At 44.2% G+C, this 143199-nt stretch overlaps 10 protein-coding genes and 2 long non-coding RNA genes across 13 annotated transcripts; 5 read left to right on the top strand and 7 right to left on the bottom strand.

Moving 5' to 3' along the window:
* Positions 1-1598: 1598 nt before the first annotated feature.
* LOC107279350 (putative serpin-Z8) lies at positions 1599-3655 on the bottom strand. The gene is made up of 2 exons (XM_066305807.1): positions 3299-3655; positions 1599-2566 (listed from the first exon to the last, which is right to left on the bottom strand). The coding sequence occupies exons 1-2, from the start codon at positions 3653-3655 to the stop codon at positions 1706-1708; spliced, it is 1218 nt and encodes a 405-aa protein (XP_066161904.1). The 3' UTR covers positions 1599-1705.
* A 3099-nt stretch (positions 3656-6754) lies between these two features.
* LOC4350107 (uncharacterized) lies at positions 6755-7974 on the top strand. The gene has a single exon (XM_015761113.2). The coding sequence runs from the start codon at positions 6809-6811 to the stop codon at positions 7691-7693; it is 885 nt and encodes a 294-aa protein (XP_015616599.2). The 5' UTR covers positions 6755-6808; the 3' UTR covers positions 7694-7974.
* A 29464-nt stretch (positions 7975-37438) lies between these two features.
* LOC107279453 (uncharacterized) lies at positions 37439-44620 on the bottom strand. The gene is made up of 3 exons (XM_015761200.3): positions 44382-44620; positions 38290-40144; positions 37439-38158 (listed from the first exon to the last, which is right to left on the bottom strand). Exons 1-3 carry the CDS (start codon positions 44618-44620, stop codon positions 37526-37528), a joined length of 2727 nt encoding a protein of 908 aa, XP_015616686.2. The 3' UTR covers positions 37439-37525.
* Positions 44621-52567: 7947 nt separating this feature from the next.
* On the bottom strand, positions 52568-54342 carry LOC107279475 (uncharacterized). The gene is made up of 6 exons (XR_001541337.3): positions 54178-54342; positions 53957-54049; positions 53684-53860; positions 53451-53504; positions 53121-53270; positions 52568-53013 (listed from the first exon to the last, which is right to left on the bottom strand). It is a non-coding gene; the product is annotated as an uncharacterized lncRNA (long non-coding RNA).
* Positions 54343-68336: 13994 nt separating this feature from the next.
* On the bottom strand, positions 68337-77682 carry LOC4350105 (disease resistance protein RGA5-like). The gene is made up of 4 exons (XM_066305624.1): positions 76892-77682; positions 74629-76416; positions 74028-74063; positions 68337-70361 (listed from the first exon to the last, which is right to left on the bottom strand). The coding sequence occupies exons 1-4, from the start codon at positions 77623-77625 to the stop codon at positions 68570-68572; spliced, it is 4350 nt and encodes a 1449-aa protein (XP_066161721.1). The 5' UTR covers positions 77626-77682; the 3' UTR covers positions 68337-68569.
* Positions 77683-93732: 16050 nt separating this feature from the next.
* LOC4350103 (disease resistance protein RGA4-like) lies at positions 93733-98102 on the top strand. Its single transcript, XM_015762129.2, has 3 exons — positions 93733-94597; positions 94951-97083; positions 97638-98102. The coding sequence occupies exons 1-2, from the start codon at positions 93756-93758 to the stop codon at positions 97037-97039; spliced, it is 2931 nt and encodes a 976-aa protein (XP_015617615.2). The 5' UTR covers positions 93733-93755; the 3' UTR covers positions 97040-97083; positions 97638-98102.
* A 1693-nt stretch (positions 98103-99795) lies between these two features.
* On the bottom strand, positions 99796-100440 carry LOC107275409 (uncharacterized). Its single transcript, XM_015760681.3, has one exon. The coding sequence runs from the start codon at positions 100368-100370 to the stop codon at positions 99954-99956; it is 417 nt and encodes a 138-aa protein (XP_015616167.1). The 5' UTR covers positions 100371-100440; the 3' UTR covers positions 99796-99953.
* Positions 100441-105448: 5008 nt separating this feature from the next.
* On the bottom strand, positions 105449-107150 carry LOC107276700 (protein neprosin). The gene is made up of 6 exons (XM_015761228.3): positions 107016-107150; positions 106795-106887; positions 106521-106697; positions 106288-106341; positions 105960-106109; positions 105449-105853 (listed from the first exon to the last, which is right to left on the bottom strand). The coding sequence occupies exons 1-6, from the start codon at positions 107103-107105 to the stop codon at positions 105512-105514; spliced, it is 906 nt and encodes a 301-aa protein (XP_015616714.1). The 5' UTR covers positions 107106-107150; the 3' UTR covers positions 105449-105511.
* A 5183-nt stretch (positions 107151-112333) lies between these two features.
* Positions 112334-116749, top strand: LOC107279472 (uncharacterized). 2 transcript variants are annotated; one of them, XR_001541333.3, is made up of 3 exons: positions 112334-112823; positions 115841-116032; positions 116135-116749. It is a non-coding gene; the product is annotated as an uncharacterized lncRNA (long non-coding RNA). The 2 variants fall into 2 exon arrangements; XR_010737400.1 differs by having other exon boundaries at positions 112335-112823; positions 115266-116032; positions 116135-116645.
* Positions 116750-122539: 5790 nt separating this feature from the next.
* On the bottom strand, positions 122540-123151 carry LOC136353981 (uncharacterized). Its single transcript, XM_066305445.1, has one exon. It carries the CDS (start codon positions 123149-123151, stop codon positions 122540-122542), a length of 612 nt encoding a protein of 203 aa, XP_066161542.1.
* A 793-nt stretch (positions 123152-123944) lies between these two features.
* On the top strand, positions 123945-125912 carry LOC9270376 (probable non-inhibitory serpin-Z9). Its single transcript, NM_001424316.1, has 2 exons — positions 123945-124506; positions 124981-125912. Exons 1-2 carry the CDS (start codon positions 123958-123960, stop codon positions 125749-125751), a joined length of 1320 nt encoding a protein of 439 aa, NP_001411245.1. The 5' UTR covers positions 123945-123957; the 3' UTR covers positions 125752-125912.
* Positions 125913-133131: 7219 nt separating this feature from the next.
* Positions 133132-136616, top strand: LOC9268652 (serine/threonine-protein kinase-like protein CCR4). Its single transcript, XM_015762251.3, has one exon. It carries the CDS (start codon positions 133139-133141, stop codon positions 135788-135790), a length of 2652 nt encoding a protein of 883 aa, XP_015617737.2. The 5' UTR covers positions 133132-133138; the 3' UTR covers positions 135791-136616.
* Positions 136617-143199: the final 6583 nt, after the last annotated feature.

Genomic DNA, 143199 nt, shown 5'->3' with positions numbered 1-143199 from the left:
TTCATACGTGCGTTAATCACTGCATACTGTACAGGAAAGAGTACGCTTCTTTAGATGAATGTCCAACATGCGGTGCTGGCCGGTACAAATCGAATAGCAATACTGGCCTAGAACCGTCTGACACAACTAAGGGAAGACAGAGAAAAATCCCGCCGAGAAAAAACTTCCTGTCGAAGACCGCATTAAACGGATATACTCAAACCCGCGAGATGCGGAACTAATGCGCTGGCATGAAGAAGGGCGTAAGAAGGATGTGATGATTCGACACCCAGCAGATGCTCGTAAGTGGATAAACTTTGATGCTCAGTATAGAGAGTTTGCTAAAGACCCACGGAACATTAGATTTGCCCTGAGTACTGATGGAGTTAATCCTTTTGGAGACATGAGCAGCTCACATAGTACTTGGAGAATTTTTAGAATTTGACATCCAATACGCACTGTCTTCAGCATAAGCCATCCAATTCGCATTACTTTCAGAATACACCACTAGGACGCGAATTTTCTTCGTTTTGGGCCACTCCGTCCACGGACGTCAGTCCTCGTCGTCGCCCGTCCGTCTGCCGCCGCCTGTGTCCCCGACTCCCCTCCATCTGCCGCCGCCGTTGCTTGCGTCCCTGTCCATCGCCGGCGCCGCCGCTCGTGTCCCCGTCCATCGCCCGCGCCGCCGCCACCGCCTCCCCGTCAATCCGCCGGCGCCGCCGCGCGCGTCCCCATCCGTCGATAGCGCCGTCGAACGGAGGGGAGGGGAGGGGAGCAGTGGCGCTGGCGCCGACGGATGGACCCGAGAGAGAGAGAGTCACCTGTCACCGGAGACCGCGGGCACGGCGCACCCTCACCCTCCCTCGCACTGTCACGCCTCCGCTCCCTCGACGGCCGGCGACCCGGGGAGGAGGCGTCCCTTTCTCGATGGATGGGGACGCGCGCGGCGGCGCCGGCGGATTGACGGGGACGCGGCGGCAGCGGCGGCGATGGACGGGGACACGAGCGGTGGCGGCGGATGGACGGGGAGTCGGGACGCGGGCGGCGGCAGACGGACGGGCGACGATGACGACTGACGTCCGTGGACGGAGTGCCCAAAACTAAGAAAATTCGCGTCCTAGTGGTGTATTCTGAAAGTAGTGCGAATTGGATGGCTTATGCTGAAGACGGTGCGTATTGGATGTCAAATTCTGAAAATTCTCTAGTACTTGTCCAGTGCTTCTCACCATGTATAAAAATCTACATGCAAGAATTTCTATTAATGGGCAAATTATTAATAAATTTTAATATTTTCTACCTATCTTCGCAGGCGGGGCGGCCAATCTTCACAGTCGTTGGCTTACAGGCGGACGGCCGCCCCGCCTGCGAAGACCGTGTTGGCCTGCTTGCGATAATGATTTTCCTAGTAGTGACAGCCTCCGCGTCATCATCCTCAATCTCAATCTCCTTACCGGTAATTAAGTTTCTTGCCGAAACGACCAACCATGCATGGAGTTGTTGCCGCAGTGGGCCGGTATCGTCGATTGTGGTGTTGTGGCCAGCGAGCCGGTTGCCCTCGCCATCACCGCCGAGTGGACGACGTTCGAGAAAGGGAGTGGTGACGGACGAGAGACTGTAGATGAGAAAGGCGCCGCTTGCTGCCGGCGGCGGCGGCTGCGGAGGCAACCATCGGGGTCAGGATTGCGCAGAAGCCGGTTTACATCCGGTCTGCACCAAATTGTTTTCCCTACTCTTCCTCGGAAGGATCGAGCACATGCCCTGCGAAGACGATGGCTTGCGACCTCTCCTCCACGATGAAGAAGGCGAACGGATGGTCGGCGACGAAGTCCACCAGCTTCGGCGGCGGCGTGTAGTCGTCGTCGTACAGCGAGCACCCGAGGTCGTCGTCGGACTCCTCCGTGTACGCCGCCGCCTCGCTCCCCTCCTCGTTCACCTCCACCACCGCCTTGTGGATCACGCTGCTCACGAACATCGCCGCGTCCTCGCCGCCGCCGTCGCCCTCCACCGCGATGCCGCTCATCTCCGCGGCGAACATGTCGAACGGCAGGCGGAGCCCGAGGCCGCGGAGGACGTCGGCGATGCCGTAGTGGCAGAAGGCGAGCTTGAACTTGGGCACCCGGAACCTGCCCACGGGGACGCACCCCGGCGGGAGGTGGTCGTCGACGAACTCCGGCGAGGCGGTGATCCTGTCGAGGAGGCCCGGGAGGCCGTCGCGGTCGTCGGGGAGGAAGACGAGCATGGCGAACGACGGGAGGCTGTAGCGGAGCTTGAGGTTGTAGGTGTCGCCCGTCGCCTTGTACGGCAGGCGGAGCACCCTGAAGCCGTCGTGGCAGGCGACGTGGTGGTAGCTCCCCGACGGCCGCTGCATGAAGGGGACCTCGACGGAGCTCCCGTCGAGGCGGCGGAACTCGCGCTCCGCCGTGTCGGACTTGTCGAAGGGGTTGAGCCACTCGCCCTTGAAGTAGATGGCGTTGCCGACGACGTGCCTCGTGTCCTCGCTCTGGCTCTCCGGCTTGATCACCTCCGTGATCAGGTTCTTCGTCGCCCTCGCCACCCACGCGTTGATCTCCTTCCTTGCTTCCACCGGCTGCATCATCAATGGCCACCACACATCAAATATCAAATCAAACAAAAGTTGATGAATTAGCTATACTCCCTGGGAAACTGTTTTAAACACTCGGATGGACGTCCACCCGTTTTTTGCATGTCATCTAAATGGTTATGAAAAATTTTAAAAAAAAATTGACATGATAGGTTAATTTGTAATATATCACTTCACAAACATGCAAGTTCAAATTCGACTTCTACAAGTTGTAACAAAAATAACAAATTTGACTGTGAATATACGTATACTAGTTAGAGTTTGATTTGTTATTTTTGTTACAATTTGTAGAAGTCGAATTTGAACTTGCATGTTTGTGAAGTGATATATTACATATTAACTTATCTTGTGAATTGTTTTGGAATTTTTTTATAATCATTTAGGTGGCATGCAAAAAACGGGTGGACGTCCACCCGAGAGATTAGAATCCATCCTCATACTCCCTTCGTTTTCTAAATATTTGAAGCTGTTGATTTTTTAAGCATATGTTTCACCGTTCGTTTTATTCAAAAACTTTTGTGAAATATATAAAACTATATGTATACATTAAAAGTATATCTAACAATGAATCAAATGATGGGAAAATAATTAAGAATTACTTAAATTTTTTTAATATTTACAAGCGGAGAGAGTAGATCTGATGAATTTGAGGTGGATTTGTGAGAGGATTTACGTGATTCTTGAAGTCGACGGTGGAGACGGCGCCCTTGTACGTGCCGACGATGGCGTCGCGTCGAGCCACGAGCCGCAGGCGAAGGAGACGCACGGGCCGCCGGCGGGGGACTGGTCGGCGAGGACGCGGCCCATGACGACGCCGCGGACGAACGCCTCAAGCTCCGGGCGCGACGGCGCGCCGGCCACGGCGAGGATCTCGGCGAGCGTGCTCCCGCCGGCGCCGGCCGACATCATCGCGACGGCGACGTGGATGGACAGCGGGGAGAAGATGAGGTTGCCGCCCGCCGCGCCCGACGCGCCCGCCGCGAGGCTCTTCAGCAGGCGCGCCGCCAGCGCCGCCTGGCCGGACCGGCAGGCTTCGCCGCCGCCGACCGTGTCGTCCTCCTTCGCCGCCGCCATGGCAAATCGACGACTTCTTGGCTGACTGGCTGCACGAGATGTTAGCCTAATCTGGTATGATAGGTGGAGTTGCAGCTAGCCATGCGTCAATTTGTAGGGGTTTCGAAGTTTAGATTTGATTCGGAGTAGAACTCTACATGTATATATGTTTGTGAATTGTGACGTGCACGGTTACCTAAAAAGGATGCCGGCGATATTTTCAGTTTCTGGGCTCATTGAATATTCTATTTTGGAAAAAGTCCAATTACTCTCCTAAGCTCCGCCTAACACCTTAAACTTTAAAACCGGACATCTAACCCCCTAAACTTTGCAATACAATCTATATTACAAAGTTTAGAATGCTAGACGGACTTTCATCTAAAGTTTAGGGGGGGTATTTGAATTTTTTTCCTTCTATTTTTCTAACATATAAGTGTACTTTATATGTAAAAAAAACTTTATATATGTACGATAGTTAGAGAAAGTGTTTTCATCCGTGGAAGGAATATTATCTTTTTTTATGCCACCTAAATAGTCATTAAAAAAAAGACATTGACAAGATAAATTAATATGAAACATTACTCCACAAACATATATCACGGTGGTTGTGGAGTTGGTCAAGAGCTATCTGTCCTCGCCATTGCCAATTCCAATTCCTTCGTTCGCGCTCATGCTCGATCTGGTGGTCATGACGAGGGGGCAATCAGACCTACACATTACAACAGAACCAGGCATTCGTAACCCCAAAAGATATATTATACTGTCTAAGATAAGATATGGAGGAAGTGGAAGATGAACCATCACAAAAGTAGGATCATCGTTTTGGCCCCACGTCTGTGACGGTTGCAATATCAGTGATATATTGTAAATATGACACATTGCAGATAAGGTCTATCTGTCTATCTTCACGGATGACGTATCTTTGTTCCCCGTCTACCTAACCGCTCACCTTCTCTCTTGCTCACACCCTACTGCTTAATGACCCTCTCGCACTTGCCCTCTTTGCCATGGCCTCACCTCTTGCTCCAACTCCACCGCTACCGCACATATTGTGTTCCCATAGTGGAGCTTTCCACCTCCTCCTTGAGGTTGTTGATGCCCCGAGATCACCCAACCAAGCTCGCCGTCCTTGTCACCAAGCTGTCTAGATCCAAAGCCGTTTCCACCTCCTCTTTCTACTCTTGTTGTCAATATCTGTAGATCTAGTTGTAACAAAGCGCGAGACGTCGGGCCTAGGGTTTACTTTTTTGGTTTAGCTGATTTGATCAGAGGTCACCGATATACCGAAATTTCGAACAAAATTTAGTTAAATTAGAACAAATATTACCTAAATCATGAAAAAATTAAAAAAATAAAAAATTTCGGCCAGAATAATATTGTATCAGAGGGGTCCGAAATGAGCGAAATTTCAGAAATTTCAGTCCGAAATTTCTAACCCTGATGAGGCCTGGCCTCCTAATAGTCATGGTCCACTAGATCCAGATGGGTGGTGTGGGTGGCAAAGGTTGGAGGAAGTAGGAAGGTAGTGTTAGCGGAACAGATGGTGCTTGATGCTGCAACTTCAACAAAGGAGAGGCACAGGCTAATAAGTGTTTGGTGTAGTGGCCTCGACGACGACGAGCGGCTGTTGTGATGGCGGCAGCTAGTTGCCTCGACTTTTTCTAATAGCTAGCTGCTCGGGCATGGCAAGCATGTCGACGATGACATCGAGATGGATGGTGACGAGCTGATGGCACGACGAGCATGGTTCAGGTACACATGGCCGGTACGAGGATGGCGGCATCTCTGGTCATCTCCTCTCGATAGCACTTGGTCTGTCCTCCATGACAATGTTGGAGGGGATGAGTGGTCTGGCCAGGTGGCGACACCAACCATGGATGGGATGAGCATACGCGTGTCCTTTTTAATCTTTTTAGGAAAACTACTATAGATGTTGGGAAACTATTTTAACAGCTCGAGTCTTGTTTATATTTTTTTAATTTTTTTCATAACTATCTAGTTGACATGCAATAAATGGGTGGACGTCCACTCAAGTTATTAGAATCCATTTTCGTAGATTAGTAATACTAGGTGGTCAACTGTCAGAACAATTTTTTTTTATAAAAAATGAACTTTTTTTTACCACTTCACATAACTATTCTAGTGACATTTGTCACCGACGTCACACCATGCTCAGAACAGCAAGGAGTTAGTTAGATCTAGCGGCCTCCACCCTTTCTCATCATCACTGTTGTCATCAATTCTTGTGCTTGGTGACAAATGTGATAGCGCCGAGCTCAGGCCTTAGATTTGGTCTTCCTACATCTCCTCTTCTTGTCATTGCCATTGCTGGAGACTGCAGGGTGGTGGTGTGTTGTCGCTGGAGAGCGTGCGAGGGTGAGCCCTAAAATAGGGAGGAAGAGAGGGCGAGTGTAGAAGAGATTGAGCAACAGGCCAACAGCAGAGGGAGAAGGAGAGAGGTGTTAGAGGGAGAGGCGGAGTAGTGGATGCATGGCCTGATGAGTTTCCCTTTTACTTGGCATGAAGTTCTTTTATGATCGAACAAGATGTATATATCACAAATGTAGCCATATATATATCACAAATGTTGTCTGTTCAACGAAGAGCTACTAAAAACCCAAACATGTCTCTTCCTAACTTCTACTTCCTCGGTTTATGTGATTACGTTTCTCGAACTGTTTAGTGCACTTTTTGTAAAAGTTTTCTGTAAGAAAGTTGATGTAAAAATACATATTAATCCTTTTTAATTTTTTAGCTGATACTTAATTACTCATATGCTAATAAGCTACTTTATTTTACGTGCGGAGAAAAACAAAAAGTTCCCAACTACTAACAAACACAGCCTTTAAATTGGTTTTACGCTGATTACTAGTATATATGTTCAATCGGAAAGGACTATATACGAGGGGATATCGATTACCTGTTCTTAGCTAAGTGTACCCATTAATTAATTTACAGCCGGATATACTTTCGCTGCTAATTATAATGACTTAAAATAGAAAAAAAGAAGTGTACCAAACTGAACCAAACACTTGTGAAGCTCTCCTATTAGTTAGATCCATGCAGGCGAAAACGCAGTGCGATTAGCCTATATAAAAACGGCGTAACCACGGCCTCTTTAGCCATCGATCACCATTAATTCATCTCCATCGACAAAGCTAGCTAAGCCCAGTCATGGCCGCCTCTCCCGCAATGCCGTCACTCCTCCTCCTCCTCCTAGCCGTTCTCGTCACGGCGGCCGATGCCTACGACTCCGCCGCCAGCGCCACCCCCAACGCCGGCGCCATCCCCGACCCCAACATCTTGGACATGGAGGCCATGTGCCCCAAGACGACGGACGTGCAGGCGTGCCAGCGACTGGTGAAGAACATGCCGTCCAACATCGTCGCGGGGAAGAAGGACGCCAGGAGCATCGCCCGGGGTTGCATCGCCACCGCCTGGTTCGTGGCGAGGGACGGCGCCAAGGACTGCACCGCCGCCGTGGACGAGTGCAAGGACAAGGTGGACCAGTGCCTCGACAGCTGCCGCCACGCCTTCGCCGCCGTGAACGACGCCCTGGAGCCCCAGGGCACCGGCGACGACGCCGTCAAGGTCCCCGAGGACGAGAAGCTCCTCGCCATCCACGCCAGCCTCACGCAGCTGCTCCGCGGCCCCACCGGCACGCGCCGCCCGCCCCTCTGCAACACCTGCTGCCAGGACGGCTCGTGCACGGAGGAGAAGAAGCGCAACGTCGTCGCGCTGTTCGTGCAATTGTGGAGCTTGCTGGATTTCGCCGACGCGGTGCTCGAGGACCTGTATCCTCTGACGAAGCTGCCAGGGGACAAGGCCGCGGGATCAGATACCTCTGCGGCGGCGGCCGGATCAACCGCCGACAAGGAGACCTCTGCGGCGGCTGGATCAACCGCCGACACGGCGACCTCTGCGGCGGCCGGATCAACCTCCGCAAAGGAGACATCTCCAGTAGCCGGATCAACCGCCGATAAGACCTATGCAGCGGCCGGATCAGCTCCTCCTGTCGTCGACACTGCGCCTGCGCCTCCCGTGACAACTTATGATTAATTACAAACATTCGGTATTTCATATTTTGGAGGATGCTATAGGAACTTTAAATAACTCTTCCAAAATTTTTAGGACACCAACGAAAATCCTTACAAAATTTTGACTAATCAACGTTTCTAAGGAGTTTAACAAATTTCTATACGTGTAACTTTTTCTTACATATCTGAGTAGGTGCATTGCTGAGGGCAGGGTGCGCCTTCCGTGGTTGTCATTCGAAATTGTCTTTGTAACCTCGTCAATTTAATGAAGTTTAGAATCAAAATGATGAGCCTTTTATCTCACTTATTGTCCTCTTTTTTTTTTTGGCGCCCGTACACATTATATGGTACCAACGTAATTTTTAAAAGTCAGTAGCAGTTTATTATTACAAGGACATTCAAATATATAACCATGGGCAATAGTAGTAATGGTCTAACTACAATATATATTAGGATCGAAATTAACATATCGTCGTAGACTACATTCATATGAAGTAAATCAAGTATATATAATTGTGATTATGTGGGTTTTAAGATCACTTTCAGTGCAATAACTTTTAATGTAATTGGCTAAGTTTGATAGCATATTTCTATTGTCCGGAGAAAACTATGGGTTCAAATACCTACACCATCCGTCTAAAAAAACAAATGCTGACTATGAATTTGGACGAACACATATTTTATAGTTAGAATTTGATTTCTTTTTTTGAAATAGAGAGAGCACAAATTTAATTCGCCCCTACATACAAAGGCTGCCTCCTATAAGATCCACTTACCCGGAAAAATATGTGGTGAAAACCACATGTGGAAACTTAGAAACTATCTTTGGATCGAAAAATGGACGTCTGACATTCGTCCACGCCATCACGAGTAAAAATTTTACTCACGGATTTACTCATAAGTAAAGATTTTACCTTGAGTATTTTTACTGGTAATGACGTGAACAAATCTTAGACGTCCATTTTTTATCCAACGGTAGTTTTCAAGATTTCACTGCATAGCTGGTTTCCACCGTATATTTTCCCTACTTACCCGGTCAGAGTGGGTAGTGTCCAGCGATGTGTAACTACTAACTAGTTAACAACTTGATTGCATTGGGAAGGGAGATTGATGATATATTTCAACCTGAAATTGGATTAATGTTAAGTACCTTTCTAGGTATAGTGAGTGAGTGATTTTTTTTTCCATCCTTATTTTTAGAAATTAAGTCTTTTGATTGACACCAAATTATTTTCTTTTTCTTTCCTGCGGTTTGGTGCTTCCTCTTGTTCCTCTTCCTCCACACAGACAACTTATAAATTGAAGATATATGTTTATAAAAAAATATAATCATGTGAGATCTTATTAGCAAGAGTTAATTGTAACGAATATAATGATGTAATCGGATTTCAATTCAGATAAGTAATTTAGAAGAAGAAAACAATTTGAAGTTTTATTGGAGTTGTACTTTGAGAAAAAAAAAAGATAATACAAACATGTAGCAAGCCTTAGCATAGCATGTAACTTGCACGATTTATCAATTAGTGTCAGGATTTTAATGGACATGAACACTAACGTAACGCGCCGGATCGATAATTTCCTCCAAACTTTTCTGGAGAAAGCTAGCCATCAAACGTCGCTCACTTTGCCGCATCTCTGTAGCGTTGCATGCGTACAGGGAGCTAGGGGTGGCGGAGCATCGTATGCATGTCTGACTCTGCATTCTCTCTCCCTTTTCTTTTTGTTTAATCAAACTTTAAACAACTTATTTCTAAGATATTCCAACCGTCAAAAAAAATCAACCTTATGATATATCCCAGTACAATAAAAGTAAATATAGAGGGAGGGTGGAGGGGTGGCGATCGCTACCCGGTCGCTACCGCGATCGATCGCCTATTAGATTTTCCGAGAGAGAGAGAGAGGGGGGGAGGAGAAGAAAAGGTGGTGGGGTTGGCCTAAAAAGAAAAGTGGTGGGTCCAACCAAAGATGAGTGCATTGTGGAGAGGGGAGCGTCGACTGCTTTTCTTCCTATGTGGATGTTTGGCGGGACGTATTGCTACTACCCTAAGATAGTGCGATTTGATCTGACTTGTTGACTCTTATCATTCTCCTATTAGTTCAATAAGACATACTAATTTCATCCCAAAATAACTATGTAGCAAAATCCCTTGTATTTTGAGTACAACTAACATATTTTGTCAGTTTTGTTTCTTATATTTTTCTATAAATTTGGTCAAATATAAAGAAATTTGAATTATGAAAAAAATTCAAAACAAATTATAATAAAACGGATGTTGTACCAACTAACTTGGCTGCAGTTAATGACATTAAAATAGTTACTCCCCCATCATTTTGGAACATAGAGGGAGTAAATAGATTCCGTTTATCTAAAGTAGTTTTATTTGTAATGTTATACTGCATGCGTGAAACTGATGCAGTTATTTGATAACGTTCCACACATTTTGGGACAGAGGGAAGTACATATGTGAGCTGCTCTCTCCGTTTATATTTTAAGTTGTTTGAATTCTTTCTTAATAAAATTATTTAAATTTGTCCAAATTTATAAAAAAAAGCAACTTCTACAGTATCAAATTAATTCCACTAAATTTGACATTGAATACGAAAATGTTACTATATTTTGCTAAAAACTTGATCAAACTTTAAAATTTTGATTAAGGACTTATATAATATAAACGGATCGAGGGAGTAATTAAGAAACGGATCGATCATATATCACGATCTAAAATGATCATCTTCGAGAAAATCTTTGGAAGGATAGAATGTATGAACTAAGGTGATCAGCATGCATTATTCCTCGGTCGGCCCACGTACGTGGCATTGCTCTCCTGCCACTTAACACATTTTTGCATGCAGACTGAAATCGCGCGTACTCATTTCATGTTCCCTTTTTTTTTTTAAAAAAAAATAAAGCTTACTCATTCATTCCCTCCATTCACAAAAAACGATGTTTTAGGCATTTTAATAAAGTCAGTAAAATATCAACTAAAAGAGTCAGTAAGATGTAACCTCGATCACTTTGATAAACAAAAAATAGTTGCACAAGTATAATACTATGACAACTTTGTATATAATGACTGTTACTTTAATAACGTGAACAATTATATTATGGTGAAAGTTAGCTTCTACCACCTATATATATGTACGGATTATAAAATGATATTTTAGATTGTGGAAAATATCAAATTCAACATATTATTAACAGTATTTGTAGTACTATTCACATAGTACAAATTATCCCTCTCTATAGGGATTAGAATCCATCTTCGTATAACATCCTCCATTCCTCCACTCATCATACAGTCATACATGGAGGGGAAAAGATCGATCAAATCACGTGATTTCTGATATACCATTTGCAGTACATTTTTGAGAGAAAAAAAACGCGTAGGAGGAATGGGAGGATGTCCATCTTCGTAATCAGGAAGAGATACATGCAAATCGCCAAATTGAGCTAATCTGATATGTTGCCCTTAATTATGTACCCATATAGTACTACAAACTGATGATCCCTATAAATAGTGACACTATCTACACTAATTTTCCTCACACCACAGAGAGTTGAACCAAACCATCTACCATCAAGCTTATCTAACGCCATCATCGTCACGACCATGACGACCAAGGCCACCACCCTTCTCCTCCTCCTCGCCGCCGCCGCCGCGGCGCTCCTCTGCCACATCCACGTCGCCGTCGCCGCCGGCGAGGACCCGGAGCCGTGCGAGTGTGCGACCCGTCGGACATCACCATCGCGACGGTGAAGACCGGGCGGGTCGTGGGCGGCCTGCCGGAGTTCCAGGTGACGATCGGCAACGAGTGCTCGTGCCCGGAGGGGGACGTCGTGCTGTCCTGCCTCGACGGCGTGCCCGCCGGCGTCGACCGGAGCAAGATCCACGCCGCCGGCGGCAGCGACGGGCTCTGCCTCGTCAACGACGGCCTGCAGATCGTGAAGGGGTCGCCGGTGGTGTTCACGTACGCCGCCAGCGCGCCGGTCAGCCTCGCCTTCGACAACGCCTCGCCGCGGTGCCAACGACGTTGAGTTTGGCTGCAGGCGTACCATTAATTGCTTGCATCATCTTCCATGGAAGCGATCTGTTATGTGTCATGTGTGCTGTAGCTTGTCAGCTGTTGTGTTCCCTGTATTGAGTATAACTGGGTGTTTGGGCCTGGCTTGTTGTGGGCCGTGGACCGTGTGTGTGTTTACGACGTGCCGTGCTGGACTGGCGGTCGCGTCGAGTGCGTGTGTCTTGTACCCGTTAAAAGGGGAACTCCCTGCCGATGAGCAGGTATCGATGAGAAGAAATCAAATACAATCAAACTACCTCTCTCTCTCTCTCAGTTCATCCCCTTCCTCTCTAATTCAACCCAAATCCCCTAGCGAATTCCGGATTAGCTTGGCGTGACGCCGGCGGAGTCTTGGAGTTCGTCACATCTGGTATCAGAGCAGTGATCCCGCTGGCGAGGAAGAAGGGGCCAAATCTCACGGAGAGGATGGTTGCTGCGGAGGCAGAGCTCGTCGATCTGAATCAGCGAGTTGGGGAGCTCACGAGCAACCTCAACGAACTCCTGGGGTCGCTGACCAAGCTGGAGACGTGGATTCCATCGGTGGACACGGGGATCCAAGCGCTGAACAAGGCCGTGGAAGGAATCGCCGCAAGAGTGACGGTTTTGGAGAACTTACCTGCAGCGGCATCGGGGATGACGACCCCAACGCCCATCGGGCACGGCGAAATCGAGAATCACCAGGGAGACGAATCCAAAGCCCTCGCGGCTCAGGATCGATCCCTGGTCAAGGGTAAGTCCCGATTCCCCAACTCTCCCATCACTTTTGATATAGGAGAGTCTTCAGTTCAGAATCAATCCAGCAATAGGTTCCAAGGTCCTAGGCTTCCCAAGTCTGATTTCCCAAAGTTTGATGGTAACAATCCTAAGCTCTGGAAGAAGAACTCTAAAAAGTATTTTGAAATGTATCAAGTGTCTTATGAAAATTGGGCAAAATTTGCTACCCTCCACTTTGTTGGAAATGCTGCCTTGTGGCTCCAAACTTATGAGGCCCTCCATAGTGTTGAAACCTGGCCTGAACTCTGTATAGCAGTGCATAGCAAATTTGGCAAGGACAAATATCAGGAACATTTAGAAGAGTTAGAAGGGCTTAGGCAAATTGCTAGTGTTGAGGAGTATTACACCAAGTTTGAGGAATTAATGCATAGGGTCTTAGTTTATAATCAGGCCTATGATGAAACCTATTTTGTCACAAAGTTTGTTGGGGGTCTAAAAACTGAAATCAAAGCAGCTATATATCAAGCTGCATAGGCCCAGGACTGTTGATACGGCTTTGTCTCTTGCCAAAACGCAGGAGGAACTTGTCTTGGAGTTGAAGAAGGGTACTCAAAAGCTGGGTTACAAAGAGAGTTACAAGTTAGCGGCTGTGAAGAATAATTACCAGGGCAAGGGAATATTGGGGCATGCTCCTGATGATGCTGGAAAAACTGAAGAGAAACCAAAATGGGAGGACAGATTTGAGTCCTTGAAGGCTTCCAGGAGAGCTAAAGGAGAATGTTTCAAATGTGGAGAAAAGTGGGGACCTAACCATAAATGCCCAAAATCTGTTCAGTTGCATGTCTTGGAGGAATTACTTGAAGTTCTTCAAATTCAAGAGAATCAGGAAGCTGGGCAAGATTGTGAATCAGAAGGCAGTGATGAAGAATTGGTAGTCTCTGAATGTGCAGTTTCAGGAACTATGGGAAAAAGAACAGTCAGGCTGCAAGGGTTAATTCAAAATCAAGAAGTGCTGATATTAATTGATTCAGGGAGTTCTAGCAGTTTTGTGGCTCAGCATCTGGTGGATAGTTTGAGTCTGGCAGTCCTTGAAACAGCTCCTGCTCAAGTGGTTATTGCTGATGGAGGTGTTTTACAATGTAACAAGGTAGCAACAAAGGTTGATTGGTGGTGCCAAGGGCATAGTTTTACTTCAGATCTAAAGGTACTTCAGCTTGGGGGATATGATGTGATCTTAGGCATGGACTGGCTAGAGCATTTCAGCCCAATGTGGATTAACTGGCAAAGGAAAAAGTTAAGGTTTACATACCAAGGAAAGAGAATTACTCTTACTGGGGTTAAGGAAAATCTGTCTGATTGCAAATCAGTTACTGCTAAGCAGTTAAAAGGAATGTTCAAATCTAGAGCTATTGCTCAAGTTGTTCAACTATGCTCAATTGAAGAAATTGAAACAAATGAACAGTTGCCTCCTGAAATTAGTGCAGTATTGCAAGAGTCCCAAGATCAATTTCAGGAACCTTCTAGGTTACCACCACATAGAGATTTTGATCATAACATTCCTCTCATGCCAAATGCCAAGCCAGTGAATGCTAAACCTTATAGGTATGCTCCGAAACAAAAGGATGAGATAGAGAGACAAGTGAAAGTTATGCTGGAACAAGGAATAATTAAGGACAGTTCCAGTCCCTTTGCCTCTCCAGTTCTTCTAGTCAAAAAGAAAGATGGTTCCTGGCGGTTTTGTGTTGACTATAGAGGGCTGAATGACATTACCATTAAGAACAAATTTCCAATGCCAGTGGTGGATGAATTACTTGATGAATTGGCTGGAGCAAAGTGGTTTACCAAACTTGATTTACGGTCAGGCTATCACAAGATCAGACTTTTGCCTCAAGATGAACATAAAACAGCATTTCGAACTCATCAAGGATTGTATGAGTTTAGGGTTATGCCTTTCGGTCTTACCAATGCACCAGCTTCATTTCAGGGACTGATGAACAAAATCTTTGCACTAATGATCAGGAAAAATGTGCTTGTGTTTGTGGACGACATTCCTGTTTACAGCAAAAGCTTGGCAGAACATGTGCAGCATTTGAGACAGGTGTTTCAGATACTACAGCACCATCAGCTGTTTGTGAAGGCTAGCAAGTGTTCCTTTGCCAAACAACAATTGGAGTATCTAGGGCATATAATTGGTGAACATGGGGTGGCAACAGATCCAGCAAAAGTTCAAGCGGTTCAAGAATGGCCGGTGCCAAAGAATCTGAAACAGTTAAGGGGATTTCTTGGACTTACTGGCTACTACAAAAAATTTATAAGGCATTATGGAGTTATCACTCGACCACTAACAGAGTTGCTCAAAAAGGATAAGTCATACAATTGGACAGATGCTCAACAAAAGGCTTTCTGTCAAGTCAAGATGGCTATGGTCCAGGCTCCTGTGTCTGTGCTGGCCATGCTAGATTTTTCTCAAGAATTTGTGTTGGAAACTGATGCCTATGACAGGGGTATTGGAGCTGTGTTGACCCAAAATGGACACCCAATTGCCTATTTGAGCAAGGCCCTTGGAGTGAAGGCTCAGGCATTATCAACATATGAAAAAGAATGCTTGGCCATCTTAATGGCAGTTCAAAAATGGAGGGCATACCTTCAACATTCAGAATTTGTTATTCTAACAGACCACAGGAGTTTGACTCACTTGGGTGAACAAAAACTAACCACAAGTATGCAGCACAAAGCTTTTGTGAGGTTAATGGGCCTTCAGTATAGAATTCAATACAAACAAGGATCTGAAAACAAGGTGGCATATGCCCTTTCAAGGAGAGATGCTCAGACAGAATTGTTAGCAATCTCTGTTGGGAGGCCCAAATGGTTGGAAACAGTGGTAGAGCGGTATGAACAGGATGATGAGGCAAAGCAACTATTGGCACAATTGATTCTGAATCCGACTGGTGTTGAGCATTTCTCTCTACTTAATGGGGTCATTCGGTTCCAAGGCAGAATTTGGTTGGGTAAATTTGAAGATGCACATTAAGCAGCTTTGCTGGCTTTACATGCTAGTGGGGTCGGTGGTCACTCAGGAATAACAGCCACTTATAACAGGATCAAAAATTTGTTTTATTGGCCTGGCATGAAGAAAGATGTGCAGAAGTATGTTGCTTCTTGTGAGGTTTGTCAGCAAGCAAAACCTGAACATTGCAAAAGCCCTAGAAAATTGCAACCCCTACCAGTCCCTCTTCAGGCTTGGACCACCATCAGTATTGTAACGCCCCGATTTTCGTTCGGGAATAAAAATCAATTAATAATACATTTTCTAGAAATTAAATAAAAGTTAAATCAATTTAATCAAGTAAAATAATGGGAGAATTAAAATTTTCCCTTAAAAATCATTGGCCGGGAATATTTTGTAATATTCTTTGTGCCCTAATGTACTCTCCGGAATTTTCCGTGAATTTTCGGAGCTCGAGAAATAGTTTTAAAGTCACGAAGATCATTTAACCAATTAAAATAAAAAGAAAACAAATAAAATCCTCCCTCCTCTCTTTGGGCCCCTTTCGGCCCAATTCCCCCCCCTCTCTCCCTCTCGGGCCGGCCTTCTCCCTCGGCCCGCTCGGCTCTCTCTCTCCCTCAAGTCTGTTTTGCCTCCCCAGCCGGCCTCTCCCTCCCTCTCTCTCCGACAGATGGGACCCGTGGGCCCCACCTGTCATCCCCAACCTCCAGCCCGGGCCGGCAGCTGCCATGGCCGCCCGAGCCGCCCACGTCGCCGCCCCTCCCCGCGCGTCTTCCGATTCCCGCGCGCGTGTGGGCGCGGTCCACCCCACGTCATCCCCTTCCTCCACCATTTCCCCTACTTCTCCCCTCCAAAACCGGCGCCAAACTGCCCCCACTCACCCACGTCGCCGGCGCCCCTTTCCCCCTTCAAATCCGTCGCCAACCGGCCTCCCCGTCGACTCTCGAGGCTATAAAAACGATCCCCGGGCTCCCCTCCTCCGTTTCCCCCTCTTTCCCAAGCTTCCCCATGCCCGAAACCACTCCGCCACCACCAACCTCCCTCCGCCGCCGCCGGTTGCCATCTCCGGCCGGCCACCTCCGCCGCCGTAGCCATCCCCGCGCCACGCCGCTTGCGCCACCGGCCTCGCCACGCATTGTCGCACACCGTCCGCAACTCCGTTTCCCCAAACCACAATCAAAACACCGATTCCATCGCTCACCCGAGCACCGCCGCCGTTTCGCCGCCTTCGGCAGCCTCTTGCCGCCGTTCCCGTCCACCTCAAGCTGCGCCGCCACCACCACTAGCTTCGCTGCTCCGCCGGCAAGCCCGGCCACCACGCCGCTCCTCCATTCCACCCCCGAGCCGCCCGCTCCACGGTGAACCCGAGCCACAGCCACTTTTGTGCCTCCAGTCGCACCTCTGCCGTCGCCCTGGCCACCGCCAAGCCGTGCCGTTTCCTTCACCGGCTCGGCCGCTTCAAGCCACAGATCGGTCGCCGCTCCAAACCACCGGAAACCCACCAGTGCTCCATTCCTTTCGATCCCCGGTGAGCCCGCCGCCGCCTAATCCGTGCCGCCGGCCACCTCCTCGTCTTCGTCTCGCCGCCCCATTCGCTCGGTGAGAACCGCCTCCCTCTCCACTCTCTCGCCGCCTCTCGCGCCGTCGCCGCTCGCCGCCGGCGTCGTCGCCGGTGGTCTAGGCTCGGCGGTCGCCGCCGCCTGTGGGCGTGCCTGCCTGGTCGTGCCGCTCGGCCGCCCCCGGCCGTCCGATCGGCCCCGGCCGATCCGGAGCGTCGGGTGCGCGCCCACGTGGCCGGCTGCCGCCGTGGACTCGGTCCACGGTGGGCTTTGCCGCTGACGTGTGGGGCCCACCCCTTTGTGACGCGGTCTGCGCCTCACCCCTTGCTGACGTCAGCATAGCATTTTTCCTTTGAAAAATTAAATAATAATTGCGCAATAAATCGGTAATAATCGTAGAAATCCATTAAAATGGCTCAAAACTTCTAAAATTCATATCTAATTCATTCGAACTCCGAATTGAGCCATTCAACTTGCAAAATTCATCTAAAATTGAGCTCTACATGTTTGTTTAGTTTTTATGTACTGTTTCCTTGGTTTTTATTAGAGTTTTTCCTCGTTTTGCGTGCCAGCGTGTAGTTTCCGTCGTTTCGGAAGTCCGCGGTCGCGAGGAAAAGAGTTCGGAAGATCAAAGTGAAGAAGCAAGGCAAGTCACACATTCCCCTTGAGCATTTTGATCCTAATTTACAAATGTTTTACTGTTTGCAAATAAATATGCATGTTTTGCTAATTACACGGGATCAGGGTTTACCTATCTGCTCGCTTGTGCCATGTTTACTTGATATCTATCCTTTGTCAACCTTGAGTAATAAATCGACTAGCTCATGTTACTTATGTGACTTAGCTAGAACTATATGCTTAGCCATGCTTAATTACCACTAGCTCAGTTGATGGGATAATTACAATATTAGACCTTTTTAGTATCAGAGTGAGCTGCGTGCTCGAGACATCTGGCCATGCTTCATGGTCGTAATTATCCAACTAAAATGCGACTGAATGGTGGGCTGTGGGTGCATGGTTTTGCTGGTCGCACCCATGGCAGTTAAGGACCGGTTCGCGGGATGCCCTGGAAGAACTTATCGTACTTACCACAAGCCAGCGTGGGCAACGGCTGGGCTTGTAGTGTAGCTTTCCTCTAGCCGACGCATCCAGGCAAGGGTGGGCGTGATGGAGCGGGGCGGGCCCTGCGATGGCCTCTGTCGCTTCCGGATTCACCTAGGCACGAGAGGGGACTGCCCGCTGCCTTGCGAGGAGTGGGGGTGAAACCTGAGGTGTGGTGTGCTTGGTTAGAGGGGGTTATGCGAAGGGTCCTGTCACGGCCTCTTTCCGGTATGTCGTGGTGGCATGTCGGCGCACGGAAACGTGTCGTGGGGCTGTGTCTTGTGGGTACAGTTGTACACCTCTGATCAGAGTAAAACTATTCGAATAGCCGTGCCCGCGGTTATGGGCGGTCGACCAAATTCACCGTGATTAGTCCCACCTTAATAAATCGACTCAATGCACTGTAGTTCAGGTGGGTTGGTTGGGCCTGTTCAACGTGGTGTAGCGTTGATCAGTAGAGATTTAATGTTACTCTAAATACTCAACAGTTTTACTGTTTTGCTCAATAAAATGTTTTACAACCGCCTTTATGCAAATAGCCACAAACCATCCTTGTATCCCCTTGCACGTCTGCATCGTTGGAGTGGCTTGCTGAGTACGGTGGTTGTACTCAGTCTTGCTATTATTCCCCCTTTTCAGAAGTGTAGTGCTTCTGAGCTGAAGATGGAGTTAGAGGACCAAAGCTCAGACCCCAGTTGAGTTTTGCCTGTGGAGTGGAGCTGAAGCCCCGCTAGGATCGCCTTTTTCCGCTGCTGCTGCTTTTGTTTCGGTGTGAGGATTAAGTGCCTCTTCTGTAAGTATTTTACGCTTTATTTACGTTTGGAACTGTATATTACTTGTCGTTTTGTGTACCCTGGCTGGTCCTAGACAGGGATTTAATACGCAAAATAGTCTGGAAATTTGGGTTAAATTTCTGGGCGTGACAAGTATGGACTTCATCGAAGGTTTGCCCAAATCTGAAGGGTATGACACAATATTGGTTGTGGTTGATAAATTCTCCAAATTTGCGAAGTTTATTCCCCTTTCACATCCCTTCACAGCTTTGCAAGTGGCCACTGCTTTTATTAAGAATGTCTATGATATCTTTGGCATGCCCCAAGTGATTATTTCGGATCGCGATAAAATTTTCACTAGTGCTCTTTGGCAAGAACTGTTCAAGTTGGCCGATGTGAAGCTCAATATGAGCTCTTCATACCATCCCCAAACTGATGGACAGACAGAGCGCTTGAATCAGTGTCTGGAGGCTTATTTGCGTTGTGCTGTTCATTCTTGCCCAAAGCATTGGTCTAAGTGGTTGTCGCAGGTTCAGCATTGGTATAACACAGCTTATCATAGTGCCTTGGATAAGTCTCCTTACGAAGTGTTGTTTGCTAGGAAACCAACTCCATTTGGCCTTATTGATGTTGGCGACAGCATGGTACCTGATGTACATGTTTGGCTTCAAGAGAGGGCTCATATGAATGAAGTGCTTCATCAGCAACTTACCAGGGCTCAACAGAGGATGAAATACTAGGCTGATAAGCATCGTTCAAAAAGAGTTTTCAATGTTGGGGATATGGTTTATTTGAAATTACAACCATATGTTCAGATGTCAGTTGCTAAACGTAGTTGTCAGAAACTGTGTTTCAGGTACTTTGGTCCATACAAGATTTTGGAGCGCATTGGAGAGGTGGCATACAAATTGGACCTGGCCCCACAAAGTCAAGTTCATCCGGTAGTCCATGTGTCTCTTCTCAAGAAGGCAATTCGTCCTGATGTCCAAGTTCAAGCCGATCTTCCAGCAAGTTGCATGGCAGAAGATGCAGCAATTTTCCCTGAAGAAATTTTGCACCGTCAACTCATCAAGCGAGGTAATGCAGCTGTGCCCTATGGATTAGTCCGTTGGACAGGTTTGCCTGCCGCTCTTGCTACATGGGAGAATCTATGACAGCTGCAATTTCGTTTCCCATCTTCTCCGGCTTGGGGACAAGCCTCTTCTTAAGCGGGGGAAATTGTTATGTGTTGTGTGTGCTGTAGCTTGTCAGCTGTTGTGTTCCCTGTATTGAGTATAACTGGGTGTTTGGGCCTGGCTTGTTGTGGGCCGTGGACCGTGTGTGTGTTTACGACGTGCCGTGCTGGACTGGCGGTCGCGTCGAGTGCGTGTGTCTTGTACCCGTTAAAAGGGGAACTCCCTGCCGATGAGCAGGTATCGATGAGAAGAAATCAAATACAATCAAACTACCTCTCTCTCTCTCTCAGTTCATCCCCTTCCTCTCTAATTCAACCCAAATCCCCTAGCGAATTCCGGATTAGCTTGGCGTGACGCCGGCGGAGTCTTGGAGTTCGTCACACGATCTCTTCCTTTTTATGTATCTGGTCATCTGGATATGCTGATCTTCTGAATGGAAAAAAAAATTCATTATTGATTCCCTCAAGTCACAAATACTTGCATCGGACACATGAAAGTGGCTACATTTCAGTGTGTCTTTTCAAAAAAAAAAAAAAACTTGCATAGTCCTCTCGTGATTTTTAATAGTTGAGGTTATTAATAAAAAAACACGAATATTAGAGAAAGACCTAATATCAAATAATTGGAAGGGGTGAAGCTTCGAACATAGGTCGTCTAGCCCACCACCCTGTGGAGCTAGCCGGGAGACCCCTAGGCGTTTCTCCGAGGTTATTAACTTATGGACACATATTTGATTATTTGTCTTATGCAAATACATAAGATATAAATTATATTTAAAACGCACAAACAAAATCAATGATAATTACTTATTTCATCCAGTTCCATAATTCTTGACATTTTTTACAAGGTTAATATCAAACTTTTTTAACTTTGACTAACAATAACTATGTACTACTAGAGATTTGTCTTACAAAATACTATAATAAAAGTATGAAAAAAATATTTATTATACATATTATAATAAAAGATATAGTTAAAATTTTTTTGAAGACTGTTATTTTCTAAATCATAAAAGTTAACAAACCGGAGATAATAAGTTTTTGAATAAGACAAATAGTCAAATCTGTTGAAAATTCAACTGCAGTGCTTACTGAAAGACGGAGGCAGTATGGCGGACTTAAAAGATGAGTGCTAGGTTGGCCCACCAATTTCTTGGGCCAAGCTGTGACCCACTCTAAATTAATGGACGAAGCTAAAATTGTGATTATGTAGCGTTAGTCAATTTAATTTAGTCGTCCAAATTTAGTGCTTGTTGCTGATCGCCAAAAGAAAAGATTGCACGCAGCTACGACGGTGTTGAGCAGCGTGCTTGTGGACCAATATTTAACATACTATCTTTTTTTAAACTCAATATATTAAACATTAATAGCAAAGTACATGGATAAGTTCATGATGCAAAAACAGAAATTGTGATATTTAACATGCTAAATGCAAAAACCAGCATGTTAAATGCTATGATTATGATCTAAGGATTATCATTAATCTATCATGATGCAAAAATGGAAATTTCATGCTATCCAATCATACTAGCTATGACGAGTCTAACGAAGCAAAAAAAAGTTTCAGATGCTGCTCTGGTGTTAATTGAGGAGTTCAATCCTGGCAACGGTTTATAGATTCTTCTATATATAGATCTCTGAATCTGAATCCTTGAGGCACGAGCTGTTGTTTGGTGTTGTGCAGTGATAGAATGAAAGATTTTCTAGCATTATTTATATTTATATAGATGTTAATGAATCTAGACACACATATATATCGAGATTCATTAACATCTATATGAATGTGGACAATAATAGAAAGATTTATATTATAAAACGGAGGAAGTAGTTCGTATCACATATTGTGTTTCTTTATTATTGTAGGACTCTTGCACATTTATTTGCTTGTTTTATTCAGTCATCACCCGTTTTCACAAATATCCAAGATACTGCATATATTCGCCATTTCTGTGTGAAAACATGAAGGATTTGACTATGATGCCAACAAGTAAATTATCACTACTCATTTTGCTAGTTGAGATATATCATTTTTTAAGATAATAGTTGAGATATATCATAGGTTCAATCGTTCAAGTTCCTTTCCTTTTGTTTTCACGAAATAGATCCAATTTCTGAGTTTTCCTTCAAATCTAGGAAATGTTGTAACCTACTCCCAGTTATTTTTTTCGGCGTTCCTAGCACTTGTTCTTACAGATAATGGTGTGAACACCATGGAAAAATGCTGTGAAACAAACGGATTAACAGAGGGCCTGAGTACGCCACCAACAAATCACCCAAAAACAAAATTTTCAGACCGAGAGCCTTCGGTAAACTGATTTTGACGGCAATCCACTCACAATTGATCATAATTGAGAGTTTCAAAATCCAATAGAGGTTTGGCCCAAGAAATTGATGGGCCGGCCCAATGCACGTCAACTTCAAGTCCAACATAGTATTATGCAAGTGAAAAAGTATGCAAAGTATATTTTAAAATTTTTATGCGCATTGAAGTTTATATGTTTTCATTTCAATGTATCCGATGCAAGTATTTGTGGCAAGAGGGAATTAACAATCAATTATTTTTTCCATTCACCAGATCATCACTGACCCAGCCTAGATTACATATTTAAATTTAAGAAGATGGGTTTGGTTTCGATGGACGGTGATACGATATGGGATGCTATGCCGGCGGCCGGCGGCTAGCCGAGCTCAACGCTGGCACCGCGGCGAGGCGTTGTCGAAGGCGAGGCTGATCGGCGCGCTGGCGGCGTACGTGAACACCACCGGCGACCCCTTCACGATCTGCAGGCCGTCGTTGACGAGGCAGAGGCCGTCGCTGCCGGCGGTGTGGATCTTGCTCCGGTCGACGCCGGCGGGCACGCCGTCGAGGCAGGACACCACGACGTCGCCCTCCGGGCACGAGCACTCGTTGCCGATCGTCACCTGGAACTCCGGCAGGCCGCCCACGACCCGCCCGGTCTTCACCGTCGCGATGGTGATGTCCGACGGGTCGCACGGCTCCGGGTCCTCGCCGGCGACGGCGACGTGGACGTGGCAGAGGAGCGCCGCGGCGGCGGCGGCGGCGAGGAGGAGGAGAAGGGTGGTGGCCTTGGTCGTCATGGTGGTGAGCTAGTGATTTGATGCGTTTGCTTCACTCTCTTTTGTGTGAAGAATTAGTGTAGAGAATGTCACTATATATAGAAAATTTTGGAGGAGCATATATGTATATCTGGGCAATATATATCAGATTATCCCAAAATTAGCGATTTGATTGTATCTTCGTGATTACGGCGATGGATTTAATTCAATCCCCTGATGAGTGAAGATATATTGTTCTACGTGGCTGTGTATATCCATTTTGAGAGACTGGATTTCTATCCACTGTCTTTAAATTCTACACATTTGTTTTCTTTCTAAAAGTACAGTGCAAGTGGCTGGTATGTTATATCATCATTCTACCGGAAATCGTGTTTTAGAAACTGTGTACATTGAGAAAAAAAAGACAAATTTATGTGTCGATAGTATTATATGCTGAATTTGATGATATTTACTTCACGATGTGTGAGTTAATTTTACACTTGAAGTTTTGTGGTACATGAGTACCGGAGTCAATGTTAGTACTCCCTCAATCACAGTACAATATCGTTATAGAATTCCTACAGTAAATGGAAGAAGCTAACTTTGATCATGGTAAGTGTTTAGGCAAAATCTAAATTATGCATGCATACTATTTAGTTAATTTTATCGGGTACAGATAACATGGTCCGCTTGATCAGTAGTCAGAAGTGGCACTAATAAACTACTCCCTCCATATTTTAATGTATAACGCCGTTGACTTTTTAATCAACGTTTGACCACTCGTCTTATTCAAAATTTTTATGCAAATATAAAAATACTTATATCATGCTTAAAGAATATTTGATGATAAATCAAGTCACAATAAAATAAATTATAATTACATAATTTTTTGAATAAGACGAAAGATCAAATGTTTGTCAAAAAGTCAACGGCGTCATATATTAAAATACGGAGAGAGCACAAGTGCAGCGTGCCGGCTGGCGTCGACCGGAGCAAGATCCACGCCGCCGGCAACGACGGGCTCTGCCTCGTCAACGACGGCCTGCATATCGTGAAGGGGTCGCCGGTGGTGTTCACGTACGCCGCCAGCGCGCCCATCAGCCTCATCTTCGACAATGCCTCGCCGCGCGCGGTGCATGCCAGCGTTGAGATTGGCCGGCCGGCATCCCATTTCGTATCTAGTACTATCATCATCCATCGAAACGAAAAATATTGTACTGTGCTTATATGTATCTAGGCTGGGTCAGTGTGCTGATCTGGTGACTGGAAAAATAATTGATTATTAATCCCATCTGGTCACAAATTTTGCATCGGATACATTGAAATGAAAACATATATAAATTTCAATGTGTCTAAAATATAATAAAAAAATACTTGCATACTTTTTCTAATAAGTACTCCACTTGCATAAGGCCGTGTTTCTTTCAGCTTGGGATTATTATAATCTAGATTATTGGGAGTAAACTGAAAGAAACAGACAACTTATTAAAATAGTTTATTATAATCTAGAGCCCAGCTTATATAATCTAATAAGCTCATTTAGGTGAGCTTTTTCTAGATTATTGCGTAAAAAATTACCCACCATGCCACTCCACTCCCTCTTTAGACCTGCAAACCCAATAATCTAGGCTCTAATAATCTAGGAAAGAAACAACTAACCGCTTATTTTAATACAGATTATAACAATCTAGCTTATAGTAATCTGACTCAATAATCTAGATTATAATAATCCCAAGCTAAAAGAAACAGGGCCTAATACTGTGTTGGACTTGAAGATGATGTGGATTGGGCTGGCACCAATTTATTGGGCCAAACCTCTAAGATCTTGTTCGGTTTATAGGAGGTTGAAGGGAATTGGAGGGGTTTTAGGGGAAATAATTCCACACCACAACAGGTGTGGAATAAATCCTCTCCAATCCTTCTCTCTTGGGAATTAACCGAACATAGCCTATATTATGCAACTCTCAATTGTGATCAATTGTGAGTGGATTGCCGTCAAAATCAGTTTACCCAAGGCGCTCGGTCTGTAAATTTTGTTTTTCGGTGATTTGTTGGTTGCGTAGTCAGTCCAGAAATGCTAATGGGCGGGTGATCGCTCCCCCGCTTGTCCAGCGATCACCCGTCCGCCCCCTCCCTATACTACTAGATACACTTCTCCCTCCTTCCTTACTACAGTACACCACACAAAAATTTAAAAAAAAACAAAAAGTTAGAAAAAATTATGTATAGAAATACTATATATAAAAAATTTAAATTCAAATTCAAATTTGAATCGGGTATGTAAACTTTTTGACTTATAAACTATGGGTCTATAAATTTTAGGTGTATAAACTTTAGATGTATAGAAATACTATATATAGAAAATATTTAAATTAAAATTCAAATTTGAATCGGATATAATTCAAATTCAAATTTGAATCGGGTATGTAAACTTTTTGACTTATAAACTTTGGGTCTATAAACTTTGGGTCTATAAACTTTAGGTGTATAAACTTTAGATGCATAGAAATACTATATATAGAAAATATTTAAATTCAAATTCAAATTTGAATCGGATATAATTCAAATTCAAATTTGAAACAGGTAAATTTGAATCGGATATAATTCAAATATAAATTTGTAACATGTATCTAAACTTTAGATGTGTAAACTTGAGGTGTATAAACTTTAGGTCTATAAACTAACTTTAGGTGTATAAACTTTAGATGTATAGAAATACTATATATAAAAAATATTTGAATTCAAATTCAAATTTGAATCGGATATATAAACTTTTGACTTATAAACTTTGGGTCTCTAAACTTTAGATGTGTGAACTTGAGGTGTATAAACTTTATGTGTATAAATTTACTAAAATAGGAAAGTAATACGGTGCCAAAAAAGGAAATTAGGTGGAGGGAGGGAGGGGGGAGAGGGTAGCGAATCTGATCGCTACCCCCCATTGGCGGGCGATCGATCGCCCATTAGGGCTGCCCTAGTCAGTCCCTCTGTAATCCTTTTGTTTCACAGCATTTTCCATGATGTTCACACCATCTATCTATCTATCTATTATATACTAAAAGTCCATTAAACTTTCTACAAACGTTCTCCTCATCGTTCGATCGGGGTGTCTTTCATCCTATCCGTACGCGAAAAAAAACTCCCGTGCCACGCGTGGGGCGATTTGTTGCATCGTCATGTGGGATTTGTTGGCCCAGGGCTAGCAGCTCTTAAGTCGCCATGTGGCATTCTAGAAACGCTCTTAACTTGCCACATGTTACTCTAGCAAATTAGAGAAAAAAGCAAAACATCTAACCGTTGATTTTCACTAATATTCGATAATATTCGATGATCCATATTTTCTACCATCAGATTGATCTAAAGAGGAAAAAGAAAAGGCCCACACCCCACCTCCAGCCATCAAAAGAAAAGGCTCATTATGTATACGTATGTAGTTACGTACCATATACCACACCCTGGCCTCACGTGATGCACGAGGGAGACCTCCCCTCCTATTTTCAAGCAATTAGTATATAGAAAACATATTTTGTGATAAAAATTTTAAAACAACTGTATTGTCTAAATCATAGAGCTGATTTTTTTTATTCGTGCATGTCATGGGATTATTTACAATAAAAAGTTTATAATTCAATTTCCAAATTAACTATATTTAACAAGTACAATAAATGTATTACTTTGGATCCTATATGGCAAGAGACTAGCTATTGGTCACTTGATACATTTTTAGCAAAACTCACCTAGATTTTTAAACCATATGATTAGCATCATTTAGCTTATATTAGAAAATACAACACCTGATATATTTTCTCAGAGATCTAAAATTATATCTATCACTAAAAAAAAAAAATCTCCGGCCCTATTCCCGCTGAACATATACCTATGGTCCTCTCCCTTCTTACTCCCCTCCTCTCCTCTTCTATTTTTTTTTAACTAACAACCTAATATAAAACAACGTAGCTAAACGATTTATAGTATCTAAAATTATATTTGATTTTTAATTTGTTTGAACTATTTTTTATTTACAATTAATTAAATAATTAAAGATCCATTATAGCTGTATTTTACTATACAAAAATTAAAATACTCTGCATGGAAACTAAATGACAATGGAACATTACAATTTAAAACATCAAAATATGTATTATGTCATATTAAATCATTCTACATAATAAAACCAATTAAACAGCCTTTAGATCACACTTAAGTCACCATTAAGTCACCATATGTCACGTCTTAAAATTACAAAATATTTCAATTAAATCGATGACCAATTATTTTTAACTATTAGATCTAATTTAAAAAAAATCTTACGCTGCCACGTATTATGTCTTAAAAATCATAAATAATCTTAGAAATTATGAGGAAAATAATGAAACCTATCATTATTGGTTTTAAGTTACATTATTTAGAAAAGGTTAGAAAATAAATCGCATCCACCTCCTCACCCCCATCACATGCGCACACCATTGCATGTCCCCTCCCTATATTTAGCTATTAAAATATAAGAGAAATAATCAATAATTTTAGATATTAAAACAACCATAACTTTTAAGTTACACATCTTATTTCATATATACAAAATATCGCATTCAGCCACATTCGACCCATGCGCTTTGCATACCATCCAAATATAATCGAAATAGCTCAAACAAATTGACTGCATATATTACGTCATTTTACATCATTCCGTAAATATGCATAGCTAAATTAAACCAATAGTATCCAAATAAAAATTACAAGTGAACTGTCGTACATTTTATTATTGAGGTGGAATACCCCTGCCCTTTTACATGTCATTTGAATTGCCATAAAAGAATTTTGAAATGATCTAACAACACAGGTTGCATCATCATATGTTGTTTTTGCAAACACGTGTAGCTAAATTAGATATACACTATCTAAGAAAATAGAACTAACTATAAAATATGAATAGTCCAAAGAAAATCCAATTCCTTAAAGAAAACCGTAAACAACGAGTTTACCTAGGTAAGCGAGTTTAGCTAGGTCTTAGGTTTTCACCAATGGACCCAAAACATTCAACTAAAAAAAGAAAAAAATGACTTTCTTTGAATCTATACTTAATTTATTTAACATGTTTTATAAACAAACTAAGTCTTAAATGATGATGAAGATTATTTATAATTGCTTATACAGTTAAATTAAATATATATATATAATATAGATTAGAGAAATTATCAAAGCGATACGGACGATGAATATTTGTCAAGGAAACATACTCTCAAAACATTGCAGAGGCTATTCGATTAATATGATCCATTCTCAAACGCTGCTCACGATGCATGACCGCATGAATACGCGGGCTATCTCCCTAGTTGTTATAACAACAAGTGCAAAATTGAACAAATGTGCTAGGAACACCGAAACAATAACTGGGAATAGGTTACAGCATTTCCTTGATTTGAAGGAAAACTCAGAAATTGGATCTATTTCCTAAAAACAAAAGGAAAGGAACTTCAACCTATGATATCTCTCAACTAGCAAAATGAGTAGTGATATTTTACTTGTTTCCGTCATAGTCAAATCCTTCATCGTTTCACACAGAAATGGTGAATATATAGGCTGTGTTTAGTTACCTTCAAACTTCAATTTTTTTTTGAAAAGGACTAAAACACGGCTTGTATCTTGGATATTTGTGAAAACGGGGGTATCTGAATAAAACAAGCAAATAAATGTCCTAGAATAATAAAGAAACGCAGCATATGATAGGAACTACTCTCTCCGTAAAAAAAAAATGCAAACCCTGGGTTTCCGTGTCCAACTTTGACGGTCCGTCTTACAGGGAATTTTTTTAAATTCGTATTTTCATTGTTGTTAGATGATAAAACATGATTAATATTTTATGCGTGACTTGTCTTTTTAAATTTTTTCATAATTTTTTCAAATAAGACGGACGGTCAAACGTTGGACACGGAAATTAGAGTTTGTCTTTTTTTTTTTTGGGACGGAGGGAGTACTCTATACCACTGCACAACACCAAACAACCAGCTCGTGCCTCAAGGATTGAAATTCAGATATCTATAGAAGTACCTATAAAACCGTTGCCAGGATTGAACTCCTCAATTAACACCAGAGCAGCATCTGAAACTTTTGTTTGCTTCGATAGACTCGCTATGGTATGATTGGATGGCATGAAATTTCCGTTTTCGGATCATGATTGGGGATCCTATCTCAGGTGTTGGTCTCTCTATTGCAGCATATTTCACGATGGACCAGCAGTCTATCACTGCTAGAAAAAATATTTTTCAAGGCGGACAAAATCAGTCTTCCTAGGCGGATGGCCGGTCCATCTGTACAAAGAGGTTTGCGAAAATGAAGTTTTTTCGCAGGCGTGCCGCCTGGTCACATAGCCACTTGCGAAAATGGGACAAATCTGCCTGGAAAAATATACGCGCCAAAATATAACTTTTTTCTGCCAATTTTTTAATATTAACTTTTAATTAATAATGTTGCAATTAGTTAAGTAATACATAAATACATTTAACCATTAACAAACATTTAATTCGGATATAATGCATATATTGCTTAAGTTAAAAGTGCCGTCAATACATACAGTAATATTTACAACTAATATTGTCATTTCGAAATGCACGAATATAATTTTTATTATTTCATCGTGTTGGTATAATCCCGAGGAGACTTGTATTAATTATTCACTCATTGCTATGCTGACTTCACTTGCGGTGTATGAAGTGACAGAGATCCCGCTGTATATTTTTAATGCTTGTGTCATCAAAGCTAGTTCGACGTTTGTGTCATATAATATTCTAGGTGAAACCCCACGCATTGCTACAGGAATTTATTATGATAATAATAAAAAAAATAACATGTAAAATAGCTAGATAACATCAGATTAAGTAAGTTAATGTGGTTTATGATAATTTAAATTTAAATAGTATGTAGAATGGTGATTCAAACGTAAAAAGTAAGGTGGTATGACTTTATAAAAGAAGAAAAATAGGGAGATAGTTTGGACCGTAGATTAATCGATCATCTAAAGGCTAAAAACAATTGAGATGATATGGCTTAATTAGAGAAAAAAAGAGAAAGATAATTTTGACCATATAGATTAATCATTTAAGCACTAATTAACTGAGGATGAACTATTTAAGTATTTAGGATATCATAAAACATAATAAAGATATACATTGAAATATTATGTGAATTATGTGGGATGATAATTTAACATGCTTGTATTTTAAAAGCTCTTAAATTATAAAAAACGATAAAATTATTGATAATATAGCATGTTTGCATGATGTTTAAATGTGATGATTGTTAGTGGATGATGATGTAGCATCTTGTTAATTAGTGGATGATGATGTGACATCTTTAGATGTTAAGCTTAAAGAGTTAGTATGTTATAACTTTATAGTAAGATAGGATTAGTATATTAATTAGATGTGCAGTTCACCATTGGAATTATATCTAAGAGATTTACATCTTACATCCTTTGCGTTGCTGTTGTACCTGTCATTAACCCTAAGGAACTCATATGTGTAATATCCACAAAGGACACTGCTTTTAGGTTTTCTTGTGACATTTCATGACATACACATAGAAGGAATTAGTTATACATTGCAGGTAAAATTTTTAAATAAATAAGTGTGTAGAGTATTACTAGCCAGTATATATGCACTAGCAACTTCTCTATCATTTGCAGTTGTTCCCTGCCCTTTACTTTGTAGTAGTTGTACGCACTGTACACATAATAGGATTTATGATTCGTATTAATGAACAAAATTTAATAATTATGAATACTTCATGAATAGTACTTGCATGGATCAGAATCACTTACTATTGTAAGATTATTATGAATTATCTATACGACCTGTGATTATAATCGACGAGGTCCAGAACTGTAATGTTCTCGTACTTCGGGTAGAGCAAGAAACATACTTACTTACAGTTATATAGAGAGAAATCTATCATACTTACTTAAAGTTGTATACGGACATTATGACTCTTTTATTTTGAAATTTGAGGAATGCTCGTCCCACATACTCATCCCACACATTTATCCCAGCCTTCCATAAATTCTACATATGTTCCGTCAGTGGCTCAAGAAATACGTCAATATCAATCCAAGCCGTCAGGACCTTATATTAGGACACAGAGTAGAACGGACTTTTTCTTTTGACAAAGCCAGATAGAAAGATTGTACATGGTCAGAAGCATTGGCCAAGTGCTATGTGAGTTGCTTATGTCTCCAGATGAGTTCACTCCATCTGTACTCAAAGCAAACATAATATTTTGTGGGTCTTTAGCAAATTCTAGTTACTTTGCATCAAAGTTTTTCCACTGATGAGCATCCGTTGGGTGCCGGAGTATCTCATCTTTCTTGCTCCCTTCTTGATGCCAGCGCATTAATTCCGCATCTCTGGGGTTTTAGTACAAACGCAATATGCGGTCTTTAACAGAAATATACCACATTACCAGCTGGGGGATTTTTTTTCTTATTTTCCTCGAATGAGTTAGCCTCTTCTTTCTCAAAACTTACACATGGAGAAGTGTTTTTAGTTGATTTGTACCTGTTAGCACTGCATGTTGGGAATTTATCCAACTAAGCGTACTCCTTCCTGTATAGGATGCAGTGGTTCATGCACGCATGGATCTTTTTAACACCAAGAAAAAGGTGATAAATTAGTTTTTTCGCTTGATATGTGTTGCAAGGTAATGAGTTAGGCTTCGGTAGCATGTTTTTCAAAATTTGTAGTAAGCCATTAAAAATACTAGCAAACCAACCATACCTGGCCTTCAAGCGCATTAGTTCAAGCACTAATCGTAGTGTTGAGAACCCCCTGTCACAATCCTTTGACTCATCATACAAAAGATCCTTCTCTGCCTTCTCTAAAGATTCAAAATTATCTGTTGTCTAATGGACAACTGCGTCACGTCGAAAGGCGTGGTTCTCTCAACAGTAGTTGGAAGTAAAAACAATTGTATTGCTTAGTGAAAAATTTTTGGATCCCCCTATTACATGGCTTTAGGGGGCTATTTATAGTCCCATTACAGGTTCCCCTTTAGGGTTTAAGTTTTACAGGGGAATTTACATGGTTACCCTTATGATAGGGAAATTATTGGGGGCACATAGTGTCCTTTACATGTATGGGCCCCTATTGGGTTTAAATGGCTCGGCCCATTTATTTGCCGAAATCCCTCGGAGGCGCAACAGCCCGCAGGGCCTCCTCCCGGTGAGGTTCGGTACTTTGCGAAACCCGTGCCTTCGTGCCAAGGCTTTCGCCTCACCGTCTTCGCCTGTGCGGCCCTCTAACGAGGTCTTTGCCTGGCGAAGTCCGCGTATTCCGAGCCATGGCTTTCGCCATGTGGCTTTCGCCCATATGGTAGCCTTCTCAACCTTCGCCGCTTGCCTCCGGTCTGAGTCTGTTGCCTAAGCTCTTGGTTTCGGTAGGTTCGGCCGAGGGCCCTCGTGGTGTACCTCCAACATTATCTAAACCCCTAACCGACCCCATTAGCACATCAGGTTCTGTATGGCGTAACATTTCCTCTAAATCAATGATATTATCACCACAACTATCACCATCAGCAGCCTCAATGTGATCATCTTTGTCATGATAAGTCCATATTGTGTAACCCTTCATAAATCCACACGTCACCAACTGATCCCTTATTCTCGAACCGTCTATCCATACTTTTTCATTCTTACAATCAGTAAATGGACAATGTATCTCCGTTACATTGTTGTTGTAAGCGTGTGTTGTGGCAATATCAATAAATTTAGATACTTCATCCGTATATGACGACAAATACCTCGGCATATGATAGATTCATTGTCTGTCCATAACTCTGCAAACAATTCATTTACAATTATATTATAAATTAAATTGACATAATAGTACATATTTACAACCAAACTAAACTGTGCTTGTTATGAGAAAGAGAAATATAAATAAGTAGGGGATGGGGATCTACAACACATAAATTTTTCCTATTATGTGGGGAGTGTGGACAATACATATTTTCTCTCTCTTTGAAGGAAGATGTTTTTCTCTCTCTACACTAGATCTAGGTGACTGGGAAAGAGCAATATACATATAGTTTGGTAATTTAGGCACAATGGAAGAGAGAATAACATGACACCATGGTGTATACATAGATCAACCACAATCATAGCATAACAAATCATAAAAATGAAAAAAAATTGCATGCAAAACATGGTGCTTTCACTATTTTTGCATGCATAGATCCATCACTAATAAGGCCAAAAAATAAAAAAATTGTAAGAATTAATGGAATGCACGGATCTAACCACGGCAGAAAAATCCACCGAATTTCGAGTTCAAACCTCCCCACCCCCCAAAAAAATTTCTTGTTTTCAGAGAGAGAAACTCCATATGAACTGTTGGGAAACTCGGGGGGAGGAAGCACAATATATATAGGACCTTCTTTCCGTGCGGGCCACTTAAGTGCTCCACCTGGGAAGATGGATCTTCTAAGGTGGTCTGCCATCTAGCCCCTCCTTCCTATCTTACAGACGGATCGATGGGGCACATTTTTAGTTCACCTAGAAATACGGTAGTACCTCGTTTAGGAAAATGGTTTTTCTGGTACTATGTTGTATCCACCCTCTTGAGGAACGTAACCTTGGGTCTATTTGGGAAGCGAGGAGAAGCAGTAGAACACGAGGAAGGGAAGGGGATGAGAGAGAAGGAGGAAGGATAAAGGATGAGAGAAGGAGGCGCCGCAGTTGCCGGCGAACCTACGCTCCACACTATGGCCCTGTTTGGAAGATTAGCCCAGGACTAATTTTGAGAACTAATATTTAGTCATGAATTGGTAGGCTAAACATTAGCCTAAGGTGGTATGTTTGGATCCATAGGCTAATTCAAGGCTAAAAGGTGGAGAGAGAGTAGAAAGTGAGGAGAGAGAAGGAGAGAGAGAGCTGCTTTTTTATGGTCCCCACACAAAATTAGCCCCATTAGCATCCCTTGGAGGGGCTAATTCACTTGAGCCAAAAATTAGCCCACCTGTTTGGATCCTCGAGGGCTAATTCAGAGCTAAAAGGTAGGGGCTAATGTTTAGCCCATGGAACCAAACAGGACCTAAGTCGCCTCGCGTGTCACCCCGAGAGAAAATGGTGGATTATCCCCTTCACATATTTGTATCTGTTATTAGACAATACCAATCGACCAACATATTTTGCACCCACAATGACAAGAAAAACAAAACTGTTCTTCTTTTTAGAAGGTAAAGTCGGCGTTAGTTTTATATTCGTCACATTCAAAAAAAATTATATAATTATTTACTTCATGTTAGAACATTTTCTTTTATGTCAAGAAAAAGACAACAAACAAATGTTGGTCACGTTTAGTGATTTAAAAAGTTGGGTAACATATCGATATGCCCTCTGATTAAATAGATGGCGATGCATCGTTACCATTGAGCTAAGATAAATTTTATTATCCTTGAGAAAGTATCTGGAGGTATCAAGATTTTACTCTAGAAATTTTGGTACCCATCAAATTTTAGAGCATATTTTCCATACTTGAAGAAGTACTATGAGGTACGAGGTATCATGAGGTACCAATCTAATCTAACTATTGGTTTAAAGAGGCAGGATCGGCTAATGAAAATGAGGTGCCTCTGCTAATCACCGCCCACTCGGCCAATAGCGAGTTCGTCCGTGCCGCCCTCTTCTCCTCTCTTCCATCTGCCGCATCGCCGTTGCATCGCCGCAGCATCGAGTCTGCCGCTGCCGCCGTCGCATCCAGCCCGCCGCCCCGCGGCCGCCGTCTCATCGAGCACCCAGGCACTTTGCCAGACGGAGCTCCAAATCCATCACCTGTCAATTTGTCATCTCGTCCTCCACCCTCGTCTCAGCTTCCCTGGCGGACGACAGAGCAAGCGCCCCAAATCGGTGGCTTTCATATCAAAATTTTATTCGGCAAAATTGCTATTCAAAAAAAGTTGAAATTTATCCAAGAATAGCCTGATGACGAACATTTATCAAGTAAAATTGCTCTTACTAAAACTCCAAAAGGTCTGAACATAAGGGGAAGATGAATAAAAGTCATACATCTGTCTACGTACTGAATACTGAAAGCAATATACTAATATCCATCCATCAGCTGATGCCGGTGCTGTTCGATCTGCTTGCTTTCTTCTTCGTGCATGAAGCATCACTCGGCACCACAAAGGTTGTTGAGCGTCCTCGCTATCTGCCGCTTGAGCTGTGGCGGGGGCCACCGCCTACATCAACGGGATTATCGCGATGAGATTTGGCGACTGCTGTGCTTGGGGCAGCCAGATCCACCCCGCTCTCGCAGCGCGTAGGCCTTGCGGTCGGCGGCAAGTCGGCGACAGTCCTAGCGAAGTCGAGCTGTGAGAATGGAAGAGGAATGTGGCCATGGCTGGGCCGCCGGGGGATATCGGTGGAGGCGTCGTCCCTGGCTTCGCTCCTCTGCTCGGGATGCATATGCGAAATCATAGTTTTACCCCTAAAACTTACGAACGGAGTGGAGGCACCTGGTGGAAAGAGGTGCGGTACTGGGAGGTACCAAATCTTCCCAGCCGTTTGATCATGCGAAATCAATGGCTCTGATTCGGTACCTCCATCCCTCAAGGATGGTAAAATCTCTCTAAATTTTACGCTAGAAAATATGGTACCTTCCTATACCTTTTCAAGAATGATAAAATTACCCTTGAGCTAATATAAAACCTAACAGTTGTAAACTAGCACAAAAGCATTAGGAAGAAGTCAAAGCGGGCGGAATTACGTGAGAGAAAACCTCAGACCTTGTATGTGTGTACTATTAATTTTGTTTTCTGAAATGTGCACTCAGAGTTCCTATTTTTATTGTTGCGATATCATGCAGTGTAACTGATTGTATGTCCAATACAAATCCCAGCCTCTGCATCATGTGATGCACACAGGCGTACAATTTTTTTTTTGAACGACTCGCACGAGACGGTGCGAAGTTCTATTGATAAAGCAGGAAAAAATTACAAGATTACAACTCTGGAGAGTCGTAACTAGGAAAAGGAAAAAAATATACCACCACCCGCACACCAACAGCGCCAACACACAACCCGGGAGAAGGCTAGCACCGGACCGGCCGCCGCTAAGCGTGACCGACCGCCGCTAGACTAACAAAGGAACACAGACAAGATGTCCTTGGCTGATGCACCGATGCTCCACCACCTCTCCAGCTCTGCCGACATGCGGGACCCCTGCACCGGCGTCCTCCGCCAGCCAGTCTTCATGCGCCGAAGACCGCGCCACACCCACCGGCAGCTCCTCCTCGCACCGAGGTCGCCTCCTCCACCACCGGCCGCGCCTCTCGCGCCAAGCCGGCCTCCTCCACCGGACGCGCCTCTCGCGCCAATCCGGCCTCCCTCCATCGGCCGCGCCTCTCGCGCCAAGCCGGCCTCCATCTCCGCCTCTCACGCCGAGCCGGCCTCCGCTATCATCGGCTGCGCCACTCTGCGCCCAGCCGATCTCCGACCCCTCCTCCAAACGATGCCGCGCCGGCCCGATGTAGCCGTCTGCCACGCCCTTAGCTAGCCGTCCGAGGCCGCCATGCCTCCGGCGACCGTGGTCACCGCCACCGCAGCCACTGCTGCCAAACGCATACCCGCGCCTCCTCCTACCGTGCCACAGTAGCCACTGACGCCACTGCTGCCTCAGGCCACAGCCGCGGCTGCCACTGGCACCGCCGCCGTTGCCCTTCACCAGCCGCGCCGCCGGTCGCAGCCGTCCGCGAGCCTCACGCCGCCGTCGCCGCCATCGCTCGGCCCGCTGCCACCAGGGCCGCCATGCAGCCGCCGTCGCCGCCCGCGCGCATCTCGCCGCTGCGACGGCTGCCGCCGGCTGCCGTGCGAGTCGTCGCCGTGACGTCGCCGCGCCGTCGCCGCCGCCTCCGCTGCCGACGCCGCGCCATCGCCGCCGCCCTTGATGCGTCGCCGCGCCGCGGCCTCCTCCGCCACCAGCGTCCACACCAGCCGGATCCGGCCAGGGGATGGCCAGATCCGGCGAAGGTGATGCCGGATCCAACGTCTCCTCGCTGGGATCGGCCTCCGCCGCCGCTCCCCAACCGCCGCCGTTCGTCGCCTCTCCCGCGCTGAGAGGGGTCGCCGCCATGAAGAAGGCCCCGCCGCCGCCATCATGGCTCGTCCGCCGGCTTTCCGGCGGCGAGCTCCGGCGGCGGCGAGGTGGGGGAGGGGGAAGAGGAAAGGCGGCGGCGGCGCTAGGGTTTCGCCCCCCGTGTCGCCAGCGCGTGGGCGACGCGGGGGGGGTACCCTACTATACAATTGAAATTTCACAGGCGTACAATTTGTTCCATAAATAATGTACATTTTGGTTTTATTTAGCCGTCTTGGTTTAGAACAACAAAAGTGATAAGTTAAACCGAAGGACAACATCGAAGTTCTAGGTAACCAACTCTTTCAGTTGTTTCTCAATATCAGAGAGGAGAGGCCTGGCGGTCTTCTCCATTCCACAGTCGGTTCCAGTGAAAAGCATGCAGCTTTCAAGGTTAGCCATGGTATTCGTGGCCTTGGTTAGTAACTTCACGAATTCCTTCTTCTGATCACTGCAGCGGTTGCGGCGCATAATTGGTTCAGCAATCTGGCCGCAGAGCTTGATGATCCTCAGAGAGACAGGCGTCGCCTGACGTTGGCAGTTGTCGTCTACGATAGCCTTGAGCATATTCAGAAAAGCGCCTCCACCACCTGAGATTTTCTCTTCGATGATAAGAGCAAAGTTCTCTGGTTCGATCAGTTTGTCACGCATCACCAAGGTCAGGGATAGCAACGCTTCTTGCAGTTCCTTCATGTCAGCTTCTTCGTGATCGTTTTCTTGATCGGATGCCTTGTCATGGGCCCTCCGGCCTTTCTGCTTTGATGCCTTTCCATGCGCCTTCCAGCAATTCTGCTTTGGACGTTGCATCTCTTCATCATCTACCTGTGAAAAAATTCCCCAGTTCTCTTCATTGGCTCCCCGTGCAGAAGTTGTTCTTGCAGATGCTTTTGTTTCATGTGTTTTCTGTATTTCATCGAGGACCTGCAACGGTGATGCAACTTATTTTTTTTAGAAACAATGGTGATGCATTAGGTAAAACCACTAGACACTTTTTGACAGGAGAGTTTCTTGAATTGTGAGAAATCGATAAACAGAGTTAGGCTTTGTCGCACCTTTTGGAGGAAAGTTTGATCGACGTGTTCCTTACAGTGGGTGCAAAGATTCTCCAAGATCTCGGCTGATATTGTCCTGTGTCTGGTGTTGTACTTGGCATCAAGCATTCCAATGAGACGATCAACGATGTCATTATGCTCCCTCACGATGAACTTAGAGATAGCTTCACTCTTTGATGATAAGATTGACAGTGTTTCCCCAGCTGTAGCTTTGATGGTCTTGTTCATCTTCTTCTTCTTCTTGATAGGTATAGGGGCTCTCAGCTTCTTCTTCTTCCTCTTCTTGATGGGATTGGTTGCAGCAGGAGGAACTGGTGGTAGTTGTATTTCATCTTCCCCTCCATTAGCGAGGAGGAAGGTCTGCAATTGCTTCCTGACGAGGTTTTCTCTGGTTTCCAAGGTGATGTCGAGAGAAGAATCCAAAACAAGTTCAGTGAAGATCTCCATGGTTCGCACCTGCTGCTCCTCTGTTCCCAGATCAAGAATACTTTGCAGGTTGGTGACCGCCTGTTTATTTGAGGAGATCTCGTGGCGCAGCCTTGTTCCAGGAGCGGCATGGGTTATGAGGTGGTGCACCACCTTGAGCGAGCTGTTTGCTATGTTGGCCCACGGCTCGCTCCTGCCGATGTCTTGGATGAGCGTGGCAGAGTAGAGCGGCACGGTGATCTTGTCGAGGAGGCCCGGAGCGGCGCGGATGTCCGTGCAATTGTGTGGGTCGCAGGTGAGCCCCTCGAGAATCCTGAGTCCCTGCAGGATCAGCTCGTTGCAGCCTACTTGTTCTTCTTCTTCTTCCCTGCCATCGTTCTCGTTTTGTCGCATGCCAACACCTGGCTTCTTCCTCTCACGCCGCCGCTGCTTCCTCTCACGCCGCTTCTTCTCCATTTCTGCTTTTCTACGAGCCCATTCCCGATCTCTTCTTTCAGATGGTAAGAGCTGATCATCGTCGCGCTGATTATTGTTCCAGAGTGGCTGGACGGTTGTTTCGAGCAATGATGACACGGACCGGATTGCTCCAGGGAAGTGCGCAAGCTGGATGCCGCCGGCGAGATGCGCCACAATCCTCGCGGCGAGGACTCTCATCTCTTTGTTGTTGTTGCCATCTGATTCTGACTCTGATGATCCTGTTCCTGTTTGTGTGCTCCCCAGCTTATCTACGAGTATCTGTATCTTGGTCTTGGAGCGAAGAATAATGCTACTCGCATCTTCCCCGGCCGTGATGAGCCTGTCTAGGATCCTTGCTCCCCAGAGGCATTCTTCCTGCGACTCAGATTCCAGCAGCCCTGCTGCGTAGCTGAGAAAGGTCCTTTTCTCAGCAAGAGGAGCAGGGTCCCGCACGCATTTCTTCCGGGTGTACTGAAGGTATTTTCTAACTGACCTCATGCGCCACTCTTCTGGGAACTTGCATTGCTTGGAGAAATTAACGGCGAGGCTGATCTCGCAAATGAGAAGACATATCAAGAAGCAGTAGAGCACACACTGGCACAGAACCAGGACGTAGAAGAAGTCCAGTCCTGGCGTCAGGTTCGCTAAGCTGCTCGCTTCACCAGTAATAATGGAGGAGGATGAGGATTTGTCCCAATGGCCCTGGTAATCACGGTGCCTCAGGCGCCATGACGAGAGGCCGATGCACACGATAGGACCAAAAAAGTTGAATAGGAGTAGAATATTGAACATCGGAAGGACTGGGCTTGCTAGTATTGCAGTAAATGCGTGAGCAATCGCCCCCTCCCCAACACGAATGTATGAGGGCAACAATGGCAACGTCAACAAGTCGGAGGCAGTAACGAGTACCATATTTCTTATGTTCCAAACGCTGACTGTCAGGATGTCCTGCGACTGCAACTCGTTGAAGATGCTGTGGGATGGACAAACAGAGTAATGTTAATGATATGCACGTCCCAGAGAAAGTCATAGTATAGACGATTGCATCACACACTGTATTCGTAAATCTTAGTATGCACATGCGCGTGCATCCCGTTGTAAAGCTATGAATATTTCTTTTTACATGACTTTTATATATGATATTATACTGTTACATTTTTTAACTTATGATCTTATACTTTGAGTTAACTATGGGGAATTATTCTAAACTCTCAAATAATTATGAAAACTTTTGAAACAATTCAGCAAGATAGAATAACCAAGATCAGCGCTGAGAGAAATTATGTTGCTTGAGATGCATTCTACAGGTGTCAATCGGCACGCGCGAGATGTACAAGTCTGCATAGAGAGCCTCCTCCTTATCTCTTCCCACACGAGCACACGCGGTTAGAGTGGAGCGGGTGACGACACGCCCGCGCCCCCCCCCCCCTCTTCCAGCAAACTGGCCCCATGGAGAAGAGGGGATGTAGTTGAGCGACGGCGATGTCCGTCCAGTGAGTTCCCTCCTCCTCTACCCCCCCTCCTCCACCGTTCCGCTGCTCGGCCTCGCCAACACCAAAAGGCGTCAACGTGCTAACGTGGCCACGCCAACCGGTCTCCTTCCCTTCCCCTTTGCCCCGCTTTGCCTCCGCCACCTACACTGGATTACCTCCCACTGCTGGCACCGGGGTTTTGGCGGCACCACCACTCCACCTCACCGGCACCAAAAACATCAACTTGTCAGCGTGACCCAGCTGGCCTCCTCCCCCTCCCCCTCCCCTTCGCTTCACTTTGCCTCCACTGCCAACACTAGCCTACCCCCCGTTGCTGACCCCATGGCTTCGGCGATGCCACCGCCGCCTCGCCGTGTGCCCTAGTCCGTCACCCACCACCGGTTTGCTGCCTCCCATGTCATCCCTCTAAGCCCGATCACCCACTCCCCCTTCCCATAGCGCTACCCTTTCCCCACCCTACCCTCAAAACCTTAATCCTAGCTTGTCGCCATGTGGTCGAAAACCGCACACAACTTCTCTCCCTGGCGCTTCTAATAAGTATTCTACTCCCTTTGTTCTCTTATATATGACGTTGGTTACAAAATACAAGAAAACCCCACGAAAATCGCTCCTAGGCCTATTCGACGACTGGCGCCAATTTTCAGTAGCTGCCACCCCACAACACTCTGTACTAGCCGAGCCACTGCCATTAAGCACTTCCCTGCCAGATCAGCCCAATCGACAGTGGCCACAGTGCCCTCTTCGTGTCGAATGTATTGCGACAATCCCAGATGAGCTCCCGGTCCTCCACGCCTTTGCCATTCTTTTATCTTGAACATAATCCTGCCCATGCCCCTTCCACCATGCGTCACCACTTCCTGTGTTGGATCCGGCTGGCTGACGGCCAAAACCTCGGGATTTGGACGGTTGATGCCTTGATGGTATGCATTTCCTCTCTCAAGTTAGTTCTGATGGATAAGTTGGAGAGGAGGAAGGATGGCAACGGGGCTGCACCCGCCGGGTTGTAGCATCCCGTCCCTGTCCCCGGAGTGGAGAAAATCTCCCGTCTCCATCCCCATCCCCGCACTCGGGTGGAGATTTTCCCCCGTCCCCGTCCCCATGCGGGTGATAGCCACCCACCGGGTTCCTCACCCCCGACGACGGCAGCAAGAAGACACAGCAGCAGAGGAGGCGACAATGGCATCTAAACAGCGGCAACGGCGTGCAGCAGGCGCTCGCGCGAGCTCGTGGCTTGGCGACGGCAACAACGGCGTGCACGCGGCGCCCCACTCGAACCCGCGGCTTTGGAGGCGGCGATGGCAGCTCATCGTGGACGCGCTGCGACGCGGCACGGAGGCAACAGCAGTGCAGCATCACTGCAGCTTGGCTTGGAGGCGGCGGCGATGTGGCGTGGTCGACTGCCGCGGCTTGGTGGCGCCCCTGGCCTTGGTCAACGAGAGGACGAGTGGTCCGTGCTGTTGTTTGTGCCTAGGGTTTAGTTGGTATATATGCACCTACGAATGGGCCTCAAGTGGGCTTTTAATTTCTTTATGGTTGTGGGCTTTTAACATAGACATGTGCACATGGACCTAACTACACAGGCCCCATGGGGATTCGGGGACGGGGAGCTAAGGAATGTCCCCGCCCCCGCTCCACCCGACGGGGGGCAATTTTTGTCTGATAACAACCCCATGGGGGATGATATGGTCTCATTTGAAGCCCCTAATAGAGGTTTTCCCCGTCGGGGATCGGAGAGAGTGACGAATGAGCAAGAGGGATTGGGGCAGGACAGGATACCCCCACCGTCTTGCCTTCATTCTCACGCAAGATAAGCAGAAGGCCAGACAACCGCAACAGACCTACAGCCTCATCTTTTCGCTTTTGCTTATGCTTATCAGCCAAAATTTGAATTTCAACCTTAAATTTAAAGTTGATTTTAAAGTTTTTTCATCAAAATTTATTTTTCAGCATTTGCTTTTAGATCGTTAAGAACGCATATATAAAAGTTTTATTTACAAACTATTTTTCGTTTACAAATATACCGTTTGGCTAGCACAGTCGTGCCAGCTTCCTTGCTGATGCTGACGCCCACAGGTGCGCGCATGGGCAGCTGATGCGTCTGCGCTTGCACGTGTCGAGGCCCATTGGGAAAGGTGTTTATGTTTTTTTTTGTTTGTTTGAATTATTTTGATTGTATTTTAGAAGTCCACCTACATCATGAATCTTTCAACCCAAATTTTAAAACATTCTATTGAATCTTTAAAAAAAATAAGAGAATAACTTTCAACTCAAAATTTCAAAATTTTAAACTTCCATTCCGAACTTAGAAACTTTTAAGTCGAATTTAAAAAATCTCATCTCAAAATTTAAAACACTGAACTCAACTTTTTAAAAACTTTCAACTCAAAATTAAAAAACTTCCAACTCAAACTTCAAAACTTTTTTACTTAGATTTAAAGAACTTTCAACGCAAAATTCAAAACTTTCAACTCAAAATTAAAAATCTTTCTACTAAAATTCAAAAACTTTCAAGTCAAAATGTAAAAGCTTTCAACTACAAATTTAACACCGTCAAGTATTTTTAAAAACTTTTGAACTACATTATTTATGTATTGCATTTTTTTAAAAAATAATACTAAATACGTACTATCAATAGCGCGTACTAATAGTCGTAGTGGGTATATATACTTTAGAGTAGCGGTGGGCACGGCTGCACTACTTACCAGGACAACAGAGTGAGAGATGGTGAGTTGGTGACTGTCGTGTTTCTAGTGTGAGCAAAACTCAAGGCCATTTTTTTCCTGGTTGCGGTTGTATTTCTCTTCTCAATGAAATTAGGTAAAACTTCTGCTTATGTTCAAACTTAAGAACTTTTACGATATATTTACTACCAATATAATAATGGCAATTTAGGATTTTAAAAAATTATGTATTTGGCAGCGTCACCCGCCTGGACTTGTTGTGGCTACCGGTGCCTCCCCATGAAGAACACTGACTAGGAATGAGTAAATAGTAATACTCTCTCCTTTTATAATTATATTATAAGTCGTTTGAATTTTTTTTCTAATTAAACTTCTATTTGTTTGACCAAATTTATAGAGAAATATAGTATGTTTTCAACAAAAAAACAAAAATATTATCAAAATATATTCAATGTTAGATTTAATGAAACTAATTTGATATTTTAAATGTTATTAATTTTTCTATAAACTTGGTCAAACTTAAAAAAGTTTAAATAGAAGAAAAGTTAAACTAGGGAGTAGTTTGGATTGCTCGGGGGAAAACGTCTTGCGTTGTTTCAATATATGCTATGATTTTACCGATTGCCACCACCAAATAGTGTAGAAAGAAAATTAACCCTTTTAATATGTAATCTACTTAAGTAAAGGGGCAAGAACACATCAATCTAAATACTTCAGTTACTTATACTAACAGTACTCCTTATAAGTTTAAAAAAAAAAAGTGTGTAAGGCTGTCAGTTGTGCCCTCGTATTCCATATAATCTTTTTTTAGACACCATATAATCTTTTAAGAGAGAAGGAAAAGCAGTGGGGTAGGTATATTTTTAGAGTAATTTTACTACTTCATCCTTTTAAGTTCAAACAAGGTACCTAAAACTTTACGCTCATACCTCGAGTTACATACCTATTAAATATGGAAATTATCCGTACTTTTACTAGTGCTAGCAAATTCTAGTGGCAAGGGCGCGCTGAAAAGATGGAAAATTAATTGACAAACCTGGTTGCCTGTACAACAGTAATTGCTGTCAAGCACGCGAAATCCTTTCTTTGCAGCGAGCTGACGTAGCCACCAAGGAGGACTACCGTCGACCACGTGAACGCAAGGTACGCCATGAACGTGAAGACCATTCTGATGTACACCTGCACGGCGAGGTTACGATTGATACTCACTTCCAGCTCGGCGCGGTTCTCCTGTCGTCGGTCGGACTCCGACTCGGACTCGCCGCCGGCAATCATCGTACCCTCCACCAGCTATGCTTCGCTTCAATATGGGGCGAAGCTGCAGCAGGCCACACATACCATATATATAGTACTTCGTCCGTTTCACAATGTAAGTCATTTTTAGTATTTCTCATATTCATATTGATGTTAACGAATCTAGATAAATGCATATGTTTAGATTCATTAACATCAATATGAATGTAGAAAATGGTAGAATGACTTATATTGTGAAACGGAGGGAATACTTCTCTCTTTTTTTTAATATATGATGTCGTTGATTTTTTTAGATATCTTTAACCATTCATCTTATTAAAAATATTACTACATATGTTTTATAATATAAGAAGTTTTAGAGTTGGACACAGTAATTAAGAAAGTAGATAGGCTAGGTTGCAGTGACCTAAATAGCACCCTAAGGTTCTGAGTTCAAATCTCTATAGGAGCGAATTTCAGATTGAGTTATTTGAGGACTAAATTCCCTGTTTGATAAGCTAAGTTCCCAATTTAAAAATGTTGTATATATCCGGTTGGATGTAGAGGCCGGGTAAAAAATACCCTTATCTAAAAAAAAAAGAAATATGTGGGAAAAATGAATGGTGGATGGTTGTGACTTGTGATTGGTTGGGAAAAGGAATGTTGGTAGAGAAGTTGTTATATTTTAGGATAAATTCTGAATGCTAAAAATTATTATATATTGGGACAGATGGAGTATATAATTATTATTTATTTTATAATGATTTGATTTATTATCAAATGATCTTTAGGCATGACGTAAATATTTTTATATTTACACAAAGTTTTTAAATAAAACAAATAATTAAGCATTTGTTAAAAAGTCAATAACATCGAATGTCTGGAAGAGGCGACGCTAGCAATTCTTCTTGTTAGGTTTAGCGCTAGCTGTTACTGGCCACTTGGCTATATAGTCCATGGAATCATCGTCAATAAATTAGCCCCACCAGTTTATCGAAGTGCAGATAATAATAAACTGGGACTGTCACGAAAGGTCACGGACGATCCTATTCTTCGTGTGGAATCAGGGGAACGATGGCGGCTGGGCGATCCAGCCAAATAAGCCAGCGGGGTCATCACGTAGTACGTACTACCTTCCATTTCAAAATTAATTAGCTTCTTTTTATACACGAATTGTCGAATTTGCATATAAACCAGTTCAGTTTTGTAATATATAAATGAATTTATTTTAGCACGAAAAAGTACTAAACAATATTCCTATTTTGGAGTCTTATGTCCAGAGAGTTTTAACAATGAAAGTTAATTTGTCACAGGTAAACGGGGTCTGCAGGGCGGATCCAGATCACTACCACCGGGGTCAGATGACCCCGATGACGTTTATCAATCCATCAGCCAAAAGCTCGTTGATGATTGACCCCGCCAGCAGCTCCAATGATTTAATGCACCCCACTCCCTTGAAACTACGTTCAATTCGGTTCAAAATATAGCAGCTAAGTACAACATGAAATATTTATAGTATGATAAATTTGGAAAAAAAAATGTCCGTACGGATGGAGATAGTACTATATAACAATGTGTGTGTTCAAATTTTGAGAAACGTATATTCATACCTCATGGGATACTGGGATATACACTTGTTGTTGCATGTCACTTGCATGTCACTTAAAAAGTTATAAAAAAAGTAAGATAGATCAATATGTGTTACTCCACAAACTTGTACTCTCTCGGTTCCATAAAAAACGAATCTAGAACTAGATATGACATACTCTAATACTACGAATTTATATGTTCAGATTTATAGTATTACGATGTGTCACATCGGATTCTAGGTTGATTTTTATGGGATAGAGAAAGTAGGTTCAATTCAACCTGTACAAATAGAAACAAAAACAATAAATTTAACTATGAATAAAACGCATAAGTCATACTCAAATTTGTTAGGGACAACTTTGTTTTTGCCCTCACTTTCATCTCAATATTGATTTTGCCCATATTTTTTTAAGGTTTTCTTTTTGCCCCCACTTTTTTTGAACCGAACAATCCGTTTACCCCTTTTTAGATGGAGCAGTTAACGGTGTTAACTTTTTATCAAAAGGATATTTATACACCCTTCCATCTTTATTCATTAATTGTGATTTTACACCTAGCCCAAACTCGAAGGCGGCTAGCTTGCTGGCACTGCCCTACTTCTTCCCTGGGGCAAAATTGGGGGCAAAGTGATGTCTAAATTGGGGGCAAAATCACAATTAATAAATAAAGATGGAAGAGGGTATACATGTCCTTTTGACAAAAAGTTAACACTGTTAACTGCTTCATCCAAAACAAGGGCAATGTGGGGGCAAAAATGAAAACCCTAAAAAGTAGGGGTAAAATCAATATTGGAGATGAAAGTGAGGGCAGAAATGAAATTGGCCCAATTTATTACAATTACTTCTAATTGCATAAGTTAAATTTAAACTTGCATATTTATCAAATGATATATCACATATTGATCTATCTTATCAAGTTTTTTTTTTGATAACTTTTTTAAGTAACATGCATAAAACGACGGATATCTCTTGAAGAGACAAAAATCCATGTCCCCAACTCTGTTGTAGAATAAAGTAAGTTGTACATCTATTTTATCATCTCAACCGATTATGACTATCTCTATGTCAACTTTTCTATCTCAACCAATCCAAACAATCTCCTATTTATTTCTATTTATTTTTTAATCCAGCACTACTACACATATTAAATTTTCTTACTAAATTTATAGTAGCAATTATCTCAACTGTTTAATTTAAGTTGAAGAAAGTTATAAAAAATTATAGATACACGTTTCCTTTTTAATCAACTCTTAAAATCTCCGAGAGCTCTCCACCGCCATCGCCTGCTCCCATAGACGACGGTGCCTACCCTCCACGCGAGGTCGGGCATTGGTCGAGCAGTGTCGTCATTGCATCATCCTACCGGCCCGAGGTCACCTCCGCATCCACCGCTCATATCAAGGCTGCCGGGTCGCTCAGTTTTGCGGCTTAAGCTCGGCATATGCGCTACTAGAGTGCGCATCTCGGTCCACCAATCATGGTTCACCCAAGTCACATTGGACCTGCTCCAGCATAGGTCTAACCGAAGCCACAACTTTAGGTCTTGAGCCTACACAACCCATAAGATTAGTCGGACCGTCCACACCTTTTAAGTCATGCTCCCCATCATTAATTACCGATGTGGAACTAAACTCAATAATGTCCCCCATCACACATCGGGCCCAACAATCTCTCCCATTACATCAACCCATGTGACCCCGAAGACTTGTTACCTGGCCTCAGGCCCAACATCTACCGGTCATATCGATCCATGTGACCCCGAAGACTTTTTACTCGGCCTCCCCACCATGTAACCCATGAAAATTGTTCCGGGTTTCAAACCTTAGACTCTGATACCACTTGTTAGAGTGTGCAGCTCGGCCCACCAACCGTGGGCCATCCAGGTCACATTGGGTCTGCTGTACCACTTGCCCAACAAGAGCCACAACTTTAGGTTATGGGCCTACACAACCCAAAAGACTAGTCTGATGGGTGAAGACCGCTTCCACCTTTTAAGTCATCCTCCCCCATCATTAATTACCGATTGTCAGCTTTGCCCAAGGATACGAACGGAGCAGCAAACTCACGCAAGCAGCGAACTCAAGCGATGACACACGCAAGAGTAGCAAATTGTAGTGGACACACACGATAGATCGACAATGGCGACGCACACGCACTAAGCTTTTCTCTCTATGGCTCAATGGAGATGAACACAGGGAAGCTTTGCGGCAACAAATCTCTTTATCTGTGACTCACACACACAAACACAGAATTTACATGGAGCTTATAAGGCCCAGGCGACGACGTGAGTTACACGCCGAGCAACGTCCTGATGGCCGAGTCTCACGCACATATACGCTCACACGATCTATACATGCATAGCCACCGACTACTGCATGCCATGCTCCACGATCCGCATGAGACAGCTAACAACCCTGAGGAATCGCACCAACTAATCCATGCAAGACACACACACAAACTAATTATGCACTAACAAATTAGTTAGTCTACCATGCAAACACAAACACGTACTTCACGTTGCTGCCTATACACAACACATGCAATTAAGGATATATCAAGCCTACTAGTCAAGATTAATACTAACACATACGAGTTGTGAGACTAAACAGGTCCACTAAAAATTAGTGCATCCAAAGTTAAGGTGTTTCGATTTAAGCTAATATGTTCTGATATATTTTGTGTCTGTAGATTCCTTTTCAAATTTCACTCTGTCTGCTTGAATCTGCTAGACCTATTCTAACGCGACGCGCGACGATGACTGCCACGACGACGACGGTGCCGATGCCTTGGTCTAACCGCCGGCTGCGACGACGCAGCCTGGATCCGCCGCCGGCTCGCAACGGGCACGCCGATCCACTACCGGCTGGTCTCAGGTAGGGAAAGGGAGGCGACGGCTGCGGCGGCGGCGAAGAGGTGAGGCGGCGGCTCGGCTCCTCCCTCTTTCGGCGACGGGCATATATATATATAGTTGCAGCGACGTAAGTAGCACCCCGAAGTCTTGAGTTCAAATCTTTATAGGAGCAAATTTTATATTGGATTATATAAGGGTGTATGTTCTTAATTTAAAAGTAGGCCTGGTAAAAATATACCCTTCTCTAAATAAAAAAAAAAGGCCCAAACCCTTAGCAACCAGGCCTTAATTAGCGGAGTCGCAGACTCGCTTGTTAAAAAATATACCCTTCTCGGAGTCGCAGACTCGCTTGTAATTTGGCAACGTTTGCGATCTTAATTAGCGGAGGGAAAGCTTAGGAGACGACTACGGATCGGACATCTGATGCGATTGTTTTCGTCGGACGTCTGTTCTACTGTTGGATCCACATCCATCCCTTTATGTCCATCTGATTAAAAAAAACTATTACATACGTATGCAGAGAAGAGCAACAACAAGAAAAGTTTAACCGTGCATGCTCAGTACCAAATGAGAGAGGTACATGGATAGTGACAAGCTTCAAACTATTTTTTCTCGAAAACTATTTATCCAATTTACAATTTGATTACACTGTTGTATTCGTTATAATTAAATCTATATAACAAGATATCACATCATTATATTCTGAGAAAAAAATACAAATGTTTCAACCGTTGAACTTGGATGTTTCACGTGTGAGAAATAAATGTTTCAATTGGAATTTGACTATGTTGCACATTTTAAGTTCTATATTGTAGTAGATCTTTATAAATATTACACGTGATATTATTTAGATGTTTCACTAGTTCAATGTAAATGTTGCACCGGTGTTTTTTTTAGTGTTTCAATAAATAGGTGTAGTGTTGCAACACTTATAACTCGATGTTTCATATATAGAATAAAAATGTTTCAATTAGGATTTAACAGTGTTTTATTCTTTTTATTTATTTTTTACCAAAATATAATCAACTAAGATCTTATTGTAAAGATTTAATTGCAACGGATATAATTCTGTAATCGGATTGTAGATTTAATAAATATTTTTAGGAGAAAACTAGTTTAAAGCTACTAATGCATGCATAGCTTTTTTTTACATACATACACACATATATTAGAGTGAAGTACTAAGGAGAAAAGTAAGAGAGAGAGAAATGTGCAACCCTGCAGTAGGCTGAGAGAAAAAAAAATAAGACAACAGCTAGACATATAGTATGTAGGTCGTGAGCAGATCATGTCTGATTTTGTTTGGTGCGTCGGACGTCCGACGGCAAGCATTTTCTGAAAGCTTAGGCCATGTACAGGGGTCCAAGCTCAGGCCTTGGGTTTCACTGATCGATCGGCAAATTAGCTAACGAATCATAGAGAACAAGTTTTTTAGTCTTTCCAAACCCTTTCAACAAGAATAACTAAAACCCCCTGAGCGAGGGTTTAGACAAGTTGATCCGCTATCGCCGTATTTGTTCCTATTGTGTGCTGAAGGTTTCTCTGCCTTACACAATTTGCCACAAAGCACCAAGTTCGTGGATATTCAATGCAGGCTCGAGCTTGGCTCGTAGTCATGAATTGGAAGTTCGAATCGAGCTGAATTCGAGCAGCTATCAAACCTCGAGCTTTTTTGTCAGGCCTACATGGCATTATGAGGAAAAAAAAGGCTTATTCTTGGTGAGATCGGCCTCATAGAGTGTTATGTGATGAGAGCCAGCGCACAAGTTATAGAGAGGCAGCCTCAACAAGAATTTCTGCATTGGCTTCTGAAATCTGAAGAAGTATTGGAGAGAATTTGGAAGATGAAGTGTCTAAACAGAATTGAACATTTTGTACGTAGGTTGGCTCACAACTTATTGAATAGTTTCACATTAGTTGTGGAAGGGCAAATAATTTAAGATATAAGTAGGGGAGCCCCTTACTTCAATGGCTAGCTTTTGGGGTGGGAAAGGCCCTTTACGATCCTACAATTGGTATCAAAGTCTGGCTAGGTTAACATCTCTGGTCCGATGAACACAATGTGTGAAGGCCTGATGGACTGTGGGTGCCTGCGGGGCCCGTATACCTGATGGACCATGGGCCAGTGGGGCCCGGATACGGTGAAGGGGCTGAGGGATACCAATGTGTGAAGGGGGAGATTGTTGAATAGTCCTACATTGGTTGAGGAAGGGCAAATGACTTAGTTGTGGAAGGGCAAAGGACCTAAGATATAAGTGGGGGAGCCCCTCACCTAGGAATCCTAATTGGCGCCGCGCCGGCGCCGGCCCACATAGCCCAATAGGTGGATTTTTCCACGTATGTGCAAACTTTCAACCCAGATTTGAATACTTTCAACTCCGACTTGAAAACTTTCAACTCCGATTTGAAAACATTCAACTTCGACTTGAAAACTTTCAACTCATATTTGAAAACTTTCAACTCAGATTTCAAAATTTTCAACTCGAGATTCAAAAACTTTCAACTCAGATTCGAAAACTTTCAACTCGAGATTTGAAGACTTTCAAATCGGATTCGAAAACTTTCAACTCGAGATTTGAAAACTTTCAAGAACAGATTTGAAATTTTTTAAGTTAAGATTTGAAAAAACATGAAAACTTTCGACTCAGATTTAAAAACTTTCAACTCGAGATTTGAAAACTTTCGACTTCGACTTGAAAACTTTCAACTCATATTTGAAAACTTTCAACTCAGATTTAAAAATTTTCAACTCGAGATTCAAAAACTTTCAACTCGGATTCGAAAACTTTCAACTCGAGATTTGAAAACTTTCAAGTACAGATTTGAAATTTTTTTAAGTTAAGATTTGAAAAAATATGAAAACTTTCGACTCAGATTTAAAAACTTTCAACTCGGATTCGAAAACTTTCGACTCGAGATTTGAAAACTTTCAACTCAATTTCGAAAACTTTCAACTCGAGATTTGAATACTTTCAAATCAAATTTAAAAATTTTCAAGTTAAGATTTAAAAACTTTCAACTCAAAATATTTTTTAAAAAATAAGTGTGCTAAAGATTAAAAAAAGTAATCAGAAAAAAAGAAAAAATCGCAAAAAAAAACGAAAGAAAAAAAAATCATGAATAAAAGAAAAAATCGCGATGGGCTTTGTGGGCCAGGGGGCAGCTCGCGAGCGCGCCAGTTAGCAACACCCCCCTCACCTCAATAGCTAGCTTTTAGGGTGGGAAAGGCCCTTTACGATCCTACACAACTCGCTAGCTTTGTGTTGCAATCTGAAGAGAAGGGGAATTAAACGTTGATACTCAGTGTTTTATACGCAGAATAATGGACGAGGATGGTGGCCATCTGTTCTTTTAGTGCAAGTACATAAAAGCACGTTTGGCTGGACATGTTCTAGGAGGAGGTCAGACAGGAATTGGCCTCAAAGAGAACAGATATAGAAGTGATGGAGAGCGTACTTAAGCTAGATTTATCGCTACAATTGAAGGTGGTGTTTTTATTCTACTACTGGTGGTGTGAAAGAAAGTTTTCCTTATTTGCTTCCAATTAAAAAGTAGGTCTATGATCAATACCGATCAACTAGAGTGACACATCAGTAGAGTCAAGCTTAACTTCATTCAAGCTCAATTACAATAGATTGAAGCTCAATTACAAACTAGCAAACATTGCCAGGTCCCCCATAAGAGAACACGCCATCTCTAACATCAGTGACAGGGTAACAATCTGATACGTGTGCTAGATCATGGTCAATTGGATGGGCGTTGCCAGCTGCATCAAAGAATTTGAGATTACTAAATGAGGCAGCATTTTTGGGTGGAGCAATCCCACTGCCCATCGGAGGGCTCGGTTTATGTTCTTTCCAGAAGGCAAAGCCCCCAAACACAATGTTCACCGGCTTATTTGACAAGGATGTAAAGAGAGATCTCGGATAGTATCCTATAATCTTGGCCTTCCCATCAAAACCAAAGTAGATTTCCCAGTCACCAGAGTTTTGATCCTAGAATCATGTGTAATTGTATTGTTATGTCAGATATATACACGCAGAATTGTAATCATTGATGAGTGAATGATTTCTCCATTGTTGGACAAAATAATGAATGGTACCTTGGATACTCTGACAGTAATGTATTGTTTCCTTCTAGAGGTGCTGGAAACAGGGTTAATCACCTGTCCAGGAACGAATGGGTGCGAGCCACCTGTCCTTTGGAATCCAGGACAGCGCATATCTAAACAACCTTTCTTGGATTCTTCAACCTAGCATTGGAGTAGTCATGACATGATAAATGTAAAATCTATATGATAGTTCAGTCTCCATCTGACCATTGCAAATTCTTTTTAGGATATGGCACTCCCTGTCTCTCTCATGGGAATTAACTTAAAGAAAAAAAAATAATATGTCGAATAAAGAACTGTATTGTTAATGAAGAAACTTACAAACCAACTTGTAGTGAAGTGCGTCTGTGAATCGTTGTATGATTCAGGATCGACCTATATGAGGTACAACAAAATTAAACATAAAAACTAGATGAAATGAAGTAATTGATTAATTTCATTATTAGCTCTACTTCACAAGGATTTTGACTGTATGTTTAAACTTGTTTATGTCAGTATTAGAGAAGTAAAGAAGAAAAGGTAATTCAAAAACATGGAGATAAAGTTCAACTTACATTCCATCCAGCATGAATTACATTTGCAGCTGTTGTTTCATCTGAATTATAAATCTATATGAAACCTCCGGTTTGTTGCCCGTGCTCTAGATTAAATCCATAAACATCCATAGTAGCCTCTAATACATAATACTCAGTAGCACCGTCGTCTGGAGGAATCCATCCATGTACTGCAAGCTGCCAACGTATTTGGTCATGAAAATCGTAATCATGTCAGCAGATGCATCTTTCAGAATTAGAAGACAAAAAAAAAACATTGGGTTGGGCACTCACATATTTTGCGCTAGATTGATTTGATTCATGACTCGATTTAGATAAGTTTGCATGAAGTATGGGGGCCATCAATGCTCTCCAATTCTTTTGAACCTTGTTAATTGTGTTCAGGAAAAGCAGAATGAACAATATCAACTATGGCTGCCACTACTAGTACATTTTACATTAAACTCAATCAAATTTGAATCATAATTAAAGACAGTATAAAGTTGTAGATGTACTTCCTCAACAGTAGGGAAGCATCCTCCTATTGTTGAACCAGTAAGAAACAACACAAAGAACAGTGCATATCCAGAAAAAACTTTCTCCATGGTGGAATTGGGGAGTGGAAAAGATATTGTGTTCTGTGTGCCTTTTGATACACGTGTTCCTACATATCCTCTTTATATAGACGAATCAGAAGGGGCCTGCAAACTCATTAAATCAGAAATCAAAACTAAATATTTAATTCGAAGAGAAATCAAAACCATATCTTTCATTCAATGAATATTAATGAATATATATTTATATTGCAATGAATGAGAAGTGCATCAATAGAAGATATCTTCAACCAACTTAATAAATAAAATAGATACAAAGTGTATCAAACCTAATTATTATTTTGTCTGTACAGGGTTAAAGGAGAGATACTGTTCAAGTCCATTTATGTACCTAGATCAGTTCTTTTGTAATTGACCTGAAATATCATTGTGGTCAGATTAGCATTGCTCAGGTTAAAAGGATGGTGAAAATTAATACTTTTCCTTATGAAAAGTGAGTCGCCTTTGGTACTGGACTCTCCAAGGCGCCATGTATAACCTGCTAATGAGGGGGAAAGTGGCCGTAGAATCGTTCTTGGCAGCCAGCCAAACAGGAGATGCTCACTGAGAGCTCCGCCGTTGAGGAGTCCAAAGCTCCATATTCATCTCCTGTGGCTGCTCATCGTCTTGTACGGGTCGTCAGCAGTTAGTGGGAGGAGATGGGCAATGGTGGCAGATAAAAATTGGGTCTGAAAACGAGTTAGGCCCAGTGTATTGAGCCTTAAAATAGGCCTCAAGTAAATTATAAGAACACAATTCATCACAAATAATGCTTTGCCACATCAGAGCATACCTCATTATTGGATCGATCTGGCACAGCAATAAGGTACTGGTTCAGTAGAAACCGGCACCTATTATAAATTATAAGTACCGGTTAAGAGCACAAATCAAAGCTATAGAAGTATATGTAGTTGCACTCTGCACTTCGAGCATCGCACGTGACGAGGCCGCCGTCGCCACTCCTGACCGCTTTGCAAAGGTGGTTGAAGCATGGCAGCTTAGAGAAGGAGGACGACTTGTTGGGGTAGTAGGATCAGGGGCGGAGCTAGAGTATTGAGGGGGTGCCCAGGAATCTGGTCAAGAAAAATAGTTATACCTATCTATTTTCACTATATGTATCCCCTCGATACAAATTTAGACACTCGTAGCTTAAACTTGATATAAAGCAGAGTAAATTAAACAAGTGGCACGGCGATTCCAAGGGCTAGGCTCCATCAAGCTCTAGCATACCCTCCGATTTTTGCAAAATATTTTTTTTAAGAATTATACAGTACAACGCAGACACTCACAACGCACGCGCACTCACCCCTATGAACACACGCACGCAAACCCTACCCCTATGAGCATCTTCGAAGACTGGGCCAGCAAATTCTGGATAGATTGACGAAGTCACTACAGGCGCCTCGCTGTCGACGGGTACGTCGCCTACCACTGAAAGCACAACGCCGTTAAATCCTGGAAAATTCATTCCCATGGGGAGTCGAACCCAGGACCTCGGGTGCTACTAAGTCTCTTGTAACCACTATTTTCAACTAGATAGCTAAACCATGGCGTGATAGCAGCGTTTTTCCTGGGAAGAAGATGAACAGGCGGCGGCGCAGCGCCTAGGAGTCGAGAGAAAAGACCACCGAAGGAATGAAGCGGTACGCACGTGTTAACAGTGAAATTTGGTAAGCCCAGAGTAGTCATCGGCTTAGAGTCAACATCGGCTTTGAAGTCCTGAGATTAGCCGATGAGAGTTGTCAAGTCGTCAGTTGTCGGATTCGTGCTATATTCGGTTAAGGAAATTGATCTACTAAAGGAAGCTTATCCGAAGGGACCGAGTTCAAATAGAATGCGGCATGACAAGTTATCTATTAATTAGGAATAGCTTGTTAGTTTCCTTTTATCTTTAGGAAAGTGTGTTTAGTGTCCTATAAGGACTTTATCTTTTCCTTTTATCTTTAGGAAGGTTTCTTTCTTGTCCGACAAGGACTTGTATCAACCCATGGGTATAAATATGTACACCCGGGGTCTATGTAATCTATCGCTACGATCAATACAATTCGGTGCATCGCCCCTTTTACCTTTTATAATTTATTTTATCGTTCGGTGGGACACCTGACGCGGGGCTGCATCAGTGTTCGATCTCCGGCTAAGGGATAAGTCCAATGTTCCGCCGGCCCAGGCAATTGTATCGTTTACGTCGGCGTCGTTCAAGGCTGCATCAGTACATTCGACCTCTTGGATTGCTTTGGTTTGGATGATATATTTGCCTACCTATTTATCATATGTCTCTGTTAATCTAGTCTTAGCATATCAATTTAGCTCTATCGGCTGCTTCTTGTTTTAGGGTTTCTACTAGTATCGGCTAAATCGCGTTGCTAGATTAGATTAGCTTAGATATCTACCACCCTGAAAACTCAGTCAACGGCTTAATTGTCTAGATATTATTTTTTTTCATACTTAGTGCTGTATCAGTTAAGTTTGATCTACTAAGTCGTGCTTATAACCATAATCTCTAGCCTACATCTTGATTGCCAATAAGGGTTTCATTAGGGTTTCAGCCGGTGAGTTATCTGGACGTTGCATCAGCTCATAAGGATTGCATATACATATAAGTTGGATTTATCCGATGACAACAAAGGTTTCACTGTTTAATCTAATCTTGTGGATTTCATGACATCGGACCTCCAGCCGATGTGTGCTTTAACCTTCGGATCGATGCTTATTTATCACATCATTGCTAGTCGATTGGTTTATACTAGATTATATTGTTATTTTATTACATCATCATCAACCGATTGCCTTTATATTATTATCTACATTGGACATATAGCCGATTGCTTAAACCCTATCGATATCGGCTGGTATCGGCATCGGCTATTATCGCTATCATCTGGAACTACTCCATCGGCTTGTCAGCCGATTGGCTGTTTTGATCTACTATTTGCATATCTTGTCAACTGCAGGATCAAACTAACTGGCACGCCCGCATCTTACCAAGATTTCGACCTGCACAGGAGCTAAGCAGATCTCCTAGGCCAGTGTGTTCGATTTTTTCGTCAACACAAATTGGCACGCCTGGTGGGACATGAGTTTTGCACCTAACAAGTCTGAAGAAGAAGTCAATTCCAAGAAGGGGCAATCTACTAAGCCGATATTTTAAGATTAAGTTGATGAAGCAGCTCATTGCACCTTGATTGAACAGTCTGAAGTTTTGGTGGTTACATTGTAAATTTTGATCAAGAGAACAGTTGATGAGTTAATTGTTCAGAGACACCAGCTCGGGGGCAGATTGAAGAGCAATAACAATATCGGCTCGGGGGGGGGGGCAAGCACATCAGTATCGGCTCATGAAAGCCGATTGCAAGAAGCAACAGAGGATCAATTTTGGAGTAATCAACGCGAGACAGAAGATAATTTTGAAGCATGAGTCCTCATACTCCAAAATTGGGGGGCATGTGTGAACAGTGAAATTTGGTAAGCCCAGAGTAGTCATCGGCTTAGAGTCAGCATCGGCTTTGAAGTCCTGAGATTAGCCGATGAGAGTTGTCAAGTCGTCAGTTGTCGGATTCGTGCTATATTCGGTTAAGGAAATTGATCTACTAAAGGAAGCTTATCCAGAAGGGACCGAGTTCAAATAGAATGCGGCATGACAAGTTATCTATTAATTAGGAATAGCTTGTTAGTTTCCTTTTATCTTTAGGAAAGTGTGTTTAGTGTCCTATAAGGACTTTATCTTTTCCTTTTATCTTTAGGAAGGTTTCTTTCTTGTCCGACAAGGACTTGTATCAACCCATGGGTATAAATATGTACACCCGGGGTCTATGTAATCTATCGCTACGATCAATACAATTCGGCGCATCGCCACCTTTTACCTTTTCTACTTTATTTTATCGTCCGGTGGGACTTGGCACCTGATGCGGAGCTGCATCGGTGTTCGATCTCCGGCTAAGGGATAAGTCCAATGTTCCGCTGGCCCAAGCAATTCTATCGTTTACGTCGGCGTCGTTCAAGGCTGCATCAGTACATTCGACCTCTTGGATTGCTTTGGTTTGGATGATATATTTGCCTACCTATTTATCATATGTCTCTGTTAATCTAGTCTTAGCACATCAATTTAGCTTTATCGGCTCCTTCTCGTTTTAGGGTTTCTGCCTGTATCGGCTAAATCGCGTTACTAGATTAGATTAGCTTAGACATCTACCACCCTGAAAACTCAGTCAACGACTTGATTGTCTAGATATTATGTTTCTTTTCATACTTAGTGCTGCATCAGTTAAGTTTGATCTACTAAGTCGTGCTTATAACCCTAATCTCTAGCATGCTTCTTGATTGCCAATAAGGGTTTTATCGGGGTTTCAGCCGGTGAGTTATCTGGACGTTGCATCGGCTCATAAGGATTGCATATACATATAAGTTGGATTTAGCCGATGACAACAAAGGTTTCACTATTTAATCTAATCTTGTGGATTTCATGACATCGGACCTCTAGTCGATGTGTGCTTTAACCTTCGAATCGGTGCTTATTTATCACATCATTGCTAGCCGATTGGTTTATACTGGATTATATTGTTATTTTATTACATCATCATCAGCCGATTTCCTTTATATTATTATCTACATTGGACATATAGCCGATTGCTTAAACCCTATCGATATCAGCTGGTATCGGCATCTGCTATTATCGCTCTCGGCTGGAACTACTCCATCGACTTGTCAGTCGATCGGCTGTTTTGATCTACTATTTGCATATTTGTCAGTTGCAGGAGCAAACTGACTGGCACGCCCGCATCTCACCAAGATTTGGACCTGCACAGGAGCTAAGCAGATCTCCCAGGCCAGTGTGTTCGATTTTACGTCAACAGCACGAAAAAGAATTATTAGGCCGAAATGCCCAATTTTGTGGGCTCGTGGCCTATGTCCTCCTCCCAGACTTCACTGACTCGGTCACCCCAAGTCCACAGCCACCAGAGGCGAAGCCCCCAAATCCCCCTCCCCCCACCCTAGCACGGCGACGGCGTGACTGGCGGGCGGCGGAGGCGGCATTGCGGGCTTGCGGCAGTGTTGCAGTCGAAACTCCTAATGGGCGATCAATCGCTGGGCTACAGGAGTAGCGATCGATTTCTCTTTCCTTTCTAATCCAAACGCGTGCGTCCGCCACTTACCTTTTTTGGCTTTCTCAGCCTAGTCCTTTTTTCTTTCCTATTGGGCTTGGCCCACGAGAGCCCATCCGCAGCCACATTACTTTCCTATTTTAGTAAATTTATGCATCTAAAGTCTGTACACCTCAAGTTTACACATTTAAAGTTTATACACCTAAAGTTTAGAGACCCAAAGTTTATAAGTCAAAATTTTATATATCCGATTCAAATTTGAATTTGAATTCAAATATTTTTATATATAGTATTTCTATAAATCTAAAGTTTATACACCTAAAGTTTATAGACCCAAAGTTTATAAGTCAAAAGTTTATATATTCGATTCAAATTTGAATTTGAATTCAAATATTTTTTATATATAGTATTTCTATACATCTAAAGTTTATACACCTAAAGTTTATAAACCCAAACTTTAAAAGTCAAAAGTTTATATACCCTATTCAAATTTAAACTTTTGACTTATAAACTTGGGTGAATAGCTAATTTAGTCCCTCAAGTTTCACCGAAGGCTCAATTTAGTCCTTCACGTTTCATTTTGTCCACATAGCTCCTTTAAATATTTGCTTTGGCTTGAAATCATCCTTGGGCCCACTTAATATGCCTTATGGCTATTTCTAGTCAATATTTCTATTAGAAAATATCCCTTTTGCCCTTAATTTGTATACAACTATGAAACCAAGATGAATAAACAACATTACAAATATACTTTCCATTATTTCAACATGTGCACATGAAACTTAAGCAATTGCTATCGTATACACTTGCTAGTACATAATTTATTTTTTGTTTTATATAATTTACTATGCATTATCTATATAAAAAATTCAAGCATGCAATTTTTCTCTTATATATGTGAATGATAAGGGGGTATAAGTGTCATTTATCAAGAGAATTGTTGGTTATTGATAAGTTTGAACTAAAATAAAAACTTGAAGGACTAATATGCATAGATTGAAATATTAGAGAGTAGAGTAAACTGAGCCTCAAATAAAACTTGGAGGACCACCTTAGCTATTCACCCTATAAACTTTGGGTCTATAACCTAATATTTGAATTCAAATTCAAATTTGAATCGGGTATGTAAACTTTTGGCTATATAAACTATTAGCTATTCACCCAAGTTTATAAGTCAAAAGTTTAAATTTGAATAGGGTATATAAACTTTTGACTTTTAAACTTTGGGTTTATAAACTTTAGGTGTATAAACTTTAGATGTATAGAAATACTATATATAAAAAATATTTGAATTCAAATTCAAATTTGAATCTAATATATAAACTTTTGACTTATAAACTTTGGTCTATAAATTTTAGATTTATAAACTTTAGATGTATAGAAATACTATATATAAAAAATATTTGAATTCAAATTTAAATTTGAATCAAATATAATTCAAATTCAAATTTGAATCGGGTATGTAAACTTTTGACTTATAAACTTTGGGTCTATAAACTTTAGGTGCATTAACTTTAGATGTATAGACATACTATATATAAAAAAATATTTGAATTCAAATTCAAATTTGAATCGGATATATAAACTTTTGATTTATAAACTTTGGGTCTCTAAACTTTAGATGTGTAAAATTAAAGTATACAAACTTTAGGTATATAAATTTACTAAAATATGAAAGTAATACGGTGCTTTAAAAAAAAAAGAAAGAGAGGAGGGAGGAAAACGCGTGAAGGCGCAAGTGGGTCCTTCCCTGATCGCTCGCCGCATGCGCCAGCGATCAATCGCGCAATAGTGGCCCCCCACGGCGTGGGCAGGCCGTAGGACGCAGGCAGCGATGCGACCGTGCGCTGTAGACGGTAGACCCATAGTGCCGAGTGGGCGAGCAGAGTAGACGAGCAGCAGCAAAGTCAGCAACTAGCAGAGCAAGCTCCAAATGCAAAGGCAGCCAAGCCGTGAGTCCTCACTCCATGTTTTATTCTTTTTTATTTCAGCAGCAATAGCTAGAATGCTAGTTGATGAGATTTACAAGAATTGAGCTTCATTGTCTCATAGATTTGATTTATTCATAGATTAGTAGCTATGGAGAAGAAAACAACATTGTTAAATTATTTTAAAATGATTCAAGTGGCACCCTTCCAACTGATGAGAATATAAATCAGCCAGAAAGGTTTGGAGATCATTTCAATGGAATTCGTTCGATAAATTTGATTGGTTGAATATAGTGTGGAAAATGATCTCTTAATATTCTTAGATGGTTGATGCAAATATGCAATCACTCACTTCCTAGTGGCAATGTACTTTTTTTTATGGTTTCTTTTTCAATCATATATGTGTGAATAACTACCTTAATGTGGTTTTTTTAATCATATATGTGTGAATAACTACCTTAATGCTTTGAAGTTGAGCCTATCCTTTATTCCTATCCTGGATTCGCCATTGGGGGTGTGGGCCTAATCTTTATGGGTCTCACATAACAGTGGTAAAGTCCCTCTGACTTTACGTGAGAGGAGACTCATCCCTCGTAGACGGTGACCAGCAACTCAGCAAGAACCGGAGAACACGAGGCTGCGCTCGGAGGCCCAATAAGGTGGCGACCAATATATCTGGTAGTAGATCGGTATGGGCGGCGAAACATATAGGTGTAGGAATAAGTTCATCATAGGTCCCTTAACTTGTCAACGAATCCGATTTTCATCCCTCAACCGAAAAACCAAATATAACGAATCCCTCAACTATCAAAACCGGTGCAGATTGGGTCCCTCGGCGGTTTTGAGGGTGGTTTTGGCTGACGTGGCGTCTACATGGCTGATTTGACTCGGTCTTCATCTGACGTGGCATTGACGTGTCGCCTACGTGGACCCACGTGTCTGTTTCACACACAAATTAATTAAAAATGGTGGAGTCCACATGGGCCCCACATGTCATCCTCACCCCTCCCCTCCTCTCCTTCCTCCTCTCTTCCCCATATCCCCTCTCTTCATCCCACTCTCCTCTCCTCTCTCTCCAGGTGACGGAGAGGCAGCGGCACACACGGCGGCTCCCGGTCGTCGCTGGCCGACTTGCGCAGCGGCGCCGGAAGCAGGAGGAGGTGGCGGCCGCGACGCCAACTGCGACACGCTCGTGCCGTCCTTCGTGCGCACTGACGGCTGCGGCCGTGGCGACCACTCCCCGCCGGTCCACACGTTCGGCTTCGGCAAGGACCACGACGCGGTGGCGATGCACACCATCGCCGAGGTCACCGGCGGGACGTTCTCCTTCATTGAGAACGAGGCGGCCATCCAGGACGGGTTCGCGCAGTGCATCGGTGGCCTCCTCTCCGTCGCCGTGCAGGAGCTCCACTTCGACGCCGAGACATGGAGAGGACCGGACAGACCACGAGCGTGGCCGGCGACGAGGAGGCGGAGTCCGGCGTCGCCGAGCGCTCCGTGGAGGTGGACCGGGAGCTGGTCCGGGTGGAAGCCATCGACGACATCGCGCTGGAGTAGGGATTAGTTATCGTTTTTTCTGTTTCGGTAGTAGAAGAGATCGAGCAGGGATCGGATTGTGGGATGGCACGGTTAGTCGTTGATCCGGCAAGATCGCACATGTAACAACCTCCTGTGTGGAGAAGAATAAAAGGAAGAAGAGAACTCAGAAAAGCTGCGCAGTTTTGCAGCACCAAAACGTTGTTCTTCTCTGGTTTTCTACATTGTCGTTTTTCGTCAGACACTGTTCATCATTCTGAAACCGTCAGACAAGCTAGGATAGCCACTGAAATCGCGTGTGTTTGCTGATAGCTCCGTCGTGGTCTCCTTCATGCAGCGGCCGGTGGGAAGCTACCACCATGTCACCTGCCACGACGGCTTCAAGGTGCTCCACCTGCCGTAGAAGGCGGCAACGAGCGACGACACCCACAACGACCTCTAGCTCCGACGCCGTGGGCAGGAGTTCGACGATGATCTCGGGTTCACGCTGTGCAATGATTACTACTCGCCGCCGCCGAAGTTGGTGGACTTCGTCGCCGACCATCCGTTCATCTCCTTCTAGCTACTCCACGCCACGACCCCTTCCCGTGCGGCCGCTCCTCGGCGCTGCTGCGACCGGCCGCCTCGCCGCGCGACGCCCTGCGAAGACGATGGATTGCGACCTCTCCTCGACGATGAAGCCCTGCAAGGGCGAGGAGCTCGCCCGCCACCGCTCCTCCTCTGCTCCGCCAGCCCGCTTCGCCCGCTCGTCCACGCCTCGCCGCCGAGGTGCTGTCCTGCTCGTCGGCCTCCACGCGCGCTCGTAGGCCTCCCTCCGTCGCCTGTAGAGAAAGGAGAGGAGAGAGTGATGAAGAGAGGGGAGATGGGGAGAGATGAGGAAGAAGAGGAGGGGTGAGGATGAAATGTGGGGCCCACGTGGGCCCCACCATTTTTTATTAAATTTGTGTGTGAAACTGACACGTGGGTCCCATGGGTTTTATTATTATTTTTGGATCGAATTGCCATGTAGGCGCCACGTCAATGCCACGTCAGATGAAGACCGAGTCAAATTGGCCACGTAGGCACCACGTGAGCCAAAACCACCCTCAAAACCGCCGAGGGATCTAATCTGCACTAGTTTTGATAGTTAAGGGAGATATTGTATCTGGTTTTTCTGTTGAGGGACGAAAATCGGATTCGTTGACAAATTAAGGGAACTCAGATGAACTTATTCCTATAGGCGTATAGCCAATATTTGGTGGGCCACAAGGGTTAGCGCTGAATGTGGCCCATGTAAATTAAGCCAGAATGGAACAATTAGGAATAAGTTCACCGGAGGTCCCTCAACTTAATAGCGAGATTTTTTTAAGATCCCTTAACCATAAAACCAGAAATGTGAACCCCTAAACTCTCACAAACCATTCACTGGAGGTCCCTCGGCAGTATTTTTACCCGGTTTTGCTGACGTGGCATCCTAGTCAGTAAAAAAAAAGTACGTGGGATCCACATGTCAGCTGCACATCTTGTTTTCTTGTCTTTTCTTACCCTTCTCTTCTCTCCGGCGGATGCGGGAGGCTGGCAGCGAGCGAGCGCGGCAGCGGTCTGCGAGTGGCAGGCGGAGCGGTGGCGGGCAGAGCGGTGGAGGGCGAGCACAGCAGCTGCCGGCCGCCTTTCCCCTCCCCCATCTGGCCATATCCCGTCGACCACCTCTCCCTCTCCCATCCTCTCCACGTACGCGTCGCGCCGGCGGGAGAGGGGGTGGAGCGCCGCATCGTCGGCCGCGTGTCGTGAGGAAGAAGGCGGCGGCCGGCGGCGGAGGTGGAGGTGGAGGTGGAGGGAAGGGCGTGGTGGCGACGACGACGGCGCCGACCTGCTCGTCTGCTTCCCAGCGAGGCAGCACCTGGCGCTGATGCCCAAGCCGATCTGCAGCCCGTCGAGGACCACCGTGGACAAGGCGGTGGCCGCGCGGCGGTGGCGGCAACAGCAGCTCCCGGCGGCGCGCTCCGGAGCCTCCTTGAACAGGGAGCCAGATGTACCAGTCGACGTACACGTGAGGCCTCCTTGAAGGGCGCGCCGTACGCGCCATTAACGACGCACTGGACGAACACGTGAGGCCTCATGTCGCGGTTGTTGTTGAGCACCACATCTCTGGGGCTCGGGCTGTCCCTGTCCATGACCACGCTCTCGTCCTGCAGGTTGTTCAAGCCGTGGAGGCAGTTCACCACGAGCACCTCTTCTTCTTCTCGGTCAAGGTGGAGGTCCTCGCGGCGGACCGTCTCCTACTTTGCGGCAATGGCGCGGAACTTGAATGGCACACCGAACTGGCGCGCGCGCGCAGATGCTCAGCCGGCGGCCTGTCTCCTCGATCTGGTCGGCTGGCCGGAAGCCCGGCTGCGGGACGTCGATGCCGGTCATCCTCACCTCCGGTGGTCCGCCTTCCCTGGTTCCCAGCAAAAAGAACAAAGCTGGCCACTGGAATCCGTAGCTGAGGCCGTAGTCGACGATGTGCAGCTTGCGCTTCCCGGCGACGGCGTTGTAGATGGTCTTGTTGGAGAAGATCAGAAGATGACGCTCACCTTCTTGACGCAGCAGGCCGCCGTGAACAGCTTGTACGCCTTGAGGAAGTCCACCGTCGATGTGCGCTTCGCAACGAGCGACTGGTACATCTGGCTCCCCGTTCCGGCGAGACGCGCCTCGAGCGTGTTCTCCAAGTGGCTCATGGTGCTGGAAGGGAGCGAAGAGACACGACACGCCGGCCTCATCTCCGCCCTCTCCGGCCAGCACCAGCTGCTGCCGCGCCACCGCCGCCGCCCCTCCGCCTGTTCCTCCTGAGCCTGGAGCCGCCACTCACCCGCCGCCGCCGCCGCCGCTCTGCCGCCGCGCTCACCGCAGTCGCACTCACGAACCGCCGCTCGCCCGCCGCGCCCCGCTCAGCCTTCCGGACCCCTATGCGCCAAAGAAAAAAGCAATTAAGAATATCAGTGCTGACTAGGATTATTGACCTAACATTTTTTTTTGTCACTTACACGTGGGCCCCACATATTTATTTTTTATTTTTTTCTAACTAGGATGCCACGTCAGCAAAACCGGGCAAAAATACTGCCGAGGGACCTCCAGTGAACGGTTTGTGAGAGTTTAGGGGTACACATTTCTTTTTTTTTTTTGAACGACTCGCATGAGACAGTGCGAAGTTCTATTGATAGAGCAGGAAAAAAATACAAGATTACAACCCTGAAGAGTCGTAACCAGGTAAAGGAAAAAATATACCACCACCCACACGCCGACATCGCCAACACACACGACCAGGAGAAGGTTAGCACCGGATCGGCCGCCGCTAAGCGTGACCGACCGCCACTAGACCAACAAAGGGCACCGACGAGATTGCCCCTGCGAAGCCACGACTGATGCACCGATGCTCCACCACCACACAAGCTTTGCCGACATGTGGGACCCCTGCACCGGCGTCCCTCGCCGGCCAGCCTTCGTGCGCCGAAGACCGCGCCACACCTACCGGCAGCTCCTCCTCACACCTAGGTCGCCTCCTCCACCGCCGGCCGCGCCTCTCTGCGCCAAGCCGGTCTCCTCTACCGGACGCGCCTCTCACGCTAATCCGGCCTCCCTCCATTGGCCGCGCCTCTCGCGCCGAGCCAGCCTCCGCTGCCATTGGCTGCGCTTCTCTGCGCCAAGCCGGTCTCCGACCCCTCCACCAAACGGTGCCGCGCTGGTCGGATGCGGCAGTCTCCCACGCCCTCGGCTAGTCAACCGAGGCCGCCATGCCTCCGGTGACCGCGAACACAGTCACCACCACCACAGCCGCTGCTGCCGAACACCCAGCCACCTCGCCGTCATCATCCCCACCTCGCACCCGACTCCTTCCCCGCCGCCGACGTCGCCACCGCCTCCAGAGTCACAGTCGCCGTCGCCGCTGCCACCGACGCCAACCACCGCCTCCACAAAACCGCCACTGTGCCGTCGCCCTCCACCACCAAGCAGCTAGCAGCCCAACGCCATGGCTTCCACCGCCATTGCCAGTTGACACGGCAGCCACCATGTTGCCGCCGACCCACTGCCGCCGCCGCGGCCATCACCACACAGCCGCCGTCGTCGCCAACTGCCGCCGGCATCCAGATCCGGCCGAGACCGTCGCCAACTGCCGCCGGCCGTCATCGTCGTCGTCGCCAACTGCCGCCGCCGTCGTCGCCACACTGTCGCCGCCGTTGCCAACTGCCTCCACCCTCCAGATCTGGCTGAGAGGGGCGGATCTGGGGGGCACCGCCGCCGTCGCCGCCAGGTTTCGCGCTGTCGCCGCCACGGGAGCACCACCGCCGCCTTCGCGCCATCGGCCAACTCTGTCCCCGACGCCATCGCCATCCCCGCCGCCTTCAGCCACCGCCGCCCAGCGTCGCGCGCCCTTAGCATCGCCGTCGCCCTCCCCGCCGCCTTCAGCCACCGCAGCCCAGCGTCGCGCGCCCTTAGCATCGACGTCGCCATCCCCGCCGTCTTCAGCCACCGCCACCCTCGCCGCCGCCAGCCGCCGTCCCACCAGATCCAGCCGGAGCGGGCCGGATCTAGCGGTCACCGCCGCTCTGCCTAGGGCGGCCCCCTGCCCGCCCGGAAGAGAGGATGCGAGAAGCCCCGCCGCCGCCGTCCTTGCGGCCGGCCGGCTTTGCCGGCGGCCTCTCGGGCGGCGGCCGCTCGGGTGGCGGCAAGGTGGAGGGGGAGGAGGGGAGGGAGAGGGGCGGCCGGGTCGCCGCCTCCCGTGCCGCCCCCAGGGAGGACGACGCGAGAGCTTCTCAACAGAAGAACTGAAGATGGGGGTACATATTTCTGATTTTATGGTTAAGAGATCTTAGAAAAATCTCGCTGTCAAATTAAGGGACCTCCGGTGAACTTATTCCAATGGAATTACCGTGAATTTGTTGCCCATAGCATAGATTTGGTGGTCGAGCAACTTATCGATGCTGCGCGTGTGTCTGCTGCGTATTCAACATGGTATACGATCGATACATTTCCTTCTTATTTTTTCTCAAAAAATACTAAGATACATTATTGTTCTTTCAACCTTATATTATTGGCCTTCATATGCCGCTAGCCTCTCTTTTCAATGGAGACATGCTAGCATGGTGGACAGCTTGCAGGAGAGAGATGGTGAAAGAACAGAGAAGAAATTTTGACGGCCTCTTCATCTACACAGTTTGGGGCATTTGGCTTCAAAGAAATGCTAGAATCTTCAAGGGTGCTTATGGCACAGTGGTGCAAGTCGTTGAGTCAATAATCGACATGTGCAAGGCCTATGATGGAGCTCACAATTTAGATGAGTAGTTCTCGCATCCTCCTGCTAGTTGCTCTGCACTATATAAAAATTCCTGTCAACTCCTCTGTCAACACCTCGGAAGGGGTCCCCATGGGATCCTTTGTAACCGTACAGACTCGGTTTCCCTCTCTTCTCCTTTTATGAAATAGGCAGAGCTCCTGCTTTTACCTAAAAAAAAAAAAAACTTCAACCACAACTGCAGAAGCATAATACAAGAAAGATGCGTATGCCAAATATTTAGTGATCTCATTTGATGATTTAGGCTCTATTGTGCTCCTAGGTTAGTTATTACTCAGAATTTTTACTTTCAACCCAACCGCCCCCAGTCCCAATTGCACTACTCTCTTATATATACAAAAGTACATGAATTAATTACCAGCAGTACTAAGTAATGAACTACATTGGCGCTTACAACAAATAAATCAACACAGGACTAGCTTTCCTGTTTTTTTTTCCCCTCAAACAAAGAAATGTTGTGTAATAATCGCCTCGGCATTCAAATCTAGTCTTTGGTCAGCCACAGCCGCTGCTGATCCTGATCCTCCAACACCACCATCAGCTTTGTCATCGCGACCTGCCTCCACGGCAGGGTGTTCTATCACATCGGGTTTGATGAGTTCATCTGCCTGGACCAGCTGGGCGGCTGCTGGGGCTATTGTGCCATCGCAGGAAGCACGGTCGTCCAGGACAAGAGCGCTGTGAGCTGCACATAGACCAGACCTTCCCCGAGCAATTCTATCACACTTGTCCTCGCCACCACCAACGCTTGATTCCCCTCCTCGCCATGAGCACAGAGTATCATCTGCACCTCCTGATCCACCGTGCGTCTTGCAGAAATCGGTGCTTCGCCTTGTGCTCTTGGTGCAGCCCAGAAACTTACATCTCTTGCCGGCTCCGTGGCGTACACAGTGTGCACTCGGCCCCCATGCCATCTTGGTGCAGCCTGGAAATGAGCAGGCCATTTTCATGCGATGCTTCTCGCAGAGCATGGTGACTCCGTCTGCGGTTCCTGTGCATCCTGGAGACTTGCAATTTTTACCTGAACTCACGTGAGTGATGGTGGCTCCAGAGCGAGATTCTGCACTCCTGGACGACTTCTTATGGGTCTCAGTCTCACCCTTTTTGCCGCCTCCATGCTTGCTGCAGAAGTCAGTTTTCCGGCGTGCAAACCGGAAACAACCCTCGTGCATGCAGCGGCGACTAATATGAGCTAAGCAGAAGTCTGTGTGCTCTTCGGCGCTCTTTGTACAGCCAGGATAGTAGCACCTCTTGCCTCCGCCATGGGCCCTGCAGAAGATGGTTTTTCCTCCGGCTTTCTCCTCGCAGCCTTGTTTCTTGCATTTCCCGCTACCACTTGCACCCGCCACACTTCCACCACTGGATTTTACAGTGTTAGCTGCGAGCATTTCTGAAGCATCGCTTACTACCGAAGCGCACAGGGAATGCGAGGAGCTTTCCTTCTGATCCGACCCATCTACACATCTTGGAAACTGACTGGATTCTGCATCAACTGCGCACTTTTCAGGGTTTCTTACTCCCAATAACAACGAAAGTGAAGAGCTTTCTTTCTGATCCGACACATCTATACATCCTGGGAACTGGTTGGATTCTGTATCAACTACGCACTTTCCGGGGTTTCTTACTCCCAATAACAACGAAAGTGAAGAGCTTTCCGTCTGATCCGACACATCTATACATCCTGGGAACTGACTGGATTCTGTATCAACTGCGCACTTTCCAGGGTTTCTTACTCCCAAGGACAATGAAAGTGAAGAGTTTTCTTTCTGATCCGACACATCTATACATCCTGGGAACTGACTGGATTCTGTATCAACTGCGCACTTTCCAGGGTTTCTTACTCCCAAGGACAATGAAAGTGAAGAGTTTTCTTTCTGATCCGACACATCTATACATCCTGGGAACTGACTGGATTCTGTATCAACTACGCACTTTCCAGGGTTTCTTACTCCCAAGGACAATGAAAGTGAAGAGTTTTCTTTCTGATCCGACACATCTATACATCCTGGGAACTGACTGGATTCTGTATCAACTGCGCACTTTCCAGGGTTTCTTACTCCCAAGGACAATGAAAGTGAAGAGTTTTCTTTCTGATCCGACACATCTACACATCCCGGGAACTGACTAAATTCTGTTTTAGTAAATATGAACTTTTCAAGGCTACTTACTCCTGGAGCAGACAAGGAAAGTGAAGAGCTTTCTGTCTGATCCAAAATTTGGGGTTCCCAGTTACTGCAAAGCATCAAGAAATTAATCTTCAATCAAAAGTTAAAGCACGATATAAATAAAACTTTACAGGAGACAATAAAAGAGAGGTAATTAATAAGGCTTTGCACTTAATTCATCTTTAGATAACCGAGTCAATTATTTTATAGTTGACTTAAGTGTATAACCCAAATGGCAAATGACATTTGCAAACGAAAAGTAATTTGTGAATAAAATTTTTATATACATGTTCTTAGCGATCTAAAAGCAAAGGTTGAAAAATAAACTTCGATAAAAAAAATCCCAAAATCAGCTCCAAATTTAAGGTTAAAAATTGGTTTATTGTGCAATTAGTTTCACTGAAACAGTCTTTCAGCCGAGGAATAGCATGAGCTTCCAGGATAAGCTATATGTGTTATAATTTGACAGTCATAAACAGGAGAGTCCATCTGATGACTTCTAGCTTCTCTTGCTAACTTGTCAGACAAACATTTCACTTCTCTTGGGATCCAAACAACTCTTCAAGATTTCTGCAAAATTAAATCTCGCATTTGACTTACGATTGGTCTAAGACTCTAGGATCTTCTTGAGGATTTATAGTTCTTGCATATACAAGGCCACTCTCAACGTTCCATAATACCATAGAAATTAATAATCTTGTTATTGTATCAGAAATCTTTCTTCATACTAATTTGAAGCTCTCATATAGAAGTGTCCACATTATTATTATCCTACTCCATACATTTTTTTTACTCCCTCCTTCCAAAAGTCTAAGTCCTATTTCATTCTTTGGTTTTCCAAAAGTCTAAGTCCTATTTGTAGGCACTATGTGCTATATTAATTTTTTTTATCGAAACTCAAGAAGTCATTTTAGTACTTATTGGTTGCATGTTCATTGGTTTTGTCACATAATGAATGAGTAGACGAGAAATTACCTAGCATTTCCTTCATTAAGAGAAGAAGTAAGCAATTCTCACATTAATATAAATAAAATCATATGCATCCTTATATTCTATGGCCAAAATATTCACCACACAACAATTACTGAATTCAAAATAAATAAATGCTATTTAGTTGTAATTGGCTTTAGAGTCTTTACTTTATTTTTTGATGATTTCATAATTCAAAATCTGAATTAATACGTACCAAATTATTTATACTCCATTTGGAGTTCGAATTAAATCATTATCTTTATTTAATAAATCTAAATTTAGGAATTAATAAAATTTAGTACTCCCTTAGGTTCCATAATTGTTGATGTTTTGAACAATAATATGGTTTTCAAAACATATCTTAACTATAATTTTCTATTATAATATATGCAATAAATAAATAAATACTTACTTTTATTATAGTACCTTTTAAGACCAATTTATACATGTTATTCTATTATCTCCAAACTTAATATTTTGAGACTTATTGATAGCCAAAGTTCTAAAGTTTGACCATAACCTTGTCTAAAACGTCAAGAATTATGAAACCAGAGGGAACAGTAAATTAATAAATTTTGAAATACATAGTCTCAGTATCAATTAGTTTTTCAGCGAATTAATAATTGTAAAATTCAAATATAGTAATGCCAAGTAGTGCTCAGTTTGAAATCTCAATTATAATATTTCCATGATTTAGTAAATTATAAAATAAAAATTAATAAATACCAAGTTGGCTTATAATATTTCCACGATTTAGTAAATTATAAAATAAAAATTAATAAATACCAAGTTGGCTAGAGCTTTTCACTTGCACGTGAAACGGGGCAAGACATTAGTGTATCACTATTTGAGTATTAACTATTACAAAATTAAAAGATTAATTTATTTGATTTTTTAAAGAAACTTTTATAAGTAAACTAGGAAGGAAGTCAGTGCAGATGCACGGGCAATTCATTTTTTGTTTCGATGACATGCGCCTAATTTGAATACAATTCAAAATAGCATATATTTTTACAACTTAAAGCATAGTTAATATGTTTTTTGATTATTAGTTTGGTTTTCCATCTAATCTAAATGAGAAGAAAAAAAAAAGGATGTAGGACCCGACGCGTGTATGTACCGTAAATACATACATTTTTTCTTAAGGTGGAATACCTACGTATCTACATGCATGTATATTGTCCGGTAGTGGCATGACGACGTGAGATGTTCGGATGTTTTTTTTTCTTATAATTTCTATGATTAACTAGAGCGCCACATAGAGGTTTAGAAGCGTTTATAGGGTACTATGTGATGGATTAGAAGCGTTTGTAGGAAGTTTATCCTCTTGATTACTTTTTCTCCCTTTTTCTCTTTATGAAAATATTTGCAACAATAAATTTTAAATAACCACAACCTTCTAAATTATGTATATTTATTTGTAACAATATATTTTAGATCATCATAATTTTTACTTTTAAATCATATATATTTTAGATCATCATAATTTTTACTTTTAAATCATGCGTTCATTTCTTTTATCTATTTGGACAATTAGAATTTATGACGTATGTTTTCTACTTCACTCGTAAAATGTATATTCTTCTAAGTTCTATTTATTATCCTTTGCATGTCATTCAAACATATATGAAAAATTATAAAAAGAAAGTGACTATGTATTATGTCATCCTGTACCACTTCACAGGCATTCCTTAATAAAATAGAAAGTGATATATTGTTAGATCGACTTTTTAAAGCCTCACCAATAAGAAGAATGCCTGTGTGCTAAAAACATATATTTTTTACTGTAGTGCAACTGAAATCATATATGTTTACATCATGTATTTTTTATTCTACATTTTTTACCATATTTGTGGATGAATAAATTTTGTTTTTCTACAATAGAAAACACTATTTTAAAAACCATCTATTTTTTCTACCCACGTACATATATTTTTCTGATCTTATAGCTTTTCTTTTTTACTTGCATATATAAGTCCGTATTTTTTTTAAAGTAAACAGTACCTTTTAATAGTTTTCTATCGTACATACGTACGTTTTTTTAAATGAACAGTACCAAAAGTTTTTTTTTTCAACTGTGCGTACGTACGTCAGATTTTTCCTTCTTTTTCCATTGTGCGTAGGTAACTAGGATTTTCTGGTATAAACAGTTCACTCGTATACACATGATATGATATCAAGAGGAAGCAAAGAGATCTAACCTAATGGTCTAGATAATGGGTTCACCAATTTAAATGAAAATCGACGGTGAGATTATAAATGCCACGTGGCAACCTAAGAGCGTTTATAGGAACACCACGTGGCGGTTTAGAAGCGTTTGTAGGAAGATTAATGGACATTTAGTATATAATAGATAGATAGATGTACTGTTTAGCGGCCTGAAAACATGCTCGCTAAAAATGAGGGAGTAGGTAAGCCCTTAAGCTATTCAGAACTATGCCTTAGTTGTTCAACTTTGCAGTACATGCAGATGAATGTTGGACTTGGATGTTTAATAGATAATAATGTGTTAAAAATTAAAGAAAGGTTGAGTAAGCAATTGTGTTGCACGAGATATTGCTCAAACGCAGAACATAAGAACATAGATATATATTGTGACCCTGCTTGAGGGAGCTAGAGATTATTGATCCTTAGAGTAGATGCGGGCATGCGGCTAGTAAAATTTCAGCTCCCTCAAGCAGTGGAAATGCTCTCTAGATTATGTGACCAAGTAGTTGTAGAATTCATAAATGAACTAGCAGACAGAAGCTAGATTACTCACAAGGTGCTTGTCAGCAACAACTCCTCACCAGAGCGCCTATATTAAGGGAATGCAATGTCAACACAATTTATAAGAAAAAAAATTAATTATGAGAAGGAAGAAGAAATGTCATCAACACCGAAAACAATGCTAAGAAAAATGAGTAATTGTGAAAAACGAAAGAAAGTGAGAGGTAGGACCCCACTAATTCACAGTAAGCAATAATAATAAGAATGTTAATAGAATCAATTTAGATCGTTCATATTTTATAATCTAATACATCATATCTATCTATGCTATCGCCTCAACTATTGGTTGCAAAATAAAATTTTCTATTAACAGTAGAAATTATAAATCAACTATTAAGATTATTTTTGCTGATGATAATATTAATAATAGAGTACTACTACCAGTAGGGACCACCGTAAACTTTATACTATGTATTTTGCACGCCAGATCGGATTTAAACGCATTCAGTAATATCTCTACCTTTTAATAGGTTGAAAAAAGAAGTATGAACAGGAAATAATTATTTCTATAGGTTGAAAAAAGAAGTAGGAACAGGAAATAATTATTTCTCTATTACTGAATGTTCTATTAGAGAAAAGAAAAAGACCCTTACTCTTCATCAACACCACCAACTCTTCGTATATTGAAGCTTGTTAAGTTTGAATGCCTGCTAAAGGCGTTCTTGAATGCATACTCTGCAGCTGCCCACTCCGATTCCCCTGCACCAAAGCCTAAACCAATTTGTCCTACTACCTCCTGCAGGGTTTTCAGGTGCTCAATGCCAGAAAGCATATTGACGTAAAAGAACTCTCTTCTGTGAGCATTGAATCCTAGCTTCAGCCTCCGAAGATTCGGCATTGCTTCTTCCTGAAAAGTGAGGTACAGTACACTACATGATAGCTTCAAACAGTCGAGAGCTGGGAATGACTCGCGGTGGAAGACAATGATTTCTTCCATGGATTGCCGAATATGCAGCGAGACAGCAGTGAGCACAGGCAATCCTGAAAGAATATCAATATCATTCCTCATCAATTGTCTGATCGCAATTTTCAGAATGCGGAGTTTGCGGAGTTGTTGGATCCACTCAGGAAGTCTTGAATAGACGCCAATAGGTGGCAACACTTCAAATGTCTGAAGAAAGATGGGAGGTGACGACAGGACGTTCAGGTTATCCAAGGAACTGATCTTCCCTGAAGGATTAGGTTCCAGACAAAAAGATTTAGCAATCCGCGGGGACAGATTTCTGTCGGCTCGAAGGAGGAGATGAAACAACATCGGCAGATGAAAAATGTCCGATGGAATAGACACTGTTCTTGCTCTTATTTCCAATGCTTCCAAATGTTTTAGCCCTTGCATCTGATATGGTAGCTCCACGGTGACATTACATTTTATCTGCAGATACTTCAACTGAGACAGTTCACCTAGTTTTCTGAGATTCAAACTCAAGTTTCCATGATCACCCAAAAAATGAAGGATCACAACTCGGACAAGCTTAAATTTCACAATGGAAGGCAGGCAATTGAACAAACCAATAAAGGTAAGTGATCGAACTTGGGATAGTCCAATACCTGCTGGTATAGTTGCATATGTTGCACTGCCAAAGTGGAGCGACAGTCGGCGAACCTTGTCAGAAAGTTCTATACTCATCTGATAACAATCCTTATCCATTACAGTGATAAAATTTTCTTCTATGGACTTATAAGTAATAATATCAAGTACCATGTTATTCACTGCATAGTGCACCACCTTATCATTATAATTGATATCAATAGGTTGAATCAATCCTAAATTGACAAGCCTGTCAAAACAGCTCACTGCAACTGCCATAATTTCTTCTCCTTTTGTTGCACAGAGAAAACCTTCAGCTGCCCACTGCTTCACCAAATCTTCCTTCATAACTGTGTAATTCTCTGGATATATGCTAAAATAAAGTAGACATGTCTTCAAACAATGGGGAAGACTATTGTAGCAAAGGTTTACTACTTGTTTCAGAATCTCATCAAAAGTTGGATTTGTCCTCAAACTGTTGCATAAAAAATCCCTTGCATGTTTCCAGTGCTCTAATACTTCATGTTGGCAAGATAGAAGACTGGCGATGATGTTTAGAGCTAGTGGTAAACCGCCACATTTGTTTGTAATCTCATCTAAAATGGCACTGCATTGTTGAGGACATCCTTTGCCGGATACAAAAACTCTTCTGACAATCAATTCCTTCGAGAGATCCTCACTAAGAGGTTTTATCTTAAATACGTACTTAGAGTGATAACCACAAGAAGTCAGAGCAACTTCCTCAAATTTTGTCGTTGTTACTATTCTGCTACCACAATTACCCTTTGGAAAAGCACGGCTAACAACATCCCATACTGATGTATCCCATAAATCTTCCACTATAATGAAGTACCTGAGAAATAATTTTGAACACAATAACAAGTCTTGTCAGGTAAATAGCAAAAGAGAAAATAGAATGGAGCAATACAGGTACAGGCTTTTTAGGCAGAAACCAAGTTCAGATAACTGCAGACGTAGATGATGAATGGTTACAGTTTTTTTTTTCTTAAGACTTCAATAGAAATTATCCTTCAACACATGGACCAACATGGCCAGCTGTGCATGGCTCAACTTCTCTTAGAAGCCAAAGCAATTTTGATTTTTGAAGCTTGGTTTTTAAGAACGATTTTAGGTGGACTATTTACTTATATTTTTGCAATAATGAAAAGAACATTGTTGAACAAAAATGACAAGAAAAGCTCATTAAATTGATCCTAAAATCAAATCCAGCAATTAAGAATCACCTGAAACTTAAGGAAAATGCATGCGGTTGTTTGATGGTGAATGGTCCCTTTCTTTTTCAGTAAAACGTAGCGAATCAAGATTACCTCTTATCTAGTAGATGTTTTCTGAGATCTTCTAAGAGGTTATGCACCTCACAAACCTCGGGCTGTTGTCGCGGACGAACTTGAGAGAGTATGCTCCTCAAAATCCTCCTCATGTCAGGCTTCTTGGCCGTGTGCACAAAAGCCCGGCAATCGAATTGTCCACCAAGTTTCCGCCATAGTTTCTGCGCAAACGTGCTCTTACCCACCCCTCCAACGCCGACGATAGATACCACCTTGAGCTCCTGCGCCTCGTCGGTCAGCCACCGGCGGAGCTCATCCATCGGCCCTTCCATACCAACATGCTCCATCGCCGGCTTCCCGACGGCCGGCTTAAGGCGGTGGTCGATTGGAATGTTTGTGGAGGAGCCAAGGATGGAATCAAGATTGTACCTCTCGTACCGTCTATTGGCCTCCTCCACGCGAGATCTGAACCCAGCGATGCGATCGATCCAATCCGCCTCCTCGCCGCCGCCGGCGACCTGGTCGAGGTCGAGGCAGTCCTCCATGTCATAGGACAGCTCGCGCGCATCCTTCATCCAGTACTTGGCCACGAGGGGAGGATCTTGCAACATGGAGAGCTCGACCAGGCGTGTGCTTGTGATGCCAAGATTGGCTCTGATTTGCTGGATGCTCGGTGCCGTGTGCTCCGTACTAGCAAGGAGTTCATCGAGCTTACCGAGCAGGGGACTCATGGCACCAAGGGCAAGCGAAGAACTAAGTACCGGAGCATCCATGTTGACCACTCGATCCCCCGGCCCCTCTCTCTCTGTCTCTCCCCTACCTCTATCCCTGTCTCTCTCCCTCTCTGGAGATCTGATGCTAGATATTGGTGGTAGATGGAACTTATGAGGTTGGAACTTGGAACTTAGGGCTGTGTTTAGCTCCACGTTAAAATTAGAAGTTTAAAAAAATTAAAACGATGTGACAGAAAAGTTATAAGTTTGTGTGTAGAAAAATTTAATATGACAAAAAAATTGAATTTCAAAGAAAAGTTGGAAACTCCACGAGACCTAGCTAGGCACTCCAAAAGTCCGCATGAAAAATTGCCTTGCCATTTGCCTACCTCGGGGACCTAGCTGCTATCGAACGCCTGCACCTGAGCGTAGCCAATGGTTTTTTTAATTTCTCTTCAAGTCAGAACACAGCAATGTACATGTTCTTTTTTTTCTTTTATTTTAGCTCGAACAACGTTGTATATTTCTACTACTTAAAAGCAAAAGTCATTCTTCTCCTCTCCCTTCAAGCGTAGTGCCTATTCTCCTAAGAAAAAAAAATCAATTTTACTATATATTTATTGATAAAAAATTTGACAGATATAATTAGTGTAATTACACAATTAGCATGTAACTACACTGTAACTTGCATGTAACTTTCACATATATATAATTTTGAACTGTTAGAATATTTATTTAAAGATTTGTGCAAATGAAGAAGAAAAAAGTCACTGCGCGCATATATATATGAGATAATTCATTCCCACAACCTCGATTTCACCGAAATAGCATATTACGGAGAAGTTTTTGAAAGTTACGTACATGTTGTATGTAAGTTATAGTATAATTACATCATGATTGTGTTATAATTATATCTCTCAAATTTTGAAAAGAAAATTTTTCGACAAATATGTAGATGATAAAAAAAATAATCGGAGAAAAACAAATATAAAAACAGTTAGTTCGAAGAAAAAAAGAATTATCGGACAAAAACGATTAGTCTAGAAAATCACCTCTTTAAGCATAAATCGTAAATTCAACCAATCCACCTAATAGTATTGGCCGTGCAATACACGGGCATATATTTAGTAAAAGCAAAAAAAAAACAAGAAGTATATTAAAAACTGGTTTTGAAGTCAACAAACACTCCACGTCTCTGCCTAGACAAGTCAAGTGTATCCATATTCAGGGCCTGTTTAGTTACCAAACAAAATTTTTCACGTTGTCACATCAAATGTTTAGAAATATGTATGGAGTATTAAATTTAGAAAAAAAATAATTACACATTTCGCCAGGAAATTACGAGACAAATCTATTAAATCTAATTGCGCCATGATTTGACAATGTGTTGCTACCATAAACATTTGCTAATAACGGATTAATTAGACTTAATAAATTCGTCCCGTAGTTTTCTGACGGAATCTGTAATTTGTTTTGTTATTAGACGACGTTTAATATTTCAAATATGTGTCCGTATATCTGATGTGACATGTGAGGTAAATTTTTTTTTCGCCAACTAAACGTACCCCATAGTTTGTACGATTGTGTCAAAACCCAATGTATCAATCATTCTCGTTTTTAATTACATAGAAGACGTCGTATACACGAACACACTCATTAGGAAATTAGGAAATGTATAAAAGTGTTTAATACCATGCTCTCTTCGTTAAATTTAGTGACGTGAAAAAAAGAGGAAAGGGAAATATGGCTTATATATTGCATGGGTGAAAAAGGAGGAAAGAATGGTAACAAGAAATTATTTAGTGCATCAATGGTTAAGAGTCATTTGTGTCTCTACTGTTATAGGAGAATAGTTCTTTTTTTTTAAGATAGTGAAGTAAGTTACATCTTCGATCTCTGTTCATGGGCACCTAACCAACAAGTTTCAGAAGAATTTAAAATAGACCTTGTCGGATAGGCGATTCTCTAGCAGTGGGGAAGTGCAGACCCCTCCCCGAAAATGAAGATCCGACCAAGGGGTTAGCTACACACGACGATCAAGAAGACAATTTACGGGGCCTAAGCTCCCCGCCAAGCAAATGAACACAAGAGATTTTATAAAGGTTCAGGTTACCTGGAGGTGTAATATCTTACTCTTGTTTCTTTGTTGGTATTTGGATCTGGAGAAATACAAACTTTGCCTTTTCAAGCTAGAAACAAGGAACCCTTCCAACGTAGCATGTCTCTTTCCTTTTATAGTATAAGGAGGGGCTCACAGTGCTGCATGTCTACATCTTTTTGGCCTTGTCATTCCATCGTCTTGTCAATAATGGTTGGTTCCCTCCAAAAATCCCCGAGAAACCTACCTAAAAATCATGATTACAATGCACCCGGCTCACACTCGGGACAGCTAGGTGTGCCAGCATGCTCACCGCGTGGCGAGTGCTGGGCCTGGCAAGACCGTACCCAGCCTGCCGAAATGGCGCCACGATTCCAATTTTGGCCGTTTGGCTGAATCAGGTGTCTCTGGGCATGCGCGACGTGTGTCCAAGACGCCACCGGTCTTAATGACTCTGCGCTAGCGTCCTATCCACGTCTTTTCAACTCTAGATTGGCGGGGGTTCCCTCCATAAACCTGTTTCATTTATGGCGGAGAGCGGTGCTTTACAGCTGGGTGTAAAACACGCTCGTCATCCCAACCAGCCTGGGGCACGCCGTGCCCCCGCGTCCCTAAAAAGGTAGTTATGTTATGTTGAGATGAGCTTCTCGAAGATGTCTTTGATGAATAGATAAATAAGAGGTAGATCTTATATATCTTTACGCTCTTCTCATCAAGGATCGTAGGACTTATATATGGGCAGAGTTGAGCCCGGGTTCCATGACAGGTCCAGGTCCGACGCCAACCTCTACTTGTGTTCCAGATGTATATCTTATATGTTTCTACGCTGCTCCTACTAAGGATCGTAGATCTTACGAGGACTAAGGTGAATCCAGGACCCAGGACAGGGCCAAGTCCGAGGTCAACCTCAGTTTACATTCTTAAGATATAAATGTTGTAAGTCTCTACGCTCCTCTCACTGAGGATCATAGGATTTATAAGGACAAAGGTGGGCCCGGGACCTAGAACAGGACACGGTCCGAGGCCAACCTCTGTTTATATTCTTAAGATATATACCATGTAAATCTCTACGCTCCTCTTACTAAAGATCGTAGGACTTACAAAGACAAAGGTGAGCCCCGGACCCAAGACAGGACCCGGTCCGAGGCCAACATTTTCTTTATATTCTTAAGATAAACATCTTGTAAGTCTTTACGCTTGTCTTACTGAGGATCGTACGACTTACAAAGATAAAGGTGAGCCCGGGACCCAGGACAGGACCAGGTCCGAGGCCTACCTTTGTTTATGTTCCTAAGATATATATCTTGTAAGTCTCTACGCTCCTCTTACTGAGGATCCTAGGATTTACAAGGACAAAGATGAGCCCGGGACCTAGGATAGGACCGGGTCTGAGGCAAACCTTTGCTGATAAGGTTACAAGGAAATCGAGGTTCCTTGTGCCTAGAGTTTTGAGTCATTGTAGATTTTATATGTTTCAACACTCATGTTTAATCAAGAGGGGTGGTTCACATATGAACAGAAGTGGCCCCAGGGTCAAGAACAGACCGGACCTAAATCTATCTTTTCCTACTATTATCTATTATATTATTAAAGGAATAGAAAAATGAGCCTCCACGTTCGCTCTCATGGTCTAGAAATTCTCACATTAATCGGAGAAAAAGAAAAGGCAGAGTCCATATAGAAATACAATTTAGAAATAACTGAAATTCGGAATTAAAAAATAGGGAATATTAGAATAGGAGACTAGAGTCCATATAGAAATACAATTTAGAAATAGCTGAAATTCGGAATTAAAAAATAGGGAATATTAGAAGAGGAGACTAGAGTCCATATAGAAATACAATTAGGAAATAACTGAAATTCGGAATTAAAAATAAGGAATATTAGAAGTAGAAGTATAGAGTCTATATAGAAATACAATTAGAAAATAATAGAAATTCGAAATTAAAAATAAGGAATATTAGAAGAGGAGACTAGAGTCCATATAGAAATACAATTTAGAAATAGTTGAAATTCGGAATTAAAAAATAAGGAATATTAGAAGAGGAGACTAGAGTCCATATAGAAATACAATTATGAAATAACTAAAATTTGGAACTAAAAATAAGGAATATTAGAAGTGGAGTATAGAGTCCATATAGAAATACAATTAAGAAAAAAATATAAATTCGGAATTAAAAAAATAAGGAATATTAGAAGTAGAGTATAGAGTCCATATAGGAATTTAAAACTAACTAAAATTCAGAATAAACATAATAAAATTAAAAGTAGTGTTTAGAGTTCGTATAAAAATACAAGTTACAAATAACTAAAATTTGAAATTAAGAAAAACATGGGAAGAAGAGTTTAAAGTCAATATAGGAATACAATTTAGAAGTAACTGAAATTTGAAATTAAAAATTAAAGAATGTGGAAAGATGAGTTTAGAGTCCACATAGAAATACAATTAGAAATAATAAAAATTCAGAATTAAAAAAAGAAATATTAAAAGATGAGTCCAGAGTACATATAGGAATATATATAATTTACAAATAACTAAATTTTGATATTAAAAATAATTAATAACTAACATGTATATAAAATACAATATGAATATTACACATTAGTAGTTTCGTAAAGTTATTGCAAAATTTAAAATTATGTTGTCATTGTAATATATTTTTGTCATAGTTATGGATAACACATACCTAATAGTAGTTGACTAAATCTCGGGAGGACTCACCACATACCATGTCCTATACGAAAACAACCTTCGGATATAGGAGGAGTTCTGATAAGGAAAGACAACCAGAGTTCTACATGGAAACGACAAGGACTACTCGGATTGTATCCATATTGGTTTCCCTAGTTCTACTTGGACAAGGGGACACCTATGGGTATAAATACAAGCCCCCCTAGGAGGACAAGGGGACACACACTAACCATGATGAGGCGATCAACACGATCAACAACCACCATGAGAGGAGACCATGGAAGACACCCATGACAATCAACATACACCCACCAGAAGCTACAACATACAAGCCAACATACGCCAAGACACGCTGCCGGATATCGACTTCAGGGATAGGCATGGCTATTCCCCTACGGTGTCTCCAGATACCGTCAGGAGATACGAAAGCGCTATCTCTGATATCGCCGGGCATGGATTCGAGGAGGAAGACTACCCTGTTGTCGACTACGAGTCAGACCTTCAGATCGACATGTCGACAACTGTTAGATAGGCTGCCCACATATAGTACTGGTGTGATTATGGTGAATAAGAGTAATACCGGCTCCGGCCAACAGGATGTAGCGTTATTACCTAACCACTCAGGGGCCCGAATCTGTATAAAAATCCATGTCTCCATCTTTTTTACCTCAGTCTCGCGTATATCCTAGCACCAACGATCCCCATACTGTCCAAATACCATAGTCGAGACATCAAACGTCGATAGTGGCGCGCCAGGTAGGGGAATTTTGGTGCTCTAGGATTTCGACGAGATGTGTTCAAAAGACAGATTCTCCGACAACAAGCTACTCGACGACTTCGCTGTGGGGAGTATGTCCCGACCAGAGTATGTCTCCCGACGAGATCGGAACCTTCGTCGTCAACAACTCAATCTCTCGAGATCGACCAACCTTCAAGACGTCATCACCGTGGAGGGTATCGGTTCAAAGTTGTCAACCGTGAGGCCTTGCCCGGATCGACTACCTCTGAACCAACATCCACCGCTAAAAAGTTCGACGAATTATCACCATCGGATACATCGGCTTACATCATATCGGAGTCAATTACACGTCGTTCGACCTGCCAACCAAGCAGCCAGCTGACTGCATTGCCATCTACATCTCTACACGTATATAATACATGCATACCGTGGGACCCATGCACATACAGTAACACGTACAATGTACCGAAGGCTATTTTGCCTTAGGTACGTATGTACGTATGTCAGTGGGCCACCCATACATGCTTGTCTTATGCGTCAGGAAAACAATCCAGACCGACTACCAAGCCTAATCAGGGTAATTGGTAGATTGGTTTTTCAAGTTGATCTACTAATTTCGTAGATACATCCGGCATGTATCTACAATGGTACGCAAAATTTTATCTGCAATTTATCGTACCAATTCAGATCATACAGCGTTGTCAGATCTACAATTTATTATGTTTACCTAGAGCATGTTTCTTATACAATATCCGTTGTGCGAGTACTCCCGACGATAGGCCAACTACGGTCTAACGCTGGGGGCTCGCTCTGTTCTCTTCTGTATAAATCATGCTTGTTTACGGTTTACATAGTACCTGATAATACTAGAAGATCCATACAGTTTTTCGAATACATATTCGATATTCTCTGCTATATATCTTGCCTTCTAGAATATATTTTTCAGGAACAATTGAGCACTCGAGTAGGTTTTGGTCGAGTACACTCCATTATCGAGAACATTCTTGACAGATGCGGAGTTATCGCACCCAACCTACCAACAAAGACCGACGACCTATCTCATAGCACTGGCCATGGCTGGACTACTCGAGAAAAGGTTATTAACGGATAACTCCTCGCGAACGTCGTCGGCTTGATCACCCGACATGATTGCGAACGGACATCCGGGTATGCTATAAGTTGGGTACGTGAGTCATGCTGGCCACATGAGATCCACTTGCAATAAACCAACTCTAGCACTTCCATCGGTGTTCGAGAGATAATTCTGTTCGCTCACTGGTTCTCGCACCAGTACGCAGCAATCTCTCACACCGCAACTTCCATTGGTGTTCGAGAGATAATTCCGCTCACTGGTTCTCGCACCAGTACGTAGCAATCTCTTACACCGCAACATTCATTGGTGTTCGAGAGTCCGCTCGCTCACTGGTTCTCGCACCAGTACGCAGCAATCTCTCACACCGCAACTTCCATCGGTGTTCAAGGGATAATTCTGCTCGCTCACTGGTTCTCGCACCAGTACGCAGCAATCTCTCGCACCGCACCTTCCATCGGTGTTCGAGGGATAATTCTGCTCGCTCACTGGTTCTCGCACCAGGACGCAGCAATCTCTCGCACCGCACCTTCCATTGGTGTTCGAGGGATAATTCTGCTCGCTTACTGGTTCTCGCACCAGTACGCAGCAATCTCTCGCACTGCACCTTCCATCGGTGTTTGAGGGATAATTCTGCTCGCTCACTGGTTCTCGCACCAGGACGCAGCAATCTCTCGCACCGCACCTTCCATCGGTGTTCGAGGGATAATTCTGCTCGCTCATTGATTCTCGCGCCAGGACGCAGCAATCTCTCGCACCGCACCTTCCATCGGTGTTCGAGAGATAATTCTGCTCGCTCACTGGTTCTCGCACCAGTACGTAGCAATCTCTCGCACCTTTACTTCAGATGGTCAAGGTATGACTACGGCAGCGTAGCGGTCCTCGTACCACGACTCCAAGTGATCGAGGGACACCTACTCACCGGTTCTCAACCAGTTGTTCGTAGTGATCTCTCGTACATTTGCTTCAAGTGGTCGAGTTACGGCTACTTCCACTTTCAGTGGTCGAGTTACGGCTACTGTCTGGTCCTCGATCAGCGATGTAGCGTTACTCCGACTACTTCCACTTTCAGTGGTCGAGTTACAGCTACTGCCTGGTCCTCGACCAGCGATGTAGCGTTCCTCCGACTACTTCCACTTTCAGTGGTCGCGTTACGGCTACTGCCTGGTCCTCGACCAGCGATGTAGCGTTTCTCCGACTACTTCCACTTTCAGTGGTCGAGTTACGGCTACTGCCTGGTCCTCGACCAGCGATGTAGCGTTCCTCCGACTACTTCTACTTTCAGTGGTCGAGTACTGTCTGGTCCTCGACCAGCGATGTAGCGTTCCTCCGACTACTTCCACTTTCAGTGGTCGAGTCACGGCTACTGCCTGGTCCTCGACCAGCGATGTAGCGTTTCTCCGACTACTTCCACTTTGAGTGGTCGAGTTACGCCTACTGCGTGGTCCTCGACCAGCGATGTAGCGTTTCTCCCACTATTTCCACTTTAAGTGGTCGAGTTACAACTACTACCTGGTCCTCGACCAGCGGTGTAGCGATTTCTCCTACTACCTCTACTTCAACAGAGTTGGTAGAAGGTACACAATATCGCCATGTGTTTTACCCAGAGATCCCTTACCACGACGACACCTAGCGTTGAAACCTATCCTGCTGTCCCTTTACGCCGTCTTGACAAGGCCTCCGAGGAACCTAAGGGATCTTCGGCTAGGGACGCCTAGAGCCGATAAGGCCTTGTCGGATCCTTCAGAGACGAAAGACCATGTAAGATATGGCCGTGTAAGAGTTCTCACCGTGCGTATTAACCAAGCCGTGTAATCGGAAATTGACTTTTCCAACTTCACGGCTGGGGGCTAGGATCAGTGCTTATTCAACCAAGGCAGATCAAGGGTCCAAGAGCCTTCTCCTCCGAGAACGATTCTCCGACGACAAGGCTGGGGGCTAGGGAGAGTGTACAACTCAAACGATTGACCAAAGTCGTAAACTGAGAAGACATTCTTACACAAAACATTGGTCGGTAAATTTAATTCATTTTCAATTTACCATACATATTATAACATGTCACCCTTTGAGCATTCGCTCGGGGGCTATTTCTATTTGATATTCTTTTCTGAGTATTGATTTCAGGAAAATTCTATTCGACATTGTGGAATACTCCATGTCTCTATGGTTCTACACCGAGATCGACTAAGGCGAGTACAACCAATGTTGACAAGGCTCCGTCGCAGACTCTACGCCTTCTCGATCGCTCGAGAACGGTTGCTGGGTCTCGACAAGGAATACGGAATGAAGAAATGGTGTACCCGCCGAGATAAAATTTCTTGACTTCAATCCAAATTCTCGATTACAGCAAGACGGGAGACTTAGTCGTACGTTATGTACTTCCTTGGTTGACATCAGAGATTGACTCAGACAAACCCTTTAGGTGCCCGCACGAGGCTGACAAAGGAAGTCTAAACGTTATCTCTAAACTCACCGAGAACGGTCACATGAGCTCGATAACAGTTACTCTAATGTCTGCGCGCGGTTGAGAATATGAATTCGTTCATTTGCATTGAAGTCGGGGGCTACTGTCATAGTTATGGATACCACATACCTAATAGTAGTTGACTAAATCTCGGGAGGACTCACCACATACCATGTCCTATACGGAAACAACCTTCGGATATAGGAGGAGTTCTGATAAGGAAAGACAACCAGAGTTCTACATGGAAATGACAAGGACTACTCGGATTGTATCCATATTGGTTTTCTTAGTTCTACTTGGACAAGGGAACACCTATGGGTATAAATACAAGCCCCCCTAGGAGGACAGGGGGGCACACACTAACCATGATGAGGCGATCAACACGATCAACAACCACCATGAGAGGAGACCATGGAAGACACTCATGACAATCAACATACACCCACAAGAAGCCACAACATACAAGCCAACATACGCCAAGACACGCCGCCGGATATCGACTTCAGGGATAGGCATGGCTATTCCCCTACGGTGTCTCCGGATACCGTCAGGAGATACGAAAGCGCTATCTCTGATCTCGCCGGGCACGGATTCGAGGAGGAAGACTGCCCTGTTGTCGATTACGAGTCAGACCTTCAGACCGACATGTCGACAACTGTTAGATAGGCTGCCCACATATTGTACTGCTGTGATTATGGTGAATAAGAGTAATACCGGCTTCGGCCAACAGGATGTAGGGTTATTACCCGACCACTCAGGGGCCCGAACCTGTATAAAAATCCCTGTCTCCATCTTTTTTACCTTAGTCTCGCGTATATCCTAGCACCAACGATCCCCATACTGTCCAAATACCGTAGTCGAGATATCAAACGTCGACAATTTTAATAATATAATGAGAAAACATATATGCTATTATATGAGAGAAAATATAATGATGCTAGCTGCGCAATCTGTGTGGGCCACCATACTAGTTAAGATGTATTTCTTGTAAGCTTCGCTGATCTCAGAGGGGTCTGTTTCAGCTTACATAGACCTGGGGACCCCGGACAAGACATCTAGGATCCCCTTCGTTTAGCAGCTTAATACTCCCTCCGTATTTTAATGTATGACACCGTTGACTTTTCGATGAACATTTGACCATTCGTTTTATTCATAATTTTCGTGCAAATATGAAAGTATTTATATCATGCTTAAAGAACATTTGATGATAAATCGAGTCACAATTAAATAAATGGTAATTGTATAATTTTTTAAATAAGACGAATGATCAAACGTTAGATAAAAAGTCAATGGCATTATACGTAGGACATAGATTCTGTACATCATCACGCTCCGAAAGCTGGAGCTAGCGTGTCATATGAGCGAGAGCGTGTCTGGGCCCCGGAATAGTTCTGGTACCCAAACTACTCCTCACCTTACTTCTTTGATATATATGAATGCTAAAAGCATCTAGGATGAGGCCCGTGACCTACTTGCAGGGTGAGTCCCTAGTTTCCTTATCCTAAGTACCCCATCTATTTTAAGGATGATTTAAGCATACCATTTATCTTATTATGAGCTAATCATCACTAATTTTCCGGGAAATAGGGTATCTTAGTTCCCATTTCACCAACATACGTGATGGGACAAACCCCCAACTTCCACCAATAAAAAAGTCAACTGAAATAATGTTTTCAAAATCACATGGATTCTAGCACGAAGTTATGTATGTACTACGTCATCCAAACTGGAATAAAAGCTCATTGGCTACCAATTCCAAGTGTGTAACATCAATGCGCATAATATCATATTGTTCCTGTGAAAGCATCATGCACCAAGAGTGTAGTCAATTGGAACACATGAAGATAAGCTGCATAATGTTAGACAATTTCTTATGGTTAAAAACTTTATCATTACGGCATCGCCGGATTGACCAACAAAGCGCACTAGCTCCAAATAAAATCATTTTTTTGTGAGCCTAGGCACTTCGCTTAGCCAATTACCCAAAATATCTTTTGCATTGCGGGGATGGGGAATATTAAAGGCAAAGAAGACACATCGCCAAGCAAAGCGTGTAACATGGTAGCCAGAAAAAAGATGTTGGATAGTCCCTTGTGTATTATAAAAATAACATTGCTTGTCCCCCCTCCATTTTCTCTTAGTGAGGTTTATCTTTTTTTTAAGATTACCTTTAGTGCAGAAACCACATAAATATTTCAATTTTTAGTGATACCTTTACCTTCCATAAAATTCTCTTGCAGATTCTTACATTGGAGTTGATGATTGCGTTGTACATGGATTTGACTCAAAATTGGTCATTTTCGTCTGATAGAGTTATGTTAACTAGTTGAGAAATCAAATCGTTCTATTCAACTAACTTAGGTCCTATAATTAACCGTCGAAATGAAATATTCAACGATATCTTGCTCATAACCTCTGCCAAAGTAGATCGTTTCTTTTAAGCCATATTTTACAGAGAAGGATATTGATATTTGAAAATAGTCTGTTAGTGATATGTATTTAAAAGCTTATATCATACTATACCTTTATACATTCTCTTAGACTTGCTAACACACAGCACATAATTAAAATCAATCCTAGCTAGTGCACCTAGTTAGAAACGGTATAAAAAAACTTTACAGTTGGCTCACAGGAAAACCAGTTATATCAGGCACACAAAGGGGCCTTTCGGCCAAGTCCGTCTCTGCCTCTTGCTCTATTTCTCGCACTATATCTCCCCTCTCACTTTTGCCTTCTGTCGCGTGCGTGCTCACACTCGCTGCCTGTTCTTCTTGTGGGGTTTGTCTCCTCTTAACGGTGAGCCGTGAGCGTGGGAGTGTCGTGCCACATCACCAGGCTGCATCGCATTAGAGCAAGGCTAATAATAAAATCGACCTATTAGCTATAAGATGTTTTAGTTTTCTCTCAGCCTACTCATATGGAGTAATAGTTAGCTCTTTATAATTAATACAGAGTCCACTTATTTCTCTCACATAGTTTCTTAGTTCTTATATCAAAACCGGCTGTAAATTTATAGACCGCTTCTCCTCTAGCTCCTGTCTTCTCTCCTCGATCAAAGCATTTAACCGTATTATAACATACCATTAAACTCTTACCGCACCAGACGTGGTTGCAATCTAGCGCCCGTGAGCTTGTTTTTCCACGATTTTTTTTCCCGTGAGGTTCAGTTTGATCTTCTACCTTATCACTAATTAAACTTTGTTTTAAAAAAAGCTGAGTGAGCGTTGAAGTTGCCGTATAGAACGCATATTTATCATCGATCTTATCTACTCCGACAACTTGCCTGCTTAATTATAGTTCGTGTTCAATTGAAGAGCAACTTGACTTTGATCCAATCAAGTCTTCGTCTTCTTCTGAATATAGAATAATTTCGTCTTTTTACGATTAACAACTGGAAAGCACCTAAGAGCAGGTACAATAGCAGGCTATAAGCCAGCTGCAAACATATTTTAAGAAGATAAATCAGGAGAGAGAAGAGCAGCGGGCTACAGATTTGTAGCCAGCTGTAGCACGGACTCCAAGACGCAATGTGTCTGTGACAGGTGGGACTAGGTATTAATAGTGTAGTATGTAACTATTACATTGACTATAGATAAATTGGAGCTAGTAGTTGTGTGTACTATTGAGCTCTAAATATGTACCATTTTTTTAATTATACGTAAGACGTATGTGCACGCGTTACTGAACATGTGCATATTCACGAGTGTGCTCTGACATGCACCGTTGCACTCAAACAAACATAAATCGATCGGGATATTTTCGTAAAAATATTTTTAAAAGCGTATCCTTGCATGTACGCATAATATGGGCAACTGGATATGTATGTATAGTTATACGGAAACGCTAGGGACCGATCATTGGTGGAGAAGTAGTTTTTACTCCCGGTTTATAACCCCTATTTAGTCCTATTTTTTCAACCAGGAGTACGAATCCGGGACTAAAGATATTTTTAGTCCCGGGTAAAATAACCGGGAGTAAAAATCCATTTTTAGTTACCAATCGGTAGAGCCTTTTTAGTTCCGGTTGGTAACTAAAGATAGAGCCAGGCTGATCCCAGTTGCTCCTTTATTATTTTCTTTTCTTTTTTAATATATTGATTTCACTCCATCCCCATCCCCAAACTCCTAAATCAATTATCACCTCCAAATCCTCGAATCGATCATCTCGAAATACATCACAAAATCTTTTAAAAAAAATACATCACAACTTCTACAAAATTCATCACAAATACATCACATATTCACATCACACATAAATCAAATACATCTCAGATCCGGATCACAAATTCTAAAAAAAAAAGAAAACAAAACAAAACAAATCTGCGCCTCGCCGCCCGCCGCCGCCCAAGCCGCCATCTTCTGCCTGCCGCCCGGCCGCCGCCTTCCGCCTTCCGCCGGCCAAACCGCCATCTTCCGCCTGCCGCCCATCCGCCGCCTTCCGCCGGCCGCCGCCGCGCGAGGCTAGGGCCGCCACCTGCAGATTGGGGAGGGGGGGAGGGGGAGGAGAAGGAGAGGATCCTCCGCGCGTAAGATGGCGAGGAGAAGGTGATCCGAGGAGAGGAGAAGGGGGAGGAGAAGAAGAGATAGGGTGTGAAGAGAGGAGGAGTACCTGTACATGGTGCACTCACCATCGTACGAGGCAGTGCGCATGTCTTCCCGTGGGGAGAATCAGAGAACGCATATATGGGTATACCGTCCAAACGGTATCACGTCCTATAGCAGTCCCCATTTTGGGTTTAAAATTTATGCGCTAATGTAAAGGCATTTTAGAGTACTTCGTTTCATATTAGAAAACATTTTAACTTTTTTTTTCCAAGTCAACCTCTATAAAATGGAAAAAAATTATGGAAAAATAAAAAGAACTCTTATCACACTACTCTTGTAATGTTTTTTACATATAAGGTTGATATATTAATGCAGTATGACGATGTTGTGCTTTCAGTGGTAGGTGACGTACCCGTCGACAGCGAGGCGCCTGTGGTGACTTCGTCAATCTCTCCGGAATTTGCCGGCCCAGTCTTCGAAGATGCTCATAGGGATAGGGTTTGCGTGCGTGTGTTCATAGGGGTGAGTGCGCGTGCGTTGTGAGTGTCTGCGTTGTACTGTGTAATTCTCAAAAAAATATTAATGCAGTATGAGCTTATCCTATTGTTTCTTGTAAAAAGAACTCTTTTAACACCAAATCAGTTCCGTTAAAAATTAATGATTTTTTATTTAGTGTTGAAAATGCAGCTATGTTTTTATACAAACTTAATCAGCCTACCGAAGTTTGGCTTAGAAAAAATAAATTTGTATTTTATTATGAATCGGAAGGGGTACTATTTTCCTAATGAGGGCAGCTAGCCCACGGGATACCGTGGAAAAGTGATGTCACGGGATAATTAAAACACACGACAAAAAAAAAAATAGCGTCCCGCGTCCCTGTTGTCAACGTGAAGAGGCACGATACCTAGCCAGCTCCTCCTGGTATCGCACGCTTCCCTTGCCGGCGTCGTGTTGCCTTTGCAGCTGGAGAAGCACACACCTCCTCGTCGGCGTCGTCGCCCCTGAGCAGCGGGAGCAGCAGACAACTCCCCCGCTAAATCCTCCTCTTTGCTCCCACCGACAGCAACAACAACAGAAGGAGAAGAGAAACGTTGAGGAGAGGAACTAAGGAAGGGAGAACAAAAGAGGAGGCAACGAACGTGTGGCCACCGGTCAGCCAGGCGGCGACGGCGACACGGCGTGCTCCCCCTTCCCACACCTTTGACCTGGTACCTGTGGTACCAGGTACAATAGGTATCAGGTACCAGGTGGTACTTGATAATTATAGGTATCTGGTATCTGATACCATGCACATGGTACCCATGGATGGTACCTAGGTACTAGGCATCTGATACCTGATACCATGCATATGGTATACCATGCCTAGGTATCAGCTCGATACCTAGGGTACTAGGTATCAGTCGATACCCAGGTACCAAGGCCTGATACCAAGGTACCAAGGCTTGATACCTAGGTATCAGCTCGATACCCAGGGTACCAGGTATCAGTCGATACCAGGGTACCAGGTACCAGGTACCAACTGATACCCAAGGTACCAGGTATCAGATGGAGAGGAGGTAGAGGTTCCAGAGCAGGTTGTTGCCGGCGTTGCGGCAGCCGAGGCACCGGGACCACCGGCTTCTGCTTCTACGGTGGCAGCAGAGGATCCATCTGCACTCACTGGCAAGGAGGCGGCAGGAGCAGTGGGCAAGGACGGCGGCACCAGTGGCTCACGAGAAGCGGGCGATGGAGACCTTGGCGAGGAGCACGAGGGAGGAGGGGAGCGGCCCCGGCGCCGGCAGCGACGGGGAGCGTGCGCGCGAGGCGGCGCCGCAGTGGGCGAAGGACGGCATCGAGGAGGCGCAGCGAGATCACCCCCGACGCCCCCCCCTGACCTCACCGACGCCGTGCCGTCGTCGTCGTCCTCAGCCGCCGGAGACGACGACGATCCCTTCCTCCTGGCCGGCTTCTTCTCAGCCTTCTTGGCCTTATCCAGAGAGAGACAGTGAGTTTGTGGAGAGGAAGGGAAGGAGATAAGGCAGAGGAGATCTTATCCAGTTTATCCCGTTGTGACAGGACACCGTGCAGTAGATTTTCTGTTTCCTAATCCATCCAACCATTGTAATTACTACTCCCTCCGTATTTTAATGTACGACGCTATTGACTTTTTAACCAACGTTTGACTATTCGTCTTATTCAAATTTTTTATACAAATACAAAAATACTTATGTCATGCTTAAAGAACATTTGATGATAAATCAAGTTACAATAAAATAAATGAAAATTACATAAATTTTTTGAATAAGACGAAAGGTCAAACGTTGGTTAAAAAGTCAACGGCGTTATACATTAAAATACGGAGGGAGTAGTATATTGTTATAGGTAGCATAATATACGTCATACGATTGAATTGTTATGGTAGGATGATATTACTATTCTATAGCGTAGAATTGATTGAGGTTGAAGGCTTCAAGCGATATACGTACTATCAATCTTTGAAATGCGCGTGACTTGCTATTAATCTTTGAAAGATAAAGGTGCGACTCGATCGGCGATGATGCGAGTGCAGCTCTGAGAGGCAGACATGGAGACCCTGAGCTCTGTCACTAATATCGTCGTGGGGAAGCTCTTCGCGCTACTGGAGAAGAAGTACGAGCAGTGGAGGGGCCTGGAGGACAGCATCGGTTTCATCAAGCGGGAGCTCCGCGTGATCCATGGCTTCCTGCACGACCAGCTCCCGCGGGATCGGAATGGGGAGGATCCGCCGATCAGCGCCGTGCAGGCCACATGCATCGACGAGCTCCGGGATCTGGCGCACGACATCGAGGACTGCCTCGACCGCTTCCTGCCCTGCGCCGCGTGCGAGCGCGATTCGTCGTTCCTCCGCCGCCTCGCGGCGGACTCTCGGTTCGCCGGCGAGGTCGAGAGGCTCAAGTCGCGGCTGGAGGAGGCGCACGAGCGGAGGGCTAACTACGGCGTCAACGGCGTCGCCGGCTCCGCCGCCGCAGCTGGCGGATCAAGCTCAGGCTCAGCAAATACGACGGATTACATGGCCCAGAGCTGTGGCCTTGTGGGCATCAACGTGCCCAGGCAAGAGCTTCTTGACCTGCTCCTGCTCGAGGACGTGGAGGGCCGGCCGGAGCGGATGCGCGTGATCTCCATCGTGGGATTCGGAGGCTCGGGGAAGACGACGCTCGCGAGGGCAGTGTACGACTGCCCCGACATCGCCGGCCAGTTCGACGGCCGCGCCTGGGTCGTGGCGTCCAAGCACAGAGATGATACCATGGGGCTCCTGTCGGCGTTACTCGGCCAAATTCGTCAGGAAGATGACCAAAGATTCAATCAAATTCCTCAGGATGATGAGCAAAGATTCCAGCTACAGTCCCAAGTCCAAGCTGATATCAGGCAACACCTGAATGCTAAGAGGTGAGAAATTCTCTGCTTCAGCTCATTTCCCAGCAATTTAATTTCCTTCAGATGAAATCAGTTCTATCTTACAATTTCGTAGCATGTGTTCGCATTTACAGTTACACTTTTTTCTTCTTCTTTGAAATTGGATTCACCGTATATAGCGAACTATCTGAACTGCATGTACAAGTACAACTTACCTGTTAAAACTTAAGTTATTGACTGCTTCACACTTTGTCCGACACAAAAAAGGCTTATTTTGGATCATTAACAACAATTAGCTAGTTTGCTTGTCCTGAAAAATGCTCTTGACAACCGTTATTTCTCCCAATGAATTAAATTCACTTCTGTATTTCCATTATACCTGCTAGGTACCTTCTCGTGTTTGATGATATTGAGGAGAAGCAGTGGAACTGTATAAAATCAACCTTCCCTACAGAAACAAGAAGCAGAGTACTAGTGACAACGACTATTAAACCAGTTGCAAATGCCTGCAGCCATGGTACCGGTTCTGTGTACAATATGAGAACTCTGAATGTGAACCATTCCAAGGATTTGCTGCAATCTGTCCTAAAGGAATACTCTCCTGAGTTGGAGTTGGACTTGCCATCGATTCTGGAGAAATGCGACGGCCTCCCGCTTGCTCTGGTTAGTGTGGGAAACTTTCTATGGCGAGAAAGGATCACTGAATGTTACCGAAATCAAGTCTGCTGCAACCTAGGTCATCACATTGAGAAGGAGCACGCCTTTGCAGAACTGCGACAAGTTCTTGCGAACAACTACAACACTCTGCCTGGCCATCCCCTCAAGACCTGCTTACTGTACACGACTGTGTTCCCCAATGGCTGTTCCATCAGAAGGAGCAGTCTGATCAGGCGATGGTTAGCTGAAGGCTATGTACAATGCCAATATCCTCGCAGTTCACTGGAGGTTGCAGATGCAAACTTGGAGGAGCTAATGGACCGAAATATCATCAGGTCGATGGATGTTACCAACAATGGAAGGGCGAAGAACTGCAGGGCTCACGGTATCATGCACGAATTCATGCTGCACAAGTCCAGGTGTGATAATTTCATTGCATCCCTCCATGACCCAGATCGAAGCAAATGCCGCCACCTCTTCTTAACCCAGAGCCTTACAAGTGGAAATCAATCATACATGGATTGTGGAACTAATCCAAAGGGTAAGCAACCTCGTGCCAGGTCTCTGACGATCTTTGGAAATGCAGGGGAATTTGCTTTAGATTATGCCAAGTGTGAGCTGTTGAGGGTCTTGGATCTAGAAGAATGTGATGATCTCAAGGACGATCATGTCAAGTACATATACAAGCTGTTGCATCTAAAATACCTTGGCCTTGGGAGCACCATTACATATATTCCGAGAAAAATCAATAAAGGGCTGCATTGCTTACAGACACTCGACCTGAGGAAGACAAGGATAAACACATTGCCTGTGGAAATCATTATAATGCCACATCTAGCTCACCTGTTTGGAAAGATTAAGATTAGGGAAGCAAGGGGCCTTTGGGTCCTTGAAACGAATAAAATAGAGAAGATATTATCAGATAAAAGTAAATTGCAAACTCTAGCAGGTTTTGTTGTAGACAAGAACTCTTTGTTTCCTCGCCTGATGGTTCATATGAATAAACTAAGAAAGGTCAAGATATGGTGCGAGCCCGCAGCTGAACGTAATAGCAGTATCAGCTTAATTTCAGCGGCTATTCAGAAGTTTACTCAGGCTGGCATGGACACTACTGGTGCTCATTCTCTGTCACTTCGATCCAGAAAATTTCCTAACCGTCTACTGTGTTGTCTGGAGAAGTCGTATGGTTATCTCAGCTCCTTGAAACTGCAGGGCGAGTTGAGCCGGTTTCCACAGTTCATCACATCACTGTGTGGTCTCACAGAGCTGTGCCTTTCATCAACAAATCTGAATAAGGAGGATCTATCAAACGTTTGCACATTGCACCACTTGCTTTATCTGAAACTGGTTGAATCTGACCTTCAGGGCTTTATCATAAAAAATGGTGACTTCCCACGTATGCGACGCTTATGCCTTGTGGTGCAAAATCCCAATCTCCCTACAGTTGAAAAAGGAGCTTTGCCACATCTCCTGTCACTCCAATTGCTCTGCAAGGATCTAGTTGGTCTTTCTGAAATCAAGATTGAGTACCATGATTACCTTGAGGAAGTTGCTCTTGATTCTATGGTCAATATAGAAACAATAGAAATTTGGGAAAATGAAGCTAAGAAGCACCCAAATAGACCCAAGGTTCTGTTCCGCAAGAGGGTTGATCCAACCGATGCTCAGTCCACAGCGAAGTATGCTGCAACAGAAAGACCAGTACCTGAGACAGGATGCCCTGCGGTGATAAAAAAACGGAAATTCCATGCTATCCAATCATATTATAACGAGTCTGTTGAAACAAAAAAGAGTTTAAGATGCTGCTCTGGCGTTTAACTGAGGTGCCAAATGCTGGCAATGGTTTGTAGATTCTTCTTTAGGTAAGAATCTAAATCCTTGAGGCAGAAACTGGTTGGTTGATGTTGTGGAGTGAGACCCATGTAGCAAAATGTTAAAATGAAAGGTCATGGAAACTTATGATATATAGTTCCTATTACATATCAATATCATGTTTCTTTCTTATTCTAGGACTTTTGCATATTTGTTTGCTTGTTTTATTCAGGTCATTTTTCCATCTTCACAAATATCCAGATGCTGCTTATGTTCGCATTTTCCATGTGAATCTAGAGGGGATTACTATGATGCTAACAATAAATTAATGCTACTCATTTTGCTGGTTGAAAATATAGGTTCAAGTTACTTTCCCTTTTTTTCCTTTCAAGAAATAGATCCAATTTGGCAATTTTCTAGTTTACCTATACCCAGTTATTGTTTTGGTGTTCCTATTACCTTTGTTCAATTTAGCAATTGTTCCTATAAGCATGCTGGGAAACAGATTAACATAGGGACTATACGCTACCGGCAAATCATCAATAAAAAAAAAAACGAACCTTCGGTGAATTGATTTTGACAACATCCACTAAACCGCTCGCAGGTGGAAGGTGGCAGATCAGATCCAGTGGCGGTGGAGCCTCACCCTCATCTCCTCAGGGCCCAGGCTACGGTCGCCGCTCGCCGCTCGCCGGTGCAGGCGGGGACGGCGCCGTTGGCCGATCGCAGGTGAAGAGAAGGTTACCGCGACGACGTGGGGGGATGCCACACCCGATCTGGGGCTTGCCTTGCGGCTGTGGCCTGCGACTGGGAGAGGGCCTGCCGTTGCGCATCGTGGCGGCGCACGGGAATATCAGCGTGGTGTGCGGCCGGCGGGCGGCGGCGATGGGAGAGGCGCAGGCCTTGGTCTGGTGCAGCCAGCCTAGATATTTTCCCAAATTTCTGAACTAAAACAAATTGACTGAAATACTCCCAATGTTTTGCTATTACTCCTAGAATATTGGACTGTCTATACATACATTGACAGAAAATCCCACATTCTATCTTTCTAATTTTGGACCGTTGAATATGCTTTGAGATTCGTGTACAGCCCTAACCCTAACTTTTCCTCCCGATCCCCCTCCCCCTCGCGCATTCCGCCGCTGCCGCTCCCCTCGCGCGCCCATCTTGCCACCGCCTGATCCCCCGCCGCCCGCCTCGCCGGCGGGTCGAAGGGAGTCAACGGCGCCGGCGAGGCCCCCCGGCCGGCCCCCTTCCCTCCCCACCCCTCCCCCTCCCCCTCCCTTCCCTGTCCTCTTCTTGCTCAAGCCGATGGCGGCCGTCTTCCCCGTCTCCGGCGGCGGGGCACCACCACCGGCCGCCTCCTCCTATCAATCCTTCTGCTTTACCCCCGCTGCCTACACCGGTCCACCGCCCGCTCCCGACCCCGCGGCTTCGGTGGGGCCGCCCGCCCGATCCGCCGCCCACCGCCGGGCTGCCGCCTCCCACGGCAATCACTCTTAAGGCGGCGAACTCCCCACTCTTCCCCCTCCCTCTCCCACCCCCACCCCACCCCGGGACCCTAACTCGTCGGCTCCCTGCCGGAGTTGGAGGTGTCCCTGGCGCCGGAGAAGAAGGGGAGTTGGAGGAGAAGAAGTTGATGCACGAATCACGAAGCGCATCTAGTGAACCAAAATTTGCAAGATTTGGAAGAATGTTTTCTGTCGACTGGTTTAGCAATTTATTACTCGCATCTTTTAAAAATATAGCAGATTGTTATATCTTAGAATGGGGAATGTAAAAGAGAATGGAATATTATATTCTGAACTCAAAATTCAAGCGAACATTTTAGATTTACCACATTTCCAGTGTGGTCAATTGATTATCTCTCATTCTTCAAATTATACACGAAAAAAATATAATACTTATCTTTATAAACACAAATCTTAATTTTAATTTACTATAGACGTCTCAATATCGACGAGTACGTTATGCACCACTAAAAAATGTTCCACATCAACATAGTCATTTCTTTTTAGAAGGTATTTTTCAGACTCCTGCAAAAATTAAACTCATTCATACGAAAATTAATTAATTTTTGCTACATGGAAAATACAAACATGAACGTCTTATTTGAAAAAAAAATGTGGAGGCCAAAAGTTTTAAGCATATGTCCTATGATTAATTCCTTCAATCTAAATGAAGCTACAGTGACATAATCCATAGCAATTTGAATTGGTCCACTAGCACTAGCGCGCTGCTCAACACAGTCGCAGCTGCGTGCAACTTGCCCCGTTCGAATCTAATTAGAAGGGTGGATTAATTTTTGATTAAAGTGACACGCTTTTCAAATCGCTAAACGGTGCGTTTCGTGAGAAAACTTTCTATATGAAAGTTGTTCTAAAATATCAGATTAATCTATTTTTTAAATTTGTAATAATTAAAACTTAATAAATCACACGTTATTACAATCTCATTTTACGTGAAACACTTAATCTTCGTCTTCATCTTTAGAAGATTCGAACACTACTTTTGTTGGCGATGGGAAGAGATAGAAACTGTACTGATGTCTGTTTTTTTTCTTTTGGCGACCAACAAGCACTAAATTTGGACGCTCCATGATCACAATTTTAGCTTCGTCCATTAGTTTAGCTTGGGTCACAGCAGCACCAGCCTGCTTTGGCCCAACAAATTGTTGGGCCGACCTTAATCGACGCATCATAGTATGCAAAAATGTTTTGGAGTTTTAGTTGGATAAAAAATATCCCAATACTACGAATATGTAGGATGTGATCTTAAGTAAAACTTACTGCTTTCATGTGTCCGATGCAAGTATTTGTGACCAGAGAGAATTAACAATGATCAGCACGCATCCAGATATATAAAAAGAAGAACGTTTAGATGGAAGATGGTGCAAACAATGGTAGGCCTACAGCCAAACTCAAGGTTGGCACCGCGGCGAGGCGGCGTTGAAGGCGAGGCTGATGGGCGCGCTGGCGGCGTACGTGAACACCACCGGCGACCCCTTCACGATCTGCAGGCCGTCGTTGACGAGGCAGAGCCCGTCGCTGCCGGCGGCGTGGATCTTGCTCCGGTCGATGCCGGCGGGCACGCCGTCGAGGCAGGACAGCACGACGTCCCCCTCCGGGCACGAGCACTCGTTGCCGATCGTCACCTGGAACTCCGGCAGGCCGCCGACGACCCGCCCGGTCTTCACCGTCGCGATGGTGATATCCGACGGGTCGCACGGCTCCGGGTCGGCGGCGGCGACGGCGACGGCGACGTGGACGTGGCAGAGGAGCGCCGCGGCGGCGGCGGCGGCGAGGAGGAGGAGAAGGGTGGTGGCCTTGGTCGTCATGGTGGTGAGCTAGTGATTTGATGCGTTTGCTTCACTCTCTTTTGTGTGAAGAACTAGTGTAGAGAATGTCACTATATATATAGATCATTTTGGAGGAACATATATATATATGTAAATATGGGCAATATATATCAGATTATCCCAAAATTAGCGATTTGATTGTATCTTCGTGATTATGGCGATGGATTTAATTCAATCCCCTGATGAGTGAAGATATTGTTCTACGTGGCTGTGTATATCCATTTGAGAGACTGGATTTCTATATATCCATTGTCTTTAAATTCTACACATTTTTTTCTTTCTAAAAGTACAGTGCAAGTGGCTGATATGTTATCATCATTTGATCTACCGGAAGTCGTGTTCATAAACTGTGTAAATTGAGAAAAAAATGACAAATTTATGTATCAATAATTAAAAGATTTTCATATGCTCAATAATTTGATGAGATATTTACTTCTCGATGTGTTAGTTAAGTTTACACTTAGTTTTGTGGTACATGAGTACCGGAGCCAATGTTAATTAGTACTCCCTCGATCACAGTACAATATCGTTTTAGAAGTCCTATAGTAAATACTCCATCCGTATTTTAATTTATGACGCTATTGACTTTTTAACTAACGTTTGAGCACTCGTCTTATTCAAAATTTTTATGCAAATATAAAAATACTTATGTCATACTTAAAGAACATTTGATGATAAATCAAGTCACAATAAAATAAATTATAATTACATAAATTTTTTGAATAAAACGAATGGTCAAACATTTGTTAAAAAATCAACGGCGTCATACATTAAAATACGGAGAGAGTAGAAGCTAACTTTGATCATCGTAATTGCTCTGGAAAAATCTAAATCATGCATGCATCCTCCGTAGCCATACATGATTTATCGGGTACACACAAAATGGTCCGCTTGATCAGTAGCCATACAAGAGAAGTGGCACTAATTAACAACAAGAGTACGATAATAAGCTAAATATCTATTTTTGCTACGTCATGTATATCTTTTTTTGTCATATTATAAAATTTTCTTTTAAATTACGTCATGCATATCTTGAAATTGACGAAATCACCATAAACGACTTTGCTGTTGATGGGTCTACACTACCCCAATAAGCACATATGGAAGATTGGGCTGTCATATCTTACATTCGGAATACCGGGCCAATATATCTTGAAATTGATAAAGTCACCACAGATACCTCATGCATATCTTTTTTTTGTCTTTTTATAAAACTTTCTTTTAAATTACGCCATGCATATCTTGAGATAGACAAAGTCACCATGAACATCTCGTTGTTGATGGGCCCACACTACACCTATAAGCACCTCTAAAAAACTGCGTGGACATATCTCACATCCGAAAGACTGCGTCAGCATACCTTAATATTGATGAAGTTACCACATACGTCTCATTGTCGACGGGTACGCCGCCTATCACTGAATGAATAATTAGCCCTCTTGAGATTGATAAAGTCACCACGGACGCCTCACTGCCGACTGGTATATAGCATTGTCGTCTCTCACTGAAATAATAATTAGTATTAAATACGAGCACCTATGTCAAATCTTATTTGTGATCCAACTATACTGTTGTATTCATTCCAATGAAAATTTTACAATAAAATATCACATAATAATTATATTATACGAAGGTAGTAGCGTGTCTCTGAGCGCTTCCTCTCCTGATTTCCTTTTTTCTCTCCTTATTTTCAGCTTCTCTCCCCTCCCGCATCCCCTGTTTACTTCCCACCACTCCTGTCTAGAGTGAAAAAAAAATTATTGACTCATCTACTATTTTGGTGCCCACATGGCCATATTGAATGGTGAGTAAAATAGTTACTCGTCTCGGTAAAATAATTATTTTCGTATTGACGAGAAAAATCAATAAAAAATTGATGTCTGGTAAAAAAAAATTGAATAATTACTTATCTAGGTAAAATAATAACTGTTTCAGTGAAATCAATAATAACTGTTTTAGGAAAGAAATCGATGTCTCTACTTCAGTGAAGAAATTACGTTGTTTAACCATTGTATAGACGGTAGTTTTACGCAAGTTTAACCACTGAAATGGTTCTTAAAAAAAAAACCACTGAAATGAAGCGAGAAAAGTAGGACACCATATATATAGTTAGGATTTGGATTTTCATCTCTCGAGGATATGTCCCCTCGTTATTTGCATGTCATCTAAATAGTTATAAAAAAATTGACAATATAGATTAATATGAAATATATCACTCCACAAATATGCAAGACCAAATTCAACATCTATAAGTTGCAACAAAAAGAATAAAATAAATTGAAAATAGTTATTGTACTTCGCAGCTATATTTGTTTTTTTTATTACAACTAGTATAAGTTAAATTTTAACTTGTATGTTTATGGAGTGATATATTTTATATTAATCTATATTATCAATTTTTTAAAATTTTTTATGACTATTTAGATATCACGCATAAGAGGGATGAAATGACTTTCCCATGTAGTTATAGCAATCCCGTTGATGTAATTTGGAACTTGTTTCACTGCGATGAAGGATCAACGATCCATCCAGCGTACACCGCTGCAAGTGACGTCTCCTCCACTATATATGACGTATGCAAACGGATGATCGGCGACGAAGTCCACCGCCGTCGGAGGTGGCGCGGTTGTCTTCCTGCGCAGCCGGCGCGGCGACCATACCAAAACATGGTGGTGGCCGTCGTCGACCTTCCTCCACCATGCCGGACAGGTCGGCCGGGAAGCTAGCACCGGTGAGAACGGCAGCCGGAGCCCCACCTGCTCGAGGACGCCGCCGACGTTGCCGGCGCAGCACACCTTGGACTTAATTAGTCACGGTTTTTAATTTCAAAATTGGATTTTATGCCGGGGACCTTTTGGTAATTTCAGAAATTTCTGGCCGAAATTATTTAAAAAATTGACTGAATTTAAATAAAATTTTGACCAAATTCATAAAAATTAAAAAAACAAAATTTCGGGTGAGATTTGAGTATGCTGGTTGGGGGCAAAATTAATAAAATTTTAGAAATTTTGAACCGAAATTTTAAGCCCTGCCCGGAACCCGTCAACGGGCACCTCTCTCGCCGGCAGCTGGTGCTCGTGCTGGAACCCCGGCCGCGACGCGATCTTCTCCACGAGGCCGCGCAGCCCATCGCGCGCGTCCGGGAGGAAGATGACCATGGCATACTGCGTTTGGTCGCTGTAGCAGATGGAGATAACCGATATATATAGCCGCCACACTTCCGCTTGTATAGTTGAGCTTGAGCACCTTGAACCCGTCGAATCCTATTAAAGAGTTACTTATGTATATTCTTTCCGTTTTTTGAATAATAGACATTTTCCCGAAATTTTGATACTTTCACGAAACATATTTTATAAATAATCCTTGACAAAAAAAACTATAACCAAAAGTAGACTTCTACCTCAGCGCCATGGGCTTTGGCGTTAAGATTATATGCTTAGTGCCATACAGTTTGGCGTTGAGTTATATACAGTAATAACACAATGATCCGTATCTTAGTGAATTGAATTGAGTAGCCTAGTGGTGAGTTACTTGCTTACAATCAAAGGTGGTGGGTTCAAATCCCCTTTACACTTTCTTAAAGAAATATATTCTTTTTTTATCACTATCAGCGTTGCGGCTTTTTTCGCACGGAAGAAAAAAAAAGAAATATATTTGACTGGGGTTTGAACCCTGATCGCTAGGATCCATCGAAACACCATTCACCACTACAACACATCACATGCTTCTAGGTCCATTACATTTTTCATCATTGCCTCAGCGCCAATGGGCCCAGCGCCAATGGGCCCGACGTTATGATGTTGGGCCTCAACGCCAAAGCCCACGGCGCTGAGGTGAAGGTCTATTTTTATTTATAGTTTTTTAAAGGTTCACTTATAGAATAAGTTTGTTAAAAGGGTTAAAATATCAAAATTACGGTTTTCACCATAGATAGCATGTAGAACAGGGCAATAATTAAGTTAATTTTTTTTACCAGTTTGCCATTCGCAGTTGTTAGAAAATAGAATTAAGGAAATACGATGAGAGGTAAATATTGTTGAAGGATGGAGGGAGCATTATTCTTTTGACCAAAAGTAAATAGTGTTTCTTCAGAAACATGATGAAGTTATTAGTGGCAAAATACTGTAATCACATGATCCGGAGTGCCATTCCACTTCCGAATTCCAAGCTCAGGCCTCGGGTTTCACTGATCGATCGGCCTTAATTAGCTAACGAATCATAGAGAACAAGTTTTTTAGTCTTTCCAGACCCCTTCAAACAAGAATAACTAAAAACCCCTGAGCGAGGATTCAGACAAGTTGATCCGTTATCCCCGTATTTGTACCTGTTTGTGTGCTGAAGTTTTCTCTGCCTTACACAATTTGCCACATAGCACCGAAAGTTCGTGGACACTCAGTGCAGGCTCGAGCTTGGCTCTTTGTCGTTGAAAGTTCGAATCGGGCTCGAGCTGAGCCTACGACAAGCCGAATTCGAACAGCTTGCAAACCTCGAGATTTTTTTTTGTCAGCCCTACATGGCATTACAAGGAAAAGAGGCTCATTCTTGGTGAGATCGGCCTATAGAGTGTTGTGTGATGAGAGCCATGCGCACAAGTCATAGAGTGGCAGCCTCAACAAGCATATGCATTGTCTTCTGAAGAAGCATGGGAGAGGATTTGGAAGATGTAGTGTCCAAACAGAATTAAACATTTTGTTTGTAGGTTGGCTCACAACTCGCTAGCTTTGTGTTGCAATCTGAAGAGAAGGGGAATTAAACGTTGATACTCAGTGTTTTATACGCAGAATAATGGATGAGGATGGTGGCCATCTGTCCTTTTAGTGCAAGTACATAAAGCACGTTTGGCTGGACATGTTCTTGGAGGAGGTCAGACAGGAATTGGCCTCAAAGAGAACAGCTATAGAAGTGATGGAGATAGTACTTAAGCTAGATTTATCGCAACAATTGAAGGTGGTATTTTTTATTGAACTACTGGTGGTGTGGAAGACATTTTTCCTTATTTGCTTCCAATTAAAAAGTAGGTCTATGATCAATACCGATCAACTAGAGTGACACATCAGTAGAGTCAAGCTTAACTTCATCCAAGCTCAATTACAATAGATTAATTGAAGCTCAATTACAAACTAGCAAACATTGCCAGGTCCCCCATAAGAGAACATGCCATCTCTAACATCAGTGACAGGGTAACAATCTGATACGTGTGCTAGATCATGGTCAATTGGATGGGCGTTGCCAGCTGCATCAAAGAATTTGAGATTACTAAATGATGCAGCATTTTTGGGTGGAGCAATCCCACTGCCCATCGGAGGACTCGGTTTATGTTCTTTCCATAAGGCAAAGCCCCCAAACACAATGTTCACTGGCTTATTTGACAAGGATGTAAAGAGAGATCTCGGATAGTATCCTATAACCTTGGCCTTCCCATCAAAACCAAAGTAGATTTCCCAGTCACCAGAGTTTTGATCCTAGAATCATGTGTAATTGTATTGTTATGTCAGATATATACACGCAGATATTGTAATAATTTGAGTGAATGATTTCCCCATTGTTGGACAAAATAATGAATGGTACCTTGGATACTCTGACAGTAATGTATTGTTTCCTGCTAGAGTTGCTGGAAACAGGGTTAATCACCTGTCCAGGAACGAATGGGTGCGAGCCACCTGTCCTTTGGAATCCAGGACAGCGCATATCTAAACAACCTTTCTTGGATTCTTCAACCTAGCATTGGAGTAGTCATGACATGATAAATGTAAAATCCATATGATAGTTCAGTCTCCATCTAACCATTGGAAATTCTTTCTAGGATATGGCACTCCCTGTCTCTCTCATGGGAACTAACTTAAAGAAAAAAATAATATGTCGAATAAAGAACTGTATTGTTTATGAAGAAACTTACAAACCAACTTGTAGTGAAGTGCGTCTGTGAATCGTTGTATGATTCAGGATCGACCTATATAAGGTACAACAAAATTAAACATAAAAACTAGATGAAATGAAGTAATTGATTAATTTCATTATTAGCTCTACTTCACAAGGATTTTGACTGTATGTTTAAACTTGTTTATGTCAGTATTAGAGAAGTAAAGAAGAAAAGGTAATTCAAAAACATGGAGATAAAGTTCAACTTACATTCCATCCAGCATGAATTACATTTGCAGCTGGTGTTTCATCTGAATTATAAATCCATATGAAACCTCCGGTCTGTTGCCCGTGCTCTAGATTAAAGCCATAAACATCCATAGTGGCCTCTAATCCATAATACTCAGTAGCACCGTCGTCTGGAGGAATCCATCCATGTACTGCAAGCTGCCAACGTATTTGGTCATGAAAATCGTAATCATGTCTGCAGATGCATCTTTCAGAATTAGAAGACAAAAAAAAAACCATTGGGTTGGGCACTCACATATTTTGCGCTAGATTGATTTGATTCATGACTCGATTTAGATAAGTTTGCATGAAGTATGGGGGCCATCAATGCTCTCCAATTCTTTTGAACCTTGTTAATTGTGTTCAGGAAAAGCAGAATGAACAATATCAACTATGGCTGCCACTACTAGTACATTTTACATTAAACTCAATCAAATTTGAATCATAATTAAAGACAGTATAAAGTTGTAGATGTACTTCCTCAACAGTAGGGAAGCATCCTCCTATTGTTGAACCAGTAAGAAACAACACAAAGAACAGTGCATATCCAGAAAAAACTTTCTCCATGGTGGAATTGGGGAGTGGAAAAGATATTGTGTTCTGTGTGCCTTTTGATACACGTGTTCCTACATATCCTCTTTATATAGATGAATCAGAAGGGGCCTGCAAACTCATTAAATAAGAAATCAAAACTAAATATTTAATTCGAAGAGAAATCAAAACCATATCTTTCATTCAATGAATATTAATGAATATATATTTATATTGCAATGAATGAGAAGTGCATCAATAGAAGACATCTTCAACCAACTTAATAAATAAAATAGATACAAAGTGTATCAAACCTAATTATTATTTTGTCCATATATACTGTACAGGGTTAAGGAGAGATACTGTTCCATGTCTATTTATGTACCTAGATCAGTTCTTTTGTAATTAACCTGAAATATCATTGTGGGTCAGATTAGCATTGCTCAGGTTTAAAGGATGGCGAAAATCAATACGTTCCTTATGAAAAGTGAGTCGCCTTTGGTACTGGACTCTCCAAGGAGCCATGTATAACCTGCTAATGAGGGGGAAAGTGGATTGGTTGGAATTCAAGTAAAATCGAAGAAAGGGTAATTTGGATAGGTGGGGTTTATTTGGTGGATTGGTTTTCTAGTTGGTGCTAGAGTTGGGTAGCACGACGGCTAGATATTTGAAGCGGTTATCCGATGCTATGGTTGGATAGCATAAGGCTATATATCGGCTCGTCTAATCTATGCTACAGTCAAGCAGCACAACGACTAGAGAGCTGACAGGTTTGTGCGGGTTTGCAGGGCGGAATAGTGTTACTCCACAGCTGTGAATGGCAGCAGAGCTGCTAGGATCGCACAGAGCCCGAAAGCTAGTGTGTGGCGTGCTATGGAGGTCGAGGGAATAGTGAGGCTCCGACCACTGTACGCGTCAAGGCGTGGGGTGCGAAGAGCAACACTTCGACCTTGGGATTAGGTAGTGCCGGGTTTCACGATCTTTGGTTCGACGTCAAAGCGTAAGCTACGACCGTCCCCATGGAAGACGTAAAATTCCCACGGCGTCTATTTGGTGGCTAAGGGATGGTAAAGGAGTAGTTGAAAGTTTTAGAAATAAAAAGGGTGTTTGAATAAATCCAAGAAATTTGAATTGAGAAAGATTTTTTTAATAAATCAAAGAGATTTTAAATTTAGAGGTAGAAATTATTTGAATTAAATAAAAATTAAATTTAAAATGGTATTTTAAAGTAAAAATATTTAAATGAGTAAAGAAAAGGTATTTAAGGAAATTTAGAAAGGGTTTTTAAATGAACTAAAACAATTTAAATTTAAGGGTATTTAAGATAAATCATGTAAATTAAAAAATTTATTTGAATATAATAAAATAATTTAAAAAGGTTATTTAAATAATTTTAAATTCAGAATATAAAATAAATAAATAAAAAAAGAAATTTAAATAAAATTTTAAAATAGGAAGTTTGGTATCAAAAGAAAGAGTTTGAAATTAGATGAATTTAGGTCAAAGATTTTCTGGATTTGGATCAGCGGTTTAGGAGATATGGGTGCTCGAAGATTGGAATTGAATTAAAATCAAATAAAAGAGAAAAGTACTGTTTAGGTGGGGCCCACAGGTCAGTGTCCTCTTCCTCTTTTTCTTCTCCTCGTCTTCTTCCTCTTTGCGTCGGCACGGAGGAGAGGGAGGGGGATCCGGCTCCTCTGACTATGCAAGTGAACGGTAGGCGAGCACAGTAAAATGAGTATGGTGCTACAGTGCGAAACAGTGTTTTGCAGTTTTCCACACTGTAGCATTAGGCTCATTTACTGTGTTCCGCTACCGTTCGCTTGCAAAATCAGAGGAGCCGAATCCCTAAATCCGATGGGGATCCAGTGCTTCTCTGACTTCACAGTGAAGTCGGAGGATCTCAATCCGAGGGAGAGAGGGCACGGGGGGAGGGGGGAGACCGCGGCTTCGGGGCATGGTGCCTGACGGCGGCGGCAGCCAAAGGCGGCGCTAGGGCGGCCGACGGTGGAGGAGCCAAGAACAGCAGCCGGCGGAGGAGCAAAGTGAATGGCGGCCAGTGGGGGAGGATTGGAGAGAGAGAGAGAGAGAGAGAGCAAAAATGGAGCTCAGATTTGGATGGGAAAAAATGGAGGAGCTCGCTGGTTTTTATAGGTGTCGAAGGCGGTTGCGGAGAGGAAGTCGATGACGGCACGGCTCGGCATTGGCTCGGGATGGTGAGAGACGGCGACGTGTGTAAGTGTCCTCGCCGGATTGGTCGTCGTTGGCGGCTTGATGGTCGGCGGCGGCTCACGTCGACATGCGGTTAGAAATGTTGCGCGGCAGTGTGCGGCGATGGTGAAGACAGTGGGCATCGGTGGAGAAGCGGCAGGCTGCGGTGGCTAGCAGCGGTACGTGGCCGTGGAAAAAGGTGGCGGCGGCGCGGTTGTGGGGCGCCACGATGTGCCCCTGGGTTCGGCAGTGGTGGCGCAATGCGGCGCGATGATGGCCTGGCGGCAACTGGCGGCTTGGGCGCCGCAGCACGGCGGCGGTGCTCGGGAATGGGCGAGCAGCGGCGGCGACATGGAGGAGGGAGAAGGGCGGCGGATGGCTAGGCGAGCTCCCTGGCCTACCGGCGAGCGCGCGTGCGCCGCTCCCTCCTCTCTCGCCGCTGACGCCGCCGCGCGCCGCCTGCCGCTCCCTCCTCTCTAGCCGCCGACACCGCCGCACGCCGCTTCCTCGTCTCCCGCCGTTGACGCTGCCGCGTGCCGCTCCCTCCTCTTCCACCACCGACGTCGCCGCACGCTGCTCCCTCTTCTCTCGCTACTAGCCATCGGGGAGAAGGGCGACGGACGGCTAGGCGAGCTCCCTGGCCTACCGGCGAGTGCGCGCAAGAGAGAGATGGCTGGCAGCCACTCTTCTCCATTTCCGCCGCCGTCGTCGTCGCCGGCCGCATCCCCCCTCACAAGAAAGATGAAGAGGGGAGAAGGGGAGAGAGGAAGCAGAGGAGGGGAGAGTTAGACTGACATGTGGGCCCACATGGGCCCCGCTATTTTTAAATGGGAGTACCTATGCATCTTTCGAAAGATTTTTATGATCATATCATATATATTTTTAATCTTTTGATTAAAACCCAATAGATACAAGAAAAGGCACAAAACAACTATGAAACACCATAATCGACACTAATTACCAAATCTTCAAGAAAAAAACCAAATCCAATATAAATTTCAAAACTTACATGCGAAGATTCAAAAATTACACTGTAACTTACAAAAGTTACAATGTAAGTTTTAAAAATTACACTGTAACTTACAAGAAAATACACTGTAAATTTAAGTGAGAAAATCGAGTAAGGGATAAGAAAAAATCTTTCGAGCGAGAAAAAATCGTTTTTAAATTATTCTTTTGTGTGTATCTGATAGGTGAGCCCACTTTTTTTGTTATTTTTTTGAGATGTAATTGCCACGTAAGCGCCACGTCAATGCCACGTGGGACGGAGACTTAGTAAATCAAGCCACGTAGGCGCCACGTTAGCCAAAACCGCCTTCAAAACTGCCAAGGGACCTTGTTTGCCCGGTTTTCGTAAGTTGGGGGACGGGTCGAACCCGATTTTGCGGTCAAGGGACGAAAATCGGACTGCGCGACAAATAGAGGGACCCAAAGTGAACTTATTCCTCATCAGATGCAAACTAAAGGAATAAGTTCATCTGAGGTCCCTTAATTTTACACCGAATCCTATTTTCGTCCTTAAACCCTAAAACCAGATACTACCATTAAAATTGTTGCAAACGAGGTCTCTCAGCGGTTTGTAAGGCGGTTTTGGCTGACATGCACTTACGTGGTTGTTTTGACTAGATCTGTGTCGCACGTGGCGCTTACGTGGCAACTATATCTTGGAAAATTATTAAAAACCATGGGCCCATATGTCAGCTACACACAAAAAAGTAATTCAAGAATGGTGAGGCCCGCATGGGCCCACATGTTAGCTAAAAAATAAATATGGTGGGCCCACGTGGGCCCCACATGTCATTCCCTCTCCCATGTCTCCCTCTTCTTCCTCATCGCGCTGTCTTCGGGCGGTTCCCCTCGCGCTGCGGCGCCGCCTCACAGCCGTCGCCACCGCCGTTGTCATCGTCGTCCCAGTCCCCGCCGCCACCGTCGCAACCTCCCGGCAGCACGCACCGCTCCTCCGCTGCTTCGTCACCGATCCCTCAAAACGCCGTTCACCAGAGAAAGGATGGCGGTCCTGGCGGAGATCGCCGGCGACGAGTCCCCGCCGCCGCTTCCTCCTTCCGAAGGCGGCGAAGCTTCCGGAGCCCCGTCCACGTCCTCTACCTCCGACGCCGACGGCGGCGGCAAGCCTTCGCCCCGCACGTCGAAGCCAACCGAGGGCGAGTCCACCACTCGCCGCTGCCGTCCGACGCAATCGCCGTCGACCTCTGGAGCACCGGCTGCATCCTCGCCAAGCTTCTCGCCGGCAAGCCCATCTTGCCCGGCCAAACTGAGGTAAATAAATAAATAAATATTATAACCTCAACTCTCCATCTATATATCGTCTATGCATGGATGAAATGGATCGGCATCGATCTGATTCGCCATTGCTGATCGACGCAGATCGAGCAGCTGCACAAGATCTTCAAGCTGTGCGGGACTTCTCGTTGAGTCTATCAAACTGTGCATGCATATAGCTTAGATAGCTGATTAGTTAGAGCTAGTCAATATATGCATATGTTGCATGAGTTGTGTGGCAGTTAGCTTCGTGCTAGTGGCTGTTAGCGATAATCCACCGATCGAACACCTTGCGTGCGTACTGCAGCAATCCGGCACGGCAACAGACGAGATCCAGAGCAATGCAGAGCAGAACAAGAACAGAGGAAATTGAGAAGTTTCAGAGAACAATATCAGAAAGGAAATTTGTGGGGCTAATTTTCTGTGGTTTTCATTCACCGAACAGAGTGGCATACATCTCGAATAACAGTACAAAAACTCCTACTTATACTCCACACAAAAGAAAGAATCCGAGGCTCAAATCGTGCCATCCCACGATCCGGTTTTCTCTGAATTCGACGACTCACGCAACCGCGCTAAACTCACGCACACGAACGCTACCGACGCGGTCTTCTTCTGACTCGATCACCGCTTCATTCGCATCGGCCAACAAACGCAGACTTATTCCTTCAACCGTTGCAACTGCAATCACCAGGAACACGTTCATGCGGCTCAAGTTTGTTTGCTGGGCTATAAAAGCCATGTAATCTACCGAACCCTAGGCAACCGAAGAGGTGAAAATAAGGCCGAAAAAAAAATTGCAGGTCTCCTCCTCCTACCTCCGGCGAGCCCTCCGCCGTCCACGCTTCCCCGCCCACTGGCGGCTCTCCTCGGCCCCCGCGCAGCGGAGGAGGCGATGCCACCTCCGCGGCCGTTGGGGGAGGCGCTGGCCGCGGCGCGGCGCGCCTTCTGCCTTCCACTCGCGGGGACCGCGAACGCTGCCGTGTCCGCCCCCGCCGTCCACGTCTCCCTGGCGCTCGCCGCCGCGGGCGCGCGGGGCGCCACGCGGAGGCAGCTGGCGGCGGCGGCGGCGGCGACGCGGCCAGCGTGGCGTCCCGCTTCGTGAAGCACGTCCTCAAGAACCGGTCCAACTCCGGTGGCCCGCGGCTGGAGTTTGCGAGCGGCTTCTGGGCCGACGCATCGAGGAGTCTTTCGCCGGAGTTCATGGGACTCGCCGGCTATATGTACGGCTCTGAGGCGGAGAAGGCCGATTTCAAGAACAAGGTATTTATATCTGATCGAATGCCCTCTTTCAGCTGATACTGCATAGTAATAATAATACTCCCTCCGTTTCAAAATGTTTGACACCGTTGACTTTTTAGCACATGTTTGACAGTTCGTCTTATTAAAAATTTTGTGAAATATGTAAAACTATATGTGTGCATGAAAGTATATTTAAAAATGAATCAAATGATATGAAAAGAATAAATAATTACTTAAATTTTTTTGAATAAGACGAATAGTCAAACACGTACTAAAAAGTCAACGGTGTTAAACATTTTGAAACAGAGGGAGTAATATATTAATTTACTGCTAATATGATAGAGCTAACATAGAGCGCCTCATGTTCTACTACTGTATGTAGTAGAGATACACGCACAGCAAAAAGACATAAAGGAGAAAGAACACTAGGACCTAGAAAAAAACTTTAGCGCTAAAGTTTTTTTTCTGGGTCCTAGTGCTTTTCTTCTTTATATCTTTATATCTTTTTGTTGTGCCTGTATCTCTACTACATATAGTACTGGAACATAGCAGTAATTGAACTTTACCGTTGTATCTCCACTGGACATACTCTTCCATGCATGTCCTCGTGCACAAACTGGCAAAGAACTTTGTTCGATGACAACAGCTAGAATGGCCGCGGCGACGGAGGATTGTCCCCCGATGAGGCCGCCATTCTAGCTGTTGTTGTCGAGACGCTAAAGTTTTTTTCTAGGACCCATAAAAAAACTTTAGCGCCTAGACGACAACAGCTAGAATGGCCGCGGCGACGGAGGATTGTCCCCGATGAGGCCGCCATTCTAGCTGTTGTCGTCGAGGCGCTAAAGTTTTTTTTCTAAGGCGTCTTCACGACAACAGCTAGAATGGCCGCGGCGACGAAGGATTGTCCCCCGATGAGGCCGCCATTCTAGCTGTTGTCGTCGAGGCGCTAAAGTTTTTTTCTAGGACCCAGAAAAAAAACTTTAGCGCCTCGACGACAACAGCTAGAATGGCCGCGGCGACGAAGGATTGTCCCCCGATGAGGCCGCCATTCTAGCTGTTGTCGTCGAGGCGCTAAAGTTTTTTTCTGGGTCGTCCTAGAAAAAAACTTTAGCGCCTTGACGACAACAGCTAGAATGGTCGCGGCGACGAAGGATTGTCCCCCGATGAGGCCGCCATTCTAGCTGTTGTCGTCGAGGCGCTAAAGTTTTTTTCTGGGTCCTAGAAAAAAACTTTAGCGCCTTGACGACAACAGCTAGAATGGCCACGGCAACGGAGGATTGTCCCCCGATGAGGCCGCCATTCTAGCTGTTGTCGTTGAGGCGCTAAAGTTTTTTCTAGGACCCAGAAAAAAAACTTTAGCGCCTAGACGACAACAGCTAGAATGGCCGCGGCGACGGAGGATTGTCCCCCGATGAGGCCGCCATTCTAGCTGTTGTCGTCGAGGCGCTAAAGTTTTTTTCTAGGACCCAGAAAAAAAACTTTAGCGCCTTGATGACAACAGCTAGAATGGCCGCGGCGACGGAGGATTGTCCCCCGATGAGGTCGCCATTCTAGCTGTTGTCATCAAGGCGCTAAAGTTTTTTTCTAGGATCCAGAAAAAAAAAACTTTAGCGCCTTGACGACAACAGCTAGAATGGCCGCGGCGACGGAGGATTGTCCCCCGATGAGGCTGCCATTCTAGCTGTTGTCGTCGATGCGCTAAAGTTTTTTTAGGAACAGAAAAAAAAAACTTTAGCGCCTCGATGACAACAGCTAGAATGGCCGCTGCGACGGAGGATTGTCCCCCGATGAGACCGCCATTCTAGCTGTTGTCGTCGAGGTGCTAAAGTTTTTTTTCTGGGTCCTAATGTTCTATCTCCTTTATGTCCTTTTGCTGTGCATGTATCTCTACTATATACAGTACTAGAACATGAGGCGCACTATATGCGCTCTATCTTATTAGCAGTAATTGAACATGAGGCGCACTATATGCGCTCTATATACTCTTCCATGCATGTCCTCGTGCGCAAACTGGGAAAGAATTTTGTTCGATGATATTTTGTATACCCCTTTTTTATTTTATAAGAAATGGGGTGCGTAAAAAATATTAATTCCGGAAATGACAGTCTAATAATAAAATTAGTGATTAATTTTCACTAATGGTACAACCTGGCGTACCTGAGCGTATATATATGAATATTACGTGACACGCGCCAACATCTGCTCTATTGCCTAGTGTACAGACGTGTATATACTGACACATACATTTTTTTTAAAAATGGTGTAACAGCCAAGATAGAATAATATGTATATATATAGAACATATCGTTGAATAATGGCAGTATAGCTCTAAGTGATATCACTAATGAAAGAAAAAAATCAACGATCAATTATTTGTTGGAAAGCATGCCACTGTAGCATTGTCATTAGAGGGCAATAATCACGTTGTTTGGCAGCAGCTGATTTCTTGGCGTGCTTGCATAGGAAACAAAGGAATTTAGGAGGCAAGATCTGCTCCATCGGAGAATTCGCTGACATGTACGTATACAAGGAAATCATCTCTCCGCGTCACAGAGGATTGGAAAGAAAATATTACCATGGCATGACAAGGAAGGAATTATATTGAGTATAATCTCCACCAATTGGAAGAATCAGAGCATATGGAAAGAAATGAAAATCACAAAATTAGGAAATGGGCTGATTTTGCATGCACCCATCGAGCCATGCACGTACTGGCTGGAACCGCTCCCACCGTTATCGGAATAAACGATTTATTTCGATAAAAACAACTTTTCTGGTTACGATCCCACCCCACGTCCTGTTATCCCACTGTTACCGTTATCGGAGTAAACGATTTTCTTCGACAATAAAAACAACTTCCCTTTCGATCCTACCCCACGTCCCGCATCATGCTCCCACCATTATCGGAGTAAATCATAAAAACAACTTCTCTACTACTTCTGGTATATATTATATTTTTTCCGTACCCAACCAACCACTCTCGCCACCACTTCATTTTTTCCTTTTTTTTCCGGATCTAAATCGATCCACCATCCCAGCCCATAGATCGGCGACGCACCATGGAGGAGGACGACGACACCGTGGCGGTTGATGGCGGTGGCCGGCGAGCGGTGGCCGGCAGCGCTTGAGACGAAGGCACTGCTTCAGGCCTCGCTGCCGCAGCATCTGCTTCAGATCGATGCTGAAGAGACGTCTGGCCTATGGCAAACGAGATGGACGTCGTGGGGACGGTGAGTTCTCTCAGCAATTCCTAATGATATTCTTGATTTCTTGCAAGAATTGTATACAATCTATGATTAATTAAATTCTTTATCCTTCTTAATTCTATGTAGTCTGACTTCGATTGGGTTGAGCACTCATCTTGGCGTGCTCTATTCTCCCTTGCATGGCGGTGATCCTGTTTGTGATGGTCAATCGATTTGGTAACATCGGCAAGAAACTGTGATTTGTTTCATCACCTCTGTCGTTGCCTAGTTTATGACAGTGAGGCGATGAAAACAGCAACGGCGACCTCCATCTTTGGCTCCGTCGCCGGATTCGGGTCCTACCGAGGTCGCAGCGGCCAGACTTGGTGCTACCTCGGCTCCAACATGCATCTCCGCCGCTTTATCTTCTTGCTCTCTCTAGCAGAACAGAAGCTCCATTCAGCCATCACGAGGAACTGGCGATGGCGTGTATTGATGTGTTTGTGTGTAAAATTTTTATTCTTGTGCTTTTACTATGATGTGCATGTAAAATCTTTATTTTTTGTCCCGTGATTTAGGATGGAGTGATTCAATGTATAAGTAAAAATATTATTCACGTATTATTTTGGGTAAACTAATTAGGCCCCAGTAACTCCCTCCTTATTTATTTTTCCTTTTTTTTCTTGCTTGATGCACTCACTATAAGAAATCATCAACCAAGGCTGGTAATAATGCAGTTACTACAAGTTAATGCACCATCAATTTTCATTTACATCGACAGTAATACGAATACTACAAGATTTGATCAACCAATGTTGTTCATAATCCAACTATTACAAGCACATGCTCCATCAATTTTCATTTATGTCGACGGTAACTCGATTTCTACAAGATTTCACCAAGCATGGTTGTCGTTAATCCAATTACTACATGCACATGCACCATCAATTTTCATTTACATCGGATTACTACAAGATTTGGTCTCAGTTTGTTGCACACCATATCGTAACTACCTCGATTGGAAATAGAGATAAACCAATTACAACGATTATTTCCAACCGACCACCAATTTTACGGATCTGTAATTGATTTACCCCGAATTGAAATAGAACTAATAGAACTAATGTACATAGATCGAACGTGGATAACCGAACACTAGTTTTTACGGACTCTGGGAGTCTGGACGCGATGCATGTGCGGTGCTCGGAACAATATTCCGCACTCTAGTGCTCGGAATAGCACTACCGAGAATTTCTAGGATTTTCTATAGTTCATTAGAGTATCATGTTAGCGGCTTGAGAGCGTTTGTAGGACTCTTATGTGATTTTTTTGAGAGCGATTATATAAAGTTTAATGAACTTTTTAAGTATATAATAGATGATAGATAGATAGGAAAAATAGATAGGAGCAGTAAATTCATTTTGTTTAGAGATAATCGGATTTATCAATCCCAATAACTATAACATGTTGGTTCATCCTACATGCATGCATATGTCATACAGACACAAGCGTACTAAATCGTCGATCGTTACTCTTTGGAAGTCTGAAATCCCCAACTTCCATTTTTATATATTACAGTCGTATATGGTTCACTATTAATTTGTCGTATCGTATGTATAGTAGGCCTGTAGGGTCAGACGATACTGCAGTTGGCCGGCAGGAACGACAGCATCGACCTGTCGACGTCGTACCGTATATGGGAATTAGTTCATCTGCATGATATGATGTTGCCGATGATGGACGTTCCCGCCGCCGGCGACCTCTGCACGCCCCAGCACGACACGCCGTCGCGTCGCGCGCCCACCTCCAGGATGTAGTTCGCCGTCGGCAAGGCCATGTCGGTCGGCGCCGCCGTCGAAGTCCAGCACCATCGCCGGGAAGCTGCCGCTGCCGCCGCCGCCTGCAGACGCCTGGAAGCACGCCTCGAACCCATGCCTGTTGGCCGCCCTCGGCAGCGCAAACAGTGTCCTAAAAATTTAACTATGCTATGCCTAGCGGTAAGAACTAACTACTGTTGATCATCTCAGTTTCCTATTGGTCAGAACAAATTTAAATATGGCTAGCGGTAAGAACTAAAAACTGAAATTGGCTATGTCATATGAGTATTGAATTATATTTTTTGTTTTCTCATTGTTAGATGGGAGTAAAATCTAACCTATTCTGCAATAGTACAATGATCACTAGCTTGTAGCTATTTGTATGTAGATGAACGTTTGTAGCCTTCATCGTATATTGTACATACATGTGAGTTGAGGTAAAGTTGGTGTTATTTTTTCCCGTTGCAAAGCACGGGCACCCAACTAGTTTACCAAATGGTTGTATCGGACGGTCCAGTATTTTCGGATGACGTGGCCCAATAACAGATCGAGAAAGCTGATTTCTTTTCAATACTCTATTTTATATGAGGGATGGAAAGTGGACTTAATCCTAGGGGAAAACATCGCGGATTGGGCCGGGATTCCCAGGCGGAGTGGGCTCCTAAGTGCACAACTCGGCTGTCCCCGAGAGGTAGGCCTAACACCTCAAACTACAGGCTCCTCCGAATTTCGAAGTCCGACTACGATTCCAAGAAGCTAGGTTTGTCCAGTTCGGTTTCTACTTGCGGTATGCCCGCTTTAAAAGGATAGAGCAGGGCCTTCTTTTCTCAGCGCAATTCCAAATTTGTCAAGTAAGTCCAAAATCGTCCTCTACGCCAATGACAGGCGGGTACTACACTCCCCCAACTCCTCGTCCTCCTCCCGAGAACACGCTCGACGTCTTCATGGATGGCGACGCCGTTGCGATCCGCGCCACCGTCACGTCGTCGCATTACCTCGCCGCCCAGTTCGTCAACAAGATAGCCCGCGAGCATCACGAGGGGGGGAGGGGGAGGCTCATAGTCGGTATCGACATGGAGTGGCGCGAGGACAATGAGCCTGACATTGTTTATCATCTCAGTCTCCTATTGGTCAGAACAATTTCAAATATGGCTAGCGGTAAGAACTAAAAACTAAAATTGGCTATGTCTTATGAGTGTTGAATTATATATTTTTGTTTTTTCATTGTTAGAAGGGAGTAAAATCTATCCTATTTTGTAATAGTACAATGATCACTTGTAGCTATTTGTATGTAGGTGAACGTTTGTAGCCTTCATCGTATATTGTACGTACATGTGAGTTGAGGTAAAGTTGGTGTTATTTTTTCCCGGTGCAAAGCACGGGCACCCAACTAGTTTACCAAATGGCTATATCGGACGGTCCAGTATTTTCAGATGACATAGCCCAATAACAGATCGAGAAAGCTGATTTCTTTCACTACTCTACTTTATATGAGGAATGGAAAGTGGACTTAATCCTAAGGGAAAACATCGTGGATTGGGCCGGGATTCCCAGGCGGAGTGGGCTCCCAAGTGCACAACTTGGCTGTCCCCGAGAGGTGGGCCTAACACCTCAGACTGTAGGCTCCTCCAAATTCTGAAGTCTGACTACAATTCCAAGAAGGCAGGTTTGTCCAGTTCGGTTTCTACTTGCGGTATGCCTGCTTTAAAAGGATAGAGCAGGGCCTTCTTTTCTCCGCGCAATTCCAAATTCGTCTAGTAAGTCCAAAATTGTCCTCTACGCCAATGGCAGGCAGGTATTACACTCCCCCAACTCCTCATCCTCCTCCCGAGAACACGCTAGACGTCTTTATGGATGGCGATGCCATGGCGATCCGCACCACCATCACGTTGTTGCATTACCTCACCACCCAGTTCATCAACGAGATAGCCCGTGAGCAACACGAGGGGGGGTGCTCATAGTCAGTATCGACACAGAGTGGCGCGAGGACCATGAGCCCGACGACAAAAAATGTTACAAGGTTGTTGTGCTCCAGCTCTGTGTCAACCGTCGGTGCCTTGTCTTCCAACTCTACCAAGCTAGCAACGAGGTTCCACGCGAGCTCGCGGAGTTCCTCGCCGACGCAGGTGTCCGTTTCGTCGGCGTTGGGGTCGACGGCGGTGTGCGGCGACTAGCCAATGAGTGCAACCTGAGGGTTGCCTGCGCGGTGGATCTGAGAGACGCTGCGGCGGCCGTGCTCGGCCGGCCAGAGCTTGCGAGGGTGGGGGCTGAAGAGCCTGGCGCTCATAGTGATGGGCACCCGCATGGAGAAGGCGAAAGACATAACGATGAGCAGATGGGGTGAACCGACGCTGACGTGGGAGCAGGTCAACTACACCTGTATTGACGTGTACATGTCCTACGAGATTGGCCGACGGATGCTCTCTGATGAACCCATACTGGCCGCACCGTCGTAGGCGCACACACGCATGACGAACTAGCCACCAGTGCAATGTTTAGTTCAGATAGTTAGAAATACAGATACGTTGGTTGGAGGAGTTAAATATATAAATTATAGAGATAAGATACGATTTTAGAGATAGAATTCTTAAGATAAAATAGAGTCCCAAAATATATAAATCATGTTCAAATGCTAATGCTGGCTTCGCCACTATGATCCGAGCTGGATCTAGGGGAGGAGATGTCTACTAGCTACTCAACCCACTGCCAATCCATCTTCACCGTCTTTGCCACCCTGCAATGGCGATCTCAGCTATCATGCCCGTTAGCGCTCACATGGATGCTCGTTGCCGATTGTCTTCATATCCAGAAGAATAGGATGGGAGAAAAATAAGTGGGAATAATCGGGAATATACTCCGTGTGTGTGTGGGTGGGGGGGGGGGGGGGACGACGCGCGCGGCCCCCTGGGCCCCACCACGTATCGTTGTCCCCACCTGCCACGTGTCTCCACCATATACTCCGTTGCAACAAATCACCCACATATTTTGTAAACCCTCTATTAAGGGAATTTGTTTTATTTTTTTACACCGAAAATGTTTCACCTTATGTACTCACAATGTTTCACTATGTATAGATGTAACGTTGCAGTGAATTGAAACAATCTTTTGCAACAAATCACCTATGTATTATGGAAATCCCCTATTAAGGGAATTCGTTTCATTTTCTGTTCCAGCAAAAATGTTTCACCCACTTATAATGTTTCACTATGTATAGAACAAATGTTGCAGTGACTTGAAACATTGTTTTTATATAAGGTGAAACAACGTCCGATTTAAACGATTGAAACATTTTTGATCTATTTAGTGAAACAATTACAATCTACTTGGTGGAACAGCGTGCAACATTTAAAAATAATCCAATAATAAGCTAATTTTTTTCATCGGAATATATCCACGTGTGGTCTTATTTTAAAGATTTAATTACAACGAATTTAATGGTGCAATCGGATCATGATTTGGATAAATATTTAAGATAAAAAATAGTTTAAAATAATTTCGCATGCATCCATGCTTGCTGATGTCATGTTAACGTGAGTGCCCGATTTTTCCCACCCCAATCAGACGCCCGATGCGTAGTCATTTCCGGGAATCATAGTGGGGACGGTTGATATATATAAAGAATAGCTAGGTGAGAATGTCTAGCGGACATGTTTATATCTCTCTAAGGCTCTGTTTAGTTCTTGAAATTGGGGAGAAGTTTAGGAAAAGTTGGTAGTTTGAAAAAAAAGTTGGGAGTTTATGTGAGTAGGAAAATTTTGATGTGATGTGATGCGTGGAAAGTTAGAAGTTTGGGGAAGTTTGGTGTGAACTAAACAGGGCCTAAAAACACAAAGTGAGTTGAAACATTTTAACAACTAATAAAAAATAAATATCGCTTTCTCGTAGACCAATCGTACTCAAGACACAACTCGCTACTAGTCTACTACTGTATATATTTACTATATGCATTGGCTTGCAGTCTTGCACGTAACACCAAAAGTAGTAGATTTAATTAGTCCATAATATAATAACCAATACATATATGAATATGATAATAACCATCGGGGTGAAGCAACAAGGGAAAAGTACACCCAAGGTCCCTCAACTTGTCATTGAGATACAAAATCATCCCCCAACCGCAAAACCAGATATCGAAGGTCCCTTAACTAATAAAACCGTTCGCTTGAGGTCCCTCGGCGGTTTTAACACCGGTTTTAGCCTACGTGGCGGCTGAGTCAGCGTGGGACCCACATGTCAGCGTGTCCACGTCAGCGTCCTCTCTCTCTCTCTTTCCCCTCTTCTCTCTCTTCCTCATCTCTCTCTCTTACTCTTCTCTCTAGAGCTCTCTGGGCAGGGGAGCAACTGAGCAATGCGGCAGCGACGGCGGGAGCAGGGGAGCAATGCGGCGGCACGCGGCGGAGGGAGCAAGTCGGCGGCGGCGGTCTCCGGTCTCCCCCGCGCTCTTCGCTCTGGGCTGAGGCCGCCGTGCTCGCCCCGTCGTCTTCGCTCTGCCCAAGGCGGCGGCGGGGGGGGGGGGGGGGGGGAGCAAAGACGTCGTCGGCGGCGGGGGCAGCAAGGCGGCGGCGAGCGGGGCTGAGCGGCAGCCGGCGGAGCAGAGCGGCGGCGGGCGAGTGAGGGGCAGCCGGCGAAGCGGAGCGGAGGCGGGCGAGTGCGTGGCGGCCGGCGGAGCGGCGGTGGCGGTAGGCGGGCGAGCGCACAGCGGCCAGCAGATGGGGAGAGGCAGCCAGTAGGCCCCCTAGTGGTCGTCACTCGACTGCTGCGTCCTCGCCACCAACGTCCCCGACCGCGTGCCCGACCTCGTCGGCCGCGGCGCCGACCATCTCCCTCTCGATGTCGGCGAGTGTGTTGGAGTCCAGGTTGCCGCCCCACGGAGGCGCAGCCGCCGTTGCCGCGGTGCCGGCGTCGAGCACGCTCGAAATAGACGGGCAGCGGCAAGCGGGGCTGAGCGGCGGTCAGCGGAGGTGGCGTGCGAGCGCGCGGCGGCCGGCGGAGTAGAGCGGCGGTGGGCGAGTGCGTGGTGGAAGACGGGGCGAAGCGGAGGCGCGGAGCGGAGGGCGAGGGCGCGGCGCCCGGTGGAGCGGAACGGCGGCGGTCTGCCGCCGGGGGGAGGAGATGGGCAAGGGCGGCAGCCGCCGAGCCACCGCCACCTCTGGGCCCCTGCCTTCGAGCTCCTCGCCGGCGACCGCGGCAACCCTGACTCGTCCCTTTCCACGCGATGGAGCTCGCTGGCCTCCCCACGCCTCCGCCGTGTTTGCGGCCATGGACGATCCCGTAGATCCAGCGGCCGGCGTCGCACCGGCGGAGCAACGCCACTGTCCGCATCCTCGTTGCCGCCGTCGTGGCACATCGCGGCCGGACTCGTACGGCGTCATTTGAGTGAGCTCGAATGGCGCCTCCTCCTCCTCCTCCTCCGTCGTCCATGTCTTGGGTGTTCCTAAGCCGGGAGAGCGAGGATGCCGTTGCCGCCATCGTCCATGGACGCCGGCAAGCTCTATTGGGTGGACGCCGAAGACAGCTTCTTCCCACGCCGCCGCCGCCGCCTAGCTTCTTCCCGTGCTCGCCCGTCGCCGACCCCGCTTCGCCGCCGGCCGCCTCTCTCTTCTCAAGAGTCGCAGTCGTAGCCGCTGCCGCCTCCTTCTACCGTGTCGTCGTCGCCGGACCGGCTTGCAGAGAGGAGAGAAGCGAGAGAGATGAGGAAGGAGAGAAGAGGGGGAGAGAGATGAGCTGGCATACTAACACGTGGGACCTAGGTGGGGCCCACGCTGACTCACCCGCCACGTCAGACAAAACCGGGGTCAAAACCACCAGAGGACCTCAAGCGAACGGTTTTGTTAGTTGAGGGGCCTCCGATATCTGGTTTTATGGTTGGGGGACGATTTTGTAACTCGATGACAAGTTGAGGGACCTTCGGTGTACTTTTCCCAAGCAACAACGTCCATGGCCCCCTCAATTGCAATCCGGCCTACCGAATAATGGGCTTCATGTGGGCCCCAACTAAGTATGGGCCACAATCTCCCATTCCGGCCCACACCACTATGGCCCGCACGAATTGGCTAACCTTCCAGGCCCAAAATATACTTTCGGCCCAAATCATCGGACGCAAACTAAAACCTCCCAAACCCTAGGCAACCGAAGAGGAGAAAGAGAGAAAAAATGCAGGTCTCCTCCTACCTCCGGCGAGCCCTCCGCCGTCCACCCTTCCCCGCCGGTGATGCCAACCACCGGCGGCTCTCCTCGGCCCCCGCGCCGAAGCCCGAAGCACCGGCGGAGGCGATGCCACCTCCGCCGATGCCGACGCGGCCGTGGGGGGAGGCGCTGGCCGCGGCGCAGCGCGCCTTCTGCCTGCCGCTCGCGGGGCGCGTCCTCGCCGCCGCGGGGACCGGGAACGCGGCCGTGTCCGCCCCCGCCGTCCACGTCTCCCTGGCGCTCGCCGCGGGCGGCGCGCGGGGCGCCACGCGGAGGCAGGTGCTCCAGGCGCTCGGCTGCGGCGGCGGCGGCAGGGGCGGCGCCGCCGACGCGGCCAACGTGGCGTCCCGCGTCGTGAAGCGCGTCCTCAGGGACCGGTCCACCTCCGGCGGCCCGCGGCTGGCGTTCGCGGGCGGCGTCTGGGCCGACGCATCGAGGAGTCTCTCGCCGGAGTTCGTGGGACTCGCCGGCAATGTGTACGGCTCTGCGGCGAAGAAGGCCGATTTCAAGAACAAGGTATATCTGATCGAATGCCCTCTTTCAGCTAATGCTGTAGAGTAATAATGTTATGCCCATCATGTGCTCGGTAATATTCCTGTGCCTAAGGTTAGTATCACAAAATATCTCAATTTGTTTGTTGACTTGAGGTATTTTGCCTTAAGTGTGTTTAATTGGTTTGATGAACCTTGTTGTATCTCACTATAACAGCCTCGTTGCAATCTGTTCTATTAAAAATGTTTTGGTTCTGTTGGAAATGGCAAAGAAATCTCAATGACTGGCGCTATGTTTCGAAAGCAATAGTATTATTCTGCTTAGTTGTTACAGTTATTCTACCCAAGAAAGTGCGTTTCCTGATTATTTGTTTATTGCTGTTTTTCTTTGTGAAGAGTGAACTGCGATCTTGTGATGCATCTTATTGTTAACATGTTTTGGGCTTCCCATTTCCCAATGCTGAAATTTAACCAATTTCTGTTCTATTGATCTTTGAAGCCGGAAGATGCTCCTGATCAAATTAATTCGTGGGTCAAAGATTCCACAAAAGGTACTGTTACAACACTTCTGCCTGCTGGAACAATCGACCAGAATACAGGACTTGTTCTTGGGAGTGCACTGTACTTTAGGGGCAGATGGCTGGATAGAGATGATTTGCGGAGGACTACTGAACAAAAGTTCTACTGCCTGGATGGAACATCTGTCGAAGTCCCATTTGTGGAATATGACAGAACACGTCTTTTTGCCGTCCATGATAACTTTAAAGTTATTAAGCTTCCTTACAAGCAAGGAAAGAATGAAAGGAAGTTTTCCATGTACATTTTCCTCCCTGATGATCATGATGGCTTGTTTGAATTAACCCAGAAGATTTTCTCTGAACCAATGTTCCTAGAACAACATTTACCAACAGAGAAATGCCATGTGGGTATCTCGGTGCCCAACTTTAAAATATCTTTCCAGATCGATGTAAAGGATTTTCTGAAAGATATGGGGCTTGAACTACCTTTCCTCCGGGAAGCTGAATTCTCTGACATGATCAAGGAAGATGACTCAAGTGGTCCTCTGTTTCTGTCTGATGTACTTCATAAAGCGGTTTTGGAGGTTGATCAAAAAGGAATTGAAGAAACTTCAGTATCAATGGGCTTGGGCAAGCCTTTGCCAGCACAACACTTCAAGGCCGACCATCCGTTCTTCTTCATGATTAGGGAGGAGGTCTCTGGAACAGTAATATTCATGGGGCATGTGCTTGACCCTTCATCACGGACATAGCATCAGGTTGTAGTCTTTTATCACCTGTTTGCACTAATGTATTGGAGTATCTCTATCATTGCTAGTCTGCCTGGCAGAAGTTTTGGTACATGAGTATTTATTTTTCTCACTTTTTGTAACACACTGGCAAAAATTAAAAAAAAAGTATGCCGTTTGAATGCTTTCTTCTGTCTCTTTTGCGACGCTGAACGATATAAAGGAAAAGATATGAAGTCTCCTCGTCAATATAAACTACATTTCTTATGAAAACCTCTATGCATTTGTCCAATTAAAAGCAGTCACATTGGTCTCCAAATATGTTCATTTGTTATTCTTCTAGATTGCATTGACGTATATGCTTCTACATTTTTCTAAATTATATATCTGCATCGTTGTTTGGTACTGGATCTATATCATTATGTGTAGTTTGCCCTTCAAACCTTATATTATTCTTGTAACAACCTTTTCTTGAAGATATTTTCCATGGAACTATTTCACTATCACATTCATAAAGCCGATTCATATTTATTTGCTTCTTCCTACTCGTAACAACTTGATAATCTTGCGGCTTGTATAGAGCCTTCAATAATTCATATAAAAGTATATCGAGATGAAAAATCGGGCGTTTATGTTCTAGAATATATTCTCGTTTTGTGGCATTTCTTTATTATCACCAGGTTTGTTTGATCTTTTCTGAGGTCATGAAGCACATGTGTGGAATTATATTTGTATGTGCCTGCAAGGCTGCAACATTAGCCTCCTCACATTCATCAAAAGAGAAGATTTTCCAAGGGTTAGAGGACAGAAGTGTTTTAATTCTAATTGAGATCAGAAACATCTGTAACCCTTGTGGCAAAAAAAAAAAGGGGACTTGAAATTGATTTTTTTAAAAAAATTCTTGAATGTGAATTGCCCATAGAATGATGTGGACTGAGAGTAAAACTGACAAAAGCAAAACAGTTATTGAGCCCTCCTACGCGTGATGTATAAGGAAAAGGTTGCTTATTGAGTTTCATGGATTGCAACACTCCACTGACAAATTCATTCTGACTCAACCATCTCATACTGTTGGTACTCATGTTCTTTTTTTCTTGTATGGCAAATATATACCAGTGCAGCTGTGCTAACTTGTTATGTACCTATCTGCTGGATTTGTATTTTGTCTTTGTTCATCTCATCATGTGTGTGGCGTGGCAATGTGGATATGTAATCAGGGTTGGTCGCCTTTCGGCATTAGAAAAGGATGGCATCAATGTTCAGAAAACTGATTGCCTTTTTTTTACTAACTTAGTTGTTATTATTTCTACTCCCTTTGGTCCCTTTTGTTGATACAAACTTGACACCAAAGTAGTTCTTTTTCTGTTAAAACAAAAAGGAAGTGTGCTTCTTAATCCATTTTGTTATTCTATCCTTTTTTTTTTCTTAAACTAACCCTTGTCTTCTTCGTTGATGGAACCTGAAAAAGGTTTTCAAATGAGTATACTAGCACACATTTACATCATGTACTATTGACAGATGGAGCCGTGAGAACATTACACTTGTTGAAGCAAGTGTTGTAGAAAGGTCAGATGCAGGAAGCTACACGGGAATGTGACATTTGATCTTCTTACATCGGTGTCTGATGGAGTAGATCCAGCAAGTTACTCCAAACAGAAAAATATAGAGAGAATCTATTCTATACCACTGAGTTTGTTTGGGTTCAACAATTTGCCATCGACATTGTCTCTTTCTATAATATACCGACGACTTTATCAATTGTTCTACGATACGCCATTGGGCTAGATCTTCTTTCCAAAAATACCCAAAGTACCCTTAGAGCCATACAAGGTTAACAATTGATTTATCTCATTAGAAGTTTCAAAGAAAAATGAAAACTTTTATGTGGCCTCTTTACACAACATGGAAGTTTACGCGGCCTCCTTACACAACATGGAAGTTTCCAGTTTTTTTTTTGGTATATGAGAGAGAGTTTACTAATACAAGAGATAATAGCACAAAAATATCTTATGTAGTGTATGAAAGATGATATATAATAAAAACAACAATAAAAAGTATTTACAAAGCATATAACAAATAATTATATTTTCTTTTTAAAAAATAGACATGTAAAAAACTTAAAACTTGCCTCCTTACACAACATGGAAGTTTCCAGTTTTTTTTTGGTATATGAGAGAGAATTTACTAATACAAGAGATAATAGCACAAAAATATCTTATGTAGTGTATGAAAGATGATATATAATAAAAACAACAATAAAAAGTATTTACAAAGCATATAACAAATAAATTATATTTTCTTTTTAAAAAATAGACATGTAAAAAACTTAAAACTTGTATACAAATTTCCATGTTGTGTAAGGAGGCCACATAAAAGTTTTCATATTTTCTTGAAACTTCTAATGAGATAAATCAATTGTTAACCTTGTATGTTCATAAGGGTATTTTGGGTATTTTTGAAAAGAAGGCCCAGTCCAATGGCGTGTTGTAGAACAATTGATAAAGTCATCGGTATATTATAGAAAGCGACAATGTCGATGGTAAATCGTTGAACTCGAACAAACTTAGTGGTATAGAATAGATTCTCTCAAAAATATAAATGAACACATGTGTAGAAGTCTAGAAAGATGATGCAAAATGTGTGTGCCAACAGCTTCATTAAATTGTAATGAATTTGGGCAAGATCGTTAGTAGAGAAGAAGATATATATGGTGTGCATTACTTCCCATTATCAATGGTTGGAAGCAAGTATGGCCAGTTTGGTGAATTTGTACCTCCAACCAACAATTCAGATTCTGTGGTCTCTTACATACCAACCAGACAAAACAACATATATGGGGACATGGGGTTATGGACTGACAATGCTTACTGTGCAACTGCCCATAGTCTGGTCCTAGTGTAGGAGTATTAGTTTCTGACAAATTGATCCAAAGAACTAATTTGTTGATATGTTTGTTGGGCCTCTCATGTTTAAACATGTTCCTTTTTCCAGGTTACATGTAGGACAGATAAGCGCGCGCACCACACTTGCATATTCACGAGTGCGTCTCCTAACACACGCTCTGTTTAGACTTAGCTCTGTTTAGACTAGAGGCACATCCCTGGCACCCATACCCATTATTTATGGGTAGCTCTCATGTTTAAACTTGTATTATGGCTTGCTCTTACGAGGATCTGTGTGTAGCTCTCTCTTTCATCTGTACTGTTAACCATCTTCAAAAAACCAAATTGTTAACTTGCAACATGAGTCCTTGCAAGAGAAGGGTCACCATCCATTAATTAGATCATGTGATGGAGCTAGCTAATTAAGCTTGTTTTTTTCTTCTTGAATTACTGATATGCATCAGAAAAGTCAAGTTCAGAGTACAACAAAGGGAAGAACTTGGCAGAGCAAGTACAGAGAAGCAGTAGCTCACAAGTTGCCCAAGGAGAAAAGAGTACCTTACTAAACATCCAGACCTCTAGTCTCTAGAAAAGTGATACACTGTTGGCACGAGATAGGAAGAGCACAAACTCAGCTTCTAATTGGATGAGCTATAATATTAGAGGGGTTCATGAAATGGTGGCTCCAAGCAGCATGCATGGGCAGTCACATTCATCAACAAAAGTGGTATTCCTCTGAAAAAAGAGAAGTGCCATTAAGTGTGGTCATATATCTATTGAAGCTTTTCAGTAGAGTAGGATAGTAATGTAATCTAAAGTGATTACAAAGATGATAGTGCACTTTGGGGGTGGCATTTGTGTTACTTGGCTTCTTAACTGTAGGAGGGCAATTAGCAAATAATGGCCTAATTGTGCAGACCTGAAACTCTCAAAATTAGTTGAACAAAAAGGTGAAGACAAAATGAAAAGATGCTCTTATATTCTGCTTTGCTCTGTATAATAAGTCATTCCTCTAAATCAGCTGATGTTCTGTACCTAAAAAATGAAACAGGTTCAGACAAACATTAATGCCGTGAGCTTTCAGAATTCTCCACAAGAAAAGGTTGCAAAAAAAAGAAGCATATGGGCAGCTTTCTTGAGTACAACCTGGAGTTTGGCAACTAGTAATCAGCTACTAATGGCATGAGCATACTGTCTCAAAATTTAGTCTCTGCAGATTGTTCACACTAACAAGTCAACATAATGACAATCTGTTCTGATTTTGATGTGTCACTACCTTCTGGTGTGAGTAGTTAGAAGCAAAATAATTGGTTTTGTCATATAGTTAAGCTACCAAATTGTGCATATAAGAATAATTCGATTACTCGTAGCAGTATATGTAGCATGGTGTGATGGGCCGGTCTGGTGTGCACATGGAGATTCATATTTTCAGATAGCACGTCAGACTATTCATGAATTGAATAGACAAAGGAAAAGAATATCCGTTCAAATACTGTAATGTATTCATATGGGAAGTGTCTAACTGCAATACTGTAACTGAAACCTGTTGTCATGTCAGTTTTGGGCTCTCCATCCTGATCCAATATGAACACTTGTCTTGTTTATATTTTAGAGCAAAGTATTGAAAGAAAATCCTTTCCATCCTGCAGAAAAATAAACTTCACGCCAGACTATTCTGAAAAGGTAAAATATTGTAAATTGTAAAATACATATATCTACTTAAATCAGATAATACAAAAGAATTAAGGTCTATCAATTTAAACAAGCAAATCAGAGCATCAAGATTATAACATAGACTCAGTCCAAGATCATTGCTGGAAAGAGCAACAGGTATCAGACTGATATTTAAAAAATGGAGTAGGGATTAACTCTAGACATGTAGATAGTTTTTTTTTTTTCCAAAAAAGATAAAAGTAGTAAACTTGGTAGAGTCTATAATAGCAAGAGCCAATGCAGAACCGGTGGCATAACGATGATTAGATGACTTGTATCACATCCAGTCTTATCGTTATTTCCTCTCTAATGGATAATTTTTCCACGACAGCATTGACCTGCTGATATCAGATTCAGATCTTAGCTTGGTGAGAATTGATATTCTCTCGTACATGAAAGAAACAAAGTCGAATCAGACACCCCAACAGTTGAAAACACTATAAGCATATAGTCAATTTGACCCGTCACACACAACAAACTAGTACCAAATCATGTAGAACAAAGCTTTCGCTCTCTTGATGCAGTCATGGAAGTAGTAGAACCACCAAAAATTTTTGGAGGGTGAATTTTTTTTTGAAACGAAGAACACGACCGAGACCGTGTATAGTGTTTGAATAATTCTTCGCGAATTTCTGCAGGAATTGAAATGTACTACTTGAGGGTCTCGTTTAAACTCCTGTGTTCCAAACACGTGCCAATTAGATTGCTCTGATTGTTAATTTGGCTCAAGTTTGTACTTTACACTAAAGAACAAAATTCAAAAATTTCATGTACTTGCAATACATATAGACAAGAATCTCGATCCTGCAACGATGATATCGCATTGCTCATAGGTCTATCTAGCAACAAGTCCATGGTCAATGTCACTGCGTTGGTAGCAAGTTGTTCTTGATGCAGTGTTAGTACTGTACTGTATTTGTTTCGGTTGGGTTATATTGGATCATTGCATGATTAGGAGATGGTACAACTAATACGCTACTCCATGTTACACATTTAATAATCCAGCCATGTTCTTTCCTCAGTGCTCAACATCCATTAATTTTATAACTAATACTCCCTCCATATTTTAATATATGATGTCGTTGACTTTTTAACCAACGTTTGACTACTCGTCTTATTCAAAAATTTTATGCAAATATAAAAATACTTATGTCATGCTTAAAGAACATTTGATGATAAATCAAGTCACAATAAAATAATTTATAATTACGTAAATTTTTTAAATAAGACGAAAGATCAAAAATTTGTTAAAAAATCAACGGCGTCATACATTAAAATACGGAGGGAGTACTAGTTAATTAAAAACCCAGGGGTGGCTTGGCTTGGATTCCATCTCCTCGTTGCCAGATTTTTTTTTAAGACAATGGAAATGTTTTACATCCCCGGCCCGGCGGCCTCTTCCATAAGGTACACATGTCGTTGTCGGATTAATAGGGTTTTTAAACTCTATTCTAACAAAGCAATTTTCTCCATTTTTTTGCAGTTACTAACAAGGGGAGGTTGTTCGACCTGTCGTTGCCCGGGACGAAGGAGGAGAGCGATTGAGCTGGCCTGAAATGTACGTTTCTTGCAAGAGTCCCCAACAACTGAACATGTCCAAGTCCAGCTCTGAACCTGTCACCAACACAAAAACCGAGTCCTGTGTGTGATCTCTCTAATTTGTATTTAGACTCCACATGTACCTAGTATCTAATTATAAGTGATCTTCAGTTAAGCTGCAGTGTGATTGAGTGGTCCATTACCACCATGCTTCGCTGCTTCCTATATATGATTGATTTCAAAATTAGTATTTGCAGGTTCAGACCTGGGTTGCAGAAAACACAAGAACTAATTAATTAAACAGTAGGACGCTGTTTCAAGCAAGGAGAAATACTTTATCAAAGGGCTCATTAATTTTGTAAGAATTCCTTCAAAATTATTCCAATCTAAAGGAGGCTCCTAAGTGGTGGTGTGCACTATATGTTTTCACTCCTGTCACTGGGAAAACATGACATGGTCACCCTCCATCTATTGCCGTTTTTCTCAATCATTTATCTCTTTCTAATTTTTACTATCAGAGTAAGCAGAAAAGTGAGGATCAAGAAAATGAGTTTTACCATGACAAAAAAAAACAAACTTTTTGGTAATCATTAATTCACCTTTCTCATTGACATATGTCATATGGTGCGCTTGAGCTGTTTTCCAATCTAGTTATCCAAAATCATAACCCTAAAATAATTTTTTTTAAAAAATGAAGGATAAAAAATGGGTGAAGATTCTTTAGCAAAGACCTATCCTAAGTGAGTGGGCATGGGCTAATCAGTTTCAGCTCATCACTCACCCTCAGTAGTACTACCTTCTCTCTCCCCCTTTTCTTCTTTCATTGTATTTTATTTTTTTGAGAAACTCTCTTTTTTCTTCTCTTCTAATCCGGTTAGTAAGAAGTAACTTTCACCTATCCATAATTGATGTCCTCCTACATGTAGAGAGATCAAAAGGCTAACTGAACTTTTTTTTTTCTTTTGCACTGTATGATCAATCTGTTATTAATTAGATGGTGGTAAGTAGTTTTCCAAAGAGGAGACATCCTCCAAGAAGCAATCAACAATTCATAATCCTCACATGCTCTAACAGTGAGATCAGTGTAGTCCTGTCCTGGCAGAAAGGCAGGACAGCAACATTTGGTTGATGTTTATGTAGTAATATTCTCATTTTTGACACCATTGGTTGTCAATTAGCCACACTAATCACTGGCTAATTAGTGGGGGTTGTCAAGTGGCTAATTAGGCTAATTAAGCTCAGTTGAGTAGTAGTAGTAGTAGATGAGTGTGGAGTGGATGCAAAATGCAATGAGCAGCTGCAGATGCAGTGGTGGTAGTAGAAGAAGAAGTGAGGTGAAGGAGCTGGGTAGGAGACCAAATCCATCATCACCACCACCTGACCTCACCAAATTCCTCACACTAGCTTGTGTGGTGGTGCCTTGCCATGTCCATGTCCACCCACCTGCCCCCTTGCTTCTTCTCCCACCTCGCCTCCTCCCGCTGCGCTCTCCGATGCCGCCGTCTCGCCGCCATGGCCATGGTGGTGCCCGCCTCCTCGTGTTCTTGCTGCCGGTGCTGCTCCTCCTGCGGACGGCGGCGTCGAACACCTTGTCCACCTTCGCCATGGCCAAGGCGGAGTCCACGACGATAGTGTGCGCGCTGCTGCCGTCGGCGGCGTCGCCGCTGCTCGTGGACCTCAATTGCACGGAGGCCGGCGGCGACCACGAGCGGCAGGAGACGTACCCGTCGTCGCACCCCTTCTCCGCGCTCGCCGGCGGCGACCACTTCCTCTGCGCCGTCGGCCCGTCGGCGCTCCGCGCCGGCGACGTCGCGATGCGGTGGTGGGATCTGTCCAAGAACCGGACGAACACGCCGGAGACGAACGGGACGAAGGATGGTGGCGGGAGGTCGAAGAGGGTGTATCTCGGCCCGCCGATCCAGGCGCTGTCCTCCGGTGGGTACCGTGTCTGCGGCGTGCTCTCCAGCGGCGAGCTCCACTGCTGGCGGTGGCGCGGGCTGAAGATCCCCGACGGGCTCCGGTTCGTCTCCGTCGCCGTCGGCGACTGGTTCGTGTGCGCCATCCAGGCGGCGCGGCCGGCGTCCATCCGGTGCTTCGGCAACGACACGGAGGCGGTAAGCTCGGCGCCGGAGGGCGGGAGCTTCGACGTGGTGGCCGCGCACGGCCGCCGCGCGTGCGCGCTGTCCACGTCCGGCGCGCTCTCGTGCTGGGGCCACGGCGCGCCGCTGGTGGGCGGCGGCGAGGACGAGGCCACCACCGGGTACGCGGCGCTGGCATTGGGCACCGACGGCGTCTGCGGGCTGCGCACCAACGGCACCATCCGCTGCTTCGGCGACGGCGTGGCGCCGCCGCCGGACAGCCTCGCGGGGTTCCAGTACGTCGACGTCCAGGCGCACGGGAGCGTCTTCTGCGGCGTCCTCATGGCGAACTACTCCCTCGTCTGCTGGGGCGGGCACGAGTTCAACGCCACCAACCGCCTGGTGTTCGACCGCGTCCTCCCGGGCCCGTGCGTGACCATGTCGTCATGCAGGTGCGGCGTCCTGCCGGGCTCGGCCAACCTCTGCGCCTCCGGTCGCTGCATCTGCGTGGACTGCGCGTTCGAGCTCAACGTCGCCACGCCCAACGCGTCGTCGCTCGGCCCTGGCCCCGGCAAGAGCAGCAGCAAGCGGAGCAGGATCATCTGGGTCGCCGTCGCCGCGGGCGCGTTCCTCGTGCTGCTCGTGGCATTGCAGTTCGCGCTGCTCATGTGGTGTCGCCGGCGGCGGCGGCGCGGCAGGGGCGGGCAGGCGGACCAAGCGGCGGCGATGTCGCTGATGCTGCCGCGGCATGGGTCGAGCAAGGGGCCGGGCAGCGTGGTGGAGCATTTCGCCCTGGAGGCGCTCCAGGCGGCGACGGACGGGTTCTCCGACGAGCGGCGGATCGGGTCGGGGAGCTTCGGGTCGGTGTACCGCGGCACGCTGACCGACGGGCGGGAGGTGGCGATCAAGCGCGCCGAGGACCAGGCGAAGTCGTCGAGCTCGGCGGCGAGGCCGGCGCGGCGGCGCGACAGGGAGACGGCGTTCAACTCGGAGCTCACCGCGCTGGCGCGCGCCAACCACAAGAACATCGTGTGCCTCCTCGGCTGCTGCGCCGACGCCGGCGAGCGCGTGCTGGTGTACGAGTACATGGCGAACGGCACCCTCCACGACCAGCTCCACGGCCGGAGCCCCATGGCGCCGCCGGTGTCGGCGTGGCGCGGCCGCCTCACCATCGCGCTCGACGCGGCGCGCGGCATCGAGTACATGCACGTCTACGCCGTGCCCAACATCATCCACCGCGACATCAAGTCGGCCAACATCCTGCTCGACGACTCGTGGACGGCCAAGATCGCCGACTTCGGCCTCTCCTCCATCCTAGATCCGGCCACCGCCGGCGGCGGCGGCGGCGGCGGCGGCGGCGGCGAGGGGAGCAGCTCGAGGCCGCTGTACACGGGCGGCACGGTGGGGTACATGGACCCGGAGTACTACCGGATGCAGCACCTGACGGACAAGAGCGACGTGTACAGCTTCGGGGTGGTGCTCCTGGAGCTCATGTCCGGGTGCCGCGTCGTGCAGCGCTACGCCGAGAGCGTGACGCCCAAGAACGTGGTGGAGTTCGCCGTGCCGCACATCCTCGCCGACGAGGTGGCGCGGGTGCTCGACCCGCGCATCCCGCCGCCGACGCCGCACGAGGCCGACGCGCTCGCCTACGTCGGCTACCTCGCCGCCGACTGCGTCGGCCCCGTCGGCTGCGACCGCCCGTCCATGACCGAGGTCGTCGACGCCCTGGAGCGCGCCCTCGCCGCCTGCGCCGCCGCGTCGCTCTCCCGCTCCGGCACCGTCACCGGCGCCGGCCGCCGCGCCCTCTCCCGCTCCGGGACAGACCAGTTTGACCTCACTGACACTGACTAGCCACCCAATCCCGCGCCATTGACGCCATTGTCGCCGCCATGCCATCGCTGACGCGATGTCCCTATCGGCATTGCGTCGTCGCCATTGGAGTCGCGTGCTGCAGCTAGCTGGTCCTCGCGAAAGCAACGCCATGGGGAATCCATGGAATGGAGGAGAAGAAGAAGAAGAAACCAAAAGCGACATCGACATCTCCGATGCTTCTGCTGCTCCTGCTGCTGCTGCTGCTGCGAATTAATGGCGGGATTTCTTGGTGAGATCAATCTTCTCCATCTCCATGATCACGATGGGATTGCAGACTCGTTAACAACTTCACAGCGACATGGCACCGAATCATCCGAATGAATCGGTTGAATGGAAACGAAAAAGGCCTGGCACGATTGGGGGCAAAAAAAAAAAAAAACCCATTCTTTCCTGAAAATTTCTCTTCTTTTTTGTTCTTTCTTTTTTTTTCCCTGGCAGTGTGCACGAATTGGCGCTGTGTTTGTTCTATCTTTTCGCAAAAAAAGTTTTTCTTTTTCTCTTTGGTCATAAGGATTCTTTATTGGTGTGTATAGATTAGTCACAATTTTAGTGTTAGTAGGTGAGGATTAGGGACGACAGTGTATTTATTGATGTTTTCTTCATGTGTTCAGACACTGCAAAGATGAGATTTTTAAGGCGTAAGTTGCCGGCACAAATGCAAAGTTAATGTGAAACACTCGAGTGCATCCTCGAAACTTTTTTTTCCCTCTTGCAGCTAAATTATGACGACGATTGGTATTGTTTTTTGTACACATTTGTGAGGTCAAAAAGGAGAAGGAAAAAAAAGATGAACTTTTTTTGTGTAGTGCTCATCTTTCTTGCTCACTTCCCAATGCTTCTCCATTTCATTCTGGCAGTCTAGCTACTTTGACATGTAAAGGTAGTTTGTTAAGCTTCTCGTCAGCTAACTTTCCATTGATCACATGAACTGCTGTTCCTTTCTGATGCATGCATGCCATCAAAGGCATCCTTTTATGCTTACCAAGCTAAGTAGGATTCTTTGTTTAATTAGCTACAGGATTCTGTTAACTGAATAGGTTCCTTCCCTTGTTGATTTCCTCCACCTAATTACTACTCTGGAAAAGAACAGAGAGAGCAGGTGTTCATGTAGACTGTTGTAGAAGAGAATCATTGGACTGACTTGTGTTGTAGGGGGATTATGTAAGCCTAATCATTTTAGGTTAAATGAAATTGGACTGAAGTTGCTGTGTTAGCTGAAAGGATCAGCATCTCTTTCCAACAAGGCATGTGGCTTGACCTTGAAGTGGTAGGTAGGACGATTAGCAGAGCAGATGGAATGTAGTGGCGCGTGCCTTCCAGGGGTACATTCATGCACTTGTTTTATTGGCTACCACAGCTACAGCGGTTTCCACCTTTTTTTTTTTATTTTACAGCAATGCCATCACTGCAATTAGTGGCGGAGCCAGCAACATCCTAAACCCGAACAACTAATAATATTTTTCAATGATCAACTAATTTTTATAAGTGACGATGATTATGGATAGAGAAGATTGCAGCGGCGGAGCCTGAGCGACCGCCCGATCTATCCGAGAGGTGGCTCCGTCACTGTCTGCAAAAGAACAGTGTAGCCTTCTTTCTGGAACTTTGGTTCTAGGAGGTATCCATTGTCACTTGCTTTTGTGTACGGTGTTTTTGCCTGCCCAACTTGACAGCCAATTGTGAGCCAAGGTAGAACAATTTCCCATACCAAAATTTCCATCATTTGATAAATCGGACACCAACCTGGCGCATGTGAACTACTCTCTCCATTTCAAAATATAAGTATGCTTAATATTTAAATTTTGTACTTAATATAAATATTTCTGTAGTGTTTTCCATCATTTAAATGATTCTAGAGCCAACCAGATACTTGCAAAAGGAATCCAAGCGGTTCAAAATTAAAAAAAAATCATCACTAAAAACAAATCTTTTGATCAAACCTCAGTATTACCTTTCTCCTAAAATAAAAGTAGTTTTAGACTACAACATGCATATTAAGAAAGTTAATTAAATTAAATGGGAGAAGGTTGTGATTAGTTGTGAATAGAAAGTAGATGGAGAATTTGAATAGTGTAAGATTGTGATTGGTTGAAAAATGAATGTATAGTTATACTTTGAGATAAATTTTAAATGCTATAAGTTGTCATATTTTAAGATGGAGAAGTATCTGCTAAACAACCTACAAACTTTTATATTTTAGAACGAAGGGAGTAACAATGTATGTAATATCTCTTTCTCAAAATGTTGCTACTTAGTATATGATTAAGACACTGCCTAATACAATGAATCTGAATTATGCTCATGTCCATATTCATTGTAGTCCAATTGTGTAATACTTGGTAGCAACATTTTACAATTGATTTCTTCCACCTAATTACTCTTGAAAAAAAACAGAGAGACAAAGCAGGTGTTCCTGTAGACTATTGTAGAAGAGAATCATTGGACTGACTTGTGTTTTATAGATAATGGATAAAATCCGGCCTTTACTTTAACTGAAGCTATAGCCACTTATTATATAGTTCTAGGCTGAAAACCAAGTATAATGGAGGCTAATCAGTTTAGACCAGCAATGAAATTGGACTTGAAATCTCTATGTATTAGCTGACAGGATTAGAGCCCATCAGTTGGCCCAAAAAGCCAAAGTAAAAGCCAAAATTTAAATTTAAAGTTGATTTTAAGATATTTTCAATGTAATTTCTTTGAGCATTCGCTTTGAAGTTGTTAGGAACAAGTATATATAAAAGTTTTACATATAAATTAATTTTTGTTCCATAATAAACATGTTTATTAGGGAATATGGCTGCAAAAAGAACAGTCAGAAGCTCTCTTTTTATAAGCTTGGTTCTAGAAGGTGCCAAATCTATTGTTACTTGCTCAGGTGTGTGTCACCGACTTGGACAGCCAAATTTGAGCCAGGCAGAAAAAAAATTCTCCTTATCAAACTCTTCCTCTTCAGCCAAGAGTCTCATCGGTTGCTCGTATTCCTAATAAGACAAAATGGTTGATTAGGAGATAAAATTTAATTTGTAGGTAAAATTTTTATATGTTTGTTCGCAGCGATTTAAAAATCAATATAGAAAAAGTTAAGTTAAAAATACCTTAAAATTAACTTTAAAATCAAGTTAAAAATTCAAATTTTAACTTTTGCTTTAGCTTATTAGACCAACCGATGTGACTCCAAATCGGATACCCCAAAAGATTAGGATCAGACTTCGGCCCTGTTTTTCTTTTCAGATTCTTGTTACATGCTTTTTTGGCCATGATTTTGAAACCACTCCATTGTGTGATTTTTGAGAAAATTTTCTATCTAAAGGTTTGTTAAATATCAAATAAATTTATTTTTAAGTATGCAATAGTTAACATTTAATTAATTATTAGCTAATTATAAAGCTTCTCCTATAAACCTTTTTTATGTTATTAAGTGGAATAAATTTATATTTATAAAAACAAGCTTAAAAAGTACCTTAAAATCAGTGGTCCAAGAAATGCAGTAGAAAAATGTATGTTTCATAGCATAAACCAAATAATATATTTCAATAAGGTGAATAATGAATAATCTGAAGGGGGGGGGGGTTTGCTAAACCTCATTCCCACTTTCCCAGGTGAATTAACGTGCGTACGTACTGCGTTGGTCGGGTCACACAGGCTCCCAGCCAAATACGACAGCACTCCAGAATCCAGATGGGAACAAACCACCCGTTGTGGTTAAAGTAACAAGAAGTCATGGATAAACGCAGCTCCCAAACCTGTGCAGTGCAGTGCAGGTGTGTACAAACGCAGGGAGAGGCAGACTGGATCACGGATGGGCAACAAACCCGGGAGGCCTGCCTGTCAACGAGGGAGACGCGGACGCTGACGCGCACGGGGGCGCACGCGTCGCCGTCGCTGTAAACCAACCACACGGGCCATACTCAGCCACAGCCCACAGGAGGGCGGCGCCCACGCGGGGGCAACTTGTGTTTGGACGACACGACGCGCGCGATGGAGGCGGGGATGGATGGATCATGGATGGGTCCTCCATCCGTCCCTTGTCGCGGCCTCGCGGGGTGTTTGTTTTGTTTAATAATAATCGCCATGCTCTTTGACCGCATGTTTAGTTCACCCCCAACTATCCTAAGCTTTTAACTTTCCATCACATCCAAAACTTTCATACCCACACAAACTTTTAACTTTTCCCAAACTTCCAACTTTTTTCAGGAACTAAACACAACCTTTGTCTAGGGGATGGAATGGAACGGCGCATCCTCTGTGTGAAGTGCCGATACGTGTCACGCTCACACCCAGTCATTGAATATAAGACATATCTAATAGGCTGTTCTGATGGTAGCAAAATAAACAATTATCAAAATTTTAGTAAGTTGACAATATTACCAAAATTTTAGTACGATCTCTATATATTTTTTAAAGTTTGGCAAAAACATAAATGTATGTACAATTTTGATATCTTTAACAAAATAACATCGATATGAACAAGCCGCCATTGATCAACGCAGGTAGTACAAAGTACCGATTGCTATAGCTAGCTAGATTGGCAACGTGACAACCCTGCGTACGTCGCCGTCGCTCCTCCTGTACTGTAACAGTGTAACCAACCGAAATGGCCAGCGCAGCCGGGGCAGGTACGTAGCGCTGCGTCTGCCGAATCGCGATCTCGCGGCCTCGTTTTTGCGGGTGTTTTGTGCGGTGCACTTTTTTGGCTGGCTCGACTGCATGCATTTGCCGAGATCGATGGAATGGAGAACGTACGGCCGGAGCGTCCTCCGTGTAAAGTGCGGGCGAGTAGGGTGGGTAGAATTAGACCGAAGCGAAGAACCGAACCGAAAAAATTGGGTAGCTGTTCGGTTCCGGTCATCGAAAGATCGAATTTATTTCAGGTATTTCGGTTACTGGGTCCGGTTAACCGAATTAACCGAGATGACCGAAATGTCTCAATAGGCATAGGAGGCCCAAAAAACCCAGTAAAAAAAATCCTAAGATCCAACCAACCAACCCTAGCTCCCTACTCCTACTCGGCCACTCCCTCACCACAGCGCTGCGCTGCACTTCTCACCATCGCGCTCGACGCCTCCGCCGGTCTGCCCTCCGCCTCCTGCCTCCACCGCGCCGGCACCGCCTCCAGCACCATGCCAGCGCCGCCTCCAGCACCGTGCCAGCGCCGCCACTGCCCGCCCTCCGCCTCCTGTCTCCACCGCGCCGTCGTCGCCACCGCCCGCCATCCGCCGGTCCACCAGCACCGCCTCCAGCCTCCACCGCGCCGACATCGCCCAGGCATCCACCGCGCGCGCCATGGCTGTCGCCTCTGCCTTGGCGCTGCCACCTTCAGTATGCTGCCGAAGCCCGGAGGCCTCAAGCCCCCATCTGCCAAGCCCGAGCTGATGGTGCCTCCTCCACCCCGACGGTGATGAGCAGCGCCAAAGCCAATCTGCGATGAGTATATGACAGTAAAGAAAGCTGATCTGGGATTTTTATGAATTTTCTTCATAAGTATGATTTGTTTATCTAAAATTTTATTGAGGAATTGTGCGGTTCTTCATAATATTTCTAAAATTTCGGTCTAACCGACACCGAGACCGAATTGATCGGTCTTCAATATTTTTCAAGACCGAAAGGTCTTGCGTTTTAGATAACCGGACTTTCAAAAAAAAAAAAAACCAAAAATCGAGACCGAATTTTCGGTCTGACCAAATGCCCACCCCTAGTGAGCGTGTCCCATTCATCCACAGTCCAGGCTGGCATGCTGCCATATTCCAAACGAACAGAGATGTGCGTCTGTGCGATGCGTCGGTGCGTGTACGTTTCACCGTTTCGTATTGCAAGTACTTTTAACTCTTTTGAACGTTAAATTTCCTATAAATTTGATCTACTTTATATAAAAACATCACAATATTTTTTAACACCAAAGAAACACACTATTAAAGTATATTTAATCTTATGTTAACGGGTATAATAGTTCTACATTGCCCATTAACTTCAGCTAAACTAAAAAAACATTTGATTTAGAAAAAGTCAAATCGTCAAACGAAGGGAGTAGTAATATCTCCGTGCATTGTAACTCATAACATACTATTTTAAATAAATACTATTCTACTCCCTCCGTCCTAAATTAGTGCGCCCATTTTTTAAGAAAAATCAAACTTGGTAAATTTTGACTAATAATCATACTAACTATATCTATACTAAGTATTATGCATGTTATATCACTAGATTCATATTTTGAAGTGCTTCCAAGTGATGCTAATTTTATACTCCCTCCGTATTTTAATGTATGATGCCGTTGACTTTTTGACTAACGTTTGACCATTCGCCTTATTTAAAATTTTTATGCAAATATAAAAATTTTTATGTCATGTATAAAGAATATTTGATGATGAATCAAGTCACAATAAAATAAATGACAATTACATAATTTTTTTTGAATAAGATGAATGGTCAAATGTCGAAGAAAAAGTCAACGGTGTCATACAATAAAATATGGAGGTAGTATTTGTTGGGATCATAGAATGGAATAAAATACCGGTCAAAGTATGTTTTTAATACCATGTAAAAAATATAGGATTTATAATTTGGGACAAAGGGAGTATTTGCTTATTTGTAACTATGCCATTGTAATACCACTAAAAATGGATACATGCCATTTTGTACACATCAGACATGTTTTTGAATAATTTTCTTTTACGGTATTCTCGTATGGTCCAAAGTAACCCATGTACATACGAGACTCACCCGTTCGCTCTCGTATTCTTCCTTTCTCGTCTGTCTCCACCTCTCTCCTTCTCTCCTCCGTTCTTACGGGCGGGAGCGGGGCCGACGAGGTTCGGGCTCCCGAGATAGTCATGCCTCGACCACCCGCCGCGCGCCCCACAAGAATGGGAGGGGGGAGGCGTTCTAGAGGACATGGACGTGATTATGCGGCCGTTGTTTGCAGTATGGCAGGGTAACGTGGCCGGGATGTAAGAGGTACTGAGGAACGGGGCAGACATGACATCGACAACGTTGATCTGGAAGGGTGCCGCACATCGCCACCTGCAAGGGTAATGGGATGTGGTGCGCGGTGCGCTTACCACCACTTGAAGTGAAAGTGGTGGGAGAAACGCTACGTCGCTGGTCGAGAATCAGATAGTAGTTGTAACTCGACCACTTGAAGTGAGGCGAGAGAGATCACTCTCTTAACCACCTATAAGGGCGCTAAAGTTGGTTTATTACATGTGCATATCATGTGGCCAGCATGACTCACATACCGAACTTATAGCATATCCGGATGTCCATTCGCAATCATGTCGGGTGATCAAGCCGACGGCGTTTGCGAGGAATTATCTGTTAACAACCTTTTCTTGAGTAGTCTAGCGATGGCCGGTGCTATGAGATAGGTCGTCGGTCTCTGTTGGCAG

The sequence above is a fragment of the Oryza sativa genome, chromosome 11 (assembly GCF_034140825.1).
Source record: "Oryza sativa Japonica Group chromosome 11, ASM3414082v1".
NCBI lineage: Eukaryota > Viridiplantae > Streptophyta > Magnoliopsida > Poales > Poaceae > Oryza > Oryza sativa.
The sequence above is the reverse complement of the archived record's forward strand: the minus strand, read 5'-3'. Positions and strand labels throughout refer to the sequence as shown.

What these genes read in the sequence shown, in the direction of transcription:
- LOC4350107 (XM_015761113.2), top strand. Translation starts at nt 6,809, where the DNA reads ATGGCCGCCTCTCCCGCAATGCCGTCACTCCTCCTCCTCCTCCTAGCC.
- LOC4350103 (XM_015762129.2), top strand. Translation starts at nt 93,756, where the DNA reads ATGGAGACCCTGAGCTCTGTCACTAATATCGTCGTGGGGAAGCTCTTC. An exon ending in CAACACCTGAATGCTAAGAG is followed by an intron (nt 94,598 to 94,950) that starts GTGAGAAATTCT and finishes TATACCTGCTAG; the next exon opens with GTACCTTCTCGTGTTTGATG.
- LOC107275409 (XM_015760681.3), bottom strand. Translation starts at nt 100,370, where the DNA reads ATGACGACCAAGGCCACCACCCTTCTCCTCCTCCTCGCCGCCGCCGCC.
- LOC136353981 (XM_066305445.1), bottom strand. Translation starts at nt 123,151, where the DNA reads ATGTGCCACGACGGCGGCAACGAGGATGCGGACAGTGGCGTTGCTCCG.
- LOC9268652 (XM_015762251.3), top strand. Translation starts at nt 133,139, where the DNA reads ATGCAAAATGCAATGAGCAGCTGCAGATGCAGTGGTGGTAGTAGAAGA.
- LOC107279350 (XM_066305807.1), bottom strand. Translation starts at nt 3,655, where the DNA reads ATGGCGGCGGCGAAGGAGGACGACACGGTCGGCGGCGGCGAAGCCTGC. An exon ending in TCGACGCGACGCCATCGTCG is followed by an intron (nt 2,567 to 3,298) that starts GCACGTACAAGG and finishes TTGATGATGCAG; the next exon opens with CCGGTGGAAGCAAGGAAGGA.
- LOC9270376 (NM_001424316.1), top strand. Translation starts at nt 123,958, where the DNA reads ATGCAGGTCTCCTCCTACCTCCGGCGAGCCCTCCGCCGTCCACCCTTC. An exon ending in AGGCCGATTTCAAGAACAAG is followed by an intron (nt 124,507 to 124,980) that starts GTATATCTGATC and finishes TGATCTTTGAAG; the next exon opens with CCGGAAGATGCTCCTGATCA.
- LOC4350105 (XM_066305624.1), bottom strand. Translation starts at nt 77,625, where the DNA reads ATGGATGCTCCGGTACTTAGTTCTTCGCTTGCCCTTGGTGCCATGAGT. An exon ending in AAACATCTACTAGATAAGAG is followed by an intron (nt 76,417 to 76,891) that starts GTAATCTTGATT and finishes ATTATTTCTCAG; the next exon opens with GTACTTCATTATAGTGGAAG. An exon ending in GTTGGTGGTGTTGATGAAGA is followed by an intron (nt 74,064 to 74,628) that starts GTAAGGGTCTTT and finishes CCCTTAATATAG; the next exon opens with GCGCTCTGGTGAGGAGTTGT.
- LOC107276700 (XM_015761228.3), bottom strand. Translation starts at nt 107,105, where the DNA reads ATGGAGAAAGTTTTTTCTGGATATGCACTGTTCTTTGTGTTGTTTCTT. An exon ending in GCTTCCCTACTGTTGAGGAA is followed by an intron (nt 106,888 to 107,015) that starts GTACATCTACAA and finishes ACAATTAACAAG; the next exon opens with GTTCAAAAGAATTGGAGAGC. An exon ending in ACTTCACTACAAGTTGGTTT is followed by an intron (nt 106,110 to 106,287) that starts GTAAGTTTCTTC and finishes CTCCAATGCTAG; the next exon opens with GTTGAAGAATCCAAGAAAGG.
- LOC107279453 (XM_015761200.3), bottom strand. Translation starts at nt 44,620, where the DNA reads ATGATTGCCGGCGGCGAGTCCGAGTCGGAGTCCGACCGACGACAGGAG. An exon ending in ACTGTTGTACAGGCAACCAG is followed by an intron (nt 40,145 to 44,381) that starts GTTTGTCAATTA and finishes TCCATCCCACAG; the next exon opens with CATCTTCAACGAGTTGCAGT. An exon ending in ATCAAACTTTCCTCCAAAAG is followed by an intron (nt 38,159 to 38,289) that starts GTGCGACAAAGC and finishes TCACCGTTGCAG; the next exon opens with GTCCTCGATGAAATACAGAA.